This window comes from Oryx dammah, unplaced genomic scaffold (assembly GCF_014754425.2).
Source record: "Oryx dammah isolate SB20612 unplaced genomic scaffold, SCBI_Odam_1.1 HiC_scaffold_29, whole genome shotgun sequence".
Classification (NCBI taxonomy): Eukaryota; Metazoa; Chordata; class Mammalia; order Artiodactyla; family Bovidae; genus Oryx; species Oryx dammah.
In genome coordinates this window covers 29,815,163-29,932,501 of record NW_024070213.1, presented here as the reverse complement: position 1 = coordinate 29,932,501, position 117,339 = coordinate 29,815,163, and the positions used below count along the sequence as shown (strand labels likewise).

Genomic DNA, 117,339 nt, shown 5'->3' with positions numbered 1-117,339 from the left:
CTGGTTTTAGAAAAGGCAGAGGAACCAGAGATCAAATTGCCAACATCCATTGGATTATTGAAAAAGCAAGAGAGTTCCAGAAAAATATCTAGTCCTTCTTTATTGACTATGCCAAAGCCTTTGATTGTGTGGACCACAACAAACTCTGGAAAATTCTGAAGGAGATGGGAATACCAGACCACCTGACCTGCCTCTTAAGAAATCTGTATGCAGGTCAGGAAGCAACAGTTAGAACTAGCATGGAACAACAGACTGGTTCCAAATAGGAAAAGGAGTATGTCAAGGTTGTACATTGTCAGCCTGCTTATTTAACTTATATGCAGAGTACATCATGAGAAACGCTGGGCTGGAAGAATCACAAGCTGGAATCAGGATTGCCGGGAGAAATATCAATAACCTCAGATATGCAGATGATACCACCCTTATGGCAGAAAGCAAAGAACTAAAGAGCCTCTTTGAAAGAGGAGAGTGAAAAAGTTGGCTTAAAACTCAACATTCAGAAAACTAAGATCATGGCATCTGGTCCCATCACTTCATGGCAAATAGATAGGGAAACAGTGGCAGACTTTATTTGGGAGATGGTGATGGCAGCTGTGAAATTAAAAGACGCTTGCTCCTTGGAAGAAAGTTATGACTAACCTAGACAGCATATTAAAAAGTAGAGACATTACTTTGCCAACAAAGGTCCATCTAGTCAGGCTATGCTTTTTCCAGTAGTCATGTATGGATGTGAGAGTTGGACTATATAGAAAGCTGAATGCCGAAGAATTGATGCTTTTGAACTGTGGTGTTGGAGAAGACTCTTGAGAGTCCCTTGGACTGCAATGAGATCCAACCAGTCTGTCCTAAAGGAGATCAGTCCTGAATGTTCATTGGAAGGACTGATGCTGAAGTTGAAACTCCAATACTTTGGCCAGCTGATGCAAAGAACTGACTCATTGGAAAAGACCTTGATGCTGGGAAAGATTGAAGAGGGGATGGGAAAGGGACTACAGCAGATGAGATGGTTGGATGGCATCACTGACTCAATGGACATGGGTTTGAGTAAATTCCAGGAGTTGGTGATGGTCAGGGAAGCCTGGCATGCTGCAGTCCATGGGGTTGCAAAGAGTTGGACACAACTGAATGACTGGAACTGAACTGAACTGACTCACTAATATGCTATCACTTGCTTTCCGTTCATTCCCTCCTTTGTGATTCATATCATATATTTTCTCATTTTCCCAGAGTACTGACAAACTTAATCAAGTAATTAAAAATCATGTAGCAAAGATTGTTGGATTTTTTTTTCTTCAGCTATTCAACCTTAGCAACTAAACTTTGCAGACCAACACGATCCCCTGAAAATTGGTTGCATCATTTAAGAAGAAAGCAACAGAGAGGACTGAGTAGAACGGGTTTGAGTGGAGGATTAAAAGTTAAATTCTGTGTTTGTGAAATTTGAGATTTCATCTCCGACTGTATTAGAAAGAACCATGATTCAAGACAGGGATAGTATTGACACTGGAGAGTGGAGCTAAAATCGTTGCAACTGAGGAGTTCCAACTCAGGAGAGGTGTGGCAACTGTGATGAGGGACCACTGGGTATTAGGGTGAAATGAAACTTGGATCTGCTGTATTTGGGAAGGGACGAAATGGGGAGAGTGGTCCGGAAGGTAAAAGAGGAGCAAGGACTCACCTTGTATCCAGAGAGTTGTGAGAAAAACAGCTACCATATGAGAAGCTTTTGGGGGAAGCAGAGTCCTCAGGAGAAACCCAGATGTTGGTGAGGCTGAAGCTGTGAAAAAGAATGCTGGTTTATGAGTTTTAGAATATGAACAGTTTTGGAGATGAGGGACTCAGAATTCCAGAGGACTCACTGAAAGTGGGAAGATTTCAAAATTTGAGTCTGAGATCAAAAGTTGATAATTGAAAGTATGGAAATTAGACAATGAAAATTAGAATAAAGGGAATGAGAGATCATCTGGAATTCTGGGAATTTTTAGGTAATTGACATAGGGAGATGAGTCCTGATGGATTTCAGGGCAGATGGTGTTGGCAAGACCATGAGTGTCAAAATCAGGCGGTGTCATGACTGGGTTCCCTCATGACTCCTGTCACGGAGGCAAACTGAAAAAGCAGAATGTTGCTTGAGTACCTGTGGCTCTTTCTTGACTACTATTGATGGGTTTAAAGTGATCAGGGAAAGCTGAGTCTTAACTATATGCACGGTTCACCCACTTGAATACCCTAAATGGAGCAAAGTAGGTCAAGAGAGAGATGATTTTGGACCCAGTGTCTTGGGCTCACCCTTATTCCTTGCTGGGAAAGGTGGCATTTTGCTGTAGGGTTCTCTTTTGATGCTTCTTGAGTGCTGGAATGCTTTGTGACCACTCCTGACCTCTGTTGTTCAAGTTCATGAAGCCTGGGAAAGTCAATTATTTTTCTGGGCATTTGGCCTCTCTCAGGATAGGGAAGAAGTAAAAGTATAGCAGATGAAAGTAGAGGAGAGAAACAGCAGGAAACAGGTAATAGGAAGCTTAGAGTCATTCATGGTCTTATTTAATATTGTGAGGAGCCTAAGTTCTTGGAATAAGAAATGATTTAATATATTATTTATAATTGTAAATATAACTAATATTTATGGGAACTTTACAAATAAGTACTTAGAAAAACCATGAAAATTGGGGAAAAGCATAAAGGGAAGAGAGGAATTTTTCATATTTTATAGCACAGAGTTAAGTGTGTTTTAATCATGATAAATTCAGATAAAATTGGCAAACACATCTTATCAGAACCACAGAGAAGTGGTTGCCTCTGCTGCATCAGAGCCAGGAAGAGATGCAAAGAGCAATGCATTTTCATCTCTCTTTTTAATTTTTTTCTTCTTTTAAAAAAATTTTATTATTTATTATTATTATTATTTTACTTTACAATATTGTATTGCTTTTGCCATACATCAACATGAATCTGCCATGGGTGTACACGTGTTCCCAATCCTGAACCCCCCTGCCACCTCCCTCCGCATACCATCCCTCTGGGTCATCCCAGTGCACCAGCCCCAAGCATCCTGTATCCTGCATTAAACCTAGACTGGTGATTCATTTCTTACATAATACTATACATTTTCAATGCCATTCTCCCAAATCATCCCACACTCTCCCTCTCCCACAGAGTCCAAAAGTCTGTTCTTTACATCTGTGTCTCTTTTGCTGACTTGCATACAGGGTTATCGTTACCATCTTTCTAAATTCTATATATGTGTATTAGTATACTGTATTGGTGTTTTTCTTTCTGGCTTGCTTCACTCTGTATATTCGGCTCCAGTTTCATCCACCTCATTAGAACTGATTCAAATGTATTCTTTTTAATGGCTGAGTAATACTCCACTGTGTATATGTACCACAGCTTTATTATCTGTACATCTGCTGATGGACATCTAGGTTGCTTCCAGGTCCTGGCTATTATAAACAGTGCTGCGATGAACATTGGGGTACACGTGTCTCTTTCAATTCTGATTTCCTTGGTGTGTATGCCTGGCAGAGGGATTCCTGGGTCATAAGGCAGTTCTGTTTCCAGTTTTTTAAGGAATCTCCACACTGTTCTCCATAGTGGCTGTACTAGTTTGCATTCCCACCAACAGTGTAAGAGGGTTCCCTTTTCTCCACACCCTCTCCAGCATTTATTGCTTGTAGAACAGGCAAAACACCCTCTGACATAAATCACAGCAGGATCCTCTATGACCCACCTCCCAGAATACTAGAAATAAAAGCAAAAATAAACAAATGGGACCCAATTAAAATTAAAAGCTTCTGCACAACAAAGGAAACTATAAGCAAGGTGAAAAGACAGCCTTTGGAATGGGAGAAAATAATAGCAAATGAAGCAACTGACAAACAACCAATCTCAAAAATATACAAGCAACTCCTGCAGCTCAATTCCAGAAAAATAAACGACCCAATCAAAAAATGGGCCAAAGAACTAAATAGACATTTCTCCAAAGAAGACATACAGATGGCTAACAAACACATGAAAAGATGCTCAACATCGCTCATTATCAGAGAAATGCAAATCAAAACCACAGTGAGGTACCATTTCACGCCAGTCAGAATGGCTGCGATCCAAAAGTCTACAAGTATTTTCATCTCTTTTATATTCTGATTTCTTTTCCATGCGATCCGCTTCCCTGGTGGCTCAGATGGTAAAGTGTCTGTCTACAATGCAGGAGACCTGGGTTTGATCCCTGTGTCAGGAAGGATTCCCTGGAGAAGGAAATGGCAACCCACTCCAGTACTCTTGCCTAGAAAATCCCATGGACGGAGGAGCCTGGTGCAGGCTACTGTCCATGGGGTTGCAAAGAGTCGGACATGACTGAGCAACTTCACTTTCCCTGTGCATGTAAAATACAATGAAAATGTGATATTTCACAGAGAACACATCAGCAAAAACAATATAAAAGGAAGTAAGGCATTTTACAGAAAGGGAAGAAACTGAGTCCTCCAATTGTGAGAGCTTCAAAGGTTCTCCAGTGGGTGTTTATTGAACAATTTATTTTCTATACTTGGTTCTAGAGGATATGCATGTTGGTGCATGTATGTAAGGACATGGTAATAAACTAAGTTGTAGGCTGTAAAATTCAAGTTGGTGCCATTTTATCAGGTGAATACATATACACAGAAAACAATGACAGAACGACAAACAGCACAAAGTAATTTCAAACCCTATGGACATAAGATGAGTCGCAAAGTAATCAGAGTTGGTTTTTTTTTTTTTTCCCCAAAAGCTTCTCATCCAGTCTTGAGGGTAATGATGACTCTGGGTTGATAAAAGAAAGATTAACACTGTTTTTTGATTTACAGAAGGGTAGAAACAAATGTAAGAACATCTCTTTTGCTGCTGGCTACAGTTACAGAGACTACAAGCTTTGATCAATGAGATACTGGCAGAGGCATAGATGGGAAGGGATTTCTTTCCAAAATAAGAAGACAAAGCTTTCTGGGAAGACATTTTGCCTTTTTTCCTTCTTCCTTTGGGAAGTGAAGATGCTAGACTCAAGGAGTGACAAGAAGCACTAGAATGAAAGATGATGAAACATGGTGTGGCAGGGAGACAGGAAGAGCCTGGCCACTAGCAGAGGCAGGACTGAGTTTTATGGATTTTTAAGCTTACCAAATTTGAGAGAAAGGCCTATAAAAAAATTCAAAATGGGGACTTCCCTGTGACCCAGTGGCTAAGACTCCATGCTATCAATGCAATGGGCTCAGGATTTATCCCTGATCAGGAAACTAGATCCTGCAGTTAATACCTGGTGCAGCCAAATAAATAAATAAATATTTTTACTAAATTCAAGATGATGAATACAAAATACAGTTAAAAGTGAATATTTATTTAGAATAAGAATCAAAAAAAGTCATAACAAATTCCATGTGCTATACTTTAAGAGGATCATGACTTTTTAAAAAAAATCCCAATGCAAACATTAGAGTCAAATAGGAAATTTAATTTTAATAAAGGTTTCCTGCTGAGTCCCTTGGGCAGCAAGGAGATCAAACCAATCAATGCTAAAGTAAATGAACCCTGACTATTCATTGGAAGGACTGATGCTGAAGCTCCAATATTTTGGCCACCTGATGTGAAGAGCTGAGTCATTGGAAAAGACCCTGATACTGGGAAAGATTGAAGGCAGGAGGAGAAGGGGATAATAGAGGATAAGATGGTTGAATGGCATCACTGACTCAATGGACATGAATTTGCTCAAACTCTGGGAGATGGTGAAGAACAGGGAAGTCTGGTGTGCTGCAGTCCATGGGATCACAAAGAGTCAGACACAACTGAGCAACTGAACAACAACAACTTCTAAGGAAGAGAAACTTTTCTCTTCCATGAGGACGGGCAACAAAAACTGTAGCTTGTGGTGCTGGTGAAAACTCCTGTGGCTGGGAAGGGCAGCAGGAAGAAAAGTTCCACTATCCAGGGAAGGACAGGTCACCCCCAAGATCCTGGTTCACCAAGCCTTCCTATCTCCATAGCAATATCCACATGAGACAAGAGATAGGCTCCAGGCTAAGAAGGTGGAATTGGTGCCCTGTGGATAGATACTCTAAAACAGCAGGAGTGAGAGAGGAGCTGAGTTCTGCTCAGATAAGAGATCAAAGACTTCATATTCCCCATTCTCAAAGTCAAGGAGACCTTCCTGACTACAAACATACAGAAAAGCTCCTTGGAAGTCAAAGGACAGGGGGGCATCACCTCATAGTGATATAACCTACTCATAGTCCTCTTCGCTAGAATTCATCTTGGCTAAGGGATGCGCATGCACACATGGGGGGATCCTATTGTTGTTGACTTCCTTTAGGATTGACTAGTTTGATCTCCTTGGTGTCCAAGGGACTCTCGAAAGTCTTCTCCAGCACCACAGTTCAAAACATCATTTCTTTGGTGCTCAGCCTTCTTTATAGTCCAACTCTCACTTTGATACATGACTACTGGAAAAGCCATAGCTTTGACTCTATGGACCCTGAGATCAAACAAATACAGATTCAGAACCAAGTAAAGCAAGATGATTTGCTGAAGAAAAAACCAGAAGAAATGCTGCATAAAAGAGATTCAAACTACCATGAGGGCTTGACTCTCTCTGAGCCTGCCTATGTGCCTGCTATCTGCATGGACTCCTTTTCCTCCTAATAAACAAACACTTTACTTGTTTTACTTCTTTCCATCTCTATGCAGAAATTCATTTCTATGCAGTTGATGGGCCAGAGCCTTCTCTCTGGTCCCTGGTCCCTGGTCCCTGATGTTCTAGTGGTTGGGATTCAGTGCTCTCACTGACTTGGCTTGACCTCAGTCTCGGGCTGGGAACCAAAACCTTGCTTCAAGTTGCTGCAGACTGAGGCCACTCGAGATCACACCCATGGTAACAAAGATCCACTAAAAAGAAGAATGGGATATATCTGGGTGAGTGGCAAGAGACAGATTTTTCATAGGTAGCATGGCAAAGGGAGAACCAAATCCACAAAGGTAATAGATCCTAAATAAAGTTTTCCCAGAGGAATTTGAAGCTCTTGGTGCACTGAGGGTAACCACGCGTGTGTGCACGCATGCTCACTCACTCTGTGGTGTCCGACTCTTTTGCAACTCCATGCACTCTAGCCTGCCAGGCTCCTCTGTCTATGGAGTTTTCCAGGCAAGAATACTGGAGTGGGTTGCCATTTTCTACTCCAGGGGAATCTTCCCGATCCAGGGATCGAACCTGTGTCTCCTGCATTGGCAGGTGGATTCTTTACCACTGAGCCACCTGGGAAGTTTCTGAGGGTAAGCAGTGCAACAACACACCTCAAACCCAGCCTCACTCTTGATACAGAGCCCACACTAAAGGTCTAGTAGAAGGAAAGATGTGCTCATCGCCAAGTTTGAAAAATATTCCCTCCATGTCAACTGTCGGCTACTACATTTATAGCCTTCAACAAAGAATTATAAGATATCAAAAGGTAATAAAAAACACAGAATAGACAAGACAATCATCAACCCCAAACCCAGATGTAAAACAGATTAGTCAAATTATTAGAATTATTTTAAAAAAAAACTTAAAAAAGTGAATGTGACTCAAAAGGACATTTTTACAGAGGGTTTAAATGTATAGAATCATTATGGGAGGATCAGTCTTAAACATAACGGTGAATAGACAAAAGTTGTTTGGTGTCTATGATCTCACTTTTCTGTTACTTTTGCTCTTGCTTTCTGAATATCTTCATGTTATCTACTTCCACTCCTTTCAAAAATATATTGCTTAAAAATGATTTAAATTTCATGCCCACTGTGATTGGAATCTCACTCTGGATAAATATATGATCTCTTCCAACTGAACTAGAGATGAAGTCTTAATTCAAAGGGATAATGTTCTAAGGATATAAGTTGAAACAGCCTCAGGTTTAACAGTGGAGATTGGTTGAGACTCAGAGGTGTATCTGTGGGGTTTTTTTTAGTGATAATTTTAAAATTTTATTGTTGACTTAAAAATGCACAATGTGAGAGCTGTAAGTTAAGTTTTATTTGGGGTAAAATGAGGACTATCACCCAGGAGACAGATTTCAGATAGCTCTGAGAAACTACTTCTAGGAGGCAGAGGGCAAGGTCAATATGTATGTGGTTTTGGTGAAGGGGGAATACATGCAATCAAGCTCATGATTTTTGCAGATTTCTGCTAGTCATGAGGAGTAGTCATCACCCTGAAGGATTTTAGAACTTTTCTAGATAAGAAGAGGTACAGGTAAAAGAACTGGGTTCATAAAATTGGCTCCTGAAAATATCTGACTATCTGAAGCTCTATTCTGCCATTTTTCCCAGAGCACAGAGTGCCTCATTTCTGCTCTCCACCGTGAACGCCTCTTAGATGGTGTTGAAAGTCAGCAGCTGCAGCAGCATACGATTTAATCCTTGTAGAGATAGATGGCAAGTGCCAATGTGTAGTTGACACCACTTTTCATCTACTTCTGAGGACGTTACAGGTTTAGAGTTGGTGTTGCTGAAACCACATTGCTTATCTAATCATCTCATCAGGTTGGTTCTTGGTTTCCATGTGGTGAGCAAGCCTATTTAGGGTTTCCCAGGTGGTGCTAATGGTAAGGAACCTGCCTGCCAATGAAGAGACATGGGTTCGACCCTTGGGTCGGGAAGATCCCCTGGAGGAGGGTATGGCAATCCACTCCAGTATTCTTGCCTCGAGAATCCCATAGACAGGGGAGGGGAGCCTGGTGGTCTTCATTCCATAGGGTTGCAAAGAGTCAGACACGACTGAAGCGACTTAGCACAGTGCAGAAGTGCACCTTAGCGAAGGTGCACAAGAGGAAAGGGACAACGACCACTGCCAAATCTGTTGGGATTAATTCTCAATGCTTTCTTCAGGGGGTACAGTCTCCACAAAGATGAATGTTGAAATCGAGACAAGACTAGCATGGTCCCTATGAATGAGATAAATGAACATCTTTATTCTAATATTTATTACATTGTATATTATCATATGTTTGTATTTTTAAGTCTTTAATAAATTTGCTAGAATACTGCTTCTGCTTTGTGTGTGTGTGTGTTTTTTTTTTTTTTTTAGCCAGAAGTCATGTGGGATCTTAGCTCCCCAATCAGGGATTGAACTCACACCTCCCACCCTCTAGTTTGGAAGTTGAAGTCTTAACCACTTGACCACAAGAGAATATATTATCATACATTTGTGTGCCTATTCTCCACCTCATTTGTGGACTTTCAAAGGGCCAAGATTCTGTTTCATAAATGTTTTAAATCTCTTGTGCTTAGCATCAGGTGGCAGTCAAAAAATACTTTTTTGACATTTAGAATTTTATCTTTTCATTTAAAAATATTAAAGAAAATCTTCAAAATATCAGAAACCATTATTACTTATCCAATGACTTAATGCAGATATTTTTGCATGTTGTTTTTAGTTCTTATTTATGACATTCATATTTCATGTGACTGGCACTTTTGGAGTTCATTCACTCATTCATTCTTTCAAGAATAATTGATAAAGCACCTATTTGTCAGACACCAACTAGATATTGGGGGCTTCCCTAGTGCCTCAGATGATAAAGAGTCTGTCTGCAATACAGGAGACCTGGGTTCGATCCCTGGGTGGTGAAGACCCCTTGCAGAAGGAAATGGCAACCCACCCCTATGTGGGGTCACAAAGAATTGGACATGACTGAGTAGAGACATTACTTTGCCAGCAAAGGTCTGTCTAGTCAAGGCTATGGTTTTTCCAGTAGTCATGTATGGATGTGAGAGTTGGACTGAAGAAAGCTGAGTGCCAAAGAATTGATGCTTTTGAACTGTGGTGTTGGAGAAGGCTCTTGAGGGTCCCTTGGACTGCAAGGAGATCAAATCAGTCCATTCTGAAGGAGATCAGCCCTGGGTGTTCTTTGGACGGACTGATGCTAAAGCTGAAACTCCAATACTTTGGCCACCTCATGTGAAGAGTTGACTCATTGGAAAAGACTCTGATGCTGGGAGGGATTGGGGGCAGGAGGAGAAGGGGACGACAGAGGATGAGATGGCTGGATGGCATCACCGATTCGATGGATGTGAGTTTGAGTGAACTCCGGGATTTGGTGATGGACAGGGAGGCCTGGCGTGCTGCGATTCATGGGGTCACAAAGAGTCGGACATGACTGAGCGACTGAACTGATCTGAACTGAACTGAGCGACTTTCACTTTCAACTAGATAGAAGGAATAAAATAAGTAGGTAAAATGAGTTCAGTTTCTACCCTCCTAGAGCTTGTGACTAGTGGGATACACAGACAGTTATCAAATAACCATAATAAGTATAAAATTACTATTTTGATAAATGCGATACTGCTACAAATATATTGGAAGTTTTTTTTTTTTTTTTTTTAACAAATGAGGAAGTCAGAGACATTGAAGGAATAGTGACTGAACTTAGATTTGAAGGCCGAGAAGCAGTTACATGGAAAAAAGAGCATTTCAGGAAAAAACATCATAATCAAAGACCCCATTTCATTAAGGTGAAAGAGAGTGTGAAGACACAGTGTAAACAAGGAGACCTCAGTCTGGATACTCAAGTCTTTCTTCAGAGCAGGAAGTCATTCTACCACTAAATTTCTGATTAATATTTCTTTTCCAACTCCATTTCTTCCTCAAAAATAGCTTCCTTAAGTTGGTGCTTTGTTTGTCCTCTAAATAACTTACCTTTATTTCACAAATTGCTTCTGTATCTTTTTATTCTACATTTTCACTAATTTTTAAAATACCTACTCTTCTTTAGATTCTATTCCCACGTGAAGTGAAGTGGAGTCGCTCAGTCACATCTGACTCTTTGCGACCCCATGGACTGTAGCCTACTACGCTCCTCCATCCATGGGATTTTCCAGATGAGAGTACTGGAGTGGGTTGCCATTTATAGGCCATTACAAATATTGAGAAGCGTTCCCTGTACTATACAATAGGTTCTTATTAGTTATCTATTTTATATGAAGTAGGTGTGTATTTGTCAATCCCAGTCTTCCAGGTCACCCCTCACCCTTCCATTCCCCTTCCCCCTTGGTAACCATAAGTTGTTTCTCTGTCTGTGACTCCATTTCTTTCTTATAAAAAGATTCATTTGTACTTTTTTTTTTTTAAGATTCCACATGTAAGTGGTCTCATATGATATTTGTCTTTCTCTGTCTGATTTACTTCACTCAGTGTGATAATCTCCAGGTCCATCCATATTGCTGCAAGTGGCATTATTTATTTTTTTCCAAATGTATCTTCATCATGGATTTAGGTTTTGGGCCATTGACTTCTTTCAATTTTATCCAATGTATAGTTTAACTAGAGTCTTACATTATTTTGCTTCCTCGAAGACTTTTCTTATCATATTCTTATCTCCGTTGATTTTTCCCCCTAGAATCTGTATTTATATTTAATAAATACAATTGAACTAAAGGTTAATATTTATTCTGGATTCTTGGATTCTGAAGTAGACCAAATAATCTGTTGTATATCTGTTAATGTTCCCTTCCTTCACTGTACATGTCACGTATAAATATAAAATTATTTTTTAATTTATATAATTTTATAAAATTTTATAACAATCTTGTTAATGTTCTTCTTCCCCTTTAAAGTGTAACCTCCGTGAGGTAGTGTCCTTCTTTGTTTATTTTACAGTTATATCTCATTTTACCTATCAGTTTCTTGACATTCAATAATTGTTGAAGAACTAAATATTCAAGATACTGCCTTTATTTTCATGCAATGTTTTAAAAAACAGCTCTGTAATTTTCTCTCTTTATTTTTTAATGAGACAAGATCCCATTAGACCTGTCATATAGTAACCTTGCCTGTGGGTGATTTTTTCCAAATTTCTGCTTTTTTGATTAATGAATCTTTCTTAGGTCTACAGTTTGACAACAGGTTAATCTCTATAACTTCCAATGTAATCCTCAGATTCTAGCGAGCATTCATGCGGTGTGTCTTTGGTATACTCAGGGATATCGTCTCCTATCATTTGGTTTGGTTTTTTGTGTCTCTTTATCAAGAGTTCTATGTAAATTTTTAAAAATAATTTTATTTATTTTTGGTTGTGCTTGGTCTGTGTTGCTGCACAGGCTTTTCTCTGGTTATGGAGAGTGGAGGCTATTCTCTGGGTGCGGTGTGCAGGCTTCTCACTGCCATGGCTTCTCTTGTTATAGAGCGTGGTTTCAGGGTGCACAGACGTCAGTAGTTGTGGCACGTGGGCTCAGTAGTTGCAGCTCCTGGGCTCTAGAGCACAGGCCCAGTTAGTTGTGGCACAGGGGCTTCGTTGCTCCACTGCATGTGAGATCTTCCTGGATCAGGGGTAGAACCTGTGTCTCCTGCATTAGCAGGCAGATTCTTTACCACTGAGACACCAGGGGAGCCCTATGTAGACTTTTTAAAAGGGGAGGTCCAGGCTTGTACCACAATGGTTAGAATCAGAATCTTGGGTGGGTGTATGACTGTGATTTCTTTAAAAACATGTTTCACAGGTGATTTTAATGACCTCTTTTTTCCTTTTAGCCTGAGAATAAAAACTACAGTTTTTAGCTTTCATTATAAAAAGCTGTCATCACTAGCAAATGCAGTATTCAGATATTTGTTCTCATTCACTCCACTTCTTGTCCAACCTGTGGAGTTGTGAAAGATGTCTCTTTATGCGCTAAACACAAACACAAAAAGCCAGGCAATTTTGGGACAGTTGGTAAATGATTCAGTGCAGACTCCATTTCTTATAGAGAGCAGACAAACAAGTGAAGACACACCTTTAAATGGGTTTTGCTTTCTCAAGTTAATGTCAGTGTTTCTTAATCCACTTCCATGGACCTGAAGAAAACTTAACACAGCCTGTAATATGCTGACAACTGCAACTTGCAAATTTTTGATTAGCTCTATTTCTTCAGTAGTATCTTAATAAGAGGTTGGAAGAATATGCATCAGGGGTTGTGTGATAGTCAAACACAATTTCAAATTATAAAATAATAAGGTCTGAGAAGTATATGACTTAATTCACAAATGACAGATGTCATCATAGCATAAGCCCTCCATTATAATAGACTTTAGGTTTGAATAAGATGGTCCAAACTGGTTTATTTGTAAGGTAGCGGGCTTTTCTCCATATTTAGACTATTAATTTCTCTCTTCCTTTTTCACCTATACCTATTTTCTAGTCATTGGTTTTATTGTACTACAATCATCTGAACAATTTTTTTTTTCTGTTACATATTAATTATAACTTTCACTTTAAATTTGTATGGATCATGCATTCTAATCTTAACCACAAATGCATAGTCATATGTTAACAATGAGTACTCTCATTTTTTCCCCTTTGGTTTTAGCTCCATCATTAGTACAGAATGTGGAAATTGTCAGTGAAAAGACCAGGAACTACTCAAAAATAACATCCTATTCAATTAATACAATGTTAGTTGAAAATACAGCAGCAGAAAAAGAATTTTTTCTCCCCTAAATATGTGTTTCATGGTCCACTTTGGCATCATTAATTAATGGTCCTGAGTTTGCTTCATTCACGGCTTTTGTTTCATTTTCTGATGCCTTAATATCTTTCCCTTGGTATTTTTTCTTCATAGCAAAAATCAATACAACGAATAAAACAAGGGCTGGGAATTTTAAGCCTGTAGTCAAGCCAAAGAAAGTATGTCTGCAAAAAGAGAAAAAGAATCCATGTATAAAACACTTTACATTGTTGCTCTCCAGTATGCAGAAGACCTTAAAAAATGACGCTTGAAATCTTAGGTAGAAATACTGAAGTAGCGATTCCAGTGATTCTTTTGATATGAGCAGAAGAAACCTGTGATTATTTTTAAAGGAATGTTAACCACAGAAGCCAAGGTTGGTTCAAGATCTGCCCAAGTGCTATCCATAAAGTAAAGGTGTGTTTGGAATGTTTAACTTTCTCAAAGACTGATCAGCTCATGCGTAATGAGAACAGATTATAAAGGAAATGAAGTGACTGTGAGATAATCAAATTGAATCCATTCAGATTGAATCAGGAGCCTATGTTTACCTTATGGGCTTATGGTCCACAAGATCCTTGTAGTCTACTGAACATTTTTTACAACAACAACATAAAATTACCTAGTGTGCATGATCTATTCCTGTGATTTTCAACTGGTTGAACATTCGAATCACCTGAGGAGATTTTAAAACTCTCATTCCCCAGGCCATACCCCCCAGACCAATTAAATCAAAATTGCTAAAGATAGCACACATACATTAGAATTTTGAGGGGGATTCCCTGATGGTCCAGTGGTTGGGATTCTGTACTTTCACTGCTGAGGGTGTGGGTTCAATCCCTGTTTGGGGAGCTAAGACCCTGGCAAGCTGTGTGGTACATCCAGAAAAAAAAAAGAAAAAAAGAAAGAAATTAGTACTTTTAAAAGCTCCTCAGGTGATTATAATGAGCAAGAAAAATTGATGACCACTGACCTGGTAGGTTAGGAAGCTCTTGTCTCATAACGTTGTTAACTAAATGTTGACAAACTTTATGCAAAAGATACTTTGAACAGTTATTAGGTTTAACTGAAAGTGAATGGAATCAATTCTATAACTTTGAGCTATTTATAAAGTTTATTAAATGGTGGCTATAGTTATTAATACTGTTACTAAACTGAAAATGATATCTCATTCTTTAGGAATTAACAGAGTCAAAGGAAAAAAATTAATGAAGCATATTTATGACAACTTACCCATATAACAACGAATTATATATCCTGCAAGACCCTTGCTTTCCATAGTTGTTGACGGACCACTTCATACAAGCTCTATCAATCAGAGCTCCAAAATATATAGGAGCTGGAATTCCTCCTGTAAGATCAGATGAGAAGATGTCAATGGAGGAGACTGTTTCAAAGGAAACAGTGACATTCCACATTGATACATTTTGAATTATGTAGAAGTTGAAAATTTTGGAGGCCTCAAAAGACGCTTACTCCTTGGAAGAAAAGTTATGACCAACCTAGATAGCATATTCAAAAACAGAGACATTACTTTGCTGACTAAGGTCCGTCTAGTCAAGGCTGTGGTTTTTTCTGTGGTCATGTATGGATGTGAGAATTGGACTGTGAGGAAGGCTGAGCGCTGAAGAATTGACGCTTTTGAACTGTGGTGTTGGAGAAGACTCTTGAGAGTCCCTTGGACTGCAAGGAGATCCAACAAGTCCATTCTGAAGGAGATCAGCCCTGGGATTTCTTTGGAAGGCATGATGCTGAGGTTTAAGCTCCAGTACTTTGGCCACCTCATGCGAAGAGTTGACTCATTGGAAAAGACTGATGCTGGGAGGGATTGGGGGCAGGAGGAGAAGGGGATGACAGAGGATGAGATGGCTGGATGGCATCACCGATTCAATGGATGTGAGTCTGAGTGAACTCTGGCAGATGGTGATGGACAGGGAGGCCTGGCGTGCTGCGATTCATGGGGTTGCAAAGAGTCGGACACGACTGAGCAACTGAACTGAACTGAACTGATCTGTTGATTTGGTCTAGCTCTACTTAAGAATCAAGATTACTGGGACTTTCCTGGTGCTCCAGTGGTTAGGACTTTGCCTTCCAATGCAAGGTGTGAGGGTTTGATCCCTAATCAGGGAGCTAAGATTTCACATGCATTGTGGTCAAAAATTAAAACATAAAAGTAGGAGAGATATTGTAACAAATTCAATAAAGACTTACAAAAAAGCATAGTTATCTTTTAAAAAAGATTCAAAATTATTAGGCATCTCCAAAGCTCAAATCACATACAATAGCAAAGGCATCTTTTATCTACCTTTACCGTGCCAACACACATAGGGAAAAAACAAGATTACATGTCTTTACATTGTTCTTCTTATAATACCAATTAACTTAAGCCTGGTTGGCAAAAAGCAGAAAACTGTCAGTAAAACACCGAAGTTATGTTGGTCATATGTAATTTTTTTCTTAGGCAAGGACAGCTGAAATAGAAAGAGAGATATAACTTCACAGGGAAAGTAAAAAACTGCTCAAATGCAAAGACAGAAGATTTTTCAACTCAATTTTTAAGCAAAATTTATGATAAATGCCAGGTTTTACCAGTGGGTCAATGGTAAAGAATGCACCTGCCAGTGCAGGAGATGCAGTTTCAATCCCTGGGTCAGGAAGATCCCCTGGAGAAGGACATGGCAACCCACTCCAGTATTCTTGCCTGGGAAATCCCATGGACAGAAGAGCCTGGCAGGCTAGAGTCCATGGGGTCACAAAAAGAGGTGGATATGACTTAGCAACTAAATAGCAAACAACAAGCCTCCTGGTTGTGCTTATTTTTTGCCTTAGGGCTCCACTCCCATCATCTTAGAGTCATTAGAGCCCACAATCACACATTTTTCCCTCTGTTAATTGTGTTCATTTTTAAGACCTCTTGGCACCCCAGTACTCTTGTATTTTCCAGTACTCTTGCCTGGAGAATCCCAGGGATGGGGGAGCCTGGTGGGCTGCCGTCTATGGGGTCGCACAGAGTCGGACACGACTGAAGCGACTTAGCAGCAGCAGCAGCAGCAGCAGCAGAAGCAGCCTGGGCTGTCCAAATTATAGACTCTGGTGCTGAATTTTGTTACTGTTAATGTTCTGATCATAATGATGTCAAAGTCTTCAGTGGTCTGTTACCTAACCTAGTTTTTACCTGTAGTGTATGGTCTTGCAGTTTTCAAGGTTTTTCAGGAACACTTGTTGTCTTATAGCAAAGTGCCCATCTGCTCTTGTTGTTATTGATTAGTCACTAAGTCATGTCTCTTTTGTAACCCCATGGACTGTAGTCTGCCAGGCTCCTCTGTCCAGGGATTTCCCAGGCAAGAATACTGGAGTGGGTTGCCATTTCCTTCTCCAGGGGATCTTTCCAACCCAGGGACTGAATCCATGTCTCCTGCTTGGCAGGCAGATTCTTTACCACTGAGCCACTTGTGAAGTCAATCTACTCTTATGGCTATTTTAATAAACTCTGAGATTGACCCCTAGTTCTAAGTACTGGTAATGTGACCAAAATTTTAGAGATATGCTGATTTTCAACTTCTATATTATTACATAAAAATGATAGTGATTCATAGTTTACACTTTTGGAAATTCCACTTACTTATGAAGTGTAGTGAAGTGAATGTCACTCACTCGTGTCTGACTCTCTGCGACCTCATGGACTATAGAGTCCATGGAGTTCTCCAGGCCAGAATACTGGAGTGGGGAGCCTCTCCCTTCTCCAGGGGATCTTCCCAATCCAGGGATCGAACCCAGGTCTCCCACATTGTAGGCAGATTCTTTACCAACTGAGCCACAGGGAAGCACATTTACTTATAGTCAGTTGCAATTTGAGACTTAGAATGAGAAACCTCAGAATGTCAAGGAACTGGTGTCCGAGACAAATATACCTGATGAAAATTGGTACTGAGAAACCAGGATTAGGAATTCTCAGGTTTTCACAAATCAAAGCCACCCTTTAATAAAGTAAAACAAACAAACAAACAAACAAGCAAAAAACCACCCTTTGTAAAATGAAAAATCAATTCAGTTCAGTCACTCAGTCATGTCCAATTCTTTGTGATCCTATGGACTGCAGCATGCCAGGCCTGCCTGTCCATCACCAGCTCCCAGAGTTTACTCAAACTAATGTCCATTGAGTCAGTGATGCCATCCAATCAGCTCATCCTCTGTCGTTCCCTTCTCCTCCTGCCTTCAATCTTTCCCAGCATCAGGGGCTTTTCCAATGAGTCAGTTCTTTGCATCAGCTGGCCAAAGTATTGGAGTTTCAGCTTCAGCATCAGTCCTTCCAATGAATGTTCAGGACTGATTTCCTTTAGGATGGACTGGTTGGATATCCTTGCAGTCCAAGGGACTCTCAAGAGGCTTCTCTAACACCACAGTTCAAAAGCATCAATTGTTCAGCACTCAGCTTTCTTTATAGTCCAACTCTCACATCCATACATGACTACTGGAAAAACCATAGCCTTGACTAGATGGAAGTTTGTTGGCAAAGTAATATCTCTGCTTTTAAACATGCTGTTTAGGTTGGTCATAACTTTTCCTCCAAGGAGTAAGCATCTTTTAATTTCATGGCTGCAGTCACCATCTGCAGTAATTTTGGAGCCCAAGAAAATAAAGTCTATCACTGTTTCCACTATTTCCCCATCTATTTGCCATGAAGTGATGGGACCAGATGCCATGATCTTAGTTTTCTGAATGTTGAGTTTTAAGCCAACTTTTTCACTCTCCTTTTTGATTTTCATCAAGAGCTTCTTTAGATTTTCTTCGCTTTCTGCCATAAGGGTGGTGTCATCCACATATCTGAGGTTATTGATATTTCCCCCTGCAGTCTTGATTCCAGCTGTGTTTCATGCAGCCCAGTGTTTCTCATGATGTACTCTACATATAAGTTAAATAAGCAGGGTGATGATATACAGCCTTGATATAGTCCTTTCCCTATTTGAAACCAGTCTGTTGTTCCATGTCCAATTCTAACTGTTGGTTCCTGTCCTGCATACAGGTTTCTCAAGAGGCAGGTAAGGTGGTCTGGTATTCCCATCTCTTTAAGAAAAATATATGCCAACAATTTATTTCCCCGATTTAATAAAGTCACAGAATCTTTCAGTGTCTGATGTACACCCTGGAGTTGTTTTACAGATATCATAACTGCTCCCAAAGGGAAAAGCAGAATCTTGGAGTTGGTTTGGGACATGAGTCTGCCTTCTCCTCAGATTGCTGGTTTTTTTGATTAAAGCAACTTTCCTTTCTATCAACACTTGTCTCTGGAGTTTTGACTGGAGTATTGACTTTTGAGCAGGCAGCAGCCAAACCTGAGTTCAGTTAACATCCATTCCCTTTTGCATTTTAAATTTCTAATAAAGGTTAGCTGCTTCTGCTTTACAGAACTAGTCAGTGGGACTGTGAAAGTCTGCATTTGTTGTTTGGCACGATCTGTGGGCCTTTGGAGCTGTTTTGAGCATTAAACCCCTCAATGTATAGGGACAGCCCTCCACTCTGCATATGGGAAGAAATATCCCTACATTTTAAGTTAAAAATCTTTGGAAACCACTGATTCTTGTTTTAGAAAGGATATAATACAAGTGTAATGATGCCTTATTCTTACAGATTGATTTTACACAGAATTGACAATCAGATTGTCTTTTAGTTCATTTAGTTCTCCTTTATCTCATTATTTTTCATTTACCACAAAGATACAAATAATTTTTACTTATACCTTAAAAAAACTTTCTTACAATTAGAAATCAATTACATTTTAGTCTTTGACATGAAAAATTGTATCTGGAATTTATCATCTACATATTTATCATACCTAGTGTTCGAATAGTTAGTGAATGGAAACCCATGGCAAGTGATTTCAGTTCAGGTTCAACATTTCTGAAATAAGATAAAGGCAAAGAAACATTAAACATCCCTAAAATACCAAACTGAGTTAATATTAAAGCATTTTTCAGTGTTATTCTTTATGATTGAATAAAAACCTTGAAGTGAAGCATTGACATTATTTAAAGTTATATTTTCAGTTGTTTTAGAAGGCAAACATCTGAATGATATTAATAGTTATTATTACTTTACTTATTCACTGTGTTACAAGTTCAAGACAGTTTTACAAACATTTTCATGTTTTATCTTTAGGAAATTCTGAGATAGTGGTTGAAGTAGAATTATGATATCTATGAAGACAATAATTTCATGTAATCTATTTAGTTGACATAGGCCATATGAGAAAGCAAATATGTTTATGCAGGTTTTTAGACTGAGTAGAATTCTTTTCTGTACCTTCTTTATATCATTGCTGTTAACAGAAAAGTTAACTAATATGTTTCATAGACAACAAAATATAACCAGGAAGACAAAAAAACTTATCTATATTCTAGTGTCTAGTGCATTTAAATGTCATTTTAAAGGTAGTAAGTACATGTTTATCCTCTCTTAAAAATTAACTCAGTCTAGCATTTAGAAAGTTCTTTCCACAATTCCATTTTTCTATGTTCAGTTAGCTAATGACATGACCATCTCTGATACGGTGAGGAATTAAGACTCAAAAATTCTGTTTTTACCAAAATATTGATTTAACTGATACAAAGGCTTATTTTTTCTTGGTTTGAATGACTGTATTTATTCAGAGATAAGCTTTGCCATTCAACAAAACTTTGTCAAGTCCTATAAGATTCTATGCTAGTTTTTGTTCTTGATAATAAATTTGTTATTGTTTAGTCAATAAGTCATGTCCAACACTTTGCAACTCCATTGACTGTAGCCCACCAGACTTCTCTGACTTGAGATTTCCCAGGCAAGAATACTGGAGTGGGTTACCATTTCCTTCACCAGGGGATTTTCCAGACCCGGGGACTGAACCCATATCTTCTGCATTGGCAGGTAGGTTCTTTACCACTGAGCCACCAGTGAGGTCCAACTAGATTCCTTTGGTAAGTCATTTAGCCTCTCTTAGCCCTAGTTTCCTTCTTTTTTTAGTAAACTTATCTTGTATGTTATGAGGATCCAATATAGTGAGCTAGCCCTCCAATCCTCCATTTTGTTTACACAAAATTGTTAAGTCTTTTAGGAGTGCTACTGTTGAGTGAGATTCTCAAAAATATCCAAGAAAGCTTATTAAAAAAACAATATAAAAATTAAATTAAGCATAGCATAACAAAAATTAAACACAGCAGAGTTATTTATTAAAAGAGAAAATGAATTGAAAGGGGTTTTTGTCTGCTTTTTCAAAAGACAGGGACACTTCCAACTAGCTGAACTGAGGACTCACAACAATATACTTGAGGGCAGTGAAGCCATGCTAGCACGTAGAGGATCTAATCTTATTCAAGGAGGTGGTTTCTTCCCTGAGGACATAGTCATGAGGGAACCAGCAGTGACAGTTAACTAGTGCATTTAGCTGCCTCTCTTGAATATCAGAATTTTTAAAAAGGGCTTTTGGAAAGAGAGAGAATGCAGTTTGTTCTTGGTTGAACTCTCTGTAACAACTGCCTGAAGTGTTACTTTTCATTGCTGTTAGTTTCTTAAAGGGTGCTTTTGGCATGCGTGCCAGATGCAATAGAGGCAAAACTGAGATATTTGTTATCAACTTGTATTTTTACCCAAGGAGTGGGATAGTGGGCAGGAGAACTGAGGGGACTTGGAGACTGAGCTAGTATCTTCCTGCAAGGGGGCATGAAATGTTAGACAGCTCTGTGGAAATGATAGATTTACGTGTTATAGTGACACACACACACAATAATGATCACAAACACTCCTACATTCACGTGCACACACACTCACAGACCCCCGTGCTCACACTTACACGCATGATCTCATGCATAAACACATCATTGTCATGTAAAATATTGTTCACTGCAGTGTGAGTCCTACATCAATCTGTATGGGAACAGGTACTTTATGTATTTTATTCACCATGGATTATTCCTCATCAAATGTGGTTTAAATATTTGCCTGATCAATGAAGAAAGGATTAAATTCTGCTCATATATGTTTCTTTTCTCTATGAGGGTATTGGAGAGACTAGGTCAAAAGCCATTCTTTTGGCTAGGATTAAAAACTGGAATCTCAGAGACTGTTTATATTAGTTTGTCTGTCTGGTTCCCAAATTTTAAAAAATGAAATAAATAGGTGATTCACTCTGATAAGCATCTTAAAATTAGAAGTTCTTTTAGAATCACAACAGGATTCTTCCACATTGAGGCAGTTGTCAATCAGTCTCTCTTTTTTATTTATTTATTTTTTATTTTACTTTACAATTCTCAGTCTCTCTTAAAATTCTTATTAAGAGAAGAAATTTTGTACTGGAGATCAAATTTTGTAGATTTTGTAGTGGAAGAATCCAAGGCAAAATTATTAGTAATTATGGCAGTGAAGTAGCACAGTAATTCTAAGAAAATACACTCAGAAAATTTAAATGTAACAAAATCTGAATTTGATTTCCAAATATATTATGGAAAAATATGTACATTATTAGGTATGTTGATCAGCTAATATACATAAGTGAAGTTGCTCAGTCATCTCTGACTCTTTGCGACCCCGTGGACTGTAGCCCACCGGGCTCTTCTGTCCAAGGGATTCTCCAGGCAGGAATACTGGAGTGGGTTGCCATTTCCTTCTCCAGGGGATCTTCCCGACCCAGGGATCGAACCTGGGTCTCCTGCATTGCAGGCAGAAGCTTTACCCTCTGAGCCACCAAGGAAGCCAAACCCCTTTTAAGAAGTCATACTCACTTAAAAATCAGCATGATATTTGAGGTGCTTCCTAATGCAGCAGAGAAAAGGGTAAGTATTTGCACTACTATGTAAATATAAAATTTTCTTCTACAGTCATCACTTTTCGGGCATTCACCCAACTTCATCGAGTTATTTTTGCTCTGGAAACCATTTTCTTCCACACAACTACAGTTATGAAACACCTAAAAAATAGTTTTTGAAATATTACAGAATATATTTGCAAAATATGACTGGGCTATAAATATATTCCTTTATATTTAAAGACATCTCACTCATTTAAGCTAAAATATTTACAGTTTTAAAGAAAACATTCTAACAATGTTACGTATTGACAGGCATAATAGTTTTCTGGATTCCTTTCTAGATAAAAAAAATATTTTATTAAGTTTTCAGTCATCCTTAAATTAAAAATTAGGACAGAGCATAAAAAAATAATGTCTAGAACTCTGTAAATAATTTTCTCATTAATATGAAAGTTTAGAATATTTCTCTACTACTCACTTTTATTTTCTATAGCACACTTACTTACTCTCTTTAGCAATTTCTATAATGTGGGATGATCGCTGGATAGGAACTGTCTAGGAATCCAGAAAATACGGTAGTTTGGGAGAGGCAAAACCCAGGACTAAGTCCACCCACCAGAACGTAGCAGAGGTCAAGGCAAAAGGAACCAGGCAAAGACGCTAGAATTATGCTTTGGCCAGCAAACACACCGTTCGATTGCATAGTGACAGATTATAGGATAAATAATGCCATTACCCAAGAGGTTCAGCACAGCAAAATACCCTAAGTTAGGGCTCAGCAGGAGAAAATTTAGGAACAAATGATTTTAGAGACTTACTTTAGCAAGCAATTTATGTGACTAGATGGCTTTAATAAATTCTTTTCTGAGTCTAAGCTAAACCAATGTTTAATTAAGGGAAGTTTGAACCCGTTAATGCCAAAGACAAAATACTGAGGGAGGAACTGAGGAAGAATTTGAATCCATACTTATTTGATGACCAAGTTTTACCTTTTTACTAAGTGTAGTATGGAGAAGCTCTTTATATAGCAAGCCCATTGGTCAATAAAACCAAACTTAGGTACAAAGAACATTATTTTGAGTGATTAAGAAGGGATGATGTATTACTAAGAATTTGGTAAAAGACACTCCCCAGTGGTCCCCAAATGATAAAATTATTGCTAGTTTTAAGATGTTTTCATAGTAGACAGAGCTCTCTTTAGGATTCTAACATCATGTCACTTCCAGCCCTTCACGCATGGACATGGTTGCTGGGAGTCAGCGTGAGGAACTCCGCCCATGGCAAAGGTCATGAGGAAGGAGGCTCGGCATTACACAAAGGCGGGATCAAGACTCAGGAGAGCCCCTGTTCCCGAGCATCTACTCCCAAAACCAGAGTCTGCTAACTTTACTGTTTTATGCTCTCACCTACACCTCTGACTTTACGGGGGGCTGACCCCACCACCTCTTTCAGAGAAAGAGTTAACTTGCAGCTCCAGTTAATAAAAATTCCTGGGTGTGACAAGAGTGTTTCAACTTACAAACTCCTCTGAATGTTCTCTAGCCTGCCTGAGCAGGTTTGTCCAGCCACATGTGATTGTTTATAGCCTCCCAACCATGAGAGGCATGAGATGCTTTAAAACTTTCTAAATACAGACTCTTTTGAGAAGTTAGAAAATTATTAGTATAGTATAGTGGGTTGATTAGAAATTATGTTGGTGAAGGGTTTTTCATTTGTTGAGCCAATATTTGCTGCTAAATCTCCATATTCCCTGCCCTTATAATGAACATACTAGCATATAGGAGAAATAAGTATTAACCTTTAAGATTAATCATGTTAATCCTTAGGCTAAGTAAACTCTTTTTCTTGATTATAACCCCCTGCACCCTCATCCTACAGAAATGCAACTTTATCTGGTGCCTTCGGAGGGTGGCGCCTAGTTTAAGAGAAAATCACCCCTGGAAAAAATGTTTTCTGGTTGACTGACCGTTATCAGAAAAGGCCATAAAATGTCAGCAGGCCTCATGGCCAGAAGATGATGTAAAACCCCTAAGACCTTTGTATAATTTTATATGAAGCACCTGATTTTGACAAGGGTCAGGTCTGCTGACCCCACGTGACTCTGTATTCATCCCTATATATAACAAAAAGTATATAAACAAACCTGAAAATAAAGAAAACGGATCAGTTTCTGGAAAGACTGATTCCCCTGTTCTTTCTTTCCCCTTCTGGCTGAATTCCCATCTGGAGCATGGGTACTCGCCAAGCCTGCTAATTTTGCCTGGGCTTCTAAGATCTGACCGGGGAGGCCTCAGTGTCTCCTCTCCTTCAGGAGAATGGAAAGACACCTGTGGCCTACGTAGGTGGTGCAAATTCCTTGTCTTGGAGTTTTACTGGTATTCTGCGTAAACCAAGTTATTCAGCATCTTTTTATCCACTAATTTTCCTACTACACTATTCCTTTTAATCTCTCTTTATATTTCTAATTAAATAGCTTTTTCCTAGGACGCTGATTCCGTCTCCCCTTTGAATTACCCTGGATCCACCGGGGCTGGACCCCAGCACATGGTGGAACAATATATTAAAAGGGGCACTTTTAGTGAAAGGCACTATAGCCATAAATATGAGATGTGTTTTTTTTAATGTATAGTCTTTGGGGAATTTTTGTGCAAATTTATGTTTCAGCTTCAAAGAACCTAGGTTCTTCAAAGTCCTTGGTGCCATTCATTTATGCAATTAGCATGACTATGAGCAAGAAAAATGATGGAAAAAGTTTGAAAAGCAAAGACAAAAGGATGTGGTAGAGAGCAATGATCATATTGGATGATATTGCTAACACTGGTGATAGGAAAAGGGCCCAGGAAATGAGATATTCAGTGGATTGGAAGTGGAATGGATAACACCATGGATGAGGCCCAGCTGTTGGAGGTTACCCAGAGGATTGGGAAGAACTCATAATTTGCATGGAAGGGGATATTTTTCGTGAAGAAGGCAATGGCATTCCTAAGGGAGATGTTAGCAATAGGTAAGCAGAATATTGTTACCTTGGATAGGAGAAGTGCCAGTTTTGAAAAAAAAATCAAAATTAGAAGTGAAAAATTGGACAGTCAAGTGAGTTTCTGCTGCTGCTAAGTCACTTCAGTCGTGGAGACCGCAGAGACTGCAGTCCACCAGGCTCCTTCGTCCCTGGGATTCTCCAGGCAAGAACACTGGAGTGGGTTGCCATTTCCTCCTCCAATGCATGAAAGTGAAAAGTGAAAGTGAAGTCGCTCAGTCGTGTCCGACTTGTAGTGACTCCATAGACTGCAGCCTACCAGGCTCCTTCACCCATGGGATTTTCAAGTGAGCAAGAAGCCTTAATCAATTTCTTGGGAAGTCACAGGACTATTGAGCTTAGAGATAAGCTCTCTAGAATCTATACGCAAGACAGCACATAAATGGCTGTTCATCTAGCTTGATAAGGGATTGGCTCAAGACTTCTGCTTAGCATCTGAAGGGTCGAGTACCTCCAACCTAATGGAAATCATATCCTTTAGTCAAATGAAGTGCTTCCTAAAGATCTAAGTGTTCTTAAATTTCAAAAGGCCATAGTCTTATAAACACAAGAAGAAAAAGTGGGAGTATTCTCCTAAGAATTCAAGCCAAGAAAAACCTGTTGTGTCTCAGACAGGATTTTATGTGAGGCTTTGTTTATATATTACCACCATCACAATGACAAGCAATAAGGGGAATCTTTTTCGATCTCTTTACTGGGGACCTTAGTTGTAAAAACATCTGACATGTCATTATCAAAGTTTAGTAAGTTACATCAAATCTGCAACTTTGATTAAGGAGAAGAAAGGAAAAACTAATACTCACAATAGACTTTTTGCTGCCAGTTGAAGATGTACATCCTGCTAAACAAGGTGATATGTAAGTTATTCCATTGCTTCCACAGAGTGGTTCCCATTGAGTTGGGTCACAATTGCAGTCTGAGTTGCAATAAGAAAGTGGTACATTTACATGCGATGCCACTGGAGTATTTCTGGAAATATATGATAGACATGTATTAGAGAGAGGAGAGTGAAAGAAGGGGCAAGAGGGAAAAAAGATGAGGAGGAGAAAAAGAGAAGGAAAGGGAAAGGATGAGCAAGGAAGAGGAGAGGAGGAATAATGGAAAGTGTTGTCTTTAAATTAGAGAAATTTTCCTTTTGCTTTTCCAAAATGACAAAGTTTATTTTTGGTGCTTATTAACTTTCTCACCTTTTATTGCTACCCAGACACTATTTATTATGTAGAAAAAGTAAAACATAAAAAAGAGACCAAAGAGGGTAGGTCTTTATGAGGCTATTAAAAAATTACTTTAAAAAATCACTTCATTTTTCTGAAAATGATTCTGTTCAGTAGGGTCATGGCATTAGGCTAAAGTTCTTCCTAGCTCACTGTAAAGTCCCATGAATCTGTGAATGTTACTCAACTAGTTTGAATTTTAAAATCTATACTTTAACTACAGAAGAAGAAAATAATTCAACATGAACAAAGGAGAATACTTAAGGATCAATTTTTTAAAATCAAGAGCAATATAATCAATTGAGAGAGACTAGAAAAGCTTCATAAGAAACTACAACAAATTTTATAATAATTTACTGTAAAACATAGTTGTGTTTATGAAATATAATCTTATGGCTATATTTATAAAACAAACTATTTGCACAGTTAATTTTCTGACTACAGATTTTTAAAAAAAAATCTTGTTTTTGGTAAAAATCTTGGTAAATTAACTTTGAATGAGAAAATAATTTTCACAAAGGAAGAAAAAGGTGGACTCAGAAATTCTGTAATCAATAATTTTACTAAAAGCATCTAATGTCTAATCCTGCTTGGAGACATATAACAGATGGGGAGTAATTTAGCATAATGATTAATAACCCAGTCCAGACATTTCAATTAGACAGTCCTGTGTTCCCATTAGGTCCGCCACCTCATAACAATGTGACTTCACTTTCTAAAATCAGTTTTGCCATTTGTAAGTCATAAATCCTTATTGAAATTTGTTTTGGAAAAGTATTAGTTTAGCTGTTCTCAAACTTTCTTTTCTCAGCAGCATTTTCACTCTTGAAAATTATTGAGGATCCTAAAGGTTTTTTTTCTTCAAGTGGGTTCTATTTAGTGATTATATATATATATATATCACATATATATACACTACTAGAGATTAATAGCAGTAAAAAATTAATACACGAGAATGCACAAGCGCACACATCCTTAGCCATCAGACTGATATTATTGTCGCATATCTTGTAGCCTTAGAAAATATCACTATACAAGCACTGGAAACTCTGTTTTGCACTCTGTAATATCCTAACTGGGAAAAGAATTTTGAAAAGAATAAATGCACGTATATGTATAGCTGAATCACTTTGCTGTACACCTGAAACTAACACAACATTGTTAATCAAGTATAGTCCAATATAAGTTTAAAAAAAGAGAAAATATCACTAGATACTCATGAGAAAATGAAAAAGGAAAACACTATCTTGTGTTAGTATAAAAGTAGTTTAGAATTTGTTGGCCCTCTGATAAAGTCTATAGGTTCTCAGACCACATTCTGAGAACCTCTGCACTAAGTCATACTTTAAAAATTTACCCCAATGACTAACATTTCATAAATGCTACATATATACATTCTGTTAATAGTCATCACTAGAGGATGAGTTTCATGAGGGCACTGATATATCCTGTAAATCTTGACTTTTAAGGAGGCACTTAGTGCAATTTTACTGAATTAAAAGTCGCATAGAAGTCTAGCTGCCTTCTTTGACTAGACAGCACTGTTATTGTACTGTTTTCAGGGAATTGACTTTAGTTAAAACCTATATACTTGTGATATGTGAAGTAGCATCATTCTGGAGTCACTGACTGTTTTCAAACAAGTCAAAGTTTCTCCAGGTTTCAACTAGAAAAGGAAGAGGATATAAGAGCGTTGGGTTGTGTAATCTCCAGGGTTCTTTTCCCCCTAAAGTTCAATGTTCTAGGTACTCTGTATTTTAATTTACCAGAGTGAGTGATAGTTGATAGGAATATTCAACAACAAAGAGGATGAGGACAGAATGGGGAGATAATTCAAGATTAAGTTGGCGAGCCTCTAAGAATAAGATGATGTTAAGTGAATGTGGGAAGATTCAACAGGTTCAAATGGACACCTTATAAGATCCAGAGTTTAAAAGCTCAAAGACAACAATAAGCAGTGCTAAGAACCATGGTTACTAAACTATGATCCAGGGATCTTTGCTTGTTACTTGATGTGAACTTTCCTAAACCAAAATTTTTGGTTATATTCATGAGATGACAATACATCTTCATAGAATCAGAAAGTACATTGGTGGGGGCCAGAGGTTTGGGGTAGAGGGCATGGGGAGAGGCAATGGGGAACTAGTGTTTAATAGGGACAGCATTTCAGTTTAAGAAGGTTAAAAATTCAGGAGATGGATTTCGGTGAGATTTGTACAGCAATATGAATGTACTCAGTAGGCACTGAACTGTACAGCTAAATAAGGTTAAAATAGTGTGTTTTACACTATATGATGTTTACCACAATAAACAGAGAAAGCTGTGCAGGAAGCTTGCCCTTGATTTGGGGTAGAGACCATAGTCCTGGTGGCTCAGATGGTAAAGAATCTACCTTCAAGTCGGGAGACCCAGGTTTGATCCCTGGATTGGGAAGAGCCCTTGGAGAATGGAATGGCAATCCACTCCAGTATTCTTGCCTGGAAAATTCCATGGACAGAGGAGCCTGGTGGGATAGAGTTCATGGGGTCACAAAGAGTTGGACACAACTAACATTTTCACTTTTCACTGTAGTACTAGGTATACTGCACAATGTGTGATAATAATGAAAAGTAGAAGTTTTCTAGGCCTAATATACTATTATATGTATAGAATATCAATTCTAGTGCTAATAAAGATAATACCAGAAAACATAATAGGTTTACAGAAGAGGAGAACTCGGCACAATATAAGAATTTTCTTATTAAAGATCTAAACGTAAGACCAGAAACTATAAAACTCCTAGAGGAGAACATAGGCAAAACACTCTCCGACATAAATCACAGCAGGATCCTCTATGACCCACCTCCCAGAATATTGGAAATAAAAGCAAAAATAAACAAATGGGACCTAATTAAACTTAAAAGCTTCTGCAAAACAAAGGAAACCATAAGCAAGGTGAAAAAGCCTTCGGAATGGGAGAAAATAATAGCAAATGAAGCAACTGACAAACAACTAATCTCAAAAATATACAAGCAACTTATGCAGCTCAATTCCAGAGAAAATAAATGACCCAATCAAAAAATGGGCCAAAGAACTAAATAGACATTTCTCCAAAGAAGACATACAGCTGGCTAACAAACAAATGAAAAGATGCTCAACATCACTCATTATCAGAGAAGTGCAAATCAAGACCACAATGAGGTACCATTTCACACCAGTCAGAATGGCTGCAATCCAAAAGTCTACAAGCAATAAATGCTGGAGAGGGTGTGGAGAAAAGGGAACCCTCTTGCACTGTTGGTGGGAATGCAAACTAGTATAGCTACTATGGAGAACAGTGTGGAGATTCCTTAAAAAACTGCAAATAGAACTGTCTTATCACCCAGCAATTCCACTGCTGGGCATACACACCGAGGAAATTAGAATTGAAAGAGACACGTGTACCCCAATGTTCATCGCAGCACTGTTTATAATAGCCAGGACATGGAAGCAACCTAGATGTCCATAAACAGACAAATGGATAAGAAAGCTGTGGTACATATACACAATGGAGTATTACTCAGCCATCAAAAAGAATACATTTGAATCAGTTCTAATGAGGTGGATGAAACTGGAGCTGATTATACAGAGTGAAGTAAGCCAGAAAGAAAAACACTAATACAGTATACTAACACATATATATGTAATTTAGAAAGATGGTAACAATAACCCTGTATGCAAGACAGCAAAAGAGACGTAGATGTACAGAACAGGCTTTCTGACTCTGTGGGAGAGGGAGAGGGTGGGATGATTTGGGAGAATGGCATTGAAACATGTATAAATATCATGTAAGAAATGAATCGCCAGTCTAGGTTCGATGCAGGATATAGGATGCTTGGGACTGGTGCACTGGGATGACCCAGAGGGATGGTATGGGAAGGGAGGAGGGAGGGGGGTTCAGGAGTGGGAACTTACGTACACCCGTGGCGGATTCATGTTGATGTATGGCAAAACCAATACAGTATTGTAAAGTAAAAAATAATAATAATAATAATAATTTTTAAACATCAAAATTAACTGCAGATAAAGATTGTTCATTCACTTTTGGAAAATGTCATTTATGTTTCTCTCATGAGTCATCCAAGACCGTAGTGGTTAGGACAAAGAGTTTTAGAGTCAAAATTTTCAGATTTGAGTCAGAATCATATAATTTGTGTCTCTCTCTAAGTTTTGCTCTTCTTATCTATAAAATAGTGACAAAAGTACCTATCTATCATTCATTGTAAACACCCCATAAGTAATAACTATTACTATTACAGACTATGTAGATTTTCTTTTATGTATCTATTTTTTAAAGAATTTTATTTTATATTGGAGTACAGTTGATTAACAATGATTTGCTAGGTATAATTTTTCTTTAAGGAGGGAAAAAATGGATCTTAAGAAATGAATCTTTTGAGATCTTAAGAAATGTTTTATAAGTTGACAGTCCTCTCAGCTTAAAGTTTAGTAAAGATTGGTATCTGCCTTGCTTTTCTTACATTCTTTTACATTAAATAGCCTACATGTTGTGCAACTGATATATTGATATATACAAACCCATCATAGGTCAGGGTTAGTCCGGCGACTGATTTGTTTTCACAGATTAGTGCAAAATTTAATAGATGAAATAGGAAGGACATCAAATGGGTACAAAGTGAAAATTTGGCAATTCCAACCAAGGTAAACTTGAACTTTTTAACAATAAATCCTCCTGTAAACATTCCAGCTGCCAAAGATGGTATGGTTATGAATCCTAGAAGAGAAAAAAAAATGTAATTATGTAATTATATAAATATGGTTATCCCGAATGTCTTTATGTGTGAAATGCTATCTATCAACCAAATTAATCCAATCTTATTATTTCTTGAACAGAAGACTGACAGTCTAGGATGAAGATAGAGGACCAGTGTACCATGTGGAAGAGACAAAAATGATTTCTCCCTGCCGAGGCTAAAGGTTTAGCTTCCCAGTAGCAAAAGTCAGTGACTGAGAATATTTGTATATCTGAACATATTGTTTCTATAAGGTACTTTTTGTTCTCTCCCTAGAAAACTACAACAAAATATCATCTTCCTGACTCTGAGACTTTTGATCCTATCACCTAAATCCTATATATTTCTTCAAAATGAGGATTTCCTATCCTTAAAAACTTACTATAAATTTTCCCAGTACTTCAGATTTGAATACTTAAATTAATATCTCTTCTTTATTCATCTAAACACATGTATGCCCTGAGGTGATAAACAGGCCTGTATGTGGTGTCATGAATAATTGATTCCCCTTATAACTTTCATTTCATAATCCTGCAAGATTTGTTAAAGATGAAGATTCTTTTAACCAAAAAATATTAGGCTGAGAACCTTATTAAGAGTTAAATTTATAGTTTTAAGTTCTCCCAAATCACTGCAGATGGTGGCTGCAGCCATGAAATTAAAAGAACTTTTAATTAATTAAAGAGCTTTTGAACTGTGGTGTTAGAGAAGACTCTTGCGAGTCCCTTGGACTGCAAGGAGATTCAACCAGTCAATCCTAAAGGAGATCAGTCCTGGCTGTTCATTGGAAGGACTGATGTTGAAGCTGAAACTCCAGTACTTCGGCCAGCTGATACAAAGAGCTGACTCATTTGAAAAGACCCTGATGCTGGGAAAGATTGAGGACAGGAGGAGAAGCTGATGACAGAGGATGAGATGGTTGGATGGCATCACTGACTCGATGGACATGAGTTTGGGTGGACTCTGGGAGTTGGTGATGGACAGGGAGGCCTGGTGTACTGTGGTTCATGGGGTCACAAAGAGTCGGACACGACTGAGTGACTGAACTGAACTGAAGTTCAATAAGAACATCGTACACAATTATTATTTTCTTGTTTACTTATGACCTGTTTATATACCTCTTGATAAATATAACTTTGCTGTTGCTACTAAGTCGCTTCAGTTGTGTCCGACTCTGTGCAATCCCATAGACAGCAGCCCACCAGGCTCCTCCGTCCCTGGGATTCTTCAGACAAGAACACTGGAGTGGGTTGCCATTACCTTCTCCAAAATGTAGCTTTAACTTATAAAGTTTCTACAAAGAGCTGGGCTCTATACTGGGTATTCTACTGCTCTTCAGAATCTTATATTGGGAATGTTGCTGTTTTAGTCACTAAGTCGTGTCCTACTCTTACAGCCCCATGAACTGTAGCTCTCCAGGCTCCTCTGGGATTTTCCAAGCAAGAATGTAGGAGTGGATTGCCATTTCCTTCTCCAGGGGATCTTCCTGAACCAGGAATTGAACCTGTGTCTCCTGCATTGGCAAGTGGATTCTTTATTGCTGAGACACCAGCAAAGACTATATTGTGGGTAGGGAAAGAATAATATGAGGAAAACTTTCCTTCATAAACAAGCCTTAATGTATCATTGGAAATAGATACTGTAGCTCCCCACCCCACAAAAAACTTCTCTAAAATATGATAATTTTGTTTTGAATTATGTAGATATCAACGATTTGTTTACATTGATTTTTCTTTTGGAAACAACAATGCCCTATTTTTTAAATAAGTATTTGGATCCTAATTCAAAGTTCATGAATGATGGGAGTATAACAGTCACATTAGGAAAGGATTTGCCTCACGATCTCAGCACTAGATTGTAAGATCCAGTGATACAGATATTGTAGCTACACGTATATTCACATTCACATGTAAACTTTCTTTCAGGAATTCACTTCCTCCAAAATTACTTGAAGGCTTCCCTGGTGGCTCAGTGGTAAAACATCCACCTGCCAGTGTAGGAGATAGAGGCTCAACCCCTGGCCCAGGAAAATTCCACATGCCATGGAACAACTAGATTGCCAACATCTGCTGGATCATGGAAAAAGGAAGAGAGTTCCAGAAAAACATCTATTTCTGCTTTCTTGACTATGCCAAAGCCTTTGACTGTGTGGATCACAATAAACTTTGGGAAATTCTGAAAGAGATGGGAATACCAGACCGCTTGACCTGCCTCTTGAGAAACCTGTATGTAGGTCAGGATGCAACAGTTAGAACTGGACATGGAACAACAGACTGGTTCCAAATAGGAAAAGGAATACATCAAGGCTGTATATTGTCACCCTGCTTATTTAACTTATATGCAGAGTACATCATGAGAAATGCTGGGCTGGAAGAAGCACAAGCTGGGATCAAGATTGCAGGGAGAAATGTCAATAACCTCAGATATGAAGAGGACACCACCCTTATGGCAGAAAGTGAAGAGGAACTAAAAAGCCTCTTGATGAAAGTGAAAGAGGAGAGTGAAAAAGTTGGCTTAAATTTCAACATTCAGAAAACGAAGATCATGGCATCCGGTCCCATCACTTCATGGGAAATAGATGGGGAAACAGTGGAAACAGTGTCAGACTTTATTTTTTGGGGCTCCAAAATCACTGCAGATGGTGATTGCAGCCATGAAATTAAAAGACTCTTACTCCTTGGAAGGAAAGTTTTGATCAACCTAGATAGCATATTAAAAAGCAGAGACATTACTTTGCCAACAAAGGTCTGTCTAGTCAAGGCTATGGTTTTTCCAGTAGTCACGCATGGATGTGAGAGTTAGACTGTGAAGAAGGCTGAGTGCTGAAGAATTGATGCTTTGAACTGTGGTGTTGGAGAAGACTCTTGAGGGTCCCTTGGACTGCAAGGAGATCCAACTAATGCATTCTAAAGGAGATCAGTGGGATTTCTTTGGAAGGACCGATGCTAAAGCTGAAACTCCAATACTTTGGCCACCACATGTGAAGAGTTGACTCATTGGAAAATACTCTGATGCTGGGAGGGATTGGGGGCAGGAGGGAAAGGGGACGACAGAGGACGAGATGGCTGGACGGCAACGCCAACTCGATGGACATGAGTTTGAGCGAACTCCGGGAGTTGGTAATGGACGGGGAGGCCTGACGTACTGCGATTCATGGGGTCACAAAGAGTCAGACACGACTGAGCTACTGAACTGAACTGACCGCACAACAGTTGAGCCTGTGCTCTAGAGCCCAGGCACCACAGCTACTGAGCCTGTCTGCTGCAACTACTGAAGCCTGCACTCCACAGAGCCTGTGCTCCCCAACAAGAGAAGTCACCACAATGAGAAGCCCACACTGCAATGAAGAGTAGCCCCTGCTCAGCACAACGAGAGAAAGTCCTTGCAACAGTGACCCAGCATAGCCAATAAATAAAGGAATAACATTATGAAAAATAACATGAGATGCAACTTCAGAGGTAGAACAATGGTAATATCACAAAATGGATGGATCTGATAAAATCTGAAAACTATGTTTAATAAAACAGGAAATTGCCTTCACAACAAAATATAACTTGGAACTCATTTACTCAGTAGTTTGTCATTTATAAAGCAAACATAAACAATAGGTCTTACCAAGCAACATGCTCGTCTCAGATGCTGAATTGCCATACTGCTGCTCTAAGTATTTGAACACATAAGTAACAGAACCAATATGGCTGCTGGCTTGTAGCAGTGTCAAAAATAATGTTAAAACATACAAGGGATTGGTAAGGATGCTTTTCAAGGACTGGAGGAAACCTATAAAAACATCAAAAGAAAGAAAATATAATGCAGCTTAAATATATATGAATATCTTAATCTGGTAAATATAATTTATATGACTTAAAATTCCATAAATATATAGCACAAAAAGTCAGAGTACTCTGCAATTCTACTGCCAGCAGTTTTCTTAAAATATATTACTTCCATTCTTTCCTTATGTACATTCATGTTTTTATGAATAAACTAAATAAAATGAACTATTTATTTTGTTCATTTTATTCCCAAATGGGATCAAGCATACATGCTGTTTGTTATAGCAACTTGCTTATTCACTTCATATTTGACTAATAGCACTCTACCATACAACTGCATACATGTTAGTTCATTTATTTAACAAATGTTTGGGTTTTGATTGGGTACCAGGTATTATGCTAGGCACTGAAGGAACAAGAAAATGAAATGTCTCTTATTTATTAGCATTTAATAATATAATGATTATATTAACAATATAATTATGAAGTAGAAATTTACCTTAAAAATAATATGAACCCAAAGCTCACAAAAATAGAATACTAAGGTTAAAAATGTAAGTTTAATTTAGTACCAGGACTCAAAACTCTTTTTCTGGTATATAGTTTCTACCATAAAATACTGCCTCAATAATTCTGGCAGTATTAGCAATCACCTTTATTAAAGAGATATTGTGTCTCAAATGACATTTTGACAACAGTAGGCAAAAACCCATGCCTATAGACAGGAGTGTAACAACTCCATAATTTCTATACCTAGCAAGAATTTTTTTTTATGTGATTTCAGTCTATGATCACCAGGTTAACCAGCTGCAATGGGAAGTAAAGTGAAAAGAACTACTTAGAAAAACAGTGGGAAGTATCAAAGTCTAGCAAGACCGAACCAGATATCGTTCTTGAGAGATGGATGGTATGGACTTTGAAAGATCTTGTGCTGTAGAACTCTAAAGGTTTCCATCAAACATGGTCAGAATCAAACCTTCTATCCAATGGTAATTAAGAAATAGCTTCATCTGCTTATGATAATAAGAAAAAAGATTAGGGCAAAGGACATAGAAGAGGAAAGAAGAAGATGTATGGAAATATACAGCAGGAATAAATAATATTTAAAATTATTAGGTCAAAATGCTAAACTTTGCTCATGGGACTCCCCAATCAGGAAGAACCATTGATTTGTGAGGCTTTCTACTTGAGTTGTGATATTTGAGCAAAAGAAATAAGACATATAGGTTCACCAAATCACTGAATTTTTGAGGTGACTGAGAACTTGGACATCATTTGTACTTCTACATAATCATGATCCATTATGTATCCTCAATAACTGGATCAATAAACAACTCAAGTGACATTAAGCTGATTATTTCAGAAAGAAATTACTCCATTTTTGGTTGATTCTCCATGTTTACAAATTGTTTCTTTAATGAACTGAAAGCTTTTTTCTTTCTAATCAATTAGTCTTATTTCTGTTCAAATTAGATATATAAATTTTCTGACTAAAACTTCTTAGTTATTTCACCTGTTCCTAGTAGCACATATGAGGGACCTCTTTGCTATCTTATATTGGTCACTATCTTGCAAACACAGTTGATAATATAGATGATGTTAACAATTGTTCTAATTTTGTATTTTCATTATCCTCTCCATTCTTTCTGGGCTTACAGTCAACCATGTTCCTTACAGGTTTAAATAATCAACTACTTTTAATGGATTTAATTTGCTGCAGTATGAAAATAGCATAAATTGGATGAAAATTCAATGGGATGCTATTTTTATCGTGCATATTAATTTCAAAAACCTCTTCAGTGATGTGCTGGTAAATGCTTAACAACGGATTCCTGGGAGCACAATGCCTGATTTGAGTATTTCCCAATTTTGGTAGTAAGTGGTGGTAACTTCTCCCACTTGGCTAATTTCAAGTTACCAATGTAGTCGAAAAATTAAATCTCTCATGAGCCCATACAATTAATACCACTGCTTTCAGATTAGAGTGATGGAAAGGAGAAAGTAACAATAAAAGGAGTAGGTGGAAGAACTAATGAGAGGGAGAACTTGGGCTACACTAACAATCTCTAATGTCACTTCAGCTTTAACTTGAAAGGTTGCCAAGGGCTCAGGTGTTGCTCTGCTTTGACTCTTACTGCCCCACCATTGCTGTGTGATCTGAAATCTGCACTGTTAACATCTCATTGTTTCAATCATCTTGCTCTGACTGCTGCTGGATCAATAACAGATTAGTGCTCCTAAATTGTTCTCTATTAGTCTTTGGCAGCTTATGTTGGAAAGGAAAGTCACTGTCCTCTACTATGGAGGATTCTTCTTTATATGACTAACTCCAATATTCTTTGCTACTACTCGTTTCTACTTCATTTTTGAATATTCAGGTAAGCAATGTTTTCTATATAAGTACAAAGAAGACAATCTTATTCTAATTATCTAGAAAGAAACTTGATCTGATTTCCTTCTGCATACTCCATGTCTCCACCTAAGTATAAAGTTGCCCAATTTATAGGCACTCAGAATTCCTTATATAGGCACTATATGGCTGTTGTCTATATTCTTCTTGTTACAACCTCACTGTATTTAAATACTTGAAAAACAGAGGCAATATTCTATTATCAGGGCATAATATGATTCCTGGTACCATTTGTGAAGCAAAAGAAAGGAAGGAAGGGAGGGGAATAAAGAAGGGAAAAAAGGAAAAGAGAGAAAAGAAGGAAGGAAGAGAGAGAGAAAGCAAGAAAGAAAAAGAGAGAGAGTCCTTTTAACTCATAATTTGTACTATATAATTTGGAAATGACTATATACTTTTTGGTTTACTAATAATAGATAGTTTTTTAACCTTTAACTGGTTTCTCCCTGCTAAAGACCACAGCCTAATCCTCTTCTCTACAGAGCTGATATGTGTTCAGAAAATATTATGAAGTTTTTTAGTAGGAATCTTAGAAGACTAATCCAGCCAAATTTAGTACAGAAGAACACTCACTTTAGATGATTTGAGTGTGACATTATTTTTGAATATTCACCTCTCTCTTTCACTGGGATTAACAACTTCAAACTGACTATAAATGTGAACTACTTACCAGTTATAGTGTCAGTAACATTTTGCCCAGTCTTGGTCAAACTAGCCATTTGACTCTTTTCTTCATTTTTCATAGGCAAAGATATTGAGGATGCTGAAGCTTTTTTTTCTTTATTTGGTTTATCCAAAGTTTTGGGCAAGAAAAAGAATGGTATAGAAGAAATAATGGATATTAGTCCAGCCGCAAGGAAACCAAGCCACCAAGCACCAACCCAACGAGAGTCCTTAGGAGTTATTCTGATAGTGCCTAGAATAAAGAATTAGAAAAAGCCAGTCAAAAATCATTTTGAAGTGCAAGAATTTCTGGGAAATATTGGTAATAATTGCTGTACTTCATAGATGGAGAAAGTAAATGATGTTTCATCCATTCTGAGACAATGTTTTCTTTTTTTTCACACATTTTCATTTTTGAAATAAGGGTAAGTCTAACGTTTAAAGACCTCTTACAATTGCTCTTGTCTAGGAATCAGTCACAACACTGTTGTCATTGATGGAGATTGGTGGCTTTTGTGTTGACATGACTGAACATCTGTCCTTATGGAACAATTAAAGCTTGCAAATTATTTAAGTGCCAACTTTGGAATTCCTTGGTGGCTCAGTGGAAAGAATCCAACTGCCAGCGCAGGAGACACAAGAGATGGCAGGTTCTATCCCTGGGTTGGGAAGATCCCCTGGAGTAGAAAATGGCAGCCCACTCCAGTATTCCTACCTAGAAAATGTCATGGACACAGGAACTTGCTGGGCTGAAGTTTATGGGATCACAGAGTTGGACATGACTGAGCATCACAACGATAGCAATATGGAAGGCATGAATCCTCACTGTCTGAAAACTGATATTGGCATCATCTTCTGAGGTCAAGAAATCACCAGCAATGAAACTTACAGCAGTCTGCAAGAAAGTCCCAGAGCTAATAGTAAGGTTTCCCCCTCACTAGAACCTGCATTTCCAACTCTTTGACAGCACAGAGGATGATAATGGTGAAGATATATACATACTGAAACTCCGAGTTCAAAATCTGAACTCAAAATTTTAGGGAAAATTTAACCATTTTATTTCAATAATATTTTCTCTTAAAGCCGTGTGAGTGACATGTATGTGCTATATTTGTGTGTGTGAGTCACTCAGCTGTGTCTGACTCTTTGTGATCCCATGGACTGTAGCCTGCCAGGCTGCTCTGTCCATGGAATTTTTCAGGCAACAATATCAGAGTGGGTTGCCTTCTCCAGGGGATCTTCCTGTCCCAAGGATCAAACCAAAGAGACCCAAGGGTCTCTTGCATAGCAGGCAGATTCTTTACCTTCTGAGCACCAGGGAGGTCCATGTGCTATATCTAAACAAGTATAAATGAACTGCTTCAGTGAGTATAAAATAAAAATTCTGATAAGGAAGTACCACACACACAAACACACCCTAGAAATTTGAAGCACAAGAATGGTGTTGTTACTCTTTGATCTATAAGAAAAACTCTTAAACATGAGAAAACATTGAATTGATATACAGAAGTAAATTATTCATTCTATTTATTGAAGTGGTTTTAAACTATGCATAGATCTGAGTTTAAAATTGATTTGCATGTTCATGTTATTTCATAATCAGCAACTCTGATAGACTTTAGAAATAACTGGTAAAATCAGAGACTCCATCTATATGCCAAGTACTTATTCATCATCTGTCAAAAATGTCACTTTGGTACCATTTTTTTTTTTGTGTGTGTGCTCTATCCCTGGTCTACACAAAAGAACTAGAGGTCATAACCTGTCTAGACACAGCCTTCTGAAGTGTTCTCCCTTGCTCACACACTATAATAAAAATTGGAAGATTCTACATGGAAGTCTGGATTTCTAGATTTTCTTAAAAACCAATCCGTAGATTTTGTCAATGCTGGATCCTGATTTCTGCATGAAAAGGATAGGTTGAGCCTGAGTAATAAATTCATTTTCAACCACCGCCAGTTCTTACAAGTTTAACCATCATACTTAACACTCTTTATTCACTTGTTATCTCGTTGGTTCCTTTGGCATTGGAGCTCGCCAATGTGTACTTCATATTGTGTTTACATCACACCCATGACTGACTAAGAGAAGATGTAATTAAGTCTTGAGATTCAGTGATAGAAATGGGATTACCATGTGTCTAAAACATTGTAAGTGGTAATTTCTGACTATAGAAAAGAGGCTACAAAACTATAATTCCAAAGATTTTAATAACCATTTATTTCTAGGTTCCTGGTGGTAAAAACAATGATGAACCTGGAAGTGAATGAATAGAAACATAAAATATGATTCACACATCCAAAATAGAAGACATAACATATTCCATCAGTTCCACATTTTAGTTTTATATTCAAATACTTGCACGATTGTGATTATCATTGAACTGCTGTGAAGTCTACTCTATGTAGCCCTGGTGCAAAACTGATTTGAAAATCTGATTTGCTTATTTCCAAATGTTAATTACTTATTATACGTCAATGCAGACACTATATTGTTATGTTCTAAAAGAGATGGCATATCAGTGTACAAATATTTGTGGCTCATTGTGATAAAGACTACAGTAAAGACCTGCTCTTGGTGATTAACAGGGGTGTTTAACTTTTGGTGCCAGTAGAAGATGGTGAAGTAAGGCTTCTCTGAAGAGGAGCCACATTTTAGAAGAGACTTTAAACTATGTAGACAGAGAGGGTTTTCTAAGAAATGCAGGTAAGTGACATCAGAGGGCCTACTGAGAGACCTGCAATTAATTTGCAATTATTTTGGATGAAGTCATCTTAGGTTTCTTAAATTTTCTTATTTTGTGCTTAGCTGTAAAAGCCTGATTTAGATAGCTATGTGTGTGCTTAATTGTGTCAGACTCTGTGGCCCCATGGACTGTAGGTCCCCAGGCTCCTCTGTCTATGGAGTTTTCCAGGCAAGAATACTGGAGTGGGTTGCCATTTCTTACTCCAAGGGATCTTCTTGACCCAAGGATTGAACCAGCATCTCTTGCATCTCCCACACTGGCAGGCAGATTCCTTACTACTAGCACCACTTGATGTTGACAGGAGATGTATTTTATTTTTATTATAGATATTAACACATTTCCTGTTTGTAACTTTTGATGATTAGTCTGCAAAAAGCCACTGAAATAAAGAATTCACTTATTTGGAAGAATGCTGTCATGTACTTCAAAAGCATTATCATGTTACCTTGTTCTGAGAGTACTTACTCAGATCCACGTATCCAATATCCACATACATTTTAGAAAACTGAGATACCAGTACAAAGCCAATGATTGGACCAATCATTGTTACTGCAAGCAAATTACCTAAAAACATTATAAAACATTTTTATCAAATGCCAATAATACATGGTTCTTATTAAATTTTTAATAGTAATACTACTTAATACATTTCTCCAAATAACTTTTCATTAAATAAAAGAATGAGTTGAGGAGCAGTGTTATTTCAAGTTACACCCAGGGAAAGTAACCATAAAATCTATTATTTTCTGTACATTACCTAAATACAAAGAAGAATGTCCTTCTTCAGCAAAATCATCGATGTAAGAAATCCCCAAGGGTCCAATAGGGGTTTCCCCAATTCCACGAAGCATATTACCCATGAGAACATATATCCACATATATGATCCAGAATCCTTTTCCCAACCTACATAGACAAGAGGATGCTTTATTTTAAACATTAATCTTAGCATTCCTATTAAAAACTCAACTAATGTAACTCTTTAATTATTCCATTTAAAGTGTTTTGTTCTTTTCTAAATATAAGAATGATTTATAGTCACATTACAGAATTTGACAATATAGAGAAACACAAAGAAAACAAGTAAAATGATCTGTAATCCCATCACACAGAGAGCCACTTCTGGTGTTTGCTTATATCTTTCACATTTTTAGTGAACACAAAAATATGCATAATATTCTTTATCTTCTTATAGCAGGATTTTAATGACTGCATCATAGTGTGCTGAATAAGTTCCATCATTTCTTTAATCAATCTCTTTCCTTGTTTGTTGTTTTTAGCTGCTGAGTCATGTCTGAGTCTTTTGCAACCCCATGGACTGTAGCCCACTAGGTTCTACTGTCATGGGATTTCCCAGGCAAGAGTAGTGGAGTGCCATGGCATCTCATGATTATAATGATAAATAAATCCTTCTGTATATTCCTGATTATTTCCTTTAAGATAAAGCAATAAAAGTACAATTGCTGATTTAAGCAGATATGCATATTTTTGTCCTTTACCATCTTAAAAATTAACCTCCAAAAGATTAATTTATACACTCTTTATAATACATAAAATGTGGCTTTCCCATCTACCTCATTTCTTTTTATTTTTAATCTTTTCCTATCTAATAGGTAGCAAAATCTTTACTACTATAATAAAAGCGATTTGTGTTTTAGTAGGTAAATAATCTTTAATTTGTGTAATAATTTGCATTTTTCATAAAGAGTAAAATTACATTTAAATATATTCATGCCACATCCTCTTCTTTTACATTAGCTGCATATTTTCTTTGCCAATTTCATATCAAAATATTTCTTTTCCCTTATTGCTTCTAGAAGCTCTTTTTTTATTAACAATGAATTTTGTCTTATATACATGAAAATGTTTTCCCTGTTGTTTTTTAATAAACTTTGCTAATAAACAATATAATAGTTTTTTATAGATGTAATATAATTATTAAATTTTAGAATATTTATTTGTGACAGTAATATTCAATAGTGTGAGTTCAATTCTTACCTTTTTCCACTACCTCCAATGATGTTCTATTGGGTAACAAATTTTGGTTAATCGAACAAGTTGGTAAATTTGATGTTGAATTCTCTGATGGATTAAAAGTGGTGTCTTTAGAATACCTGTAACTGTAAGAACATCATTATATTTACTGAATAGTTTTACTTTTCCCAGAAATGCAGAGGAATTGTCCCCTTTAACTGTACCATTCTCTTCTCCAAATTATCAGGATACTCTTTATCAGTTTCCCAGCCTATATGTTAGGAGAAGTGATAGGTAAAAGTAAAATAGAAGTGTTCACTAAGAAACATCATGCAATACTCCTCAGGCAAGGTGGATTATCACATTACTGTCGTCCTAAGAATTCTTATGTTCTGGTCAATGTATGAAATATCTTGGTTTCAAGTTAAAAAAAAATTGCCCCGTGCATTTATTCATCCCTTTGAATTATCTTCAAAGATGGTTACAATCTAAACTTTCAAATTTAATTTACAATCATACTGATTCACCTGCATTTTCCATCAATACTTTATGCCAGAAGCCGGCAAGGGAGACCCCACCCATGACAAGGTCATGCAGGACTTGAGGGAATCCCTGGGCCATCTGACCCATGACAAGGTCATGCGGAAGAGTCCTGATGAGCAAGGCCTCAGGACTCGATGGACCCCCTGGACCTGCTCAAGCATTTACCCCCAAACCAGAATCTGTCTGTCTTACTATTTTATGTGTTTCACCAGCTCTTCTGACATTAGCAGGGGGCTGTCCCTGACCAAAAGAGTTAACTTAGGGCTTTGGTTAATAAATCTCCTGGGCATGAAAGGAGTGTTTCAAACCCTCTGTTAGCATTTTAGCTTACATGGCAGATTTATCTAGACTCTTGCAACATTGTTGAGCCTATGCTTGCTGCCAAGTTCTCACATCCCTTATCCATTGTGTTCCTGGGAGTGCATATAGTTAAGATATAGAAATAATAAGCAGCAGCTTTAACATTAGCAACATTAGACTTTGAGTTAATAAGTTCTTCCTTTGCTTTAACCTGCTGAATCTTTGCTCCATAAAAATGTAACTCTGTACTTTAAGGGTGACACAGGCTAAGAATTTAAGAAGAAACACTTTAAGGGAAAATCATTGTTCTGGTTTTCTGGCTGACCAACCTTTATCAAAAGGAGGTCATGGAATATCAATAGGCCTCCGGAACAGAAGATGATGTACAGAGGATAAGACTCTTACAAGAAGGAACCTGATATTGATAAAAGTTATTACTGATGGAATGTTGAGTTGACTCTGCTTTTTTCACCTTGCTGTATGTATAACTCAGGGTATAAAAGCCCCAAGAATAATAAAGTAAATGGGCCTCACTCGAAGAAGCTTGGTCACCCCGTGTCTCTTTCTTTATCTCTTTATCTATCTTTCTTCATTCGCCGACGTCGTCCATCCTGAGGATATCCCTGGACTCTGCTGAGGCTGGACCCCGGCAAATTTACCTGAATTTCTTTCATGGAAACACACACACACACACACGTGGACACACACACATACAAACATGCATACGCAGAGTCATATGCCTGACTTCTCAAAACTTAGTTTAAAAAGTTCTAGTCTATTTCAATTTGATAAGGAAGAACTTAATTAGAACAACAGAGATGGACCTAGAATAGGTACAGATGTTGTTATTTAAAAATACATGAATGGATGTAAAGGTATTGTGCTTAGTAAAATAAGTCAGGCAGAGAAAGAAAAAGATTGTATGTTTTCACTTATATGTAGAACCTAAAAAAATAAAGAGAACATATATAACAAAACAGAAACAGACTCACAGATACAGAGAACAAATTAATGGTTACCAGTGGGAAGAGGATTGGGGGAAGAGAGAGTAAATAGGTTAAAGGGATTAGAGGTACAAGCAACTAGGTACAAAAGAAATAAGATACTAAGGTGTGATGTACAGCACAGGGAATATAGCCAGCATTTTATAACTATAAATGGAGTATAATCTATAAAAATAATAAGTCTCTATGTTATGTACCTGTTACTATTATAATTCATCCATTATACTTCAATAAACAATATAAATTAAAAATACTGAGGTACCCTGTGAGTTCCAAGGGCAATCTACTATATGCCAGGCATTATGTGCAACTCCCAATCACTAGAAATAAAACACACAACTTTTGTTATCAAAATATCTTACATCCTCTAAGATAAACGTATATGATGAAAGATACAAAAATATTAATATGTCAGGTCCTGAGTTTTTGTAAAGGAAAGAGAGATGATCAACTTTGCTTGGATATTGAGAAGGCTGTGGATTAGAGAAAACTTCACAGTGAGGATTCCATAAAAGATGAATTTTGAAGATAGAAAGGAGTTTAACAGGTAGACAAAGAAGGAAAAATACTCAAAGCTGTAGAAACACTATGAACAAAAGTATGACCTATTATGGCACATGTGGAAAACTAGACCTATAGTGCGGTCCTCAACCATGGGAAGCCATGTAAAATGAAACTGGGAAGACAGTCAAGCCAAATCAATGAGTTATCTGTATATGCAAATGAACCTAGATATTAATTTGTAGGCAAGAGGCTTTCAATACTTTGACTATACCAACAGTGAGAAATATATTTTGCATCACAATCACAATACATACATATCCACACACACACAAATTTATAAAACCAAAAAGAAAGTTACACAGAATAACTGTGTTTTCTTCTATTCTGTTCTATTCTATTCTATCCTATTATATTAAAAAAATTGTTGGTCTCAATAATCTGAATTGATTTATTGATCAACAAGTTTTTCAGGATCTGAATTTTGAAAAACACTGCTCTAGGATATTGGGAGTTTTAAGTAGGAGTAAAATAATAAGATTTATGTTTTTAAGATGAACATCATAGGACTTCCTTGCTGGTCTAGTGGTTAAGACTCCAAGCTCTTAATGCAGGGGGCCTGGGTTTGATCCTTGGTCAAGGAACTGGATTTCACATATTGCAACTAAAGATTCTGCATACTGCAATGAATATTAAAGACCTCATGTGCTGCAATAAGACCCACTGCAGCCAAATAAATAATTTTTTAAAATAAAAATTACAAAAAGTAAAATGAATATGTAGTATAGAATGTGAGTTACAATGAAGTTGGGATGGGATGAAGAAAGTCCAGGCCAGAGATGATGGGAAAGAAAAAAGGGACAACTTTGACATATAAGAGGTAGAAAAAGCAAGATTTGGTGACCACTGGTCATGTGTACTGAAACAAAGAATAAGTCTAAGAGGAGATCCTTGACTTCGGTTGGAATCTCTCTGTGGGTAAATGAATCACTGCTGAAAGAGTGAATGTGAAAAATCTGAGCTGGTTTTGGCACAGAGATAAATTCAGTTCTGAATATATGGGTCGAAAATGATTATAGGATGTTAGGCTGGAGATACCCATGAGGTGGTTGATTATATAAATCTTGAGTATAAGATAAACTCACTGTACAGTGATAGTTGCATTTAATGCATGTACTTGCCTGAAATCATGTAGAGTGTAAAGTGCAGAAGATTGGTAAGGGAACTTAGGCAAGATTGACCCAATGGCATCAGAAGCAGAAGGAAAGGGTGGGTATGATGGAGAAGCCAAAAGGAGGAAATAAATCAAGAGGGAGTAGGATGATGGAAATAAGAAGGAACATTAACAGGAAGAAGAAAGACCTTATGAAAATCAAATATAGTAATTAATTTAGTAACAAAAAAAGCAAGGCTGTTGGCATTGATAATGAGTAAGTAATTTATATCTTTAGCAGAAACTGCTCATTGGCTCTCAGTATCCATTATTCTCCCCTTTCAATGGTAACAGAATCTAGGATATTTAGCTGGGAAATGTATGCCTGAAATAAAGTCTATTTTTTCCCAAGAACTTTATACCTAGATGTGAACTGTAACAAAGTTCTGGCTAGCTTGAAGCCAGTAGAAATGTTATGCTTCGGAAGATCTCCCTTAAGCCTCAGCCTGTGTGAGTTCTGTTTCTTCTTCTGCCCTTCTTCTGTCCTGTTGTAAGGAACAACACCGCCACAACTTACACCATGAAGTCAAGGCCAGTCAAAGCCTAGGTTGGCTACATTAACTTTTCATGTAAAAAATAAGCTCCTATCTTATTTAAGCCATCACTATTTTTGGTTTTCTGTCATCAGTATCTGACCCTAATTAAAACTACACAGAGACTTAGGTGGAAGACTCAGATGGTAGTGGGAAAATCCATACTGCAGTGAGTTGAGTGGGGAAGTTGTGAGAAGCTTTTGGGGGGAAAGAGGTCTCTGCAGGAGGTCCCTTTGTCTCTTCATTTTAGCAAAACTACATTGTAACTAACTTAAATCAGACACCCCTTGTGCTACTCAATCTCTAGCCAAAGCACACCTTCCAAATGTTTTGATTATACAATATCTTACCTAACCTGTCTATTCCTTCCATAGATCACAGAAGTAAAAATGAAGAAGTAATCAATCAATCAATCGATTAAGTAATCATCTATTAAGTAATTAATAGGTGACCAGATCTCTTTCCTCCTTTCCCTTCAGTGAACAAACTGTGTGAACAATGTAGCGTCTAAAGAAAGATCACAAGAAGTTGACAAGCTTGCCCACTGTGGGGCATGGTAATGACTTTGACACTCTTTCTCAATGATTAACAGATCCCTCCTCTTTTCCCTTCAAAAACTTTTATGGCTAAACAGAATCATGGGAATTGATTTTGGGGGGATAGGAGTCCATCTTCTCCCCAGACTGTTGACATTCTGATTAAAAGCAAAGTTTCCTTTCTACCCACAATCGCCTCTCAGGTATTGATTTTTGAGTGGTGAGCAGCTGGATCTGGGGTCAGTATATAAAGTCTTATTAAATAGTATCAAAATCTTGTAGGCAAAGACATAAAATATATGGTACAGTAAAAAGTTACAAAAAGCTCATTTATTTTCTATGAAACTGCACCTGATTTATTGCTATTCCTATTTCAATATCAATGAGAGCCACAGTAGATAAAACAGAGTTAATTATTACATAGAAAATATAATCCATTTCTATACATGCTTAGTGGACATTCTTAAGGGGAATACTTATTTTAAAATAAAAAATAAAATTCTATGATTAATTTACAAGGGAATGATCATTGATAGCACAGAGCCACTTACTATCCCATGAAGAAATGTGGTAAAGCAGTCAAAATACTTCCAGTTCCCATAACAATGCAACCAATTCCAATTAGCTTCGGTCTGTGTAATTTGGCTCCAAAGTAACTCACAAATACAATCACAAGCAAATTTCCTACAAAGAGAACAAAATTATTTTTATATGATTCATTATAGCAAACAGTAACTTAGTCCACATTTGTGTCCAAGAGAATAGAAAGCCCAGAATGGATACAAATAAAGCATAAGACATAGTATGTGCATGCTAAGTTGCTTTGGTCGTGTTGGTATGTTTGCGATCTTATGAACTGTAGCCCACCAGGCTCCTGTCTCAATGGGATTCTCCAGGCAAGAATATTGGAGTGGGTTGCCATGCCCTCTTTCAGGGATCAAACCTGCATTTCTTAGGTCTCCTACATTGCCAGATGAATTCTTTACTACTAGCACCACCTGGGAAGCCCATAAGATGTGGTGAAAGTGAAAGTGAAGTCACTCAGTTGGGTCTGACTCTTTGTGACCCTGTGGACTGTAGCCTAGCAAGCTCCTCTGTCCATGGGATTCTCCAGGCAAGAATACTGGAGTGGGTTGCCATTTCCTTCTCCAGGGGATCTTCCCGACCCAGGGACTGAACCCAGGTTTCCCACACTGGAGGCAGACGGTTTAACCTCTGAGCCACCACGGAAGCCCAGATGTGGTAATCTAATTAGGATAAAACTCATTTACCTTAGGCCGCTTACTATACAGTTGTATGGTATTAATAATAAATAGACTTGACTTTAGATAATAGTGAAAAGACTTGAATTACTTGGTGATATCAGTGAAGCAAAATTTTATGAAGAATTTGGAGTTGAGTCGGTTGTATTGGATTGGAGAAAAATGGACAAACTTACTTGATTAAAGATATTTACTCAATGCATTTTTCATTCACTTTTAGCATTCTTTAAATTCCTATTAAGTACCTTCCGTGGTCCTAGAAGCCAGAAGTATAAGAAAAGAATAAACACTGTATGGTATCTGCTCTAAAAGAATGTACATACCACTGACAAGAGTAGATAAATGAACAAAGGGTTCAATCCCTGGTTGAGGAATTGGGATCTCACATGGATCATGGCATGGCCAAAGAAAAAGAGCATACTTGTAAAAAATGTATGTAATTTATACAACAGACATAAATTTTGAGTCCTTTCAAATCATTAAAAAGTGGGGAAAAAAGGAAAATGGGCAAAGGCGTTCAGCAAGCAGTTTATAAAATAAGAGAAATAATTCAATTTTTCAATAATTCAATTGCTCAGTAATTATATAAAATCTCACAAGTATTGGAGAAATACAAATCAAAATGAAGACAACAAAGCAATATACTCAATGTTCTTAAAAAAAACACACACACAATTTTAACCCTCAGTTCTATATCTTGTTAAAGAGTCTGCCCATTTTCCTTTTCCCCCACATTTTAATGGTTTGAAGGGACTCAAAGTTTATGTCTGTTTTATAGATTACATATATATATATATATATATATATACACACACATATTTACAAGTATGCTCTTTTCCTTTGGCCATGCCATACTCTGTCAGGGGACGTTCAACTTTAAGGGATTCAATATGTTGTTTTCTTCCTTTGTGTGCTGTTTCTCAAGGACTCTCTGTCCCTTATCAGTTCCTGGATAACAGGAACGAGCAGAGTTGCATGCAGTTCTCAGGACTGAGATCATGGGAAAGAGCACCTGCTTGGATTCCCTTCAGTGACTCCCTTCAGTGACCTTTTAGGACTATCCATTTTGTTGCAACTGGTGGAATTTCATTCTTTTTAATGGCTAAGTAATTATTTTATTGAAGATATATAGACATGCGTTTCTGGGAATAAAGTACCCTTGTTTCACTAGAGACTTGTGTCCCCTGCGTCCTTCTTCTAGTCGACTCCAGTCCCCAGGTCCTGGTCTACAAAGACTGTGACAATTGGTTCCTGAACAGGGACCTGGTGAATGCCCTTGGCAAGTGGACGGAATGACTGTTAGGACCTACAGAGGTTGGTAATTGAGGGGGTTATGGGACAAATGGCTGGAAAGCCCGACCACTTTTCTACTTTACTTCAACATTTATTTAAGGTTCAAGGACTTTTGGTTTCACGTCAACAGATAGAGGCTTGTCTCCAAACAGTAGTTGTATATAATCCCTGGTTCCTGATGAAGACAGTTTCGATTTAAAAATTTGGAATTGGGTTAAAAAAAAAAAAGTTGAATGAGCCATAAGACTGGGAGAAAATATTCCAATAGATTTCTGGCCCTTGTTGGCCCTCATTAAAAGTCACGATCTTGCCATTTCAAGACAATTCTTGCCCCCCTGATATTCATCAACAAGCAGAATGCTCATTATATGAATATAAATTAGATGATGAGACGACAAAAGGCCCAATTAGAACAACATAAAATGTTTCAGAACTTTCCCACCATCCCTGCTCCGACCGTCCCAAGCGCTCCTCCTCTTGTAACAGGCATGAAACAGAAGGTCCCCTCAATTCGAGGACAAGATGAATCTGATGATGATTCTTCTGATGCTCTCTTTGACACTAAAGTCAACAATACTTTTTTTGATGACAATGATAAGCCCCTAACACACAATCATATTTATGAAAACAGACGATCCACTTATTCTCCTTCACGACAAAGACTTTCTGATTTACCGGCTTTGCAATCTCGAGTCTATGAGGCTGATGATCTTTTTGCCTTTCCTGTGTTAAAAAATGTTAATGCTCAAAGACAACTAATACCTCAATATGAAGACATTGATTTTTCTCACATGCAACAAATGAAAAAGGCTGTAACTATATATGGCCCTCATTTGCTTTTTACTAAAAAACTTCTAAATGCTATGACATCTTCTATTAAAATTTTTATTCCTTATGATTGACAAATTTTGATAAAAGCTTTTCTTAAACCAAAAAAATATCTTCAATAGATAATGTGGTTTCATGATGTGGCCTGAGATTGTGTCAATTCTAATGCTTGAGCTGGCACTCCCCCAAACCAAGTTACTTTAAAAATGTTAACCAGTATGGGACAATTTGATTCAGTGGAAGCTCAGATACTATGCCCTCCTTTGTTACAGGAACAATCAAAAGAAGTTTCCCTTAAAGCTTGAGATCAAATTGCTCCTCAAAGAGAACCTAAAGATAGCTACAGAAAGATATTACAAGGGCCTAAGGAAGCCTATGCTGATTTTTTAGCTAGACTGAGAGTTGCTATCTCCCAGAGTTGTCAAAGAGGAAGCCAAAGTGCAAATAGAAAAGCTGCTTACATATGAAAATGCAAATCAGAAATGTCAGAGAGCCATCGCTCCAATTCATGAGACCAGAAATGTTATCGATTATTTAAAGGCTTATTGCAACTTAGGATCAAAAACTCAAAAATGGCAAATGTTAGCTGAAACAATGACTGCTACCTTTAAAAAGAAAAATGAAAGGTGCTTTGCTTGTGGGGATAAGAGCCATTTTAAAAAAGGATTGCCCTAAAAAACACACACACACACACAGAATTAAAACTATTAAAAAAACCTCCAGGAGTCTGCTCTCATTGTCGTAAGGAGGTACATTGGGCTAAAAAATGTTGATCTTAATACGATATTGAAAAAAAAAATCCCATTTCAAAAAACTCAAAGATGGGGACTCCCCGGGTCCCCATCAACAAAAACCAGGGACAAACTCCATCTTTTCCCTCAAACCCTCAACAACAGACAGTGCTACCATCGATATACCAGGCCTAAACAATTTTCTTCTTTTTCTTCAAGCGGTCCTTTCTAGAATACCTACCAGACTTTATGGACACCAACCCCCACAAACCTTCAGCCTTATATGTGCCAATCTAGTCTGACTTCTAAAGAAATTACTGTTCACCCTTAAATAATTGATTTAGATTATAAGGAAAAAAAATCAAAGTATGATGTCATCTCAGATACTGTGACAATTCAAAAAGGGGGACAAAATTGCCCAATTACTTCTTTTACCTTACATTTCTATTAACTCCTCTAACGATATATGGACAGATGGATTTGGTAATACAGATCAAAAGCAATCCTTATAGACATCAATAGTATCTAAATATGCATGACCAAATATAAATATCAAAATTAATGACAAAATGTTTTCTGGTCTTCTTGATACTGGATCCAATATTACCATTATTTCCAAACATTTATGGCCCAAATCTTGGCCTATACAGAGAATTTCTTGCCAAATTGCAGGAGTTTCTCAAACCAAAGTACAAGAGGTTTATCAAAGTGTCCAAATATACCCATGTGAGGGACCAGAAGGCCAGCCTACATTACAACATTATGTGATAGATGCACCCCTTAATTTAATAGAAAGAGGTTTACTTATACAATGACAAACTCAAATATATATTCCACATTTTCTCTATGGGCCACTGCTCATTTAACAAACAATACAATTATTAAAATAACTTAGAAAAATGATGAACCTATTTAGACAGAGCAATGGCCCCTTACAAAAGAGAAATTAGAGGCTACTAAGAAACTTATAAATACACAAGTGAAATCAAAACATATTGAGAAATCTTGTTCCCCTTGGAATTCTCCCACCATGTGTCAATATTATGTAACCAAAGCCCTTAAACCTATGAGAAAACAATTTCCTAACTGTCTTGTTATTCATTATATAGATGATATATTGTTTTCAGCTCCATCTGTTTTCGAAACTCAACAGATGTTTGACATAACTCAACAATGCTTAAAAACTTCTGGATTAATATTGCCCCTAAAAAGATTCAAACATCTACACCTTACTATTACTTAAGATTTGTTGTTAATAGACAATGTATTACTCTCCAACTAACACAGATTCATATTAATAAATTATCAGTGAATGATTTTCAAAGACTTTTAGGTGATATAAATTGGATTAGACCCTCTTTAGACATTGCAAATTATCAACTGACTAATTTATTTAACACTTTAAAAAGAGATCCCAATTTAAATAGCCCTCATTCACTTTCACAAGAGATACAAGAAGAAATCTATTTAATATAAAATAAATTGCAAAAGCAATTTCTTACTTGTATTAGACTTGATTTACCTCTGGAGTTATTCATACTCTCCTCTCTCCATTCTCCCACAGGACTTCTTACCCAACAAAAATACCCAATAGAATGGATTTATACCCATTTTAGAGGGACAAGGTCACTTATACCCTATCTTGATTTGATCACTCTAATCATTATCAATTAAAAAAATAGAGCTAGGACTCTAATTGGCTCCAATCCTCATAAAATTGTAGTACCTATTAATAAATCTGAATTGGAGAACACATTACAAACTTCTACCAATTTCCAAGTAGCCTTTCTGAAATATTTTGGAAAATTTTCATTTCATTATCCTTCTAACAAACTTTAAAATTTCTTCAAAAATACTGAATTTATTATCTCTCACATTGTCACATCACAATCTATACCTCAAACTGATGTTTTCTATATAGATGGGACTAAAAACACCAAAACCTCATTCTGGTCTCTCAAAAAATATAAAGTCTTTTATACTAAATTTCACTGTGCTCAACAAAATGAATTATATGCTCTTATTCAGGTTGTTCACCTACATTCTTATCCTAATAATATAGTTTCTGACTCCTTATATTGTTTTTGTATTAAAAAATATACAAACTTCTACCATAAATTCTAATCAATCTATTATCCAACAACTTTTTCTTAATCTACAATCTATTGTTAAAAACTGCACTTCCCCCATTTATATTACCCATATTCGAACACATTCTTGTCTTCCTGGCCCTATGGCTCATGACAATAAATAAGCTGATAAGCTTGTCTCTTTTGCTACTCCTGAAGAGCAACATGCTCTATTACACAATAATGCTGGCTCATTACATCAAATTTGGACAATTCCATACTGATATGCTAAAAAATCATTAACAATTGCTCTACTTGTAGGCCCCTACATCTTTGACCCATTGCACAAGATATCAATCCTTGAGGATTACAACCCAATAAATTATGACAAATGGATGTAACTCATTGCCCTGAACTTTCTCCTTCTTCCTTCTTACATGTCTCACTCGATACAAATTCTTCTCTTATATGGGCCACACTTCTCTGAGGTGAAACTACATGACATGTTATAACCCACCTGTTAGCTTGGTTTACAGTGATAAGAACACCTAGTTCTATAAAAACAGACAATGGCTCTGCCTATATTTCTAGACAATTCAAACAATTTTTACATTCATTCTCTATTAAACATATTACAGACATTCCTTATAATTCACAAACACAGGACATAATTAAATGAGCACATCATACACTGAAACTACAGATAAAAAAATTTAAAAAGGGGGAATACACAGGAACACTTCTATCTTCCTTATCCAGAGCAGACTTTACTAGATTCCAAGGCAATATATTCTTTAATCCTATAATTATTTTTAATACAGCTTTATTTGTTTTAAATTTTTTAAACTTACTGTAAGGAGATATTTTGACAAAAGCAGAAAAACATTTTGAGGCATTGAAGGATACCTCCTTTCCTCTGCCCATTTGATATCAAGACAGATTGACTAAACAATGGAAATCTGGAAAATTAATATCACAGGGGAAAGGGTATGCTTGTATTTCTCCAGATGTAGCCAACGAAATCAGTTGGCTCCCTCTTTGGAAGATCTGCCCTAGGGGAGCCACCAGTGTTCAAGATAGAGAAGAAATGGCAAAACCTCCAGGAGGAGGAGATTCCAGTACAAGCCATGGTGGCTTTAAAAGTTTTCCAAGAAACGCCACACTCAACATCATCAAACTTACGATCTCCCTACTTGGGGACAGATAAAAACCCTTACTAATCAAGATGAAAATCTGGTTTCTGAACAGGGAATGCCTTGGAATCCTGAAAATATTTTTGTTGCTATGCTTGCTTTGCTTGCTTTTGCTTCCCCTGCTCAGGCTGACTTGATTAATCACACTTACTGGGCTTATATACCTAACCCCCCTTTATTACAGGTTGTAAAATGGACAGATATAGGACCGATCTTATCCACTAATGACTCAGTACATATGCCTCCTCCTTGGAGCTTGGAGGGGCCCTCTCATCCTGAGGAAGAAGGAAGACTAATTAACATTTCTCTAGGCTATGAAATCCTTCCTTTATGCATGGGCCCAGCAGAATTATGTATTAATGTTAATTGACAAATGTGGCCTTTCCTCCTGCCTCCAAAAAAGAACTTTCACACATTTCTTGGACTGTTCACTGTCCTGTCTTTTTATGGGAACTATGTCAATACTACCAAAACTCTAGGAAAAGGACAAAAATTGGAATGTAAGGGGTTTACTTACAAGGACTTTAAATATACTCCTGTTTATTGGGATAGATGTCAAGCTAAATCAGGGAAATTAGTGTTTGTGGCCAATTACACCATTGTTGATTGGGGACCCCATGGTATGTGGCTATTTAACTGTTCAGATGATATTAATAGTACTATGTGTGATTATGTTACTCAAGTAACATGGAAGATTACCAACAGTTCAATGGAACACTTTCACGACAAAGGACTCTTTGGCTGGCTTGACGGCGGAATGGCACCTCCTTGTCCTCAAATCATCCTCAATAAACGGATTGGGCTTGAACAATGGGACATCTGGAAACTGGCTGCAAGTACTGAAAAACTTGGAACTTGGACTGAATATTTCACAGGGACCAATCATAGTCATAGGAACTAGTCCTTCCATTATAAACATTCATATTTTATACAAGCTTGTGTTCCCTTTCCTTTTGTTATAGCCATAGGAAACTTACAATTTAATAAGACTTTACCTTCTGTGACTTGTATAGATTGCAAATTGTATACTTGTCTTAATTCCTCTATTTTTCTAAAAAATGAATCCCTTTTGATTCTTCAATTTCGACGTAGTCTGTGGTTGCCAGTAGATCTCCAACGACCCTGGAAAGAGGGTCCCATGGCAGGACTTGCCTCCCGGTTACTCACTAAATTACGCTGATGATCTAAGCAATTCATTGGATGGTTAATTCTTGGCATTTTGGAGTTAATAGCCATTTGCACCACTGCTACTGTTGCAGATATTGCTTTACAAACTTCAATTCAAACACAAAACTTTATTCAAAATTGGAATAAAGATGCTCACACTATACGGGTCACTCAGGTTCAGATAGATAGAAAAGTCCAAGATAAATTTCAGGAATTAAAAACAGCCATCCACTGGGTTGGAGATCAATTAATAGATTTACAAAAACAAGCATTATTAAACTGTGATTGTAATTCTACTCAATTTTGTATCACTCCTGTTCGGTTCAACCATAGTGCTTACAATTGGGAACAAATCAAATTTCATTTACAAGATATACATAATAATGCTTCCTTAAATGTACAATTATTGCAAAAGGAAATCTTTGAAACCTTCTCTAAGAGTCTACCCTCTTCCAACAATTTGAAAACCTTAGCTGAACAGCTAGCTGATCAATTATCTGGGCTAGACCCTCAAAGATGGTTTCAAAACATTACAGATAGTATTGGATCTGAAACTATAACACTGATAATTATCCTGGTGATTATGTTTGTAGTAAACTGATGCCTTTCGACTAAAATTGTTCCAGCCAAACAAACTCAATTGGTCAGGGCCTTTTCCACAAAAGTATCTACATTCACCCCCAATTATGAAAAAATAAAAAAGGGGGAATTGTTAGGGGGCATTCAACTTTAAGGGATCCAATATTTTGTTTCTTCCTTTGTGTGCCGTTTCTCAAGGACTCTCTGTTCCTCATCAGTTCCTGGCTAACAGGAACAAGCAGAGCTGCATGCAGTTCTCAGGACTGAGATCATGGGAAAGAGCACCTGCTTGGATTCCCTTCAGTGACTCCCTTCAGTGACCTTTTAGGTCCATTTTGTCGCAACTGGTGGAATTTCATTCTTTTTAATGGCTGAGTAATCATTTTATTGCAGATATATAAGTATGCGTTTCTGGGAATAAAGTACCCTTGTTTCACTAGAGACTTGTGTCCCCTGCGTCCTTCTTCTCGTCGACTCCAGTCACCAGGTCCTGTTCTACAAAGACCGTGACAATGCTCCATGTGGGATTCCAATTCCTCAACCAGGGATTGAATCCTGTGTTCTTTTATCTCTTTTGTCAGTGGTATGTATGTTCTTTTAGAGCAGACACCATACAGTATTTATTCTTTTCTTATACTTCTGGCTTCTAGGATCATGAAAGGTACTTAATAGGAATTTAAAGAATGCTACTTCATGGGAAATAGATGGAGAAACAGTGCAAATAGTGTCAGACTTTATTTTTTTGGGCTCCAAAATCACTGCAGATGGTGATTGCAGCCATGAAATTAAAAGACGCTTACTCCTTGGAAGGAAAGTTATGACCAACCTAGATAGCATCTTAAAAAGCAGAGATATTACTTTTCCAGCAAAGGTCCATCTAGTCAAGGCTACAGTTTTTCCAGTAGTCATGTATGGATGTGAGAATTGGACTGTGAAGAAAGCTGAGTGCCAAAGAATTGATGTTTTTGAACTGTGGTGTTGGAGAAGACTCTTGAGAGTCCCTTGGACTGCAAGGAGATCCAACCAGTCCTTCCTAAAGGAGATCACTCCTGGGTGTTCATTGGAAGGAAAGATGCTAAAGCTGAAACTCCAATACTTTGGCCACCTCATGCGGAGAGTTGACTCATTGGAAAAGACTCTGATGCTGGGAGAGATTGGGGGCAGGAGGAGAAGCGGACGACAGAGGATGAGATGGCTGGATGGCATCACCGACTCGATGGACATAAGTTTGAGTGAACTCTTGGAGTTGGTGATGGACAGGGAGGCCTGGAGTGCTGTGATTCATGGGGTCGCAAAGAGTTGGACACAACTGAGGGACTGAACTGAACTGAACTGAAAGGTGAATAAAAAATGCATTGAGTAAATATCTTTCCTCAAGTGTTTTTGCCCTACAGCTATTTCCTATAGCTGTAGGAAAAACAGCTAAAGATGTCAACATTCACAGATAGTACGTTGTGTCCTAGGAATGCATTTAAACAGCTTTGAAACTACAGGGGGATGTGTGTTTGTGAACCTGGAATTGGGGTATGATGGCTCAGATAGTAAAGAATCTGCCTGAAATGCAAGACACCTGGGTTTAATCCCTGGGTTGCAAAGATCCCCCTGGAGAAGGGAATGACTACCGACTCCAGTAATCTTGGAGAATTCCAGGGACAGAGGCCCCTAGTGGGCTACAGTCCATGGAATCACAAAGAGTCAGACACAACTAACACTTTTTTCAAACAGTAGAACCTAACAAACATTGTTTCAAAACTGTTCCTCCCTCCCTAAATCATCAGAATCATAGTCCTCTCTCCAACCTTTTTTTGCACTACTGCATCTTGAGACAAGGAAGGTTAAAACCCTGCAAAATATTAGTTCGCAGACAGTGAGCGTGTGTAAATCAGAGCTGTTTAACCTCTATGCTTTTGACATTTGGGACTAGGTAATTCTTTGTTTTGGAGCTGCCTTGGGCATTGTGGGATGTTTCAAGGCATCTCTGGCCTCCACCACTAGATGCCAGTACCATTCCCTAACCCTTGGTGATGACAACCAAAATGTCTCCAGATACTACCAAATTGCCCTGGCAGGGGAGTGGAGATCCTTACCTCTGGTTAAGGATCAGTGGTGGAGAGCACATACGAACAGTTTTCACTCCTGCAATTCTGATTACTAAATAATCAAAATGCATATAAAACTTACCAATTTCAAAGCTTCCATCAATTAAGCCAACAGTAGAAGATGATATGTCAAATCTCCTTTCTATTTGAGTGATGGAACTTTTCATAATGATTGCACCCAGTGCCTTAGAAATAAAGCTGAGTGACAGGGCTGCCAAAAACATCTAAGGAAAAGCAGGAAAGGGAAAAATGATTAATCATAAGATCCCATAGTGCTTACATCTATGTACAGAATTTGAAAAGCTTTCTTCTTTACTTAGTATTGTATGTGTGTGCATATGTGTGTTAAAAGAATACTCTCTTCTATTTCAATTGGTACTTCTTAGTCCTTTTAACATTAACATAACTATATCCATAAAGCATCATTTTCTAACTTGATTACAGATTATTAGAGTAGGCTTATTAGATTATTAGATTATCTGATTATTAGAGTAGGACAAAGTTGAATTTTTCTTTAAGTTAATGTCATTAGTTGATTTCTCAGTTCAGTTCAGTCGCTCAGTCGTGTCCGACATTTTGCGACCCCATGAACCGCAGCACGCCAGGCCTCCCTGTCCATCATCAACTGCTGGAGTCTACCCAAAGCCATGTCCATTGAGATGGTGATGCCATCCAACCATCTCCTCCCCTGTCATCCCCTTCTCCTCTTGCCCTCAATCTTTCCCTGAATCAGGATCTTTTCAAGTGAGTCAGCTCTTCACATCAGGTGGCCAAAGTATTAGAGTTTCAGCTTGCACATCAGTCCTTTCAATGAATATTCAGGACTGATTTCATTTATGATAGACTGTTTGGATCACCTTGCAGTCCAAGGGACTTTCAATAGTCTTCTCCAACACCACAGTTCAAAAGCATCAATTCTTTGGCACTCAGCTTTCTTTATAGTCCAACTCTCACATCCATACATGACTACTGGAAAAACCATAGCCTTGACTAGATGGACCTTTGTTGACAAAGTAATGTCTCTGCTTTTGAATATGCTATCTAGGTTGCTCATAACTTTCCTTCCAAGGAGTAAGCATCTTTTAATTTCATGGCTGCAATCACCATCTGCAGTGATTTTGGAGTCCCTCAAAATAAAGTCACCCACTGTTTCCCCATCTATTTGCCATTAAGTGATGGGATTAGATGCCATGATCTTAGTTTTCTGAATGTTGAACTTTAAGCCAACTTTTCTACTCTCTTCTTTCACTTTCATCAAGAGGCTCTTTAGGTTTTCTTCACTTTCTGCCATAAGGGTGGTGTCATCTGCATATCTGAGGTTATTGATATTTCTCCAGGCAATCTTGATTCCAGCCTGTGCTTCTTCCAGTCCAGCGTTTCTCATGATGTACTCTGCATATAAGTTAAATAAGCAGGGTGACAATACACAGCCTTGACATACTCCTTTTCCTATTTGAAACCAATCTGTTGTTCCATGTCCAGTTCTAACTGTTGCATCCTGACCTGCATACAGGTTTCTCAAGAGGCAGGTTAGGTGGTCTGGTATTCCCATCTTTTGAAGAATTTTCCACACTTTATTGTGATGCACACAATCAAAGGCTTTGGCATAGTCAATAAAGCAGAAATAGATGTTTTTCTGGAACTCTCTTGCTTTTTCGATGATCCAGCGGATGTTGGCAATTTGATCTCTGGTTCCTCTGCCTTTTCTAAAACCAGCTGCAACATCAGGGAGTTCACAGTTCATGTATTGCTGAATCTTGGTTTGGAGAATTTTGAGCATTACTTTACTAGCGTGTGAGATGAGTGCAATTGTGTGGTAGTTTGAGTATTCTTTGGCATTGCCTTTCTTTGGGATTTGAATGAAAACTGACCTTTTCCAGTCCTGTGGCCACTGCTGAGTTTTCCAAACTTGCTGGCATATTGAGTGCAGCATTTTCACAACATCATCTTTCAGGATTTGAAATAGCTCAACTGAAATTCCATCATCTCCACTAACTTTGTTCGTAGTAATGCTTCCTAAGGCCCACTTGACTTCACATTCCAGGATGTCTGGATCTAGGTGAGTGTGAGTGATCACACCATCATGATTATCTGGGTCATGAAGATGTTTTTTGTACAGTTCTTCTGTGTATTCTTGCCACCTCTTCTTAATATCTTCTGCTTCTGTTAGGTCCCTACCATTTCTGTCCTTTATTGAGCCCATCTTTTCAAGAAATGTTCCTTGGTATCTCTAGTTTTCTTGAAGAGATCTCTAGTCTTTCCCATTCTGTTGTTTTCCTCTATTTCTTTGCACTGATTACTGAGGAAGGATTTCTTATCTCTCCTTGCTATTCTTTGGAACTCTGCATTCAAATGGGTATATCTTTCCTTTTGTCCTTTGCTTTTTACTTCTCTTCTTTTCACAGCTATTTGTAAGGCTTAAGAAGCTAGATAATGTTATGAGATGGCCATGATGAGGAACTGTTCTTTAGCCCCAAGTGAATAGCAAAGGTCAACAGTGAGGGGAGTAACTAGACATTTTCAAAAGTCATTTCTAGGAAGCCAGCTGAAAATATTTTTCATTCATAAAACCTCACTAATATTGGAGCAAACCAAATTAACATGAAGACAACAAAGCAATATAGTCAGTGCTTTTAGAAAACAAGACTCTTAACCCCATTGGTTATTGATGTTTTATTCTCAATTTGATTTAAAAAAATTATGGATTCATCTTTTTTACAGTCTACATTTATATCCATTTGCAAATTCCTCTTACATCTAGTATTAAAATATCATCCTGTTATCAACTGCATGTTAGTGTTTCCACAAAATCCATATGCTGAGACTCTAATGCCCAAAATGATGATATTTCAAGATGGGGTGTTGGGGTGATACAAGTTTTCCCCACTATTCAAAAGCAGAGCATTCCTCTGAAATTTTCATAAGCCAAAATGGGAAATAATCTATTTCCTTAGGACACATCTTGCTAACAAATGCACAAAACAAATCTAGATAAAGCACAGATGCTTGCAAACACAGTTCAAACATATGGCAGCTTCATGCTGAAATGCTAAGTGTAGTTTTCAGGGAAGGAGATTAGAGATGCTGCTGCCATTATTCAAGGTGACCAAGGCTAAATGCTACTTTTGCTTTTCACCATTCCTTGTAAAAACAAAACTTTTTTTAAATTTCTTTCAGTTAGCACAAACAGGTACTAATGAAGGTCTTTCATAAACATAAATGATGTAAAGCGAACTTCTGAAAAGTGGTATAACTATAATTGGGCCATGAGAATGGAGCCCTCATGATAGGATATGTCTCTCTCTCTGCCATGTGAGGACACAGCAAGAAGATAATCATCTGAAAACAAAGAAGATGGTTCCCGAGAGAACCCAACCATGCTGGTACCCTGATTGCAGATGCCTAGCCTCCAGAACTGTGAGAAATAAAATTTCCACTTTTTAAAACATCTAGTCTATGGTATTCTGTTATAGCAGCCCAAGCTGATTAAGACAGCTCCTTCTCATTGCCTCCTACTCTGCAAAGTGGTGGGCAACATCATGTCTAGAATGGAGCACTGCATTAGCCTCCTAGAAGACCTTTCTGCTGCTGCTTTTTTTTTTTTTTACCATTTCATTTATTTTTTAATTGGAGTATGTTAGTTGCTCAATTGTATCCAACTCTTTGTGACTCCATGGACTGTAGCACACCAGGCTATTCTGTCCATTACCTTCTCCAGTGGATCTTTGTGACCCAGAAATTGAACCTGGGTCCTCTGTGTTGCAGACAGATTCCTTACAGTCTGAGCCACTAGACTATAATTTCTTTATAAAGTTGTATTGGTTTCTGCTATACAACGATGTTAATCAGCTATATATATATAAAACCTCCTTCTGGAGTATCCCTTCTCTCTTCCATCCCACTCTTTCAGGTCATCACAGAGCACAGTGCTGAGCTCCCTGTGCTATATACAGCAGCTTCCCACTAGCTATTTGTTTTACACGTGGTAGTGTATATATGTCAGTGCTACTCTCTTAATTCATCTCACCCTCTTCTTCCCCTGCTGTGTCCACAAGTCCGATCTCTATGTCTACATCTCCATTCCTGCCCCGCATATAGGTCAATCAGTACCATTTTTCTAGATTCCATGTATATGCATTAATATACAATATTTGTTTTTCTGACTTACTTCACTTTGTGTAACAGGCTCTAGGTTCATCCACATCACTATAAATGACCAAATTTCACTCATTTTTATGGTTGAGTAATATTCCAGTGTATATAGGTACCATATCTTTATCCATGTAGACCTTTCTGCTTCCGCTCTTATTTGCCTACTATTTCTTCTCAACACATTAGGTAGGAAGATTCTTTCAAAATGAAAAGTAGATCAGGCCAGCATTCTCTGTTTTTCCATCTCACTCATAGTAATATCTCATCTTCACAAAGTCCTCCAAGGTTTGAAATAATCTCTCCTCTCCCCTGCTCTCTTTTACTTTCAAATCGCATCTTCTGTAGCTTCAGTCCTTGCTCATTCCCCTACAGAAACCCTAGCCTTCTTGGTGTTCTTGGTGAATGTAACTCAAGCCTTTCATGTTTATTATACTGTCTCAGGTTCTTTGTTTTTGCTTTTCTTTCTGCAGGAAAAGCTTTCATGTAGAATCATAGAATGTTCATATGCTACAGCAATCCCACTTCTGGGTATACAGCCAAAAGACTTAAAAGAAGAATCTTGAAGAGGTATTTGTGCATCCATGTTTATCACAGCCTTATTCAAAATATCCAGGAGTTAGAAGGAATGCAAATGTCCATCGACAGATGAAGGGATGAGGAAAATGTGGCACATACATGTAATGGAATATTATGCAGCCTTTAGTTCAGTTCAGTTCGGTTGCTCAGTCATGTCCGACTCTTTGTGACCCCGTAAACCAGCACACCAGGCCTTCCTGTCCATCACCAACTCCTGGAGTTCACTTAACCTATGTCCATCAAGTCAGTGATGCCATCCAACCATCTCATCCTCTGTCGTCCCTTGTTCCTCCTGCCCTCAATCTTTCCCAGCATCAGGGTCTTTTGCAGTGAGTCAGCTCTTCGCATGAGGTGGCCAAAGTATTGGAGTTTCAGCTTCAACATCAGTCCTTCCAATGAACATCCAGGACTGATCTCCTTTACGATGGACTGGTTGGATCTCTTTGCAGTACAAGGGACTCTCGAGAATCTTCTCCAACACCACAGTTCAAAAACATCAGTTCTTCCATGCTCAGCTTTCTTTATAGTCCAACTCTCACATCCATACATGACTACTGGAAAAACCATAGTCTTGACGAGATGGACCTTTGTTGGCAAAGTAATGTCTCTGCTTTTCAATATGCTATCTAGGTTGGTCATAACTTTCCTTCCAAGGAGTAAGCGTCTTTTAATTTCATGGTTGCAATCACCATCTGCAGTGATTTTGGAGCTCCCCCCCACCCAAAAAAAAAGTCTGACACTGTTTCCACTGTTTCCCCATCTATTTGCCTTGAAGTAATGGGACCAGATGGTAGTTTTCTGAATGTTGAACTTTAAGCCAACTTTTTTACTCTCTTCTTTCACTTTCGTCAAGAGGCTCTTTAGATTTTCTTCACTTTCTGCCATAAGGTGGTGTCATCTGCATATGTGAGGTTATTGATATTTCTCCTGGCAATCTTGATTCCAGCTTGTGATTCTTCTAGCCCAGTGTTTCTCATGATGTACTCTGCGTATAAGTTAAATAAGCAGGGTGACAATATACAGCCTCGATGTACTCCTTCTCCTATTTGGAACCAGTCTGCTGTTCCATGTCCAGTTCTAACTGTTGCTTCCTGACCTGCATGCAGGTTTCTCAAGAGGCAGGTCAAGTGGTCTGGTATTCCCATCTCTTTCAGAATTTTCCACAGTTTATTGTGATCCACACAGTCAAAGGCTTTGGCATAGTTAATAAAGCAGAAGTAGATGTTGTTCTGGAACGCTCTTCCTTTTTCAATGATCCAGTGGATGTTGGCAATTTGATCTCTGGTTCCTCTGCCTTTTCTAAAACCAGCTTGAACATCTGGAAGTTCACGGTTCACGTATTGCTGAAGCCTGGCTTTGAGAATTTTGAGCCTTACTTTGCTAGCATGTGAGATGGGTGCAATTGTGTGGTAGTTTGAGCATTCTTTGGTATTGCCTTTCTTTGGGACTGGAATGAAAACTGACCTTTTCGAGTCTTATGGCCACCACTGAAGTTTCCCAAATATGCTGGCATATTGAGTGCAGCACTTTCACAGTGTCATCATTTAGGATTTGAAATAGCTCAACTGGAATTCCATCACCTCCACTAGCTTTGTTTGTAGTGATGCTTCCTAAGGCCCAGTTGACTTCACATTCCAGGATTCTGGCTCTAAGTGAGTGATCACACCACCATGATTATCTGGGTCATGAAGATCTTTTTTGTACAGTTCTTCAGTGTATTCTTGCCACCTCTTCTTAATATCTTCTGCTTCTGTTAGGTCCATATCGTTTCTGTCTTTTATTGAGCCCATCTTTGCATGAAGTGTTCCCTTGGTATCTTTAATTTTCTTGGTGAGATCTCTAGTCTTTCCCATTGTATTATTTTCCTCTATTTCTTTGCACTGATCACTGAGGAAGGCTTTCTTATCTCTCCTTGCTATTCTTTGGAACTCCGCATTCATATGGGTATATCTTTCCTTTTCTCATTTGCTTTTTGCTTCTCTTCTTTTCACAGCTACAAGGAAGGAAATCCTATCACATGCTACAGCATGGCTGAGCCTCAAAGACATGCTAAGCAAAGTAAGCCAGTCATAAAGGGACAAATACTGTATGATTCCACTCGTGTGAAGTATTTAAAGTAGCCAAAATCATAAATGCAGAAAGTAAAAATATGGGTCCCCAAAACCAGGTGAAGACAACAGAGAATATTAGTGTTTAGTAAGTATTTCAGTGTTGCAAGATGAAAAAGTCTAGAGATTTGTTGTAAACAACACAAAGATATTTAACACCACTGAGCTGTATCTTTAAAAATTGGTTAAGACAATAAATTTAGCATCATATGTTTTAAAAACTATAAAAAGTGTATTTTCTCATTTAAAAAATGCGGGTAGCTTTCTGCTGAGAGAAGTAACATGTCTTACTGGATATGTTCAAACTGTCACTGTGGCTGACAGATAGAGGCATGTTACTACATAGGTTCATTTCTTCCCCCCTGTAACTTCTCTTCACTTTTGTCATCCCTTGATATATGAAATTTTATACAGATGTAGAACTTCCTGGTGAGCATTTCCTCCTCCATTCCTCTCCCCTACCCTTTACTAATTTTAAAGTTCTGTTCTTTTTATAAATATGTATAACTATAAGTAAATAAATCTTATATTATATATATACATATACACACTTATGTGTGTGTGTATACCTGTGTGTGTGTGTGTATGTACAGCCATGGGTGAATTTTTTAATTTATTGAGTTTGTTGCCTCTTTTCAAGAGTGGTGAAGTAAATAAAATATCTGGTGATTCTTGCCTGCCTGCTTTGTTTTACATATGGAAGCTCCCTTTCCTTGTCTTTGAATATTCAGTCTTTGTGAAGCCTTTCTGGGATGGAGAGGCAGCAGTCTTTGGCAGCAGGGTGGCTCAGCGGTAAAGAATCAGCTTGTAAAGGCAGGAAACCCAGGTTTAATTCCTGGGTCAAAAAGATCTCCCAGAGAAAGAAATGGCAACCTGTTCCAGCATTGAATGGACAGAGAAGCCTGGCGGACTACAGTCCACAGGGCTGCAAAAGAGTCAGGCATGTTGTAGTGACTAAAACAACAAATCAATAGTTAATCTGCATGTGGGCCCTTCACTTCCCCATGGGTGTCACCAGCCACTAGAGACACTGTTCAGCTCCATATGCCCAGGCATCCACCTCTACTCACTTTTCCTGCCCAGGATAGATGCCTCTGCAGCTTGCTGCTTGGACTAAGTTGGGGTGGGAGGGTAATTTGACAATCAGGTGAAAGTTAAACAAGGAAAGAGGCATGTTTTCTCTGACTGAATGAGTGGAACACACTATACAGATGCCTGCTGCTTGTCTCTGGGACCTGTCTTGATCCCATGATCACTGACTTTTGCCTTTGAAGCACCCTTGGAGTCACATCCATATTTTTTCAGGTTTCTTCTCCTGCACTTGTATTACAATTTGATTTCTTTCTTTAGCCTAATTCTTTTTCCTTCTTAGTTTTTCAAAAACTCTTATAGTTTCTGATTTACACAATGTATCTCTTCTTGTTTTCTAGCACATCCACAAGTTGCTTTTAATATCTTTTACATTTTTATTAAAATTGGAGGGGGGAGGACATGGCTTCAGCCTTATTATTCACAGTGTGCTGTATTGAACTGAAAGTCAAATTGTACCTTTCCTTCTCTAATAAATAGAAAAAAAAAATGTTATCAGGCTTTCAATCAAACTCAGATGCCTGACACATTATGAGTATGTACTCCATAAATGGTTTTTGGTTGTTGAATAAATTGTATGTTATATAGTTTACATGCAGTGAAACCTCTCATATTTTAGATTTTCAGCTTTTAGATGGAGATAATTACAATAAAATTATTATGAAGATTAATTAAAATAATATACATAAAATTTTTGGCATGTAATAAGCATTGATAAATGTCTGATTTTATTATCACTGTGAGCTGTCATCACTCTGCTTTTGGCTGTAAATTCATTCAGTTAAAAATAGAACTTTGATCATTTAGCCAAACACATTTTTTGTCAGGCACTATTTGAGTTGCTGCAGAATCAGTAATGAGCACACTGACAAAATGATTTATTGATTATCAAAGAAATACTGAGGCAAACTCTTATCTAAGTCCTGATCATCAAAGCTCTAATTGGTACAATCAAAGAGGAGGGGTTTTAGAAAGTAACAGGACATTATCTCATTAAAGCAGATACAAGTGTGATCAGAAGTAAAACTTGTCCTATATAAGAGCAGCTTTCTAAAAGTTCTGAAAAAGGTTTTGCAATGTCCATATTTTCAATCTTAAAAGAAAGATTAGCTCAAAACAAGAGATTCAATAAAATCAAAATTTGCATGGCATAATACTAAATTGGTTTTACAAAGAAGAAAAGAGTAACAGGTGCAAACATAAGGGCTACAATAGGATTCTTCATAAACTGGGATTTTAGAAGGAAATGGAATGAGTTACTATAGACAGATTTATAAATGTGCTTCCTTTTATTCTAACTATAACCTGACCTGTGAGCATTTTAGCCATGTTCTTAATGTGGGGCTGAAGTTCAGAGAAAGAACGGTATGGTGACTTTCGTAGAACATAAAAAATTAAATAATAAAAAACTAATTTCTTCAATGAAAAATATTAAATGATGATGCCATGAGGATAGAGAATTTAAGATTGAGAGATTTCAGAACAGAGATACAAATATTCACAATTATCAAATACATTTTAAAATATCACAGGTAGAAAGACACAACTAGTACTGAGATAAAAGGTAAAGTCAGTATTTAACCTGCAATAAAGAATGCTCAAACTACAGCACAGTTGCACTCATCTCACATGCTAGCAAAGTAATGCTCAAAATTCTCCAAGCCAGGCTTTAGCAATATGTGAACCGTGAAGTTCCAGATGTTCAAGCTGGTTTTAGAAAAGGCAGAGGAACCAGAGATCAAATTGCCAACATCCGCTGGATCATCGAAAAAGCAAGAGAGTTCCAGAAAAACTTCTATTTCTGCTTTATTGACTACGCCAAAGCCTCTGACTGTGTAGATCACAATAAAGTGTGGAAGATTCTGAAAGAGATGGGAATACCAGACCACCTGACCTGCCTCTTGAGAAATCTGTATGCAGGTCAGAAAGCAACAGTTAGAACTGGACATGGAACAAGAGACTGGTTCCAAATAGGAGAAGAAGTACATCAAGGCTGTATATTGTTACCCTGCTTATTTAACTTATACGCAGAATACATCATGAGAAACACTGGGCTAGAAGAAGCACAAGCTGGAATCAAGATTGCCAGGAGAAATATCAATAACCTCAGATATGCAGATGACATCACCCTTATGGCAGAAATTGAAGAGGAACTAAAAAGCCTCTTGACGAAAGTGAAAGAAGAGAGTTAAAAAGTGGGCTTAAAGCTCAACATACAGAAAACGAAGATCATGGCATCCGGTCCCATCACTTCATGGGAAATAGATGGGGAAACAGTGGAAACAGTGTCAGACTTTATTTTGGGGGCTCCAAGATCACTGCATATGGTGACTACAGCCATGAAATTAAAAGACGCTTATTCCTTGGAAGGAAAGTTATGATCAACCTTGATAGCATATTGAAAAGCAGAGACATTACTTTGCCAACAAAGGTCCGTCTAGTCAAGGCTATGGTTTTTCCACTGGTCATGTATGGATGTGAGAGTTGGACTGTGAAGAAAGCTGAGTGCTGAAAATTGATGCTTTTGAACTGTGGTGTTGGAGAAGACTCTTTAAAAAAAATTTTTTTTATAGAAATTTATTTATTTTAATGGAGGCTAATTACTTTACAATATTGTATTGGTTTTGCCATACATCAACATGAATCTTGAGAGTCCCTTGGACTGCAAGGAGATCCATCAAGTCCATTCTCAGTCCTGGGTATTCTTTGGAAGGACTGATGCTAAAGCTGAAACTCCAATACTTTGGCCACCTTGTGAGAAGAGTTGACTCATTGGAAAAGACTCTGATGCTGGGAGGGATTGGGGGCAGGAGGAGAAGGGGACAACCCAGGATGAGATGGCTGGATGGCATCACTGACTTGATGGACATGAGTTTGGGTGAACTCCGGGAGTTGGTGATGGACAGGGAGGCCTGGTGTGCTGCAATTCACGGGGTTGCAAAGAGCTGGACACGACTGAGCGACTGAACTGAACTGAAGCGGCAGGTCAGTCCTTTGTTTGTTATGGCAAGAGCTCTAGAATTAGGGTCAGAGGCAGTTCCAAGTTTCCACATTGCCATGTGTACAGCCATGATCAACAACATAAACTCATTTGAACCTCAACTCATTTACTCATTTACTCATTTATTCATTTTCATTTGTTGAGAAACTACAGTATGGTAATTAACTCCACTAAGCCTTGGAGTTGGAAAAAGACACAGTTAAGAAGGGAAGCAAAAACAATTAAGACATAATAAATGCCCCCGAAGAATTAATGTTTTCTTCGCCCAATAAACAAATAATGCCAGTATAATAATGTAATGAGTACTGCAATTGCTATACATGTATAAATTTATGAGTACACAGGACATTGGTTAATTCTGTCTGCAAAGGTCAATGTTCCTATAAATGTGGTAACATTTGAAAGAATTCTTTAGGGAGTAAAAGAGGCTTAGAAACTGAAAAAGAAATAAACATTTTAAACAAAGTAAGAAACAGGAAGCCCAGAGTAGTGGAAGAACACAGATCATTTGCATAACAAAAAGAAAATCTGTGGGTGAAATAGAAGGATAGAAATATGTCAACCGCTGGGAGATCAATCTGCATTTTTAAATGTGACCTAAGGAAATTAAATTTTAGAGGGCTAGTTCTGTAGTCATGAGGAAGATGAATTTATGGCAAAAAAATTAGTTAGGAAGCTGATTTCAGAAAGAAAGATGTACAGAGATGGGAAGAGGGGAACAGAAGGTTATAGACATGCTTGGGAGAAGTTTAAGAGAAGAACTAATAAAATGTGGAAATAAAGGAATATAAGTATTCTAATTTTGTTTTATAGTTTGCTTCATTTTACATAGTAATACTATTATTTGGGATGAGAAAAAGAGAAGTCTTAGGGAAGACAATGAAACCATCTCTTCCCCCAAAATTGAGATGTCTGGAAATAAACTTCTACCTGATAGACCCACAGGTAAGGCAGGTTTGGTGCTCAACAGAGAGTTTTGTATGGAAATAGTTTTGAGATTTACCAGTGGATAACTGTACAGTTAAATCCATATTCAGGCTTGTTACATTAATGGCTTATTCCTGCCCCACAACTTTTCCATAACTCTCTCTCTTTTTTTTCTTCCTCAATAAAATCAAGATTTGTTTACATTTCCATGAATCAAATCTTATTTTCTGCATTATTCTTCTTAAGTACCCTCAGCAGGCTGAGGGTGATTTTTAAACATTTAGTTCTCCAATGTAGCTGAATAAGTTCCCACTGGACTGACCCTGCAAAGTCTTAGGGGAAAACAAAAAAACACCCCAAAACATGCGAGAGCCAAAAAAGCTGTCAGATTCTGGAGAGGAGTTGACACTTATAAGGAGACATCTAAGGTTAGTTTCTTTTTCTCATGGCTTTAAGGTGAGGCCACAGTTAGCATTATTCAGAAAAGTTAAAATTCTTTTAAAAAACAGCCCAGTACTTTTGACCTGAAGAATGAGAAAAAAGAGTTTAGATTAAAATTTAGGGGAGAGTGTTGCTTTGGCAGCACATATGCTAAATTTGGAACAATACAGAGAAGATAAGTATGGTCCTGTGCAAGGATGACATGCAAGTGTGTGGAGGGTTCCATATTTTTTATGATACTTCTTAAAGTCTATGAAATATACTAAAGTGTGGATAGACAAGAGGAAATGAACACTTTGCCTGCAATTTAAAAAAAGCCTGTAGGTCATCAGTGTAATGTTCTGATCAAAATGTGTGTGCAGGGGCTTCCCTGGTGGCCCAGTGGTAAAAGAATCTGCCTGCCAATGCAGGAGACACAGATTTGATCCTCTATCCAGGAAGATCCCACATGCTTTACGACAACTAAGTCCGTGTGCCGTAACTACTGAGCTCGTGATTTAGAGCTTAGGAGCCACGACTACTGAGCCCAAGTACAGCAACTACTGAAGCCGGTGCGTCCCAGAGCCCGTGCTGCACAAGAGAAGCCACTATAATGAGGAGCCCACGAACACAGCTAGAGAGGAGCCTCCACTCACCGCAACTAGAGAAAAACCCAGGCAGCAATGAAGCCCCAGCATATAAACATAAACTTTAGAAATGTGTATGTATACACATATGATTGGAATTGTACTATCTTAAACTCTCAATTTTTTACCACTTGGATCAGAAAACCTGCTTGTATTTTTGCAATAAATATTGGTCTAATCTGAAAAATAAATTCAGGGGAGAATCTCATAAAGGAGAGATCCAGAGAATGGGGGCCTTAAATTCTGTATGTAAACTCTCCAAATATTTGACCTCTGAACAACTTAAGCTAGTCAGCTAAGGATAAGGTAATTGAACTGAGATTTGAACTATTTCCTAAGAGATAGACATTGCAATTTCAGGTCAACAAACTTAATTGCCTTGTAACACAAACAAAAAATATCAACAGACTTTGGAAGAATATAACAATGTCCAAAATTACCAACACATGAAGAGCCAGGAAAATGTAGCCAATTCTCAAGAAAATTAACAATCAACCAAGTCCAGCACTTAGATTATGTTAGTAACTAACACATACATTAGTATTGCTGGACAAGAATTTTAAAGCAGCTAATCTAACTGGGCACTCTGATGTAGAGGAAAGTATCTCAGAATGAAGGAAAAGAAACAGAACATTTCACACACACAAAAACTGAAAAGAAGCTATAAAAATGAGAAAAATGCACTATCCAAAATAATATGCATAATAAAGATGCTAGTTTATACCACATCTTCTGAATAGATGTATATGTACTCTCTTTGTAATCTGTGCTTTCTTATGACATAGATATTAGTATACATCCAAGTTTTCTGAAACAGAAACTGTAAAGAGTCAATATATCCTTTGAAAAATGTTTAATAGCAGAGATAAAGATGAAGGTTTGCATTTGACAACTTAGAAGAAAACTTAGTTTCTCCTCATTCACTAGATATTTCCTTTTCCAATTAATGCAGGAAGGACATGAAAACAATTATGTTATTATCTGGAAGCTAATATTTGCTAGGATGTGTTCCAGGTATTCTACAAGTATTATTTATAATGCTCACAAAATCCTTGCCTGTCATGCATTTCTGTCTTCAGAATAAGAATAATAATGTTTAGAGATGCAAAGTTATTTAACCAGAGGAGTAAAGCTAAAAATGTAGCAGAATTGTAATTGAAATGTAAGTATTTCACACATGAAAAGCAAAACAGTTCTTGGATCTGATATACTCACACACTTTTCCTTCATCTCTTTGTCATCCTAAATCACATCCTTGTTATCTCTCACTTGGCTTATTTTTTTTTTCTTAATGATATAGATTCTGACAGGTGTAAGGTGATATCTCATTATGGTTTTGATTTGCATTGCCCAAATAATTAATGATGTTGAACATCTTCCAATGTACCTTTCTGTATCTATGTATATATGGCCTTTCAAAGGCCATCATATATCTTCTTTGGAAAAATGCATTTTAGCTCCTCTGCCTATTTTTTTTTAAAATGAGATTGGTTTTGTCATTGTTGTTGTTAAGCTCTGTGAGTTTTTAAATATATTTTGGATATTAACCCCTTATCTGACATACAATTTGTAAATATCTTCTCTCATTCAGTAAGTAGGTTGCCTTTTCTTTTCTTTCTTTCTTTTTTTTTTTTTTTTTTGATGGTGTCTTTTACTGTGCAGCAGATCTTTTGCTTGTTTATTTTTGCTTTTGCTTCCCTTGCCTGAGAAGACATATCCAGAAAGTATTGCTAAAACCAATGCCAAAGAGTGCTTTGCCTATCTTTTCTTCTAGTTTTATGATTTCAGTTCTTACATTTAATTCTGATCCATTTTGAGTTGCTTTTTAAAGCTGTCTGCTCCTAGATGTCTGTGTTTGGGACTTTCTTGATTACTATTTTAATCTCTTCACTAATGATCAGTCTGTTCACAATTTATATTTCTCCACAATTCAGTCATGGAAGGTTGTATGATTCTAAGAATTTATCCATTTCTTTTCTAGATTTTCCAGTTTGTTGGCAAATAGCTGTTCATAACATTCTCTTATAATTCTTTTTACTTCTGGGGTATCTGTTATTATTTCTCCTCTTCAGTTCTGAGTTTATATCTTCCCTCCTTTTTCCATAGTGAGTTAAGCTAAAGACTTGTCAATTTGCTTATCTTTTCAAAAAACAAGCATTTAGATTCATTGATCTCTTCTATTGTCTTTTTTAGTCCGATTCATTTATTTCAGCTCTAATATTTATTATTTCATTCCTTCTACTGACTTTGGGCTTCATTTGTTCTTCATTTTCTAGTTCCTTTAGATGTGAGATTATATATATATATATATATATATATATATATATATATCTTATTTGTTAAAATAGACCTCTATTGCTAAAAACTTCTCTCTTGATACAGCTTTTGTTTCATCCCATAAAGTTTTTATTTTATTTTTATTTTCATCTGTCTGAATTTTTTCCTTTGAAGTATTCATTGAAGTTTTTCAGTAGCATATGTTTACTCTCCAATATTTGTGATTTATCCAGCTTTGATTGATAGTTTCATGCTATTATAATTGGGAAAAAAATGTTTGATATGATTGCAGTCTTCTTAAATTTAGTGTTTTGTATCCCAACACGTGGTTCATCCTTGAGACTGTTCCATGTGCTCTTGATAAGAATGTGTATTCTGCTTCATTTTGATGGAATGTTCTAAACAAATCTGTCAAATTCCCTGGCCTAATGTTCCATTTAAGACTGCTGTTTCTTGGTTGGTATTTTGTCTGGATGATGACTCCATTGATGTAAGCAGGGTGTTAAAGTCTCATTATTATTGTGTTGCCTTCAAATTCTCTCAAAGTCTTTTTATAATTGCATTATATATTTTGTTGCTCCTATTGTATTCATCACTATTATGTCTCCTTTATGAGTTGTCTCCTTTATCGTTGTATAATGCCTATCTTAGTATCTTGTTATTTTATTTAGCTTGAAATTCATGTTGTCTGATATGTATATGGCTACACTTGCTTTTTCTATCTGCTATTTGCTTGAAGTATCATTTTTTATCCATTCACTCTAAGCCCATGTTTGTCTTTAGAGCTGAGATGAGTCTCCTGGAAGGAGTATATAGTTGGGATTCATTTTTAAATCCATCCAGACTACCTTAGACTACTGTCTCCTGAGAAATCTGTATGCAGGTCAAGAAGCAACAGTTAAAACTGGACATGAACAACAGACTGGTTCCAAATAGGGAAAGCAATAAATCAAGGCTGTATATTGTCACCCTGCTTTTTTAACTTATATGCAAAATACATCATGTGAAATATCAGGCTGGATGAAGCACAAGCTGGAATCAAGATTGCCAGGAGAAATATCAATAACCTCACATATGCAGATGACACCACCCTTATGGCAGAAAATGAAGATAAACTAAAGAGCCTCTAGATGAAAGTGAAAGAGGAGAGTGAAAAAGCTGGCTTAAAACTCAACATTCAAAAGACCAAGACCATGGCATCTGGTCCCATCACTTCATGGCAAATAGATGGGGAAACAATGAAAACAGTGACAGCCTATTTTGTTGGGATCCAAAATCACTACAGATGGTGACTGTAGCCATGAAATTAAAAGACGATTGCTGCTTGGAAGAAAAGCTATGACCAACCTAGTCAGCATATTAAAAAGTAGAGACATTACTTTGCTGACAAAGATCCATCTAGTCAGAGCTATAGTTTTCCCAGTGGTCATGTATGGATGTGAGAGTTGGACTGTGAAGAAAGCTGAGCGCCGAAGAATTGATGCTTTTGAACTGTGGTGTTGGAGAAGACTCTTGAGAGTCCCTTGGACTGCTAGGAGATCCAACCAGTCAATCCTAAAGGAAATCAATCTTGAATATTCTTTGGAAGCACTGATGATGAAGCCCCAATACTTTGGCCATCTGATGCGAAGAGCGGACTCATTAGAAAAGACCCTGATGCTGGGAAAGATTGAAGGCCGGAGGAGAACAAATGACAGAGGATGAGACAATTGGATGGCATCACTGACTCAATGGACATGAGTTTGAATAAGCTCCAGGAGATGGTGGAGGACAGGGAAGCCTGGCGTGCCACAGTCCTTGAGGTCACAAAGAGTTGGACACGACTGAGTGACCGAACAACTGACAGCAAAGCCACGCTGTGTTTTGTTGCATTGGTGAATTCAACCTATTTACCTTTAGGTGATTATAGGTAAATGAGGACTTAGTACTGTCTGTTTGTCTTTTGTTTTCTGATTTGTCTATATCTCCATTTTTTTTCTGTTTGTGTTTGTGTTTCTGTCAATCATTTTAGTTTGGTAGGGTTTTTTTTTTAATCAGGTTTTTCTGTTTCCTCTTTTTCATGTTTTGTGTCTCTGCTCTAGATTTGTTTCATGGTTACTGTGAGCTTTGTATAAAATATCTCATAGATAAAATAATCCTTTTCTGCTGATAGCATCTTATCTTCATTTGCTTATATAAGTCCCATCTTTTCAACTTTTATGTTTCTGTTATCTCAAATTATCCCTTTTTATGTTGTGAGTTTGTTACCAATTTAAGGAGCTACTGTCATTTGTATTACTTTTTTTCTTTAACCTTTATTTTATAATGCGGTGTTTAAAATTCTATTCTGATATGAAGTTGCAATTTTCAGACTCTATTTATCACCTTATTCAGTGTTATGTACCTTTGACTTTTTGTTTTTGGTAAAAGAGTTTCAATGTTTCTCATAAGGCAGGTCTAGTGTTGATGAAGTCCTTTGACCCTAGTTTGTCTTGAAAACTCTTAATTTCTCCATATCTGAGTGATAACTTTCTAGAAGTTATCATTAGCTAGATAGGATATTTTTGGCTGACAGGTTTTCTTCATTTTGAAAATATCATTCAACTCTCTCCTGGCCTGTAACTTCTGTAATTTAAGAAGCCTTCTTTCCTTTGTAGGTTACCATCTAGTCTTTCTTAATTGCCTTTAAAAGTCTTTTTGTCACTGACTTTTGATAGTTTTAATATAATGTGTCTTAGAGAACATCTTTTAATGTTGAGGTAATTAGGTATTCTCTTAGCTTCAGAGAGAATAAATATTCTTCATTGCATTTCCAATTTCTGCCCCATGTTTAGGGAGTTCTCAGCTATTATTTCTTTAAATAAGCTCTGTTCCCTTTTCCCTCTCTTCTTCTGGGATACCCATCATGCTAATATTTCCTTTCATAAAAGAGTCAGATATTTCTCAAAGAATTTCCTCATTTTGTTATGTCTTAATTATCTCACATCTTTTATCTATATCATTTCTAGATTTCCACTTTTGAGCTTGCTAATTCTCTCTCATATTGTCTGCTCTATTTTTAGTGCTTACTAATGCATTTTTCATCTTGTTTATTGAGTTTTCCAGTTCCAGAATTGCCTGCCCACCCCTCTCTCTTTTTTTTTTTTTGTTAAGAATTTTGCTCTTTTTTAGTAAAGTGTCCCTTCTGTTCATTAATTTTATTCCTGAGCTTATTGAATTGCCTTTCTGAGTTTTCTTGTAACTCATTCAGTTTCTTCCTGAGAGCTAGTTTGGATTCTCTTTCAGTTAGATCACTATACTCCATCATTTTAAGAAAATTGTCACCTTCTTGTGACTCAGATTCTTGATGCCTTGCTGCTGTCAGGGTCACCACGTAGGTCACTGGAATGGCAGGATCGCCTTCACCACAAAGACTTCTTCACCACAGAGAGAGGGAAAGCGTAGACTGGAAGGTAGGTTTACAAGTGCCTCTGCTGTGTTCAGAGTTATCAGATTCACGGGTGCACCTATTGTGGGTGGGAGTGTGGCTCAGAGTTGTAGGCACCTCCCAGACTAGAGGAAATCATCACAGACCTTTTTGCCATTACTGCCCAATTTCCTATGGATTTGGGCATTGCTATGCCTGAGAGGCTGGAGCTATGTGCTCTGCTTCCCCTGATGCAATTAGATTCTCTGAGGCTGTTGGCTCAGCAGCCATAAATAGGGGTCTGGGATCATAGGAACTGCCTCTGCTGTCCCCTAGTTCCACCTCTTCTATGTATTCCAGTCCACTCAACTTTGGATGCACAGATGCATGGATTCTCTGGCATCCTGGTGTGTTGTGCAGAGTTAGCTTTGCTAGGCTGTGAGTGTTCTACTGGTTGCAGATTTAAGGGGATGGAAAAAGGGAGACTCTCACTTTAACCATGATTTTGATGTCACCCAATTAGTCTTACTTTCAGAATATTTGTAATCTAAAATTGGGCTTCCCCAATGGCTCAGTGGTAAAGAATCTGGCTGCAATGTGGAAGAAACAGGAGATGTAGGTTTGATCCCTGGGTCAGCAACTTCCCTGGAGGAGGAAACGGCAACTTGCTCCAGTATTCTTGCCTGGAGATTTCCATGGACAAAGGAGTCTGGTGGGCTTCGGTCCAAGGGTTGTGAAGAGTCGGACACAACTGAACAAATGAGTACACACATAATCTCAAATCACTGTGCTATTTGTATTATTGAGACAAATCTATTGTTTTCTTCTCATCTTTAAATTGTATAATTTCTTAGAAGAATTCCTAGCTAGAATGCTTTGTGAATGACATTATTATTAGATCTCAATTTCCATAAGGTTTAGTTTAATTTTTAAATGAATCTTGGACCTCAAGGAGATCAAACCAGTCAATCCTAAAGGAAATCAGTCTTGAATATTCATTGGAAGGACAGATGCTGAAGCTGAAGCTCCATTACTTTGGCCACTTGATGCAAAGAACTGACTCATTAGAAAAGACCCTGAGGCTTGGAAAGATTGAAGGCAGGAGGAGAAGGGGATGACAGAGGATGAGATGACTGGATGGCATCACTGACTCAATGGACATGAGTTTGAGCAAGCTTCAGGTGTTGGTAATGGACAGGGAAGCCTGGGGTGCTGCAGTCCATGGGGTCACAGAGTCAAAAGCAACTGTGCGACTGAACTGACCTGAAGTATTATTGATTAAATATGCTACTTCCAAACAAGACTGGAATACAATTTATTGGTATGTTTCAGAAAAACTAAGTTCTTGATATACTGTATCTCTTTTTTTTTTAACACTGACTTTATTTTGTATATGGACTTTATATCTCATAATTCCCTCTTCTTTCTTCTAATATCCCCTACCCACTACTTTGTTTCCTTCTTAGCAAAGATAGAAAATTATTCATGGATTACCTGGTATGCATGTGATGAAAGAAAAAAGAATATATTTTGCAATCAGACGATCTAGATCCAATTGTCTTGTTTTTAATTCTCTAACCCAACAAAGATGAAAAAAATTACACAGTTCACTGAACTTTAGTTTCCTAATCCATTAAAAGGAAATACAAAATAGTTAGCTTATTTATTTTATAGGGTCATTGTAAGGTTCAAAGGAAATTATGTTCATGAGCTCATGGATGTGTTTGTGAATGTTTGTCAATGCACCAAATATATGTAATTTGAAAGGCCACTGTAGATTTATCTTCTTTTTTCTTTTTATTAATATGACTTGTTTTTAAAACTTTGCTCCATTCACACTCTGCAAATATATATATATTTTTTCTTTGCACTAGTGGAAGAAGAGTATTAAATACCAAAACCATTCCTACCACCTCTGTAAGACATATAACCAAGTTAGAATCATGTATATTATAGAGTGAAAAATATTATAAAGTGCTTATCTAATACCTGGGTTTCCCTCATAGCTCAGTTGGTAAAGAATCTGCCTGCAATAAAGGAGACCCCAGTTCGATTTCTGGGTCGGGAAGATCTGCTGGAGAAGAGATAGGCTACCCACTCCAGTATTCTTGGGCTTCCCTTGTGGCTCAGCTGGTAAAGAATCTCCCTGCAATGTGGGAGACCTAGGTTGGGAAGATCCCCTGGAGAAGTGAAAGGCCAGTATTCTGGCCTGCAGAATTCCGTGGACTGTATAGTCCATGGGGTCACAAAGAGTTGGACACAACTGAGTGACTTTCACTTCAGTATCTAATACCTAGCCCAAAGATTTAATTTTTATTAAATATTAAGCTTATGTTTTATAACTGTTTTGATGTCTTTCTAATGTGTTTGATGTCTTCGATTTTGATCTCTTTGATTGAATTTTTCTTTATGTAATTTTAATAATTGCAAAAATCACAAATTTTTTTGATACTTGATATATTTCTTCTCTTATCTATTATGTACTAATTAGGCAATTGTATTGCCTTAAAATTCACTTTGGAAAACTATCTTGTGGTTAATTCCTTTCTATTTTTTTAAAACAGATTTTATCATTGTAAATTTCTTTTTTATCCATGCATTTTGATTTGATTAATTTCAGCTAGATTCTATGTGTTCATTGTCATAATCCGAAGTTTTTGGTAATATACTGGTTGTTGCCTAAATGATTTGTTTTAGTGCTTACCAATGTTAAAGAGCTTTATGAAAATTTGAACTTCTTTTGGCATAAGCTATTTCCTTAATTATTTAAATACATATGAATTCTGGGAGGAAAAAATGATAAATAAATAATATAAGAATATCTCTGTAATGTGCCACACTAAGGCAACTGTATGAAAAATTATGAATGGAGGTTCATGACATCGTACAGGAGGCAGTGATCAAGATCATCCCCAAGGAAAAAAATATGCAAAAAGGCAAAATGGTTGTTGAGGAGGCCTTACAAATAGCTGAGAAGAGAAGCAAGAGGCAAAGGAGAAAAGAAAAGATACACTCATTTGAATACAGGGTTCCAAAAAATAGCAAAGAGAGATAAGAAAGCCTTCCTCAGTGATCAATACAAGGAAATAGAGGAAAACAATAGAAGGGGAAAGACTAGAGATCACTTCAAGAAAATTAGAGATACCAAGGGAACATTTCATGCAAAGATGGGCTCAACAAAGAACAGAAATGTTATAGACCTAAGAGATTAAGAAGAGGTGGAAAGAATACATAGAAGAACTATACAAAAAAAGATCTTCACGACCCAGATAACCACGATGGTGTGATCACTCACCTAGAGCCAGACATCCTGGAATGTGAAGTTAAGTAGGCCTTAGGAAGAATCACCATGAACAAAGAGAGTGGAGGTGATGGAATTCCAGTTAGGCTATTACAAATCCTAAAAGACAATGCTGTGAAAGTGCTGCAATCAATATACCAGCAAATTTGGAAAACTCAGTGGTAGTCACAGGACTGGGAAAGCTCATTTTTCATTCCATTCCCAAAAAAGGCAATGCCAAAGAATGCTCAAACTACAACACAATTGCACTCATCTCACATGCTAGCAAAGTAATGCTCAAGCAGGCTCCAACAGGCTCCAAAGTAATGCCTCCAAGCCAGGCTTCAACAGTACGTGAACCGTGAACTTCCAGATGTTCAAGCTGGTTTTAGAAAAGGCAGAGGAACCAGAGATCAAATTGCCAACATCCCCTGGATCATCAAAAAAGCTAGAGAGTTTCAGAAAAGCATTTACTTCTGGTTTATTGACTAGTCAAAGCCTTTGACTGTGTGGATAATACCAAACAGTGGAAAATTCTTCAAGAGATGGGAATACCAGACCACCTTACCTGCCTCCTGAGACATCTGTATGCAGGTCAGGAAGCAACAGTTAGAACTGGACATGGAACAACAGGCTGGTTCCAAATAGGGAAAAGAGTACATCAAGGCTGTATATTGTCACCCTGACTACCTTATATGCAGAGTATATCATGCAAAATGCCAGGCTGAATCAAGCACAAGCTGGAATCAAGATTGCCGGGAGAAATATCAATAACCTCAGATATGCAGATGACACCACCATTATGGCAGAAAGTGAAGAGGAACTCAAAAGCCTCTTGATGAAAGTGAAAGAGGAGAGTGAAAAAGTTGGCTTAAAACTCAATATTCAGAAAACTAAGATCACAGCATCTGGTCCCATCACTTCATGGCAAATAGACGGGGAAACAATAGAAACAATGACAGACTTTACTTTCTTGGGCTCCAAAATCACTACAGATGGTGACTGTAGCCATGAAATTAAAAGACACTTGCTCCTTGGAAGAAAAGCAATGACCATACTAGACAGCATATTAAAAAGCAAAGACATTACCCTGCTGTCAAAGGTCCATCTAGTCAAGGCTATGGTTTTTCTAGCAGTCATGTATGGATGTGAGAACTGGACTATAAAGAAAGCTGAGTACCAAAGAAATGATGCTTTTGAACTGTGGTCCTGGAGAAGACTCTTGAGAGTCCCTTGTACTGCCAGGAGATCCAACCAGTCAATCCTCAAGGAAATCAGTCCTGAATATTCATTGGAAGGACTGATGCTGAAGCTGAAACTCCAATACTTTGGCCACCTGATGTGAAGAACTGACAGCTTGGAAAAGACTCTGATGCTGGGAAAGAATGAAAGCAGAAGGAGAAGGGTACGCCAGAGGATGAGATGGTTGGATGGCGTCACTGACTCAATGGACATGAGCTTGAGCAAGCTTTGGGAGTTGCTGATGGACAGGGAAGCCTGGTGTGCTGCAGTCCATGGGGTCATGAAGAGTTGGACATGACTGAGCGACTGAACTGAACTGAAGGCACAGTATAATTAAAATAAAAAGAAAGACAGAGAACTTTTTAAAATCAAGAGCAAAGAAACTTGTGATAGAAAGAGGAACCCCCAGAAGACTAAGAGCAAGTTTTTCATCATAAACCTTATAGGTCAGGAGAAATGGAATGATATGTTAACTCAGAAAAAAGCAAAAACAAACCATATTATCCAAGAATACTATACTGAGCAAAAGAAACCTTCCAAATGAAAGAGAGGTAAAGACTCTCCCAGACAAACTAAAGCTGAAGGAGATCATCAACACCAGACTTCCCTTATAAGAAACACTAAAGGGAGTTCTTCAAGTTGAAATAAAAGAATATTAGACAGCAACATGATAGCAGAAGAAAGCACAAAACTTGTTAGTAAGGTAGACATAGAGACAAATACAAAATACTGTATTACTATAATAGTAGTGGGCAAATCAGTTTTGATTCTAGTATAAAAGATTAATGACAATAATATTTTAAAATTATTATACAAATATTTTAAAATTTAGACAGCATATGTAGATGTTAAATGTGATAATAGTAATGTAAAGTATATGAAACAGGAGAATTTAATATGTAGAGCTTTTTTGCTATCAAATTTGTTATCAGCTTTATAACTGTCATAATTATAGATATGGAACCATAAAAGACCCTAATTTGCCAAGGTAGTCTTGAGGAAAAAAGATCAAAGCTGAATGTGTCACTCTCCAGATTTCAGACAACTGTACAAAGATACAGTAACCAAAACAACCTGGTACTACCACAAAAAACAGATATACACATCAACAGAACAGAATAGAGAGCCTAGGAAAAAAAACTCACATACCTATGGTCAATTAATATACAGTAAAGGATGTAAGAATATACAATGGAAAAAAGACAAATCTCTCAACAAGTGGTGTTGGAAAAAATGTACAGTTACATGTAAGACAATGAAATGAGTACATTTCCTCACATTGCTACTGCTAAGTCACTTCAGTCGTGTCCGACTCTGTGCGACCCCATGGAGGGCAGTCCACCAGGCTCCCCTGTCTCTGGGATTCTCCAGGCAAGAACACTGGAGTGGGCTGCAATTTCCTTCTCCAATGCATGAAAGTGAAAAGTCAAAGTGAAGTCGCTCAGTCATGTTTGACCCTCAGCGACCCCATGGATATATATATATATATTTATATTTAGGTATAACTCAATATGGATATATAGATATATATTCACACAGCTCAATATGGAATAAAAAGGTGAATAAAGACCTGAAACCATAAGACATCTAGCAGAGAACATAGGCAGAACAGTGTTTAACATAAATTGCAACAATAATTTTTCTGGATCTGTCTCCTAAGCTAAAAAAATTCAAGCAAAAATAAACAAATGAGATCTAATTAAACCTAAAAGTCTTTGCACATCAAAGGAAACCATGGATAAAAAGAAAAGGTAGTCTATAGGATTTGAAAATAATATGACTGGCAATATGGTGTTAATACCTAAAATACATAAATAGCCCATACAACTCAATATTTAAAAAATAATAATTAAATAATTGGCAGAAGATCTGAATAGACATTGTCCAAAGAAGACATACAAATGGCCAACAGACACATGAGCACATACTCATCATCACTAACAGATAAATGCACATCAAAACAACAAGCGTAAGATATAACCTCACAGTTGTCAGAATGGCTATCATCAAAACAACTACAAATAATAAGTGTTGGTGATGATGTAGAGAAAAGAGAGCACTTGTACGCTGTTGATGGGAATGTAAATTGGTGCAGACACTTACAGTATGGAGGTTCCTAAAAAAACTAAAAATAGACCTAATATATGATCCAGCAATTCCACTCCTGAGGATATGTCTAGAAAAATCAAAGACACTAATTTAAAAAGATATATGCACCCCAATGTTTATAGTAGGACTATTACTCAGCTATAAAAAAGAATGAAAATCTCCCATTTATAGCGATATGAATGGACCTAGAAAATATGATTTGATAAAAAACAAATATTGTATGATATCACTTACATGTGGGATCTAAAAATTAATACAAACAAAGGCTTTTCTGTATAGCAAAACAGGAAAAGACACAGATACAGAAAAAAAACTAGTGGTTTCCAGTGGTGAAGGGGAAAAGAGGAAGCACAATCAGGGGTATGAAATTAGGAGATGCCAACAGCTGAAACAGATAAGCACTGTCTTCCCTGCTGGCTCAGACGATAAAGAATTTGCCTGCAATGTAGGAGACCTGGTTTCAATCCCTGGGTCAGGAAGATCCCCTGGAGAAGGGAATGGTGACCCACTCCAGTATTCTTGCCTGGAGAATTCCATGGACAGAGGAGCCTGGTGGGCTACAGTCCATGGGATTGCAAAGAGTCAGACATGACTGAGTGACTAAACACTTTCACTTTCAAGGACATAAGATATAGTACAGGGAATTATATCCATTATCTTGTAATAAGTTCTAGTGTAGTATAGTCTGTCAAAATACTGATTTTCTATGCTATACACCTGAAACTAATATAATATTGTGAGTCAGCTACACTTCAATTAAAAAAATAAAAATTAAAAGGAAGCAAGACTCAACTATTCGGTATGTATAAGACTCTCAGTTTCTCACTTTAGAACTAAAGACATACAAAGACTGAAAGTGAAGTGACAGGAAAAGATTTTCCAAGAAGTAGGTAACCAAAAGTGGTTGTACTTACTTCAGACAAAATAGATTTTAAGTAAAAATGTCACAAGAGACAAAAGAAGACATTAATATTAAAAATGAGTCAATTGACCAGGAAGATTTAATAAATATCTCTATCTTTCTATCCCCAACATCAGAGTACCTAAATATATAAACACTGAATGGAGAAATAAACAGCAATACAATAATAGTAGAAATTTGAATACCTCATTTTAAATAGTAAATAGAAATAATAAAGAAATGGATAACTTGAAGAACATTATAGACCAAACTGACCTAAAAGATATACATAAAACATCCCACCCAACACTAGCAAAATACATATTACTTTCAAGTGTACAAATATCTTTGCATGTTTCACCACAAAATAAATTTTAACAAATCTAAGAAGATTGATCTCATCCCAAGTATCTTTTCTATCCACAATGGAATGAAACTAGAAATAAATAGCAGGGTAAAAACTGGAGAATTCACAAATACATGAAAATTTGCAACACCCTTTTGAAAAACAGTAGATCAAGGAATGCTAAAAAGAATTTAGAAAATACCTCAAGACAAGCAAAACTGAAATCACAACATACCACAACATATGGGATGTACATATACAGTACTAAGAAGGAATTTCATAGTGATTAGTGCCTATATAGAAAAGGAAGAAAAATCTCAAATCAGCCACCCAGCTTTACATTTCAGTGTGCTGGAGGGACAATGATTGGATTCTCACATGCACAACAAAGTGATGACAACCTGGCCAAAGCACGTATAGTTGCCTGCATGGTCTGATGCAGCATATTTGGAGAGGAGCTTTGAGTTAGCAAGATGGCCTCTTGTATAAAGCATGTTAATTGCTGTCCAATAATAAAGCTCAGAGAAGCAATAAAAATAATGGTAGCTAGCTACTAATAGTACTATACACCAGATGTTGTTCTACTGTTGTACTTCCATTAGTGGATTTATTTCTTAGCATAATTATGCCAGGAGCCAGCACGGGAAATCCCACCCATGACAAGGTCATGCAGGACTCGAGGGAATCCCTGGGCCATCCGACCCATGACAAGGTCATGTGGAAGAGTCCTGATTAGCAAGGCCTCAGGACTCAATGGACCCCCTAGACCTGCTCGAGCATCTACCCCTGAACCAGAAACTGTCTGTCTTACTATTTTATGTCTTTCACCAGGTCTTTTGACATTAGCAAGGGGCTGTCTCTGACAAAAAGAGTTAACTTAGGGCTCTAGTTGATAAATCTCCTGGGCATGAAAGGAGTGTTTCAAACCCTCTGTTAGCATTCTAGCTTACATGGCAGCTTTATCCAGACTCTTGCAACATTGTTGAGCCTATGCTTACTGCCAAGTTCTCACATCCCTTATCCATTGTGTTCCTGGAAGTGCATATAGTCAGGATGTAGAAAAAACAAGTAATGATGTTGCCTTAGCCTTAGCAACATCAGACTTTGAGTTAATAAGTTCTTTCTTTGCTGTAACCCGCTGAATCTTTGCTCCATAAAAATGTAACTCTGTACTTGAGGGTGACGCAGGCTAAGAATTTAAGAAGAAACACTTTAAGGGAAAATCATTGTTCTGGTTTTCTGGCTGACCAACCTTTATCAAAAGGAGGTCATGGAATATCAACAGGCCTCCAGAATAAAAGATGACGTACAAAAAATAACTTTTGCAGGAAGGAACCTGATATAGATAAAAGTTATTACTGATGGAATGTTGAGTTGACTCTGCATTTTTTCACCTTACTGTATGTATAACTCAGGGTATAAAATCCCCGAGAAGAATAAAGTAAATGGGCCTCGCTCACCAAAGAAGCTTGGTCACCCTGTGTCTCGTTCCTTATCTCTTTATCTATCTTTCTTCATTCGCTGACATCGTCCATCCTGAGGATATCCCTGGACTCTGCTGAGGCTGGACCCCGGCATAATTCAGATGCTATTATTTCCCTTTCACAGATGAAAAATCATAGATGCAGAGAGGGTAAATGACTTCCTCTAAGGAAAGAATTATATTTACAGGTTTTGGAGATGAGGACCTGGGCATCTTTGCATGCCATTACTCTGTCTAACTATGAATATATTAGGTAACATGGTAAGGGGATATTAAGTTTGCAAATGGAGTTAAGGTTGCTAATCAGATGACCTTGAAGAGATTGTCATATGTTGTCTTTGTTAACTCAGTATAATCCCAAGCATCCTTTAAGCATGGATGAGAGATCAGGAAATTCGACAACAACGTGATACAATGTAACTTGATTGACCATCACTAGCTTTGTATATGGAAGAGAGTTATTAGTCAAGAACTTTGGACAGTTTCTAGAAACTGGAAAAGACAAGGAAATTAACTTTTTTCTAGAGTCTCCAGAAAGGAACACAACCCTACCAAAACCTTGGTTTTAGCCCAGTGAGACCTATTTCAGACTTCTTGACTTCAGAGTGGTATGATTATTATACAGCTGTAATAAATTTGTGTTGTTTTATTCCATTAAGGACATAGATATGCACACACACCTATACATATGTGTACATTTGCATGTCAATGTCAAGTGGTGATAAATGCTATGAAAAAATCAGTTTGGTTGAAGAGTTATGGATAGGAACTGCTATCCATATATATGGGTGATATATGGTATATATATATATATATATATATATATATATATACCACTGTTTATATGGGGTGGTCAGGGATGAGGTAATATTTAAACAGAGATTTGAGTGAGATGAAAGTGCAAGATATGGGAGTAGAACATTTCAGATGAGGAAACAGTAAGTACAAGTTTCTCCAAGTCAGAATTGCACTGTGCATCTTGAGAAATAGCAATAGGACAGAGGCAATGAGCCAGAGGAAAATGGTGGGAGAGTGATTCTGTCGGTGGATAAAAATGGGATAGTTATCCTAATGATTTCTGGAAAAGGAACAGGAATGAAGGTGGACTGAGACAACTTTTACTTTTGCCCTGTTATTTATATTTTTTGATGATGATGCATTACTTTTATATTTTTAAAGAATTTTCACTATAACACAGCAGTACAAGAAATCTGAAGCACAGAAACAAGTATAAAGATGAGCAGTGTACTGGTAGGGTTTTCATAACTTACTTGGTTCTGCTCAAAAATTGAGGGAAAGGGGTAAGAAAGAATCAAACCATGCTGTTGTTATTCAAGATTATCTGCTATCTATTTGCACTTTTACACACTCTACATGCTGAGTCTACATACACTCCTCAGAAACAACATGTACGTTTGTATGTGTGTGGGCACATATGTTTGCTTGAATTATTTGGTATGAAGGGGAATATTTGGAAGTATAGAATGACAAAGATTATTTAAAAATCCATTTATAAATCCATATTTACAGAACATCTTACAGATACTAATATTATGGAAACTCACTTATACTTTAGCAACATGGAGTACAGTTGAGATCATGGGATTTCAGGCTGCCTGAGTTCAGACCTTGGGTCCCCCACTTAGCAGCTTAGGGACCTAGAGAAGGTCATTCAACCTCCTAAAGTTTTTTTTCCCCCCATATGAAAAGGGAGATAATAGCAAAGATAATAGCACAGATAATAGACTGACTAAATTGTGATAATTAATACACCCACTAGTAGAACTAAAACAGGCTTCCCTGGTGGCTCCATGATAACAAATCCGCCTGCAGTGCAGGAGATGCTGGTTCAATCCCTGGGTTGGGAAGATCCCCTGGAGGAGGGCGTGGCAACCCACTCCAATATTCTTGCCTGGAGAGTTCCATGGATAGAGGAACCTGGCAGTCTACAGTCACAAAGAGTCTAGGGTCACAAAGAGTCAGATACAATTGAAGCAACTGAGTACACAGGCACGCAGAACTGAAACACTAGAACAGGGCTTCCCTGGTGGTACAGCGGATAAGAATCCTGCCAGGGCAGGGCTCACAGGTTCAGTCCCTGGTCTGGGAATGTTCCGCATGCCATGGAGCAACTAAGCCCATGCACCACAGCTACTGAAGCCCATACACCTAGAGCTCTGCAACAAGGGAAGTCACCACATTGAGAAGCTCCATCTGCCATAACTAGAGAAAGCCTGCACAGCCAGTGTTTGGTTCAGTTCAGTCGCTCAGTTGTGTTTGACTCTTTGCAACCCCAAGGACTGCAGCACACCAGGCTTCCCTATCCATCACCAACTCCCGGAGTTTACTCAAACTCATGTCCATTGAGTTGGTGATGCTATCCAACCATCTCATTCTCTGTCGTCCCCTTTTCCCACCATCAATCTTTCCCAGCATCAGGGTCTTTTCCAATGAGTCAGTTCTTCGCATCAGGTGGCCAAAGTACTGGAGCTTCAGCTTCAGCATCAGTCCTCCGTGAATATTCAGACTGATTTCCTTTATGATGGACTGGTTGGATCATTATACATCCAGTGTAACCAAAATAAAAACAAAAAATAACACACTGGAATAGTGTCTTGCATAACAGTAAGTGCTCAATATACTCTTATTGTAATTGTTTCTCTGGTCTTTATTATTGGACTTCAATTAACATACTTAATACACACGGATGACTTGCTAACTTGAAACTTTTCTACAAATATGCTTCAAGAGACTACACAGGCAACTTTATTTGCTTTAGCTAGTTTGTCGTCATCTTGAATACATGTGCAAATGAAATCACTGTAACTGCCCATGTTTAAAAGGAAAATAATCCAGCACATCATACTGACATCAACAGACAATAGAACTGTTCCAAATGCATTAGCCAGTAGCTTCTCCTGGTGACTGCTTCTTGGCTTAAATATTACTTAAATATTTCATCAGAATAGACTTTACCAGTAATCTCTGAAAAACAAACAGACCTTATGTTCCCTGGACAAAGTTAAAAAAGACCTTATATAACACTATTGCAATTGAGTTTAATCTCTGGTCTTTATTCAACCAGATAAAGCTATAAATTTGAGGAAAACATTTTAAATAATGATCAGCATCAGCTCTGGTTGAGTTTTTTATTTCTTCTAGTCTTCTCTGCATGTGTGTGTGCTCAGTCGTGTCTGACTCTGCGACACCTGGACCATAGCCTAATAGGCTCCTCTCTCATGTGATTCTCTAGACAGGAATACTGGAGTGGGTTGCCATGCTCTCCTCCAGGGAATCTTCCTGACCCAGGGGTCAAACCCTCATCTCTTATTATGTCTCCTACATTGGCAGGCAGGTTCTGTATTACCACTAGCATAACCTGGGAAGCCCTATGGGGGTTTAAAGGCTCTATTACCATATATAAAATAGACAGCCAACGGGAATTTGCTGTATGGCTCAGGAAACTCAAACAGGGGCTCTGTCTCAACCTAGAGGGGTGAGGTGGGGAGGGAGATGGGAGGGAAGTTCAAAAGGGAGGGGATATGTATACCTATGACTGATTCATTTTGAAGTTTGACAGAAAACAACAAAATTCTGTAAAGCAATTATTCTTCATTAAAAAAATAAATCAAACAAAGGCTTTGATTCAAGAGTTTTCCATTTACAGTCTAGATGGCTTCATGCAAACTTCTCAGTTTCCATTTGTCTTAGTTCTCTTAATACTGTGCTCAAGGATTGCTTTTCCCTGTCTGTGAAAATCCCAATACAGCCTATATCATTCAGTGTTTCACGGTTTTATGACAAAAGCAAGAGACAGGATTACCACTTTTAACCATTGCATATGGAAAAATTGACTATCCCAAGTCATCAGGCTTTGGGGCCATGTCTTTTAGTTATAACAGATCTCTTTTTCATCAGACTATATTATTTAAATTAATAGAATAAAAATGCTATTTTCTTTTTTTAAAATTAAATAGGTCAAGACCACAAAGTGATTCACAAGACTGATAAATCTTCTCTGTCAATAGGTCAAATATAAGATTTTTTAAAAAAGCGTATTATCCATTATACAAAGACTACTTTTATTTGAATCATATTTTTTGTAAGTACCTTTTGTTCCATCAAGAATGAAGAGAGGATACCAAAATCTTTCTAAATTTTCAACATTAATAAATTCTAAGCCAAAAACGTCACCAAAGAAATACTTTTTCTGATTGAAAGACTGACGTATACCAAGATAAGTATCATTCTATATTTTAATGTATGCTTCTTTCAAAAACTCTAATTTGAAATATAAATGTTCTTTTAAAAAGACTGGCTGCCTTTTCTTGAAATAAAAATTCCCCCTTTACTTATTTTAGTTTGAAAATATAAAACTCATTCCACCTTGAATCCATTGCAGCAGTTTCTAGTTTTCCTTTTCTCAGAAGGTTGTGCCTCTGCTGTCTTATCCGAATGATGATTTTGGTCCATCATTGAACTGCATATATCATGTGAATGTTTCCAGTTGCTGTTGATGTTTAGTTCAAAATGATCACCTTTTGAGAGAGAAAAAGTATGTTTTATTTCACATTAACAATTCAGAAATGAGAAAAACCTCAAGGTCAACATCCATCAATCAATAATTCCACAAATATTCATGTAGGATTTATTATGTCCTGATGAGGCAGAAATTGCTAGACAGTCTAAAACTCTGAGACCTTGGTTCCTTTTAATTTCTTTTTTCTTTTTTTCTCTTCCCAAGTAAGCATCTCACTCTTTGTTCCAATTACCGCGCATCAGAGGAATAGCTCCCTAGTGTGGAGGGTCATCGGAGAAGGTGATGGCACCCCACTCCAGTACTCTTGCCTGGTAAATTCCATGGACAGAGAAGCCTGGTAGGTTGCGGTCCATGGGGTCTCGAAGAGTCGGACACGACTGAGCGACTTCACTTTCACTTTTCACTTTCATGCATTGGAGAAGGAAATGGCAACCCGCTCCAGTGTTCTTGCCTGGAGAATCCCAGGGACGGGGGAGCCTGGTGGGCTGTCGTCTATGGGGTCACACAGAGTCAGACACGACTGAAGTGACTTAGCAGCAGCAGCTGGAGGGTCATAAAACATTCAGACCAAGGATAAGACAATCATTACCTGCTGTCCAGTTTATTAAGGGGGAAAACCCCCCAAAACTTCAAGAAGATCATTAGCTCTTAAACATACCTTTGGTTCCTAAATAATGATCTGGGGTCTTAAGAAAGGGTTGAGGGATGGCATCACAATGTCTAGAGAAACTGAGAAATGAAGGATCCAAAAAAGCCATAAAAATGACAATCTGGACTTTGCGATACTCAAACTGATTGGTCAAAAATGATGTATATTAAAGTCACCAGCCAACCAAAGATATACAGTTTGATACTAGTAAAGACATAAAACTGCTGTAATCCCTGCCTTCTGGGGGCTCTTCACCTCCTCTCAGTGTCTATGCTGTGAGCTTTGTATCTCTACCCTTTAAGATAAACTTTGCCTGTTTGAGTGTTTGCAAGTTTGCAGATTTCATTCTTCGGCTCCATGAACAGAGCTCGGGTTTCACGTTTCACTGAGCACTGAAACACAAAATGAAGGGGAAACACACACACACACACAAATTTCTAGTTTTAGTGAGATTATAATTTAGGAAGATAAATTTATAGAGGGAAACTTGAATTAACAAATAAGGTAACAGAGTCACACACTAGATTAGATTAAATAAATTATTAGCAATATCTATTAGAAATAAAATTGGGGGATTTTCCTGATGGTACAGTGGATAGGAATCTGCCTGCCACTGCAGAGGACATGGGATCGATCCCTGGTCCAGGAAGAGTCCACATGCCACAGAGGAACTAAGCCCACACCACAACTATTGAGCCTGTATGTTCTAGAGCCCTCGAGCTGCAACTACTGAGCCCCTAGGAAGAGTAATCCCTACTTACCACTACTAGAGAAAATCTGTTCACAGCACAACCAAATAAATAAATAAATATTTTTTTAAAAGAGAAAGAAAATTTTGTTACGTTTTCTGCATATCAACATTACAAGATCTAGGAAGACAAACATGTTTAATTCATCTTTGCGTACTCAGTTGTGTCCGACTCTTCACAACCCTGTAGATTGCAGCCCACCAGGCTCCTCTGTCCATGGAATTGTCTGTGAAGAATACTGGCGTGGGTTGCCATTTCCTTCTCCAGGGGATCTTCCCAATCCAGGGATCAAACCCATATCTCTTGCCTCTCCTGCACTGGCAGGCAGATTCTTTACCACTGAGCCACCTGAGAAGCCCTTAATTCATCTTTATGTCTTTACAAAGTGTCAAACACTGCCTTCCACACAGTAAACAGTCAAAATGAGCAGAAAAAACAATGTAATGAATTATAATTAGAATGGCCTAAAAAGGTTTCATAGAGAAAATACCTCTGGAACCAAGCTCAAAAAGCAGGTAGAGTTTGGACTTGTTAAAAAGAGCTTAGTGTACTCTAAGTACCTCTCAGAGAGACTATGGTCATGCCTGACCTCACCATAACCACAATTCCACTTTATTTTAATTAATTAAACAGAATCATTCCTTTTCTTTGTATTTCTACTACTTTCCCAGACAGACTACTTGTTGTCACCTCTCTCCTACATATTGGGAAAAATATCCAGATAAAAAGTTGGAAAAGTAGGCACTTTTACCTTATTTCTGGAAAAAGATTAAATTGTAATAACTCCCTAAAATTAATTAAAAGAGTGGAATATCAATTCAGAGTTGACTCTAAACATCATGACATTTTAGCCTGACCTGTACTGGTGGTACTGAGAGGGGGGAGCGGTGGAAGGGAAAACAGCATTCACTAACTTCTTAGATCTTTTACAAGTCTGTAAATAACTTAATAATTTTTAATTAAATAACCTTAACAATAGTTAGGCTAGCCATCTTCCTGAATTGGAGAAAGAACTGATATTTTTGAGTCTATAGCTTGTGCCAGGAACTGAGCTGAGCAGAATTTTTTCTCATTGAATCAGAGATAAAAGAATCTTGAAGACCTATTTCCTCCCCTTGAGTCAAACTTGACTTGAAACAAGTAACATCGAGGTGGGTAAGTAGTTTTGAGGCACATCTCATTTCTCAATGCTTGCCAGCTAACACTTCAACCCACATTATCCAGTTGGAATCAAAGAAATTAAGAGTAAGTTTAATAATTATATATAGTCAGTGATAATAATTGCCTTGGAACATGTTTTGAGAAGATAATTGGGGGTTCATTTTTTCAGACTTGAAGTTCCACTTGGATAGTAAGTAATAGGAATGGAATTTCAGACTTTATTGTTAAATTATCAGTGTCTGATTTCCTGTCTTTTATTTTCAAAAACACAAGCCTGAGGCTCAGCTACCTCTAGAAGATAGGTTTTAAGGGCTTAGACTATAAGCATGTAGAAGACACACAGCATAAAGTGTGTAATATTTATCATGTCCATAAAAACAATTTTTATCCTTGAAAGTTGTGGAAGTTTCTCACATAAGAGAAACACTGAAGTTTGAGAATTTCAAAGGTTCTTTCTTACCTGGACTTAGGATCCCACAGCAACAACCACAGGTCTAGCCCTTTATCTGTTGTCAGAGTCTCTTGCTAAATAGTTAGCTGGGTTATTTCTTTTTTCAGTCCAATGATGATTAACTATCTTATTAGGTCATTGTCCTAGGCAAATAGAAGAAAACTGACCACTTATTATAAGAATCTCCACTGCACACTTATATTTTAAAAATTGTGTTAATAATATCTCAGAACTTACAAAATATTTGTATATAAAAGTTCAAAAATTAAGCTTTATTTCTGAGAATAATTTATATTTTCTTACTCAGTTTGCATATTTTTCTTTAAAAATACAAATACAACAGATTATTAAAACTCTTCCATATAAAGAAGACTACAAGGCAATTTTTAAAACTTGTCTATGGATTGCTTTAATATTCAAAGGATCAAATACACTATTTTGTTTGATTCTTTTTGTTGTGAAAGTTGCTCAGTTGTTTCCAACTATCTGCAGCCTCATGGACTGTAGCCTGCCAGGCTCCTCTGTTCATGGAATTCTCCAGGCAAGACTACTGGAGTGAGTTGCCATTCCCTTCTCCAGGGTATGTTCCTGACGTATGTATCAAACTCAGGTTTCCTGCATTGTAGGCAGATTCTTTATCAACTGAGCCTCCAGGAAGCCCCCTTTTGTTTGGTACTTGGGTGCAATTCTAACATGATGTATCTGGATACCAGATGTCCCATATGGAATAGTAAAAGTGCAAATTTATTACAAGATAGATTTTCTAAACGACAAAAATTTTTAAAGATGATGGAAGTCAAGCCTACTTTGCATGATAGATTTCTTATATCAATGTCTGCAGAAAGGTAGATCACATGATTTCTATTAACCTGGTTTTTAGAGAAGGGGAGAGCTTGATCCAGTTGCAAGTTTTCTTGAGGAGGTATGATGTTTCATGCTCTCATGATTTCATTCACTGACTCAAACACTTTTGAATCCCTATTATACCTCTTTACCCCAGTCATTGGACTCTGTTCTGGAGGTGCACAGAAGTTAAGTAAAAGTGAAAGTGTTAGTCACTCAGTTGTGTCCAACTCTTTGAGACTTCATAGGCTCCTCTGTCCATGGAATTTCTCAGGCAAGAATACTGAAGTGAGTATCCATTCCCTTCTCCAGGGGATCTTCCTAATCTAGGGATCAGACCCAGGTCTCCTTCACACATAATGATGTAAGTGTCAATTTAAAAAATTGCCGCAGTCTAAATGTTGAGTGTTATGCTTTATTTGGTGGGAATTTTTAGGACTTCAAACACGAGACGGGGACTGTAGCCATGAAATTAAAAGACACTTGCTCCTTGGAAGAAAAGCGGTGACAAACCTAGACAGCATATTAAAAAGCAGAAAATCACTTTGCCGACAAAGGTCCATTTAGTCAAAGGTATTATTTTCAAAGGTATTATTTTTCCAGTAGTCATGTACGAATGTGAGAGCTGTACCATAAAGAAGGTTGAATGCTGAAGAACTGATGCTTCCAAACTGTGGTGGTGGAGAAGACTCTTGAGAGTTCCTTGGACAGCAAGAAGATCAAACTTGTCAACCCTGAATATTCATGGGAAGGACTGAAGCTGAAGCTGAAGGTCCAATACTTTGGCCACCTGATGCAGATAGCAGATTCATTGGAAAAGACCCTGATGCTGGGAAAGAATGAGGGCAAGAGGAGAAGGAGCGACAGAGGATGAGATGGTTGGATGGCTTCACTGACTCAGTGGACGTGAGTTTGAGCAAACTCTGGGAGACAGTGAAGGTCAGAGAACACTGGAGTGCTATAGTTTATGGTGTCACAGAGAGTCGGGCATGACTTAGCTTCTGAACAACAACAACAAGCCCAGGAGACAGCACCTCAAGTAACCCTGAGAGAATTGCTCTGAGGAGGCAGGGGGAGGAGTCAGGTTATAGAGAGGTTTGCAAGAAAGGGCAGGTAGTCTGAATATCAAAGGATTATTGATAATAAAGGAAAAGCAGATATCTCAAGGAATTTAGTGCTTTTCTCTGTGTGGGAAGATACAAGAGTTTGGGCTCACTGAAATCATTCCTTTCATATGCATCTCAGCTATCTGGGGCCAGTATCTGGCGTTTTCCACCCCTCCCCCCAGCTCCTCAGTGCTAACCTTAGGGAGTGACTAATGGACAGGGAGGCCTGGCGTGCTGCGATTCATGGGGTCGCAAAGAGTCGGACACGACTGAGCGACTGAACTGAACTGAATGGCTGCCTGATAGCAGGTATTGTTCTTCCTGGGCACCCTTGGGGTTCAGAAATTCACATTTGGAGTGCCAGATTCATGGATGGCTGTGAAATCCTTACTTGTTGATATGACAGAAATACTCTATTTCTTATAAGTAAGATTAGTATCTTTCTTCTATCACATGAATAAATAATGTATATTATATATGTTTTATATATGTATGTTATTTATTATGCAGCATGCTTAATATCATATATGTATAGAGATATGTGCATGTATATATATATAGCTATTATATAGAGATAGCAACTTGAATATATATATGTACATAGGTAAGCACATACACATGTGAATATATGTATGCACATACTTATGTTGTAATGTGAAGATGTGTATGTGAAAATAATGTTATCCCTTATCACTTCTGCAGGATAATCTTTGATACTGCTGCAACAATACTTATTTAAGCCCTGTATCTCAGTTATTTGATCGATTAGTTCTATCCTGGCTTATTCTTGGAACTGTTGGAACCACGGGAAGAACAAGTGCAGAGGGGAAAGGTTTAGAAAATCTCTATTTTCTCAATTAAAGGTAACTGAGAAAAGAAGATCTGGGGCTGAGAAGATTAGGGTTCAGCCTCCTAAATATTCCTCAGCAGAGTCAACATCTATAACAGTCAGGTCCCCACACCCAGGAGATTCTGATTCAGTTGATCAAAGATACTATTTCTTAATAAGCACTTCAGTGATCTTTTGTGTGACACCTGATTTTGAGAACCAGTGTAGCAGAGCTGGAGGAATTGATTTTGTGTGCTTCCCTTTCATTCAGAGTCGTGATACAGTTTAGGTGTTCCTCTGGTAATGATTTTCTCTCTAAATTTCTATTCTACTCTAGTCGTACCACCTTGTTTTGAGACAACTGTAGAAAGAATGAAGGTAAAACAGTACAAGTTAACTAGACCCTTTCTAATCTAATCCAATCTCTGGTGAAATTCTGGAGTGTTTCCAGAGATCAAAGAACATTTGCTCTTTTTCTTGTGTGACTGTTTAAGCACTTAGACCTTTTTCTTTGTGTGGCTTGTGGAAGAATAAAAGTGGTCAGAGGAAAGACATTGCAACAGTTCTTTCAAGATCAATGCTATGCTGACCTCCATAGGTCAATAGAATTGCAAAATTTCCTAAAAATAACTTTATTGATATTTACTGCAGATGTAATCATCCCAGTTCTGATGATATATTATGGTCTTTGAAATCTGATAGACTTTGATGCCAATGTGTCTCTGCCACTTGCTAGCAGTATGAACTCAAGTAGGTTATCTAAACTTTTCTGAGCAATAATATCCACATCTATAAAGTAGGAAGACAATACTTGGATTAAGGGTTAAATAATATACATAAAGTGCTTTGCACCGTACTTGACAAATTATTTATTCAATACTTAAGATTCATTGTACTACATTAGTGTATTATAAATATTTAAAGCAATTGCTTCTTATGAAATGAATAAAAATAAAATCTCTAAGACACACCACCAGCAGTTTTTTTTTTTTTTTTTTCCAGAAGCTTTTTATTTCCAAAGTGCTCAGATGTGTCCACAGGCATTATTGAGTGGGGAGCCTTCAGGCTCAAAGCCAGCCTGCAGTTGCCTTCTCCAAACTTCTCTTGGCAATGGTCAAGAGGTTGTTCTGTAACACATTATAAATCAATTATACTCCAATAAAAGTTAATTTTAAAAAAAGAGGTGGGGACTTCCTTGGCAGTCCAGTGACTAAAGCTCTGTTCTCCCAATGCAGGGGCCATAGGTTTGATCCCTTGTCAGGGAACTAAGACTGTGCATGCTGCCCCAAATTCTGAAAGCTTTTCAGCATGACCAAAAAAAAAAAAAGGAAAATAGTGGAAAAAATATTTTAGAAAAAAGTGGGAAGCACTAGGAGGCTGCAGACTCCTGGAAAGAACTCACATCTTTCTACCCACGAAAGCCCTGGCATCATCATCATTGATCTTACTGTGGCCATCATCTCTCATGTTGATCACCACCATGAGAAGCAAGGGATTCCCTGATCATGCCTGTCAGCGCCATTCTAATTCCCATATGGCTCTGCACATTCCTGTATTTGTCCCTGATCTCCTCTCTCTCTCTCAGTCCTGAAATGAGATCCTTCTCTTGAGATTTTTTTGGAACTCATGAGTAATCGCAAGTATAATTCCTTTACTTTCAGCCTCTTTCTTGACACATTTTGCCTCACATTCTTGCTTTCACTTAAACTTGGCCTTTCCCTGAAGACACTGCCTCTCTGGCTGCTGTGATCAATGCTAGATGCATCGTTTTCTGTTTTATACCACATTGGAAGCACTGGTTTCCAATTTGCCTTACTTTGCTGCTTCCTTTTTTTTTTATTTTTAAAGGAATTTTTGGATGTGCCCTATTTTAAAATTCTTTATTGGATTTGTTACAATATTGCCTTTGTTTTATGTTTTCATTTTTTTGGTGGGTCTGTGAGGCGTGTGGGATCTTAGCTCTCCAATGAGGGATTGAACCTACACTCCCTGTATTGGAAGGTGAAGTCTTAACCACTGGACTTTGAGGGAAGGCCCTCCTTTCTGTTTTTAAACCGTCTCCTTTCTGAACCCACTGTTATGAATCTCATATTTAAAGACCATCACTTCTTCATGGTGGAATCATCCACTAGTCCTTGAGTTGCTCCTATCTCTTCCATCTCTTCCATGAGTTTCAGCTCTTGGTTCAAAGCCAATCTCTCAAAGTATCCCTGCTGTCACAATTATTGGTAATGTCAATGGTTGTCAGGGAATGTTTAACAGTAGGATTTCTGTGTGCTGCTTCCTATCTCTCTTGAGCCCTCTGTTCCTTATCAGTTCCTGATAGGAGCAAGCAGAGTGGCAAGCCACTCCCAGGACTGAGATTTTTTTAAAAAATGTGATTTTTGCTCAGGATTTCCTTCATTAGCTTTTCCATATGGTGAAAGGGATTATTTATAGCCCTCTTGATACGGATTGCCTTTTGGCCTTATGGTTTCTATTGCTCCTTGTTTCCTTGGTGACTTGTAAAGTCTGGTCTTTTGATCTTTATCTGAAGAAGCTACCTTGTAATACAGTATATATTACTCACACAGAATTCAATAAAGCACCCTTGTTCCACCAGAGACTTGGGTCCCCGTGTCCTTCCTTCTCTCTCTCTCTCTCTATTTTTCTTTCTTTCTTTCACTTTCTTATTGTTGACTCCAGACCACCAGGTTCTGGTCCATTAAAGGACCCCAACAAACGGTCATGAAGAGAATCCTTCTAATCCTTCCAACTTCATAGTTTTTCAACTCTCTCTTCTCTAATGGTCTTTCTTCTATCTACTCCAGTGGACATATCCTAGGCTTTGTCACATCAAAACTGCAGCTTCTTCCTACTGCCAGCTACAAGGACTGGATCTCTTCTATCTATGTTGCCAGCTCACAAACGGTAGTACTCTGGATGCAACAATGCTTCCTAATGACCAGGACCTATCTGACTATTGATGGATTCTACCAGAGATTTCACTGTGCCTTATTTCATGTCGCCATTTCCCTCCATATCTGGGTTAAATTTAATGGTCATGGTAATCACTTTCATCCATATATCTTCAAGTTATTTATGATCTTGGTATCATTTTAATTGCTTGACAAAACTACAACGTGGATTAAATACAACTCTCAGGCAACCCTGTCCATTCATCCATGTTGCTGAACATGACTAAAGGAAAATTCTCAACCATGTTGGGTTTAAATTTATGATCATGAAATTCAAGGGGTGTCTTTCTTGGGCTTAGCTATCATGCTGCATTTTCCCAACCCACATTTTGCCTTCTCAGTAACTATTTTGTGCTTTCATCTCTCTTCAAAACTCTAACACATCCTTTCCTATCTCCATTTTCAAATGATGATGATTTCACTAACAAAAATGAAGAACAACTTGGGAGTTGGTGATGGACAGGGAAACCAGGCGTGCTGCAGTCCAGGGGTTGCAAAGAGTCAGGCACAACTGAGTGACTGAACTGATTGAATGAAGAACAAAATTTCCCAGATTTCCTTTCAGTGCATCTACTAACCTGTAGCATCAGTACCACATATTCTGTCTTGATGAACTTTCTATGCTCTATCTAAGACCAACCTCCACTTGTCCACTTGTGCTTCCTCTGGTGTTTTCAAGGATACCAATTTTTCCTTTCTAAGAATTTTTCCCTTCAGCATATATACATGCCATCACTTTTTCATCTTGAAAAATCCCTCTTTTGATCCCATTCCCCTTCCAGGTATCACTTTATTTTTGTGCTAGTTTAACATTTAAAAAAACTTCTCAAAAGCTTATCTATAATCATTGTCTTCTATTCTTTCCCTCACATTCTCTCTTGAGTACACTTCCATCATGTTTTTACCCCCAACTCTTCACTCAATTATTCTTGCCTAAGTTATAAATTACCTAAATGCTACATGTAATGGTCTTCGGCTGACTAGAACTATTAGCAGCATTTTTTCCAGAGTTGATTATTTCCTTCTCCTGGAAATACTTTTCAGGATACTTATCTTTTGTGATTTTCCTCTTAACTTACTAGCTACTCAAATTCCACATTATTTACTGACTCTTTCATATACTTTGGATTCTTAAAGTATTTCAGGGGACCTCCCTGGTAATTAAGTGGTTAACTTTGCCTTCCAACGTGGTGGGGAGCAGGTTCAATTCCTGGTCAGAGATCTAGGATTCCACATGCCTTGGGGGCAAAAAAACAAAACATAAAAAAAGCAGTATTGTACTAAATTCAATAAAGACCTTAATTGTCCACATGAAAAAATCTTTAAAAAAAACAATTGAATTGCCTCAGGATTTAACTGTTCTATTTCAGTGCTCTCATTTTTCTCATGTCTTTATTGCTATCTCAGTTCAGTTCAGTCACTCAGTCGTGTCCGACTCTTTGTGACCCCATGAACTACAGCATGGCAGGCCTCCCTGTCCATTACCAACTCCCAGAGTTTACCCAAGCTCATGTCCATCGAGTTGGTGATGCTATGCAGCCATCTCATCCTCTGTTGTCGCCTTCTCCTCCTGCCCCCAATCCCTCCCAACACCAGGGTCTTTTCCAATGAGTCAACTCTTCCCATGAGGTGGCCAAAAAATTGGAGTTTCACCTTCAGCATCAGTCCTTCCAATGAACACTCAGGACTGGTTGGATCTCCGTGCAGTCCATGGGACTCTCAATAGTCTTCTCCAACACCACAGTTCAAAAGCATCAATTCTTTGGCGCTCAGCTTTCTTCACAGTCCAGCTCTCACATCCATACACGACCACTGGAAAAACCATAGCCTTGACTAAATGGATCTTTGTTGGCAAAGTAATATCTCTGCTTTTTAATGTGCTATCTAGGTTGGTCATAACTTTCCTTCCAAGGAGTAAGTGTCTTTTAATTTCATGGCTGCAGTCACCATCTGCAGTGATTTTCAGTTCAGTTCAGTTCAGTTCAGTTCAGTTGCTCAGCCGTGTCCAACTCTTTGCGACCCCACGAATCGCAGCACACCAGGCCTCCCTGTCCATTACCAACTCCCGAATTCACTCAGACTCATGTCCATCAAGTCAGTGATGCCATCTAGCCATCTCATCCTCTGCCGTCCCCTTCTCCTCCTGCCCCCAATCCCTCCCAGCATCAGAGTCTTTTCCAATGAATCAACTCTTCGCATGAGGTGGCCAAAGTACTGGAGTTTCAGCTTTAGCATCGTTCCTTCCAAAGAAATCCCAGGGTTGATCTCCTTCAGAATGGACTGGTTGGATCTCCTTGCAGTCCAAGGGACTCTCAAGAGTCTTCTCCAACACCACAGTTCAAAAGCATCAATTCTTTGGCGCTCAGCTTTCTTCACAGTCCAACTCTCACATCCATACATGACCACAGGAAGAAACATAACCTTGATTAGAAGGACCTTAGTTGGCAAAGTAATGTCTCTGCTTTTGAATATGCTATCTAGGTTGGTCATAACTTTTCTTCCAAGGAGTAAGCGTCTTTTAATTTCATGGCTGCAGTCACCATCTGCAGTGATTTTGGAGCCCCCCAAAATAAAGTCTGACACTGTTTTCACTGTTTCTCCAATCTATTTCCCATGAAGTGATGGGACTGGATGCCATGATCTTCATTTTCTGAATGTTGAGCTTTAAGCCAACATTTTCACTCTCCTCTTTCACTTTCATCAAGAGGCTTTTTAGTTCCTCTTCACTTTCTGCCATAAGGGTGGTGTCATCTGCATATCTGAGGTTATTGATATTTCTCCTGGGAATCTTGATTCCAGGTTGTGCTTCCTCCAGCCCAGCGTTTCTCATGAAATGCTTTGGTATAGTCAATAAAGCCGAAATAGATGTTTCTCTGGAACTCTCTTGTTTTTTTGATGATCCAGCAGATGTTGGCAATTTGATCTCTGGTTCCTCTGCCTTTTCTAAAACCAGCTTGAACATCTGGAAGTTCATGGTTCACATATTGCTGAAGCCTGGCTTGGAGAATTTTGAGCATTACTTTACTAGCGTGTGAGATGAGTGCAATTGTGCAGTAGTTTGAGCATTCTTTGGCATTGTCTTTCTTTGGGGTTGGAATGAAAACTGACCTTTTCCAGTCCTGTAGTCATTGCTGAGTTTTCCAAATTTGCTGGCATATTGAGTGCAGCACTTTCACAGCATCATTTTTCAGGATTTGAAATAGCTCTACTGGAATTCCATCACCTCCACTAGCTTTGTTCATAGTGATGCTTTCTAAGGCCCACTTGAGTTCACATTCCAGGATGTCTGGTATGTTGCTAATTACCAACTTTTTATCTCTGATCAAGACTTCACTTCTGAGCTGTAGATATTTCCATTGCCTGCTCACCATCCCTTTTTAGCTGTCATAGACATCTTACACTTAGCATTTTCCAAGTTGTTCTCATCATTTTCCATTCCCAAACATCATCTCCTGTATTATTCCCAATTCCAGGTGGCTCAGTGGTAAAGAATCCACCTGCCAATGAGGAGATGCAGGGGACACAAGTTCAATCCCTGGGTCAGAAAGATTCCCCTGGAGAAAGAAATGGAAACTCACTCCAGTATTCTTATCTGGAGAATCCCATGGGCAAATGAGGCTGGTGGGCTATAGTCCATAGCATCACTGAGTGAGTGAGCATGCACTCATCTTTCTAGTTGCACACACACACATCCTGGAATCATTCTTGACTCCTCTCTGACACCATATCAGGCTCTAATTTAAAAATATCTCCTGAATCTGACTTTTTTTTTTTTTTTTTTACCATCAGCAGTTATCACTTTGGTCCTGGGAACCAACACTCTTTAACTTTTATTAAAAAGTTACCTTCTTTACACTCATCCTCCTCCCCACTCTTTCCCAACCTCACTTCCCAGTGTAAACTTTAATACACAGCCTGAACCCTCATGCCAAAACAGGTCATCTTATGACACTGCTCTACTGAAATCCTCCAATGGCTTATAAACTTACTCAGCATAAAAATCCGAAGACTAGCCTCAAGGCTGTATAAGACAGAGATCCTACACCCAGGATCTTTGTACTTGCTGTTGCTGGGAGCCAGTGAAAGGAACTCCACCCTTGGCAAAGGTCATGAGGAAGGAGGCTCAGCATACGCAAAGGCAGGATCGAGCCTCAGGAAACCCCCTGTTCCCGAGCATCTACCCCCAAAACCAGAGTCTGCTTTATGCTCTCACCTATATCTCTGACTTTACGGTGGGCTCTCCCCCATCACCATTTCTCTCGGAGAAGGAGTTAACGTGCAGCTCCAGTTAATAAAAATTCCTGGGCGTGACAAGAGTGTTTCAACTTATAAATTCCTCTGAAGGTTCTCTAGCCTGCCTGAGCGGGTTCTCCAGCCACATGTGATTGTTTACAGCCTCCCAACCGTGAGAGGCACGAGATGCTTTAAAACTTTCTAAATACACTCTTTTGAAAAGTTAGAAAATTATTAGTATAGTATAGTGGGTTGATTAGGAATTATATTGGTGAAGGGTTTTTCATTTATTGTGCCAATAATTACTGCTAATTCCCTGCCCTGGGAGTGACAAGGGTGTCTCAGGTCAAACCTCTCTGCTGTCAGACTAGCTTGTGTGACAACCTCTCAACCATAAACAGCACGGAGAGTTTGGAGTATTTTAAAAGTCTTAATTAGCATAGGGCTTTTCTCATTGTTGAGTCAATGATTGCCACCAGGCCTCCATATCCTTAGGCACCTGGGAATATATTAATCAATGTATTTGGAATATAGAAAAGGAAATATAGTAGTTTTTGATGATAGCAATACTAGACTTTTTGAGTTAATGAATTTTCTCTTTTGTTATAGATCACTGTACTTTGTTATAAATCACTGTGTCCTTGCTATGCAAAAATGTAACTTTATCACTATCTTAAGACTAAATAGATCTTAAGGGGAACATTGGTGAAGGGTTTTCATTTGTTGGGCTGATGTTTGCTGCTAAATCTCCATATTCCCTACCCTTATAATGAATATAACTAGCATATAAGAGAAATAAGTATTAACCTTTAAGCATATAGGAGAAATAAGTATTAACCTTTAAGATTAATCATGTTAAACCTTAGGCTAAGTAAGTTCCTTTCTTGATTGTAACCTGCTACACCCTCACCCTATAGGAATGCAACTTTATCTGCTACCTTCAGAGGGTGGCGCCTGGTTTAAGACAAAACACCCTTGGAAAAAATAAGTTTTTTGGTTATCAGAAAGAAAGGATCATAAAATGTCAGCAGGCCTCATGGCCAGAAGATGATGTAAAACCCATAAGACCTTTGTATAATTTTATATGAAGCACCTGATTGTGACAAGGGTCAGGTCTGCTGACCCCCGCGTGACTCTGTATTCATCCTTATGTATAACAAAAGGTACATACAAACCTAAAAAATAAAGAAATGGGATCCGTTTCTGGAAAGACTGATTCCCCCATGCCGTTCTCTCCCCTTCTGGCTGAATTCCCGTCTGGTATGTGGGGACTCACCAAGCCTACTGATTCTGCCTGGGCTTCTGAGATCAGACCAGGGAGGCCTCAGTGCCTCATCTCCTTCTGGAGAATGGAAAGACGCCTGTGGCCTACATAGGTGGTGATTGGTATTCCACGTAAACCAAGTTATTCAGCCTCTTTCCTCCACTAATTTTCCTACTACACTATCCATTTCTAATCTCTCTCTATATCTGTAATTAAATAAGTTTTTTCCTAGGATGCCTACTCTGTCTCCCCTTCGAATTACTCTGGATCCACCAGGGCTGGACCCCGGCATGCTGTTGCTTTTGTCTAGAATGTTCTTCTCCAGATATCTGCCTCATCATCTTTCATCATCATCATCATGTTTCAACACCCATCTGAATGATACTTTCTCAGTGAAGCGTTCTCTGAAAATTATTTTAAATATTATCTCCTCTGACCTCAATATAGCTCCTCACTAATTTATTTTCTCTTATAATTCATCGTATTATGAATTTTAGTCTTTAGAGGTCTTAAGTCTAGGCTATGTATTCTCTTGGAGAAATGAGAAGGCTTTCCAAAGGTTATGCAAGCATAGATAATGTTTTAGAGAAAAATTAACAGCTTTACTGAAGGATATTGGATACACAGTATACTGTTTGCTCGGTCATGTCTGACTCTTTGCGATCCTGTGGACTGTAGCCCGCCAGGCTCCTCTGTCCATGAAATTTTCCTGGCAAAATACTGGAATGGGTTGCTATTTCTTCCCCCAGGGGATCTTCCAACCCCAGGATCGAACCTGAGTCTGTTTTGTCTCCTGCATTGGCAGGTGGCTTCTTTATAATTGCGCCACCCAGGAAGCCCACATAGTACACTATACATTTGCAAATATAATTTAATATTTTGACATATGTTTTCAATGATGAGACCAAAATAATGAACATAAAGTCACTCCCAGAAATTTTTTTCTACCTCCTCTAGTATTCCCCAGCCTAGACCAAGCCACTGATGCTCCTCCAGCTCTACAGATTAATTTATATTTTATAGAATTTTATACTAATGTAGTCAAATTGTATGTACTGCTTTTTGACTGACTTCTTTCATTCAGCATAATTATTGTGAAATTCAACAATGTTATGTATATCAGTATTCTCATTCTTTTCAATGCTAATTAGTAGTCTAATATATGGGTATGTCACAATTTATCTACTCATCTGGTTATAAAAATTAGAGTTGTTTTCAGTTTTTGGCTAGTACAAATAAAAGTCTTATGAATATTCATTTACATGTAGTTTTGTGTACATATGCTTTCATTTCTCCTAAAAAATACTAGCTGTGGAATGCCTGGCTCATATGGAAGATTTGTGCTTAAGTTTTTAAGAAATTGTTAAACTGCTTTCTAACACAGTTGTATCATTTTACATTCCCATCAGCAGTGTATAAGAATTCAGTTCTTCCATATCCTCACTCATGTTGGTATGAACAGGCTTTTTAATTTTCGTCCTTTTAGTAGATGTGTAGTGGCATCTAATAGTGGTTTTAATTTACATTTCCCTAAAATTAAAAGATGCTTACTCCTTGGAAGAAAAGTTATGACCAACCTAGATAGCATATTCAAAAGCAGAGACATTACTTTGCCAACTAAGTTCCTTCTAATCAAGGCTATTGTTTTTCCTGTGGTCACGTACGGATGTGAGAGTTGGACTGTGAAGAAGGCTGAGCGCCGAAGAATTGATGCTTTTGAACTGTGGCGTTGGAGAAGACGCTTGAGAGTCCCTTGGACTGCAAGGAGATCCAACCAGTCCGTTCTGAAGGAGATCAGCCCTGGGATTTCTTTGGAAGGAATGATGCTAAGGCTGAAACTCCAGTACTTTGGCCACCTCATGCGAAGAGTTGACTCATTGGAAAAGACTCTGATGCTGGGAGGGATTGGGGGCAGGAGGAGAAGCAGACGGCAGAGGACGAGATGGCTGGATGGCATCACTGACTTGATGGACGTGAGTCTGAGTGAACTCCGGCAGTTGGTGATGGACAGGGAGGCCTGGCGTGCTGCGATTCATGGGGTCGCAAAGAGTCGGACACGACTGAGCTACTGAACTGAACTGAATATTAAATGATGCTGAATATCTTATCACATATTTACTTCCTGTCCATCTCCCTAAATATATTTTCACTTTTTCCTTTACTTTTGTGAAATGTCTGCTCAAATCTTTCACCCAGTTTTGACTGGAGTGTTTGTCCTCTTATTATTGAATTGTAAAAGTTCTTTACATGTTTTCAAAGAAGGCCTTTCTTGGAAATTTGTTTGCAAAGACTTTCAAGAGCAAAAACTTAAAATCTGATAGAGTTCAATTTATTTTTTCTTTTCAGTTTGTGCTTTTGAGTTCTACATGAGAAATCTTTACCAAAATCAAGGCCAATGAAATTGTCTCATTTTGCTCTAGAGATTTTATATTTTTAGCATTACATTTATGTCTACATTCCATTTTGCATTAATTTTAGTATAAGGTGTGAGGCAAGGTTTAAGATTAATTAATTTGTCTATTATTATCTAATTTATTTAGCATTGTTTGTTAAAAAGATTATTTTTCTCCTATTGACTTAGAATGTTTGTAAAATATCAGTTAAATATAAATATGTTGGTCTAGATCCAGACTCTTTATTCCATTCCACTAATTAATATGTCTATCTACACAGCAATAACATAGTATCATATTTACTATAGCTTCATAATAAGTCCTGAAATGAAATAGTTTAAGTCTTCCCACTTTGTTCTTCTTCAACAATGTTGTGGCTATTCTAGGTCCTTGGCATGTCCATATAAAATTTTTAATCTGCTTGTCAATTTCTGAAAAAAAACCTCTGCTGGAATTTTGGGATTGCAGTCATGCTACAGATCAATTTTGGTATAAATGGTATCTTAACAATATTGAGTCATACAATTCATGAACATGGTACATCTCTCCTTTGTTTAAATTTTGTTTAATTTCTGCTCAGATTGTAGTTTTCAGTGTATTGGTCTGTCATGTTTTGTCAAAATTGTTAAGCATTTCATATTTATACTATTATTGTTTTATTTTAATTTCAATTTATGACTCTTCAGTACCAGTATATAGAAATAAAATTGATTTCTGTATATTGGAATTGTATCCTGCAACCCTACACAACTCATTTTATAGTTCTAGTGGATTTAAAAAAAATATGTTTCTTAGGATTTTAAATATAGGTTACCATTGGAAAAGACTCTGATGCTGGGAGGGATTGGGGCCAGGAGGAGAAGGGGACAACAGAGGATGAGATGGCTAGATGGCATCACTGACTCGATGGACGGGAGTCTGAGTGAACTCCGGGAGTTGGTGATTGACAGGGAGGCCTGGCGTGCTGCGATTCACCGGGTCGCAGAGTCGGGCACGACTGAGCGACTGAACCGAATCATGGTCTGTGCAAATAAAGACAATTGTACTTATTTTTTCCTTTCCAATTTGATCCTTTTCCTCCTCTCCCTTAGTGTACTGACTAGGACTTCCTGTCCCCTCTCTAGGCTAATCTATCACAAAATAAAAGTGGTGAGAGCAAGCATCCTTGCTTTGTTCCCGACATTATGGGATAGTGTTTTTCATAATTAAGTATGATTCTAGCGTATTTTTGTTGTAGATATTGGTTAAAAAAAGTTTTCTGTTATTTCTATTTTTTCTGAGTTAAATCATTAATAAATGGCTTAACATTCAATCAAGGTAATTCACTGCATCAGTAGGCTAAAGAGAAAAAAAATCTCTTAAACATATATTATTTCAAAAGATGCAGAAAAAGCATTTGATGAAATTCTTCACTCATTTATGATAAAAAATCCTAGCAAACTATGACTAGAATTTTCTTAAGATAACATAGAGCATCTACCAGAATACCCTACCTACTTCCTTACTTTTTTACTGGTACTGATGGATAGGGAGAAAATAGGGGATCCAACAAATTGGAAGTCCAATGAGTTAGGAGAAAAAATACCTGAGAGAATCTGAGGGAATGAGATGAAGGTAAAATGTGGAAATCTAAATATATTATTTTAGAGCATTTCCAGATGATGACAAATACCAGAAAATGGCTACAGGATGGGTTTACTGAAGTGGAATAGAGGTGTGCATTTTCTCACTGATCAAAAAAGTATAGAAAGTCTACTCAAAACAACATAGATTTCATTTTTACCTATTATATTGGCAAAAATCTGAAAGATCGAATGTAACCAATATTGATGAAATGTGGGAAAACAGGTATTTGCCCACATTCCAGCTGAAGTGCAAATCATATACTGCCCTTTTGGAAAGCAAACTGTCAGTATTTATTAAAATTTTAAATGTTTAAAAAAAAAGAAATTCTACTCAAGACTGTGTTGTGCCTTCAAGGTAGCGCTGAACAAGTTTCCTTCTGTGATGATGAAAATGTTCATAAGGGGATTCTGAAAAGCAGCAGCATTAGCTACACATGGCTATTTAGCACTTCAAAGATGACTAGTGAGAACAAGACACTGAATTTTTAATTTTATTTAATTCAGATTTAAATCACCACATATATCTAGGAGCTAATTTATTGGATAGCATAATTTCAGGGTATCAATCTGTATCCTTTCGGAGCAGAGTAAGAATGACCTTTTCCTGAGAATATTACAAAATGTCACTTAAAACATTACCTTTAACTTAATTCTTTCCAAGGATTTAACTGCCAAATCATAAGGCTATTAAGAAACAGAAGATATGCAATACTCTATTGCTTCTATTTTCATGTATGATTTACCTCTTTCTCCTCTTTTCTCTCCTTTTCATATCCTGCTATCTCAAGATTAAGGATCAAGCCCAATATCAGATATTGTAATCATTCAATACATGACAGCTATTATGATAGTCTTTTTCTATTTATAAACAATACTATAATGAACATCTTTAATGTAAATATTTGAATATGTCTATGATTATTTCTATAGGGTACAATCTTACTACCAAAATTACTGATTCAGAGAGTGTAAGCTTTTAAAAACTCACTTTTCAAATTGCTTTCCAGATAGATTCTATCAATAGTGGACCCTCCATATATATTGCACCTCTCATTTCATATCCATCAGTCATATATAGTTTCAGTCTTAGAGTATAGATGCAAAATGGAAACTCACTGTTTTTTCATTTTGCATTCTTCGATCGTGGACCATATTTATGCTAATTCCATAGGATCTTATGATCAAGTCCTCTAACATATTTTATATGAAACAGATATTACTTCCTTTGTCTCTTTTTAGTTTACTTTGGCTTAAACTCAGAAAAATATTTTTTCATTCTCAAATGGCAAAAAAGTGTTCTTTTGAACTCCACCAGTGTAGCATTTCGTTCACTGTAATAGGAATCCTAGTCATAAAATAAACATTTTTTTTTCTGGAAATTCTAACTTTTCTAGATAATTCTCAGTTTGTTTGCTCTCCTGTGATATATTGTAAAAAAGACCAGTCACAATTCCCAACAATGTCTCTGCAACAACAGGATTCTCCTATTCTTAACTCCTGCTTATCCTGAAATTCCAGTTATGACCTGACTTCCTTGAATCATCTTGTCCATTTCCCTCAGGCCTCTCTAAGTATGTCGTGTTCCATGGACTTCCTGGTGGCTTCCAATGTCCTCTTAGATATTTGTAGCCATCTAACAATATTCATAACACAACACGCTGAAATATTTAATCAATCACTCCAGAAGCTTGTACTAGAGACAGCTGGTAGGTTTTGGAGTAAGAAGCGCTAGGTAGATAGGAGCTGACATGGCTACAAGTCAGAAGCAAATACAAAGATCCAATTGGAAATTACCTGTGCAGTACTGATGTTTGTGAAATTCTCCCGCCAGTAGGTGGAAGCAGACTCCTGTCTGTAAAAAGTGATCCTATGACCAACTCTCATATCTGAGCCGTTGTTTACCACTTTGCAGTAAAAGCAGCTTTCCTTCTCCAAGAATCTGTCCTTTCTTGGGTAATATTTATGCAGTCAGTAATCCTTATTCAAAAGAGATTAGGAGCCTTCATGAATTTAACCCATGCCTAGTATATTAAAATATTTTTCCATGCAAGTTCAGGTTAGGCAAAGCAAACATAACAAAAGAGTAAAATTCCATCTGTTGTTGTTTAGCTGCTCAATCGTGTCTGACTGTTTACTAACCCCACGGATCTTCTGTTCATGGGATTTCCCAGACAATAACACTGGAGTGGGTTGCCATTTCCATCTGCAGGGGATCTTCCTGACCCAGGGGTCCTGCACTGGCAGGCGAATTCTTTATCACTGAGCCACCTGGGAAGCCCCACATATCATCTGAGTACGTTTTTAATGCTAATAAATTGATCATGGGACATCCAAAATAAATTCTGTTCTTACCTCATTCTCCTAAGAAGACAATGCTTCTTGGCTTAGGCTCAGGAAGGGAGGATTGGACTCAAAAGGGCAAATCCACAGAGAAGGAAGTAAGTGGGAGGGCAAACATGATTTAGTAGTGGGGATAATGTGACCCGAGCTCCATGAGGGCAAGGATGTATCTACAATGTCGGCCTCAAAGGCTGACAAGTTCCAAATACCTAGTGGATACACATGAAATATTTGTTAGTAAAGTGGTGAATAACTGTAGAGAAGTTTGTATGGTGTCTCTTCTTAGGATTTGTTATCTCAGCAGAATCCCTTGTTAAATGTATGTAAATGCATGAAAGAACATTGAAGGCCATTGGAGAATGATGATGTGGGAGGCTGAAGAATAGTCCTGAAAGATGTCTACACCCTAATCCCTCGCCCCTGGGAGTATTAATTTACATGACAAAAGATGTTTTATTAGTGTAATTAAGGATCTTAACATGAAGAAGACATCCTGAAAATCCAGATTGGTCCTAAATGTAGTCAAAAGTGTCCGTTAAGAGGCAGATAGGGCTTCCCTGGTGCTCGAGTGGTTAAGAATCCACCTGCCAATGCAGGGCACAGGGGTTCGAGCCCTAGTCCGGGAAGATTTCACATGCCATGGGGTAACTAAGCCTATGGACCACAACTACGGAAGCCCACAGGCCCTACGCCCATGATCTGTAATAAGAGAAGTCACCACAGTGAGAAAGCCCGTGCATCACAACTAGAGAGTAGCCCCTGCTTGCCACAAGTAGAGAAAGCCCTTTCACAGAAATGAAGACCCCATCAGGCAAAAATATGTCAATGAATAAATAAAATTAAAGAAAAAATAAGAAGCAGGTAGAGGAAATTTGAACATGGAGGAAGAGGCCATGTGTCAAGGAATCCAAGAGGCCACTACAACTTGAAAAGGCAGGAAACAGGTTCTATCCTCTCAGAGATTCCAGAAGAAACCGACTCAACTGACACTTTGACATCAGCACAGTGAAAATGGTTTCAGACTTGTGACTTCAGAGCTGTAGGAGAAAATGTTTGAGTGTGTTAAGGCACTAAGTTTGTGATACTTTGTATTGTAATAATGGGAAATAATACAGGTGGTAGCTGCCTTTTTCATCCCTCATTTTTCCTTCTCTGCAGGCCTCCAAGTTGCATATAACCAATAGAATATGACATTAAAGCCATCTAGTCAACATCATCTATCCTAGGAGGAAAGAGTTAGGCACTGGGACAGGCAATGGGACTCTGACATTGGAGTCCCAGCCAGGCCAGTCTCGGGGTAAAGGAATAGAGTCCTTCAACACAGAACTCAATTTTAGAACATCATTACAAATATATTAGTGATTCAAAGTCTGGGGAAAGTCAACTTCATTTCCATATTTTGAGAAATGTAGGCTTGAGCTGATCTCTATTTGTGTCATCTATATATCTTAGGAATTTTTCATCAGTCTTAGGATTATGGAAATTTGCTGAATGCTAGTCCCTTGGACTGCAAGGAGATCCAACCAGTCCATTCTGAAGGAGATCAACCCTGGGATTTCTTTGGAAGGAATGATGCTAAAGCTGAAACTCCACTACTTTGGCCACCTCATGCGAAGAGTTGACTCATTAGAAAAGACTCTGATGCTGGGAGGGATTGGGGGCAGGAGGAGAAGGGGACTACAGAGGATGAGATAGCTGGATGGCATCACTGACTTGATGGACACGAGTCTGAGTGAACTGCGGGAGTTGGTGATGGACAGGGAGGCCTGGAGTGCTGCAATTCATGGGGTCGCAAAGAGTCGGACACAACTGTGCGACTGAACTGAACTGAACTGAGAGCCGGAGTACAACACACTAGTGCTGAAGACTCAACTCATTCAATTGACACAAGTTTATTGAGTGATATTAACATGCTGAGAGGTGGGCATCTACACAAACAAATATGTTCACGTCCTCAGGAAGCTCCCAGACTGATTGTAAATAAAATGAATGACCCTAGGGTGTGCTGCTCCCTAAGTAATATGCTACTTCACCTATGGTCAAACTATCAAACCCTTAAATTTCTTTGAATAAGTTCAAGAATCAGTAAAATGTTCAAACTAAATGTTAAGAAAAACAGGGGCTGGGGTTGGTTTTATGGTAATAGCTTATTGCTAATTATTTTGTTTTCAAAAATTTTTTATTTTATATTGGAGTATAGCCAATTAACAATATTGAGATAGTTTCAGGTGGACAGCAAAGGGGCTCAGCCATTCATATACATGCATCCATTCTCCCCTAAACTCCCATTCCGGTGCCACATAACATGGAGTAGAGTTCCCTGTGTTATACAGTAGGTCCCTGTTAGTTATCCATTCTAAATATGATCATTAGTTCCTGTTCCGCTAAATCAATGGTGGGAAAATTACACACCGAGGACCAAGAATAACCACTTGATGGTTTTCTCAGAAAAAAATGCTTCATTGAAACATAGCCATGCTCATTCATTTATGTGTTGTCTTCAGCTGTACTCATGCTACAGTTCAGTTCAGTTCAGTTCAGTCCCTCAGTCTTGTCCGACTCTTTGAGACCTCATGGACTGCAGCAAGCTAGGCCTCCCTGTCCATCACCAACTCCCGGAGTTTACTCAAACTCATGCCCATTGAGTCGGTGATGCCATCCAACCATCTCATCGTCTGTTGTCCCCTTCTCCTGCCCTCAATCTTTCCCAGCATCAGGGTCTTTTCAAATGAGTTAGCTCTTTGCATCAGGTGGCCAAAGTATTGGAGTTTTGGCTTCAATTCATGCTACAATGGGCAGAGTTAAGGGCAGAGTTAAGTGGTTGTAACAGAGATCACATGGCTTATCGTGAATGTATAGTCTGTCCCTTTTTGGGAAAAAGTTTGCTAATCTCTGCCTTTGTAAATTTCATCCCTGTCTAGCTATTAGTCTTATTCTCTATGTCAGGCTTCATATCAAAACCTATGATGAACAAAGACCTATAATATCAATTATTTGGTGACTAGAATCAGAGTGGAGCCTGAATCTTCTCTCTCACTGGCCTATATTCCACTTTCTTAGTTAATTTTTCTACAGACTCCCTCTTTCCCAGGTTAATAACACTAAAACCTATCTTATTCTTCCATGGCCCCATATAATAACAAGCACATAAGTCTTTTCCATATAGGTCTTCCCAAACTTGCAAAAACCACACATACACTGGTAACATCAGGGTAATTTCCTCACAGGCAAGTTAAGTTTGAGATATCTGTGATTAATTAAAAATGTGTCCAACAGACAGCTCTAGATTAGAAATGTCACTTTTAGGAGACACGGTAGAAAAATAATTTTGAATACAAAAGAAATCACTTAGGGGAGGGTGCAAGCATGAGTCTAAAAAACATAAACTCAGAAGAAATAGAAATGAAGGAGGGGGCTTCCCTGGTGGTCCAGTGGTTAAGATTTCATCTTCAATGCAGGAAATGTGGGTTTGCAGTTCAGGGAACTAAGAGGCTTCCCAAGTGGCACAGTGGTAAAGAATCTGCATGCCAATGCAGGAATTGTAAGAGAGGTCGTTTCAACCCCTGCATCAGGAAGATCCCCTGGAGGAAGAAAGTGCAACCCACTACAGTGTTTGTGCCTGGAAAATTCCATGGACAGAGGAGACTGGTGGGCTCCTCTACAGTCCATGGGGTCTCGAAGAGTTGGACACAACTTAGTGACTAAACAACAGCAAAGTACAGACATGGCACTTGGTCAACTCCCAGGTGATTTTGACCCAGATTTAGAATGGCAAAAATGCTATTTCAGAATGACAGTAAACTATATACTTTCAAAATGGCCAGGGTTCTGGCAGGCTTTTTAAAAATGTGTATTTCTTAATAAGTCAAAACCAGATGCATTTGTTTACCTCCTGAATACTTTTCTGTCCTGGAATTGGAATCTTTCACTACTTTGGATTTTACTTATGAACCATGGAGTATGTTCCAATCACACTGGCCTTAGGCATGAAATAAATCAATGCCTGGATTTTTAAAATATGGGTTTAATCCAAGCCAGACCTGGCCTAAAGCACTGTATAACCTAAGATTTGGCTGTACTGATGTTGGAGACTGAATGTTAGAAAATGCGTCTATTAAAGGGTCTTATGTGTAGATGCACCTAAGTAACCTCAGTTGTAAAGTCTAGTTAATTGTAAATAATACCTTAATAAAGCCTTTCTGTAAAGAGTAACTCCTGGAAAACTTTGGGTAAAAAGTTTGTTAGCTTCCAATATGTGACATCTATTTACAAATTTTTCATGGGCAAATTCATTATTTTTTAGTGGAGAAGACATCTTCTACATCTCTAGATTTTTCTCTGTTGTCCTTCCTATTTATTTCAAATCTGGGATGTTTTATTCATTCAGTCACTGGGTGCTCTGTTCTATGTTCTTTATAGTGGAGAATAACAACTATTCTTTGACACTTTATGGAGCTTGAAGACAATAAATAAATGAGCAAGAGGATCTATATTAAGGAATGATAACTACCATAAGGAGAAACAAGTAAGGTTAAGAGTGTACAGAGAGCCCCAAGAATACTGGAGTATTTAGCTTATCCCTTCTCCAGATGAGCTTCTGGATCCAGGAATTGAACCAGGGTCTCCTGCATTGCAGGCAGATTCTTTACCATCTGAGCTATCAGGGAAGCCCAGAGAGGGCCAGCATATGCTGTTTTCAAGAAGGTGGTCAGGAAAGGCCTTCAAAAAGCTAATATACTGGAAGAAAGGAGTGAGGGATCAAGTCCTAGGGGGCACTACCCTGGAGTCCAGTGGTTAAGAATCTGCCTGCCAATGCAAGGGACATGGGGTAAATCCCTTGTTCAAAAAGATTTCACGGGCTTCAGGACAACAAAGCCCATGCACCACAACTTCTGAGCCCATGTTCTGCAGCAAAAGAAGCCACTACAATGAGAAATCCATGCACCGCAACTAGAGAGTAGCCCTTGCTCATTGTAACTAGAGAAACCCTGTGGGCAAGCCACAGAGTGCAGCCAATATATATATATATATAATTTATTTATTTATATTTTGACGTCTTACAGGGTACAATGTTGCAGGTAGAGAACTCAGGAATGTTGCAGGAAGTACAAACACCCATGACTTAGCAGCTGCTTGATTTTTGGCCCAACAGAGAGGGTGACTGAGTGGAACAGAGTGAGTGTGTGTGGGTAGAATGAGAGGAAATGATATTTGAAAGACAGCTATGTTAGCTGATGGAAAGCCATGAAAACATTAAATATATCTATTCAACAATTATATGCTATATTTGGTTTCCCAGGGGGCTCAGACAGTTAAGAATTTGCCAGAGACCCGGGTTCGATCTCTGAATTGGGAAGTTCCCTTGGAGAAGGGCATGGCAACCCACTCCAGTATTCTTGTCTGGAGAATCCCATAGACAGAGGAGCCTGGGGGGTTACAGTCCATGGAGTCACAAAGAGTTTGAGACGACTGAGTGATTAATACACACACATACATGATATATTAGTGTGATTGCTTTATATACAAAGTTATCTGAGTTTCTCAGTTTTTAATTCCAGGCTTGTCTACCTCA

The 117,339-nt window shown here is 37.9% G+C and overlaps 1 protein-coding gene and 1 non-coding gene across 2 annotated transcripts; one reads left to right on the top strand and one right to left on the bottom strand.

The window, feature by feature from the left end:
* Nucleotides 1-12,894: 12,894 nt before the first annotated feature.
* LOC120858921 (solute carrier organic anion transporter family member 1B3-like) lies at nt 12,895-94,288 on the bottom strand. Its single transcript, XM_040235302.1, has 15 exons — nt 94,187-94,288; nt 91,014-91,165; nt 58,767-58,908; nt 48,015-48,147; nt 42,858-42,979; nt 41,619-41,765; nt 41,327-41,425; nt 38,123-38,368; nt 34,885-35,049; nt 31,055-31,250; nt 26,087-26,252; nt 22,224-22,408; nt 19,307-19,371; nt 14,707-14,824; nt 12,895-13,658 (listed from the first exon to the last, which is right to left on the bottom strand). Exons 2-15 carry the CDS (start codon nt 91,101-91,103, stop codon nt 13,463-13,465), a joined length of 2,070 nt encoding a protein of 689 aa, XP_040091236.1. The 5' UTR covers nt 91,104-91,165; nt 94,187-94,288; the 3' UTR covers nt 12,895-13,462.
* Nucleotides 71,106-71,210, top strand: LOC120859022. Its single transcript, XR_005720036.1, has one exon. It is a non-coding gene; the product is annotated as a U6 spliceosomal RNA (small nuclear RNA).
* Nucleotides 94,289-117,339: the final 23,051 nt, after the last annotated feature.

Bases quoted from the DNA above. Each gene is read 5' to 3' on its own strand.
- LOC120858921 (XM_040235302.1), bottom strand. From the start codon at position 91,103: ATGATGGACCAAAATCATCATTCGGATAAGACAGCAGAGGCACAACCT. The intron at 22,409-26,086 runs GTGAGTATTAGT...ACTATTTTTTAG, and splicing joins CTGGCAGCAAAAAGTCTATT to GTGTTTCATAACTGTAGTTG. The intron at 13,659-14,706 runs GTAAGTTGTCAT...CTCTTTTTGCAG, and splicing joins TATAATTCGTTGTTATATGG to ACATACTTTCTTTGGCTTGA.